The following is a 112,223-nucleotide window of genomic DNA, read 5'->3' as shown; positions in this document are numbered from 1 at the left end:
TCTCCCTGACTATAAACCTTTACAAATTACATTTTAAACAGAAATGATGAGGTAAGACACAAGTTGTGTTTTTCAATGAGTAGCAGAGTAGATGTAAGGGCTCAAATAGTCTTCTGCTTTTCTTAATGTTGTTGCATATATAGTGTTCTCAGTAATGTTAACTGCTAATGAAATGGCTTCTGTGTAACGTTAACTGCTACGGCTAATGTAATGGCTTCTCTGTAATGTTAACTGCTGAGGTAAGAGTTTCCCTGTAGCAGCAATGTTTGGGTTATAATTACAGATAACAGATAGCTAACCAATAGGAGAAATGTTATTCTTTCTTGTATGTCTGGGAGCCGGAGTTTTTCGTGGGTTTTTGGTCGAGGCAAGTGATGAGGAAGGACGAGTGCGGAGGGCGCTCAGTGATCACCGGACGGCGAATACGGGAATTCAAGGGTCTGGAGGTTGGCGACATATCGGCAGAGGTAAGTTATGGAGGAATACCAGAGGCGTGAGCTCCAACGATTGTTGTGCACAAACTATTTAATAAAGTGGCGCCTTCTTTTATATTTTGTTTCTCTACTAACCACATAGCAAAGTAAGAGTTATAAACTATTTAATTGCTTAAATAAAAAACACAAAATGCTGGCAGAACTCAGCAGGCCAGACAGCATCTATGGGAGGAAGTAATAACGACGTTTCGGGCCAAAACCCTTTATCAGGAGTGAAGTAACATGGGATGGTCGAGGGGGAATAAGAAGTGGGGGGAGGGATAAAGTAGAGAGCTGGGAAGTGATAGGCTGGAGGGAAATGGGCTAGGGGGAAGGTGGAGAATTATGGGAAATAAAAGAGAAAGAAAGGTCGGGCTGGGGGGAGAGTTTATAGTGAGGGGGGAAAAGAGAGAGAAAGAGAACCGACTAAAATAATAGATAGGGATGGGGGTAAGGGTGGGGGGCAGGGGTATCAATGGAGGTCAGTGAGTTGGTTGTTCATGCCGGCAGGAAGGAGGCTACCTAGGCGGGAGATAAGTTATTGCTCCATCGACCTGCGTGTGGCCTCATCTTGACGGTAGAGGAGGCTATGGACAGACATGTCGGAGTGGGAGTGGTCTGTGGAATTGAAGTGTGTGGCCACAGGGAGATCCCGCCAGTGCTGGAGGACCGAGCACCGGTGTTCGGCGAAACGGTCTCCCAGTCTGCGGCGGGTCTCCCCAATGTATAAATGGCCACATCGGGAGCACCAGATACAGTATATCACCCCAGTTGACTCGCAGGTGAAGTGGTGCCTCACCTGAAAGGACTGTCTGGGGCCTGGGATGGTGGTGAGGGAAGAAGTGTGGGGGCAGGTGTAGCACTTCTTTTGTTTGCAGGGATGAGTGCCCGGAGGGAGGTCCGTGGGGAGGGATGGGGGGGATGAATGGACAAGAGAGTCGCGCAGGGAGCGATCTCTGCGGAAAGCCGAGAGTGGGGGGGGGGGGGGGAAGATGCGGTTGGTGGTGGGATCATGTAGGAGGTGGCGGAAGTTACAGAGGATTATGCGTTGGATCTGTAGGCTGGTAGGGTGATAGGTGAGGACCAGGGGGACCCTATCCCTGGTGGGCTGGCGGGGGATGACCTCCGTTGATACCCCTGCCCCTCACCCTTACCCCCATCCCTATCTATTATTTTGGTCTGGTTCTCTTTCTCTCTCTTTTCCCCCCTCACTATAATCTCTCCCCCAGCCCTACCTTTCTTTCTCTTTTATTTCCCATAATTCTCCACCTTCCCCCTAGCCCATTTCCCTCCAGCCTATCACTTCCCAGCTCTCTACTTTATCCCTCCCCCCTCTTCTTATCCCCCCTCGACCATCCCATGTTACTTCACTCCTGATGAAGGGTTTCGGCCCGAAACGTCGTTATTACCTCCTCCCATAGATGCTGTCTGGCCTGCTGAGTTCTGCCAGCATTTTTGTTTTTTATTTATTTCCAGCATCTGCAGATTCACTCGTGTTGCTATTTAATTGCCTATTGTGTACTGCCTGATATTTGGCATTGTGAGTTTGTACTGGGGTACATTACACAACATCCACCCAAACTTGAATGCCCTGTTTGACGGGGCCGAGAGCTGGTTCCTCTAGACGAACGTGAGTGGCAATCTCAGTGGGCTACACATAGAACAGCCAATGCAATTGCAATTTATTGCATGATTTTGAATTATTGCCAATCCCTATCAATTATCTGCTGAAAATCATTGCCCTGAAAGGGTAATTGCTTCTCTCTCCATAGGTGTTTCATGACTTGCTGAGTGTTTCCCACTTTTCTGTTGTTTCTTATAAAGAATAGCAATAGAGCTGCTTCTTCCACTAACTACGCCTCCATCTGTTGGCACTCTAATAAGGGTATGCCTTCCCAATGTTAGCATGTTCTTTCCTAAGTGCATTAGTAATAACATCTAAACACTTTTTATTTAGTTGGCTCAGAGCTGATTACAAATCCTTACCCATGATATTGACTCGGAAATTAAATAACCAATTGGAAGAAAAATTGCTATGTGCTGTGGGAGAACTTTCATTCCAAGGCCCAGGAACATAGACCATCATAGCACAATATAGACCCTTCAGCCCACAATGTTTTAATCTATTTTAAGATCAACCTAACTCTTCCCTCCTACATAGGCCTCCATTTTTCTATCATCCATGTGCCCACCTAAGAGTTTCTTAAGGAAGGTGGTTGGTTCACTGTTATCATCATTATGTGACATGTTGTATATTGTAGGTGATCATTGTTTATAACCATGATCGTTCTTGGCAAATTTTCCTACGTAAGTGGTTAGCCATTGGCTTCTCCTGGGCAGTATCTTTACAAGACAGGTGACCCCAGCCATTATCAATACTCTTCAGAGATTGTCTACTTGACGCCAGTGGTGGCATAACCAGAACTTGTGATATGCACCAACTGCTCATACAACCATCCACCACCTGCTCCCATGGCTTCTCGTGACCCTGATCAAGGGCTAAACAGGTGCTACAGCTTGTCCAAAGGTAAGCTTCAGGGTAACAGAGGGAAGGAGTGTTTTACACCTCCTTCGGTAGAAAAGTATCTCCACCCCACCACACTGTACTATAGAGCCTTGAATTCCTGAACAAACTTCTATCCCTTCCTTACTATTGCTGAGTTGTAAATGATGGAGTGTATTGTTAATTCAATCTCTTGAGCATGTTTAACATTACGTGAGATCATGGCTGATAATATATTCTAACTCCATTAACCTACCTTGGCTTAACGCCCCTTAATGTGCTGCTTAGCAGGCCTATTAATGTCATTTAAAATGGTTGATCATAAGTAATGTTTTAACAGGTACAGTATGTGCTCACTTTTTGATGGAAGAGAGTTTACTCATCTGCCTCTAGTGAGCAAAAATGTTTTCTAACTTATTCTGAATCACCTCCTCTGTGATCTGTCATCATGGCCATGGTAGCATAGCAGTTAGCATGATGCTATACAGCTCAGGGCATTGGGTTTTGGACTTAAATTCCAGCATTCTCTGTAAGGAGCTTGTATATTATCCCTGTGATTGTACAGGTTTCCTCTGGATGCTCCGGTTTCCTCCCACCATCCAAAGACATACCAATTAGTAGATTAGTTCATCATTGTAAATTGTCCAGTGATTAGGCTAGTGCTAAATAGGTGGGTTGCTGGGTGATGTGGCTCACTGGACCAGAAGGGCCTGTCCTCGTTGTATCTCTAAATTAACATAAAATAACATTTTTCACATTTTGTTCTCAACCTGAATTCTTTATGGCCACATTATTGAATATTGTTTATTATCATTTCCTGTACACAAGTGTAAAGGAGAATGAAATAACTGTTACTCCAGATCCAATGCAGCATAAAAAAACACAATAAGATAAAGAATACAATAAGAAAAATAATAGAATAAGATAACAATATTAAGTTCAAGTTCAAGTTTATTATCATTCAACCATACACATACATAAATCTAAAACAAAACAACGTTCCTCAAGAACCGAGGTGCAAAAGCACAGTACATATATTACATACAGAACATAAATTCTGAAAACTCTGAACATCCTCTACATAGCACCATCCAGAGACAGAGAAGCAGTTTCAGCGACAGGTTACTATCGATGCAATGCTCCTCAGACAGGATGAAGAGGTCAATACTCCCCAATGCCATTAGGCTTTACAATTCTACCGCCAGGACTTAAGAACTTTTTAAAAGCTATTATTAATGCTTTTTGAGATAGTGATTTAGATGCATATCATATTTTTTACTGAGTTAGTATTGTATGTAATTAGTTTTGCTACAAGTGTATGGGACATTGGAAAAAAGTTGAATTTCCCCATGGGGATGAATAAAGTATCTATCTATCTATCTATCTATCTATCTATCTATCTAAATGATATTAACAGATAAAGATGTCTCTAATGACATACATTGCATATACAACATATAGTTAAATATACACTGGTATCCTGTTAGTGGCACTGTTATAAATAATGTATATTGATTAGTATCAGGGTGTTCACAAGTCTCACAGTCTGGGGGAAGACACTGTTACCCAGCTGAACTGTCCTTGTTCTTATGCTGCAAGATTATGGGAATTTAATAACCTATTTAAATGCAGCAACATGAAACTTCAATAAAAAATAAAGTTTTTATTTTTGACTCCACAGGTTTACTTTAACTGTCACGGTGTGTGCTAGCAATGACTATACCCAGGTGTGGAGGAGCAACAGACTCCCAAGTAGAGGCAGAAACAAGAGTTTATATTTGAATTCCGGCAGAATATCGGTGTTTCGACCGTTTGCTCGGTCAAAATCGCCAAATGATCAGTTTATAAGCTGTTTTTAACAAAAAATAGCTTATTAACGCACAACGATACTATAACACTATAATCTTTGATTGGAGTACTGCACAGACACAGTAGAAGTGCAAGTCTGGCGAACAGCTTTAAAAACCCCATCTCCATAAAAGAGGGGTACTGTCTAGCAGAGCAGTCATTATGGGAGTGGTAAGGCCTTGGTTCAACAGGGCTTCGGCAAGAACAGGTGGAGGCAAGATAAGTAGGTGTTCATTCCTTATTTCTTATTTCTCTTTATTAACTCCTGAGAAATGTCTATAGGGCCAGTGTTCTGTTCTGGGTGTCAGATGTGGGATTTCCAGACTACCAGCCTCCCTGATGACTATATCTGCAGCAGGTGCATTGAGATGCAGCTGCTTAGATTCCGTGTTAGGGAATTGGAGCTGCAGCTCGATGACCTTCAGCTTATTAGGGAAAGTGAGGAAGTGATAGACAGGAGCTACAGGGAGGCAGTCACCCCAAGGCTACAGCAGACAGTTAAATGGGTGACTGTCAGGAGAGGGAAGGGAGAACGTCAGAAGGCGGAGATCATCCCTGTGGCCATCCCCTCCAACAATTTTCTATTTTGAGTACTATTGATGGGGGGATCTACCTGGGACAAGCAACAGCAGTCATGCCTACTGAGTCGGACCCTGTAGTTCAAAGGTAGGGAACGGAAGAGGATGGCGGCAATAATAGGGACTTTATAGTTAAGGGAACACATAAGAGATCCTGTGGATGCGAAAAAGAAACATGGATGGTAGTTTGTCTCCCAGGTGCCAGGGTCTGTGATGTTTCTGAATGCATCCACTATATCCTGAAAAGAGAGGGTGAGCAGCCAGAAGTCGTGGTACACATTGGTATCAATGACATAGGTTAAAAAAGGAAGAAGGTCCTAAAACAGAATACAGGGAGTTAGGAAGGAAGTTGAGAAGCAGGACCTAAAGGGTAGTAATCTCAAGATCGCTGCCTGTGCCATGCAACAGTGAGGATAGGAATAGAGAGAGGTGGCTGAAAAATTGGAGCAGGGGCAGGGATTCAGATTTCTGGATAATTGGAACCTCTTCTGGGGCAGGTAGGACCTGTACAAAAGGGGCAGTTTGCACTTGAAACCGAGGGGGGACCAATATTCCTGTGGGCAGGTTTACTAGAGCTCTTTGGAGTGGTTTAAACTAATATGGCAGGGGGATGGGAACCAGTACGATAGAGCCAAGGATGAGCCAGCCGGTTTACAAGTAGACGATGGGTGTAACATGAATGTAAGGAAGGACAAGCCAATGACTGGGTACAAATGCAGACAGAGCAAAGAGTTAAGTTGTACCATGGAGGCAAAATTCACAAGGGTGAAGAATGCAGGACTGAAGTTGGTGTATTTAAATGTGCATAGCATTCAGAATATGGTAGACGAACTTGTGGCGCAATTAGAGATTGGTTGGTGTGACATTGTGGGCTTCACTGAGTCATGGCTGAAAGAAGGTCATAGTTGGGAGCTTAACATCAAAGGATATACTTTGTATCGAAAGGACAGGCAGGAAGGCATAGGCGGTGGTGTGGCTCTGTTGGTAAGAGATGGAATTACATCTTTAGAAAGAGGTGACATAGGATCAGAGAATGTTGAATCTTTGTAGGTGGAGTTAAGAAACAGCAAGGATAAAAAAATCTTATGGGAATCATATATAGGCCTACAAATTGATTAAAGCCGTTGATTAGACAATCAAGATTTGAATAGCTCAGACTCAGCAGAAAGCAGCTGTTTGGGCAATCGAGGTCAGGTGACCAAGCAGTTTGAAAAGCTCAAACAAATAAATAGAGGGGTACCTCAAGCAGAGCGGCCTGTGGAAAGCGGCCAGTGAAGGAGTGGAGATTTTAGGCTTTGACTCGAGAGGCTGAGGACGAACTTCACTCCAAGTGAGGTAAGGCTGGGTAAGTTCCTTTCAAAGGAGAAAGTTTCAAAAGTTGAGACAAGTATTGGGTAGGTCATGGCAGCTGAGATCGGCCCCGTGGTTTGTTCATCCTGCAGCATGTGGGAAATCAGGGATACTTCCAGTGTCCCTGATGACTATGTGTGCAGGAAGTGTGTCCAGCTGCAGCTTCTGGCAGACCGCATTGAGCGTCTGGAGCTGCAATTGGATTCATACCGGAGCATCCGCGATGCTGAGTAAGTCGTGAATAACACGTTCAGTGAGTTGGCCACACCGCAGGTAAAGGCTACACAGGCAGAAAGGGAAGGGGTGGCAACTAGACAGCGTAGCAGTAGGCAGGTAGTGCAGGAGTCCCCTGAGGTCATCTCCCTCCTAAACAGATATACTGTTTTGGATACTGTTGGGGAGATGTCTCATCAGGGGAAGGCAGCAGCAGCCGAGTTCATTGCACCATGGGTGGCTCTGCGGCACAGGAGGGAAGGAAAAGGAGTGGGACAGCTATAGTGATAGGGGATTCGATTGTAAGGGGAATAGATAGGTGTTTCTGCGGCCGCAAACGAGACTCCAGGATGGTATGTTGCCTCCCTGATTCAAGGGTCAAGGATGTCTCTGAGTGGCTGCAGGACATTCTGGAATGGGAGGGTGAACAGCCAGTGGTCGTGGTGCACATAGGTACCAACGATATAGGTAAAAAACAGGATGAGGTCCTACAAGGTGAATTTAGGGAGTTAGGAGATAAACTAAAAAGTAGGACCACAAAGGTAATAATCTCTGGATTACTACTAGTGCCACGTGCTAGTCAGAGTAGAAATAGGAGGATATTTCAGATGAATACGTGGCTTGAAAAATGGTGCAAGGGGGAGGGATTCAGATTTCTGGGGCATTGGAACCAGTTCTGGGGGAGGTGGGACCGGTATAAACAGGATGGTCTGCACCTGGGCTGGACTGGAACCAATGTCCTAGGGGGAGCATTTGCTACTGCTGTTCAGGAGGCTTTAAACTAATGTGGCAGGGGGATGGGAACAAGTGCAGAGAGACAGAGGGGTGTAAAATGAGGGTAGAAGCAAAAAGTAGTAAGGTGAAAAGTAAAAGTGGCAGGCAGGCAAATCCAGGGCAAAAAGCAAAAAGGGCCATTTTTCAACATAATTGTATAAGGGCTAAAAGTGTTGTAAAAACAAGCATGAAGGCTTTGTGTGTCAAGCGAGGAGCATTCGTAACAAGATGGATGAATTGAATGTGCAGATAGTTATTAATGAATATGATATAGTTGGGATCACAGAGACATGGCTCCATGGTGACCAAGGATGGGAGCTCAACATTCAGGGATATTCAATATTCAGGAGGGATAGACAGGAAAGAAAAGGAGGTGGGGCAGCATTGCTGGTTAGAGAGGAGATTAACGCAATAGAAAGGAAAGACATTAGCCTGGAGGATGTGGAATCGATATGGGTAGAGCTGCATAACACTAAGGGGCAGAAAACGCTGGTGGGAGTTGTGTACAGGCCACCTAACAGTAGTAGTGAGGTTGGGGATGGCATTAAACAGGAAATTAGAAATGCGTGCAATAAAGGAACAGTAGTTATAATGGGAGACTTCAATCTACATTAGATTGGGTGAACCAAATTGGTAAGGGTGCTAAGGAAGAGGATTTCTTGGAATGTATGCGGGATGGTTTTCTGAACCAACATGTCGAGGAACCAACTAGAGAGCAGGCCATTCTAGATTGGGTATTGAGCAATGAGGAAGGGTTAGTTAGCAATCTTGTTGTGCGAGGCTCCTTGGGTAAGAGTGACCATAATATGGTGGAATTCTTCATTAAGATGGAGAGTGACATGGCTAATTCAGAAACAAAGGTTCTGAACTTAAAGGGTAACTTTGAAGGTATGAGACATGAATTAGCTAAGATAGACCGGCAAATGATACTTAAAGGGTTGACGGTGGATATGCAATGGCAAGATTGTTCATCCCAGTTTGGCAAAAGAATAAACCAGGGAAGGTAGTGCACCCGTGGCTGGCAAGGGAAATTAAGGATAGTATCAAGTCCAAAGAAGAAACATATAAATTAGCAAAAAGAAGTGGCACACCTGAGGACTGGGAGAAATTCAGAGACCAGCAGAGGAGGACAAAGGGCTTAATTAGGAAAGGGAAAAAAGATTATGAGAGAAAGCTGGCAGGGAACATAAAAACTGACTGTAAAAGCTTTTATAGATACGTGAAAAGAAAAAGATTGGTCAAGACAAATGTAGGTCCTTTACAGTCAGAAACAGGTGAATTGATCATAGGGAACAAAGACATGGCAGACCAATTGAATAACTACTTTGGTTCTGTCTTCACTAAGGAGGACATAAATAATCTTCCGGAAATAGTAAGGGACCGAGGGTCTAGTGAGATGGAGGAACTGAGGGAAATACATGTTAGTAAGGAAGTGGTGTTAGGTAAATTGAAGGGATTAAAGGCAGATAAATCCCCAGGGCCAGATGGTCTGCATCCTAGAGTGCTTAAGGAAGTAGTCCAAGAAATAGCGGATGCATTAGTGATAATTTTTCAAAACCCCTTAGATTCTGGATTAATTCCTGAGGATTGGAGAGCTAATGTAACCCCACTTTTTAAAAAAGGAGGGAGAGAGAAACCGGGGAATTATAGACCGGTTAGTCTGACACGGTGGTGGGGAAAATGCTACAGTCGGTTATCAAGGATGTGGTAACAGCACATTTGGAAAGAGGTGAAATCATCGGACAAAGTCAGCATGGATTTGTGAAAGGAAAATCATGTCTGACGAATCTTATAGAATTTTTTGAAGATGTAACTAGTAGAGTGGATAGGGGAGAGCCAGTAGATGTGGTATATTTAGATTTTCAAAAGGCTTTTGACAAGGTCCCACACAGGAGATTAGTGTGCAAACTTAAAGCACACAGTATTGGGGGTATGGTATTGATGTGGATAGAGAATTGGTTGGCAGACAGGAAGCAAAGAGTGGGAGTAAACAGGACCTTTTCAGAATGGCAGGCAGTGACTAGTGGGGTACTGCAAGGCTCAGTGCTGGGACCCCAGTTGTTTACAATATATATTAATGATTTAGATGAGGGAATTAAATGCAGCATCTCCAAGTTTGCGGATGACACGAAGCTGGGTGGCGATGTTAGCTGTGAGGAGGATGCTAAGAGGATGCAGGGTGACTTGGATAGGTTAGGTGAGTGGGCAAATTCATGGCAGATGCAATTTAATGTGGATAAATGTGAGGTTATCCACTTTGGTTGCAAGAACAGGAAAACAGATTATTATCTGAACGGTGGCCGATTAGGAAAAGGGGAGATGCAACGAGACCTGGGTGTCATTGTACACCAGTCATTGAAGGTGGGCATGCAGGTACAGCAGGCGGTGAAAAAGGCAAATGGTATGTTGGCATTCATAGCAAAAGGATTTGAGTACAGGAGCAGGGAGGTTCTACTGCAGTTGTACAAGGCCTTAGTGAGACCGCACCTAGAATATTGTGTGCAGTTTTGGTCCCCTAATCTGAGGAAAGACATTCTTGCCTTAGAGGGAGTACAGAGAAGGTTCACCACATTGATTCCTGGGATGGCAGGACTTTCATATGAAGAAAGACTGGATCGACTAGGCTTATACTCACTGGAATTTAGAAGATTGAGGGGCATCTTATTGAAACGTATAAAATTCTAAAGGGATTGGACAGGCTAGATGCAGGAAGATTGTTTCCGATGTTGGGGAAGTCCAGAACGAAGGGTCATAGTTTAAGGCTAAAGGGGAAGCCTTTTAGGACCGAGATGAGGAAAAACTTCTTCACACAGAGAGTGGTGAATCTGTGGAATTCTCTGCCACAGGAAACAGTTGAGGCCGGTTCATTGGCTATATTTAAGAGGAAGTTAGATATGGCCCTTGTGGCTAAGGGGATCAGGGGATATGGAGAGAAAGCAGGTACAGGGTAGTGAGTTAGATGATCAGTCATGATCATACTGAATGGCGGTGCTGGCTCGAAGGGCTGAATGGCCTACTCCTGCACCTATTTTCTATGTTTCTAAATAGTAGCCAAAATGTGGGGTTAAGATTGCAAAGAAAAGGTATGTAATAAGGGCAATGTCACAATTGTAATAGGTGTTATGCAATAACCTAAATGTTATTAGGGAGCTTAATGTAAAGGGACCCTTAGGAGGCAGTGATCGTAGTATGATTGAAATCATACTGCATTTTGAGTGGGAGAAGCATAACTCACATGTATCAGTATCACAATGGAATAAAAGGAATTACAGAGGCATGAGAGAGGAGTTTACCCAGGTGGATTGGAAGAGCATACTGGCGGGGATGATGACAGAGTAGAGGTGGCTGAAGTTTCTGGGAGTAGTTCACAAGGCAGAGGATAGATATGTTGCACAGAGGAAGAAGTTCTCAAATGGCAGGGGTAGGCAACTGTAGTTGTCAAAGAAAGTTAAGGACTGTAAAAAGTCAAGGAAAGGGCATGTAAGGTAGCAAAAGTGAGTGGGAAGTTGGATGATTGGGGAAGCTTTTAAAATCCAACAAAAGACAACTAAAAAAACTATAAGAAAGTAAAAGAAGAAGTATGAGGGCAAACTAGCCAATAATATAAAGCGGTCGTTTTTTAGTTATATAAAGAATAAAAGGGAGGTGAGAGTTGATATTGGACCACTGGAAAATGATAGTAGTGAGGTGGTAATGTGGGGAAAAAGAAATGGCAGATGAACTTAATGGGTACCTTGCATCAGTCTTCACTGCAGAAGACTCTAGCTGTATGCCAGAGGTCCGTGAGTATCAGGACGCAGGAGTGAGTGCCATTGCTATTAAAAAGGAAAAAGTGCTAGGCAAACTGAAAGGTCTTAAGGTGGATAAGTCACTTGGACCAGGTGGAGTACATCCCAGTGTCCTGAGAGAGCTTGCTGAAGAGATGGTGGATGCATTGGTGATGATCTTTCTGGCATGATCCTGGAGGACTGGAAGATTGCAAATGTCACTCCACTCTTTAAGAAGGGATGAAAGCAAAAGACAGGAAATTATAGGCCAGTTAGTCTAACCTCAGTGTCTGGGAAAGTGTGGGAGTCTGTTAATTAAGGATAAAGTTTCCAGATACTGGGAGACTAATGATAAAATAAGTCAAAGCCGGTATGGTTTCTGTGAAGGGAAATCTTGCCTGACAAATCTGTTAAGAGTTCTTCGAGGAAGTAACAAGCAGATTGACAAAGGAGAGGCAGTGGATGTCATTTACTTGGATTTTAAGAAGGCATTTGATAAGGTGCCACACAAGAGGCTGCTTAACAAGATAAAATCCTATGGCATTACAAGAAAGATACTAGCATGGATAGAGGAATGGCTGAGAAGCATGAGGCAGTGGAAATAAAAAGGGCCTTTTCTGGTTGGCTGCCAGTGACTAGTGGTGTTTCGCCAGGGGTCAGTATTAGGATCATTACTTTTCACATTGTCAATGATTTGGATAATGAAATTGATGGCTTTGTGGATGATATGAACATATGTGTAGGGGTTGGTAGTGCTGAGGAAACAATGCGATTGCAGCAGGACTCAGACAAATTGGAGGAATGGTCAGGAAAGTGGGAGATAGCCAGTGTTGGGAAATATATGATAATGCATTTTGGTAAAAGGAACAATAGTGCAGACTGTTATCTAAATGGGGAGAAGATTCAAACATCAGAGGTGCAGGGGGACTTGGGAGTCCTTGTGCAAGACTCCCAGAAGGTTGATTTACAGGTCAAGTCTGTGGTAAAAAAGGCAAATGCAATGTTGGCATTTACTTCAAGGGAATAGAACATAAGGAGATCAATGCTGAGGCTTTATAAGACACTAGTCAGGTCACACTTGAAGTATTGCCAACAGTTTGGGGCCCTTTATTTCAGAAAGGATGTGTTGTCATTGGAGAGAGTCCAGAGGAGGTTTATGAGGATGATTCCAGGAATGAAGGGGTTAACATATTAGGATCGTTTGGCAGCTTTGGGCCTGTACTCACTGGAATTTAGAAGAATGCGGTGGGGGGGGGGGGGGGGATCTCATTGAAACCTACTGAATGTTGAAAGGACTAGATCGGGTGGATGTGGAGAGGATGTTTCCTATGATAGGGGTATCCAGAACTAAAGAGCAGAGCCTCAAAATTCAGGGCGACCTTTTAGAATGGAGGTAAGGAGGAATTTTGTAGCCAGCAAGTAGTGAATTTGTGGAGTGCTCTGCCACAGACTGCGGTGGAGGCCAAGTCCACGGATATATTAAAGGCAGATGTTGATAGTTTCCTGATTGGTCAGGGCATCAAAGGATATGGCAAGAAGGCAGTGTGTGGGGTTGTATGGGTTCAGGGATCAGCCAAGATGAAATGGCAGAGCAGACTTGATGGGCTGAATGGTCTAATTCTGCTCCTATGTCTTATTATCTGATGCAAGTAACTACAAACTACAATTACTAAACAACTATCCAGGTTCAGAGTCCAAGATCCAATTTATCCCCTACAATGCCCAATGTTCTCCTGTGGAAATCTCGTGCTTTTTTCCCCCAGGGATATCCAGACACAAATGTATCCCAGAAGATTGACAGGCTGTCAGCTCAGGCAAAGTATTCATCTACTCACCTCCAGTTTGGCCCAGCGCTGGAATAAAGCTAGCAGGGACACATCTCCCTCACTCACAAATTGCAACAATAAGATGAGGAGACGCCTCTTCAAATATGTAAATAGTGGCTGCACCTTTGCATCTTATTGGCTACCTGCACTGTATTCTCATCACTGTAATACATTATTCTGCATTGCTATTGTTTCAGTGTCTTAATGTATTGGATAATAATGCAGCAGGGATGTGATGCTGAGGCTTTATATGGCACTGGTGAGGCCTCAGCTTCAGTATTGTGAACAATTTTGGGCTCCTTATCTTGGAAAAGATGTGCTAGCATTGGGGAGGGTCCAGACGAGGTTCACAAGGGTAAATCCATCCTACCCCTCAATCCCCCCTCCTCCTCCTCCTCATTACTTGTTCCCCCATTCTTCCCATCCCACCATCCTCCCCAACCCTCATCCTCCCCCTCATCATCACCCTTATATCACCCTGCCCTTCATTCTCCCCTCCCCATCCCTCCTCCTCCTCCTCATCCCCAAAATCCCATCCCCCCTCCCTGATCCCCCTTATACCCCCTCAATGCTCTTCCCCATACATCTCAACCCCCATTTTCCCTATCCCCCCATACCCCTTCATCCCCTCTAACCACCCCTCACCCCCACTAACCTCCCCTATCATCCCATCCCCCATTCCCATACAACCCCCGATCCTCCCCCATTCCCCCTACCCTCCTCCATCACCCCTACCCCCTCACCACTGCTATCTGCTCATTATCGCTATCCCCCTCATCACCACTATATCCCCCTTATTATCCTTCATCCCACCCCCTCAACCCCCATATCCTGTTCCCCCTCACCCCTATCCCCATCCCTCCATCCACCTCTCTCCTATCCCACCTCATCATTTTATCCCCATCCCCCTTCGTCCACCTTTCCCCCACCTCCCCCTCATTCCTCCATCCCCCATAATCTCCTAATCCCCCCTCACCCCCCTATTCTCCCACCCCCACCCTCGGGCAGCACTCCGACGCGGTGGCGCACGCAGGGACGGCGAGACGCAGCTCCTGGGCTCCATGGGTTGGGGGAGGAGGGATTCGCCCTCCCTCCCAGAGGTAACCTCGTCAAGCAGGGCTCCGGCACAGTCGGTAAGTGACTTTCTGTACATTGCATGGGTCATCTATAGCACTGAAGGGAGGGGGTGATGACGATCCATTCGCTCGTTCTCAGGCTAGCTGTAAAATGTAAATTGTGTGGGGTGGTGAGCGATGATAGAATCTCACCTGCTAAATAAACATTTAATAAATTTAAATGTTAAACCAACGAGGAGGGTTCGAAGTTGGTTAGGAGAAAGCAGTTTTATTGAGATGTGGAAACCAGGGTGAGGTGGGGTTGCTGGGTACTGAACGGAGGTCGGCCAGTGCTGAACCCTATACTGCAGTGTCTCTGCACCACTCCAGACGTATGTGTGTCTGCCTTTGCTGCTGAATCCTGCAGCTCGCTTCCACGCTCCTCATTTTGTGTCGCCGAGGCCCGGCACACGCAGCAACATCCCTGCATCCCCTGCCGCTCCTCCGTGTCTCACTCTTTATTTCTATCTCTGTTTCTCTGTCTCTCTGATTCCCCCCCCCCCCCCCGCCCCTCTGAATTTCTCTCTGCTTCTGTCCCTCTCTCTCTCACACACACACTCCGTCTCTCTGGTTTTCTCTCTGTTTTTGGGAGCTTGTATTTGCTGTATTTACTGTTAGTTTGGTCTTGAAATGGTTATCTGAATTCTAATACTTCTCCTTGATGTTTCTGAATTGGCCGATTGTGTAAATCCTTTGAGAAAATTTTCCAGTCACTAATCAAAATGCAGCTTGTGCGGAAATTGGCTGCTAAACATTTTCAGTGTTGTAATTGTGACTGCACTTGGGAGACGTTTCATTTACTGTGAAGCCCTTTGCTGGGTCCAGAGGTTAGGACGCGCAAGTTTTCATCTGGCACCGTGTCTTTTTCCTCCTGGGAGATCCAGAATTTCACTACAGATCGCCGTGCTGTAAGATAAAAACCCAAACCCACCCGATTCAAGATTGACACATCCCTAAGGGCATGACGTTTTGCTTAACAAACTGACCCAAACCAGTACATGGTTTGAGTCGGGTCTCTTGGACAGTTGCCAGGCAGTGAGATACGACGGCAGAAAGACGGAATGGTCGCGGAACAGGCTCTCCCGTGAGCTGCACCGCCCAGCAAACCACCTACATCAACACTCGACTTCGAATCCGTCAGGCTCCTTGCACGTTTTCCATCCGTGCTGGGTTGAGCGTCGAGCCAGCAACTGGGCCTAAAAAAAAGATGCAAAGATGCAACGGAAACAGCAAAAATGCCGCCCAATACGCCGAAAGGAACAACAACACGGCCATTTACAATGAATAATTAACCTACTAACCGGTACATCTTCGGGAAATCCATAGCGCTTCACGGGGAGAAGGCACAGACTCCTAACAGACAGTGCCGGAATTGAATTGCAAACTCCAGAACGCCCTGAGCCGTATTAGTGTTGTGCTAACCGCTACGTTACCGTGGCTCCCGGGAGGCTAATACAAGGTTTCGGCCCGAAACGTCATCATTACCTCCTCCCATAGATGCTGTCTGGCCTGCTGAGTTCTGCCAGCGTTTTGTGTTTTTACAACCAGGTTGAGATGTTTTGTTTCCCATGTACATCCGGGGACCAGCACTGGTTCACTGTGTTGCCTCAGATTCATCCTGAGAATAAAGTTCCCAATGAGAGGACCTCACTGGACAGTTTTGTAGTTGGTCAATCTTGGATTGAAAGGTTCATTAACCAATTTAATCTGTTGAACTCCGAGATAACTTACAATTTTCTGAAAATTGAATCATTTGCTCAAAGTTCAAAGTAAATTTATTATCAAACTATGTATACATCATCATATACTATCCTGAGATTCATTTTCTTGCAGCCATTTAGCTCTACACTCTAGGTACTTCTCTCTTAATGTTTCCAAACATTCTCAGGATTGGGAGTCATCTTTTATTGCTGTACACAAAATGTTGGAGGAGTTCAGCAGGTCAGGCAGCATCTACAGTATGGAAAGGAATAAAAAGTCAATGTTTTGGGCTGAGGCTCTTCATCAGGACTAGAAATGAAGGGGGAAGAAGCCAGAGTAAGGCTAGTGATTGGGGTTCAATTGCCCCCGCTGTCTGGGAGGAACTGAGTGTTAAGGTAGCTTAGTGTTTAGCACAGCACTACTACAGCTTTGGTAATTGGAGTTCGGAGTCCAATCCCGGAGTCCTCTGTAAGGAGTCTCTGTACATTCTCCGTACGGAATGCGTGGGTTTTCCCTGGATCATCCTGTTTCATCCCACAGTCCAAAGACATACCAGGTAGGTTAACTGATCATTGAAAATTGTCCTGTGATTAGGTTACAGTTAAATCGGGGTTGCTGGGCTGTGCTTTCACATTGTATCTCTAAATATAAGTAAAAGCTGTGTGGAGTTTATAAGTTATTCCCATGATTATGTGGGTTTTCTCCGAGTGCTCCATTTTCCTTCCACACTGGTATTTAATAGTTATTCTTGCATGTTCCCCCTTCCTTTCCAGCCCTGGTGAAGGGTCAAGGCCTGAAGCTAAGACTGTTTATTCATTTCCATAGATGCTATCTGACCTGATGAGTTCTTCCAGCATTTTGTGTGTGTTACTCTGGATTTCCAGCATTTACAGAATCTCTTGTCTTTATCTTTTATTGTCCAATGGAGTCTGATATGTTCGATTGGCAATGACACATTTTTATTATTAATGAAGCCCACTGGATTGTTGGCCTAATTTTAAAAAGCTATCAAGCTATCTTGCCATAAATCACTTGATTGATATTTTATAAAGATCTTAATCTTAAAGGTCTTTATCTTATAAAGATTAGTTTAAAGATTAGGTAGAAAGGATCATAAAGAGAGCTTTTGGCACATTGGCTTTCATAAATCAAAGTACTGTGTACAGGAAATGGGATGTTATGTTGAAATTGTATAAGACAATGGTGAGGCCTAATTTGGAGTATAGTGTGAAAGTAAGGTTGAAAAAGTACAGAAAACAATTACAAGGATGTTGCCGGGTCTGGAGGACCAGAGTTATAAGGAAAGATTGAATAGGTTAGGACTTTATTTGTTGGAATGTAGAAGATTGAGAGGAGATTTGATAGAAGTATACAAAATTATATTGACAGGGCAAATGCAAGTAGGGTTTTTTCACTGAGATTGGGTGGGACTACAACTAAAGGTCTTGGGTTAAGGGTCAAAGGTGAAATGTTTAAGGGGAACATGAGGGGAAACTTCACTCAGAGGGCATGGTGTGGTTGATGAAACAAGGAAGTAGTTTGGATAGGTACATGAATGAGAGTGTTATAGTGGGCTATGGTCTGGGTGTGGGTCGATGGGACTAGGGAGAAGTTTGGATAGGTACATGGATGGGAGGGGTATGGGGTCTATGGTCAGGGTGTGGGTCGATGGGACCAGGGAGAAGTTTGGATAGGTACATGGATGGGAGGGGTATGGGGTCTATGGTCCGGGTGTGGGTTGATGGGACCAGGGAGAAGTTTGGATAGGTACATGGATGGGAGGGGTATGGGGTCTATGGTCCGGGTGTGGGTCGATGGGACCAGGGAGAAGTTTGGATAGGTACATGGATGGGAGGGGTATGGGATCTATGGTCCGGGTGTGGGTCGATGGGACCAGGGAGAAGTTTGGATAGGTACATGGATGGGAGGGGTATGGGGTCTATGGTCCGGGTGTGGGTCGATGGGATCAGGGAGAAGTTTGGATGTACGTGGATGGGAGGGGTATGGGGTCTATGGTCTGGGTGTGGGTCGATGGGACCAGGGAGAAGTTTGGATGTACGTGGATGGGAGGGGTATGGGGTCTATGGTCCGGGTGTGGGTTGATGGGACCAGGGAGAAGTTTGGATAGGTACGTGGATGGGAGGGGTATGGGGTCTATGGTCTGGGTGTGGGTCGATGGGACTAGGGAGAAGTTCGGATAAGTACATGGATGGGAGGGGAATAGAGAGCTGTGGTCTGCAGGTCGATGGGACTAGGCCGTTTAAATGGTTCGGCATGGACTAGATGGGTCAAAGCACCTGTTTCAGTGCTGTAGTGTTCTGTGACTCAATGACTTAATTTATCGCATGTCCTTCAAAACGTAGAACAGTACAGCACAGGTACAGGTCCTTCGGCCCACAATGTTGGAATACAAATTCAACTTTCAGTGAAATGTGTCGTTTGCATCAACAGCAGGTCAAAGGTGTTCTGAGGCTGGCCTGCTAGCATCACCATGCTTCTGGTGCCAACATAGAACACCCACAATTTGTTTACCTTAACTTGTACATCTTTGGAATGTGGGAGAGAACAGGAGCACCCAGAGGAAACCCGCACAATCACAGGGAGAATGTACAGACTCCTTACAGACAGTGGGGTGATTTGAACCCGAGTTGCTAATGCTGTAAAGTGTTATGCTAACCACTACACTACTGTGCCTCCCATGCCACGCAGAATTGTCAGTGATCTTCCTCTTCTCCTTTTGAGCCATTTATTTTATTATTAATAAAGTCTACTGGATATTGTTAACCTTGTTTAAAAATATCTACAGAGCATTATCTTGGTCATAAATCACTTGATTGATATTTTAAGAATTTGTTTAAGTATCAATCGTCTGCAAATTATTCAAAAGGATTCTTTGTTGACTGATTCAGTTTTGCTCATGTTGCTCTGTCTAGCAGTTTAAGTTCCATTTCACTCTGCAAATTTTGCAAATTCTTGACAGACTTTGTTCCATGGAGTTTCTTCACTTGTTGGTCAAGCCAGATGGTATTCCTATGGGTCTAAAGTCATTCATAAGCCAAGCTTAGATGGGAGGATAGAAGTAAAATGCTTTTCTCCCCCCTCCTGAGAAGACACTATAATGGAAATTATTTTTTTAAATATTGAAATAATTTCAAGCTCCTGTGCAGTGATTTCAATTACATACACAAAATGCTGGAAGAACTCAGTAGGTCAGACAGCATCAATGTAGAGAAACGAACAGTCACTCTTTCAGGCCAAGACCCTTCTGCCCCTTTCCTTGCCAGTCCTGCCCTGAAATGTTGACTGTTTATGCCCCTCTGTAGATGTTGCCTGACTTGCTGAGTTCCTCCAGCATTTTGTGTGTTTCCCAAGAGTTCCAGCATCTGCAGAATCTCCTGAGTTCATGATTTGAATTTACATTTTTGTTATTAATCTAGACAAATAAATAGGCAATTCAGTCAGCCACATACAGTAACCACAGGCCATTATCTTTACTGTATGACACATTCATAAATCACTTTTTGAAATGCAGCAGACGTGCATACATATCCTTTATTAATGCTGCATTATTTATTCATAAGTTTTCTATTTCACTAATTTTTTTTGAGAGCTCTCTTCTCTTTCTCCAAGTTCTTCTCTTTCAGTTTTATGTTTTTATATTCTATGTTTTTGCCCATTCTTTCTTGTTGCCATTTGTGCAATTTGTTGTTTCTTATGGGGGGGGGGGGGGCGGGATTTGATAGCCTTATCACTTCGTGATTTGGTTTTTGTTTTGTGGCTGTCTGAAAAAGACGAATCTTAGAGTTGTATACTATATACATAATTTGATAATAGATGTACCTTAAGCCTTGACTCTCTACCAGCAGCTGTAGGACAATACAATGGTTAGCATGATGCTGTTACAGCTTGGGGTGTTTCAGAGTTAAATTCTGACACCACTCTATAAAGAGCCTCTTTACATCCTCCCCAAGGAATGCATGGGTTTTCCCCAGGTGCTCCCACAGTCTAAAGATGTACCGGGGAGGTTAGTTACTGTAAGTTGTCCCATGATTAGGTTAGGGTTAATCGGGGTTGTGGGGTTGCTGGGGCGGTCTGGCTTGAAGGACCGACGGGGCCTACTTCATGCTCTATTGCTAAAATAAAATAAAGCCAAGGTTTTTCTTCCCATTCCCATTTGGACATACTGTATCAGTCCATGGCCTCCTCTACTGCCATAGATGAAGCTACTTCCAGGTTGGAGGAGCAACAGCTCATATTCCATCTGGGTAGCCTCCAACTTGACAGCATGAGCATTGATTCTCTAACTTCTGTCAATTTCTATCCTCTCTCTCCTTCCCTCATTTTCCATTCTTCATTCTGGTTCCCCTCTCACCCCCTCTCCTCTGCTCACCTGCCAGTACTTCCCTGCATCTCCCTCTGTTTCCTCTTCTTTCTTCCTTGGTACACTGTCCTCTCCTAATATATTCCACCTTCTTCAGCCCCCTTTACCTCTTCCACCTACCACCTCCCAGCTTCTCATTTCATCACCCACAGAGTCACAGGGAGAATGTACAGATTCTTTACAGTCAGCGGTGGGAATTGAACCCTGGTCTGACATTACACAAACCACTATGTTACCGTGCAGCAGTCCATTTCTATACATCCAATGCCGGATGTTGGACACAGTAGGGGCTGTGTGGCATTGAGCAGAGCTGGCGTGCAGAACCTCTGGGTGTTACTAGTCATCATCATTATGTGCTGTGTTGTATGAGTGGGTGATCATGGTCTTTCCATAACATGAGGAGATCTGCAGGATCTCAGCCCGAAACGTCGACAGTGCTTCTTCCTGTAGATGCTGCCTGCCTGCTGCATTCCACCAGCTTTTTGTGTGTGTTGCTTTTCATAAAATTGTTGTTCTTGACAAATTTTTCTACAGAAGTGGTTTGCCATTGCCATTGCCTTCCTTTGGGCAGTATCTTTACAAGACAGGTGACTCCAGCCATTGTCAGTACTCTTCAGACATTGCCTGGTATCATTGGTTACATAACCAGGACTTCTGAACTAAATAAGTATTTTGCATCAGTCTTCACTGTGAAAGACACTAGCAGTATGGTGGAAGTTTCAGGTGTCAGTGGTTATGAAGTGTGTGAAGTTATCATCCCTAGAGAGAAGGTTCTTGGGAAACTGAAAGATCTGTAAGTAGATAAGTCACCTGGACCATGGTGTACATGCAGGGTTCTGAAAGAGGTGGCTGAAGTGACTGGAGAGGCATTTGTAATGATCTTACAAGAATCACTAGATTCTGGAATGATTCCGGAAGACTGGAAAATTGTAAATGTCACTCCACTCTTCAAGAAGGGGCATTGGCAGAAGAAAGGAAACTATAGGCCAGTTAGTTTGACCCCAGTGGTTAGGAAGGTGTTGGAGTCGATTGTTAAGGAAGAGGTCTTGGGGTACTTGGAGGCACATGATAAAATAAGCCATAGTCAGCAGTTTCCTCAAGAGAAAATCTTGCCTGACAAATCTGTTGGAATTCTTTGAAAAAATAACAAGCAGGATGGAAAAAGGAGAATTGGTTGATTTTCAGAAGGCCTTTGACAAGGTGCCACATGTGATGCTGCTTAAGCTATGAGACCATGGTATTACAGGAAAGATTCTAGCATGGATAAAGCAGTGGCTGATCGGCAGGAAGCAAAGAGTGGGAATAAAGGGAGCCTTTTCTGGCTGGCTGCCAGTGACTAGTGATGTTCCACAGGTGTCTGTATTGGGACCGATTCTTTTTATGTTATATGTCAATGATTTGGCTGGCTTTGTTGCAAAGTTTGCAGATGATATGAAGATAGGTAGAGGAGTAGGTAGTTTTGAGGATGTAGAGAGGCTACAGAAGGACTTAGACAAATTGGGAGAAGAGCAAATAAGGGGCAGATGGAATACATTGTTGGGAAGTGTATGGTCATGCACTTTGGTAGAAGAAGTGAAAGGGTTGACTATTCTCTGAATGGTGAGAAAATACAAAAATCAGAGGCACAAAAGGACTTGTGTGTCCTTGTGCATGATTCCCTAAAGGTTAATTTGCATGTCGAGTCTGTGGTGAGGAAGGCTACTACAATGTTGGCATTCATTTCAAGAGGACTAGAATATAAAAGCTTGGATGCAATGTTGAGTCTTTATAACACGCTGGTGAGACCTCACTTGCAGTATTGTGAGCAGTTTTGGGCCCTTTATCTTAGAAAGGATGTGCTGAAACAGGAGAGGGTTCAAAGGAGGTTCACAAAAATGATTCCAGGATTGAATGGCTTGACATGAAGATAGCATTTGATAGCTCTGGGTCTGTACTAACTAGATAGTTAATTGTTGATAGAGTAGATGTGGAGAGGATGTTTCCTATGATGGGAAAGTCTAAGAACATAGGACACAGCCACAGAATAGAGGGCCATCTTTTTATATTGGAGATGAATAGTGAATATGTGGAATTCTTTGCCACAGGCAGCTTTGGAGGCCAAGCCTTTATGTATATTTAAGGCAGAGGTCGTTGGATTCTTCATTGGTCAGGGCATGAAGGGATATAAGTGGAAGGCAGGAGTTTGGGGTGAGAGGAAAATTGGATCAGCCATGATGAAATGGTGGAGCAGACTCGATGGGCCAAATGGCTTAATTCTGCTCCTATGTCTTATAGTCTTTCTGTACCAGCTGCTCATATGACCATCCATCACCAGCTCCCATGGCTTCATGTGACCCTAACTGGCGGACTAAACAAGTGCTACACCTTGCCCAAGGGTGACCTGCAGGCTAGCGGAGGGAAGGAGTGAATGCCTTACACTTCCTTTTGTGGAGACGTATCTCTACCTTGCCACCTGGTTCATTGGTGTGCACCTAAAAACCACTTTACTTATGGATGGTATTAACAAGCAGCAGTGTGTAATTAGGAAGAACCACGAATAAAAAGCCCTGTGGTATTAAGGTGTCTCAGACTCAATGGGCTGAAGGGTCTCTAGGACATCACAGCTCCATGATAAAGTTTTAAGGGAGATGGCATTGCATACAGAGACAACTCAACCATCTCCACCATGGGCACTAGACTCCCCAGCATCCAGGACATCTTCAAAAGGTGATGCCTTGAAAAGGCAGAATCCAGTATTAAGGATTACCATCAGCCAGGACATGCCCTCTTCTCATTGCTACCATCAAGGAGGAAGTACAGGGGTCTGAAGGCACACACTTAGCTATTCAGAAGCAGTTTCTTCCCCTGTGCCACCCGCTTTCTGAATGGATATTGAACCCATGGACGCTACCTCACTACTTTTTTCCCCTCTTTTTGCATTACTATTTAATTTATCTTCCATTTACATATATATTTACTGTAATTCTTAGCTTTTATTACTCTGCATTGCAAGGTACTGCTGCCACGAAACAACAAATTTCACGACATACTATATGCTGGTGATATTAAACCTGATTTTGATTCTACAGAGTCAGTAAAGTGAAATTAATAAAATAATTTTAATAGTTAAATTTAAATGTATTAAATCATTAATAAGAATCAGGTTTACTATCACTGTCATTTGCTGCTTTGTGGCATCAGTACACTGCAATACTTAAAATATACTATAAATTACAATACAAAATACATATTAAAAATTGCATGTTGTGCAAGAAGAGTGAGAACAGTGAGTTATTGTTCATAAAATAAGTGCATAAGTTGTAGGAACTGGTGCATAGAGGTCAGATGTGTCCTGTTTATGTCTCAGATTTAGTATTAGCCTCAGGAAGTATGTTATAAAAAAACAGTGTGTTAGAAGGAAGACATTTCTGCAGATATATTTTCAATTGCAATTAAATCAGCATGCTTGATTGGCTGCTGATAGAAAGTCTCAGCTTTGCTGTCTCTGTAATTAACTTTATTGGAAGACATTCTATGAGAACTCAAACAACATAGCTCTGTATTTCAAGGGAAATATCCTTTGGTGTTAAACATTCTCCCATCACATTAAAACCAGTCAGTGTGGTGACCCTTTATCTTGCTGTATAATGGTGCATCGAAATGAGGAAGGGTATGATTTCCTTTAATGAGATCCTTGGGTTGCTTGTTGCGTAAGAAGGGTCACATTCAAGAGCTGGAATTAATATTGGTTTATTATTGTCACACATTCTGAGATGCAGTGAAAAACCTGCCTTCCATAGTGTTCAGACAAATCAGACTATTACACAGTGTACTTCATCCACTCACCTTAAAATTATGCAGCCCCTCCCCCACCCCGTAATACCATTTCCACCCTGGGAAAAATTCTCAGGCTGTCCACTCGATCTATGCCTCTTGTACATCTCTGTCGAGGCATCTCTGATTCTCCTTCCTCCTTCGCTCAACCTGTCCTCATAAGACATGTTCTGTAATCCAGGCAGCATCCTTCTAAATCTCCTCTGCACAATATCTATTACAATATCTGTAATGATTCCACACCATTCCTATAATGAGGTGACCAGAATGAACACAATACTCCAAGTGTGGTCTAGCCAGAGTTTTATAGAGCCACAACATTACCTCTCAGCTCTTGAAGTTGGCACTGCAACTTAGAGGGATGTATGGACGTGGACTCCAAGATTTCTGTGTCTGTCCACAATCCTAAGATTCTTACCATTAACTATGTATTTTTTCTTCAAATTTGACCTTACGAAGTGAATCATTTCACACTTTTCTGGATTCACTTCCATCTGCCACTTCTCAGCCCAGCTCTGCATCCTGTTGATGTCCCGTTATAAACTACGACAACTTTACACCATCCACAGCTCCACCGACCTTCATGACATCTGCAGACTTACTAACCCAGCCTTCCACTTGATTGTCCAAGTCCTTTATAAAAATCACAAAGAACTGTGTGTGTGTGTGTGTGTGTGTGTGTGTGCGCGCAGATTTTCAGCATCTGCAGAGTCTCTCGTGTCTTTGTGAGAACATGCCAGTCAGTGTGATGGTATCTGGAGTTCAGCTCCAGCGTGCTCTGTAAGAAGTTTGTATGTTCTTCCCATATACACATGGGTTTTCACCAGGTGCTCCGGTTTCCTCGCACAATCTAAAGAGCACAGCAGGTTGATTGGTCATGTTAAGTTATCCTGTGATTGTTGGTTGTCCGTTGTGTGCAACAGTGACAAGAGACCTGTGCGGGAGAGTTTTTGAAGTGGAAAAGGCATTGCACTCTCTCAACCTTGGAAGTCCGGGTCCAATTGTGTGAGTCGTGATCACAAACTGGAGTCTTCCTCGGTTGCAGTGGATGACCATGACTTGTCTGTGCCTTGTCATGAAGCTCTCCATGAAGTACCTTCCTGGATGGATCTCATCTACCTGGTCTGCTGGAGCTGACTTCACATGCTAGTACAGGCATGTCCTTATCTCACCAGGGTATGAGACCTGCTAGCTATACTCACCCAGGTTAGCCACTGTCAGTTGGAGCCACGTGAGACCTGAGTGTCTGATGGGGCCCAAAGGTGAGTGAGCTGCCCCGGAATGGACATGACAAGCCCCTTCACCAGATGTGCTACTCCTCTCTGGGCAGCTGATATAACCCAATCCTGCGATCATGAGGCCTTCTGATGGTCGGGGTCAACCATAGATATTGTGTCCTAATTATGAGGTATTAATATTTAGTAGTAGTAAAATGGATTCAACAGTGGCTGGATGGGAGATGTCAGAGAGTAGTGGTGGGTAACTGTTTGTCAGGTTGGAGGCTGGTGTCTAGTGGTGTGCCTCAGGGATCTGTATTGGGTCCAATGTTGTTTGTCATATACATTAATGATTTGGATGATGGGGCGGTAAATTGGATTAGTAAGTATGCAGATGATACTAAGATAGGTGGTGTTGTGGATAATGAAGTAGGTTTTCAAAGTTTGCAAAGAGATTTAGGCCAGTTAGAAGAGTGGGCTGAAAGATGGCAGATGGAGTTTAATGCTGATAAGTGTGAGGTGCTACATTTTGGTAGCTCTAATCAAAATAGGACATACATGGTAAATGGTAGGGCATTGAAGAATACAGTAGAACAGAGTGATCTAGGAATAATGGTGCATAGTTCCCTGAAGGTGGAATCTCATGTGGATAGGGTGGTGAAGAAAGCTTTTGGTATGCTGGCCTTTATAAATCAGAGCATTGAGTATAGGAGTTGGGATGTAATGTTAAAATTGTACCAAGTATTGGTGAGGCCAAATTTGGAGTATTGTGTACAGTTCTGGTCACCGAATTATAGGAAAGATGTCAACAAAATAGAGAGAGTACAGAGGGGATTTACTAGAATGTTACCTGGGTTTCAGCACCTAAGTTACAGAGAAAGGTTGAACAAGTTAGATCTTTATTCTTTGGAGTGTAGAAGGTTGAGGGGGGACTTAATAGAGGTATTTAAAATTATGAGGGGGATAGATAGAGTTGACGTGGATAGGCTTTTTCCATTGAGAGTAGGGGAGATTCAAACGAGGATATGAGTTGAGAGTTAAGGGATAAAAGTTTAGGGGTAACACGAGGGGAAACTTCTTTACTCAGAGAGTGGTAGCTGTGTGGAACGAGCTTCCAGTAGAAGTGGTAGAGGCAGGTTCAATGTTGTCATTTAAAAAGAAAAATTGGATAGGTATATGGACAGGAAAGGAATGGAGGTTTATGGGCTGAGTGCAGATCGGTGGGACTAGGTGAGAGTAAGCGTTTGGCACGAACTAGAAGGGCTGAGATGGCCTGTTTCCGTGCTGTAATTATTATTTGGTTATATATAGTTATACATGATTCTAAAACCATGGCAGTGCGATATGGAGAGCAATCTGGTGTCCGTGCAGCAGGCTCCCCCTCTCCATGCAGCTGAACGGCTCGGACTGATACAGCTGGCACCAGCAGTGTTGCAGGAGTTGCCGGTCAGTGTTGATCTCAATGTAGGACTGTCTTAGGTACTTCAGCTATGGACTATTCCTTAGGGTTTACTCCCAGAGATTACATTGTGAGTGGGTATAGCCACAAGGCAGCAGAGGTTTGAGGTTAGAGTTTTCCTGTGATTAGGCTAGGGCTAGGCAGTTTGGCTCATTGGGCCAGAGGGGCCTGATTTGTACTAATCTCTAAATAAAATGAATAAATAAACCACAAACAAGAGAAAATCTGCAGATGCTGGAAATCCAAGCAACACACACTGACTGTACTTTCTTCCATAGATGCTCCCTATGGAATTTTTTGCATTTTGTTTTAATAACCTGAGCTGTCATGCCAGTGGCTGACTGTAAACTCTCCTTCCTTCCATGGTTCAGGTGGAAAAATGTTGGTTTCATCTGCTGACACCACAGTTTCAGATTAGTCTGTGTGACACAATGTCTCTGTTCCATCAGCCTGCTCTCTACAGCCCACAACCTACAGACTGAGAAAAGCACACACCTCCTTCTTCAGGGTAAGGTCAGAAGCTCATCATTTCAGCTCTTCACTTCCATCTGTTATTGCCAGGACAGGATGAAAACAAATTTCAAATAAACAAAAAGTGGTGGAAAATCACAGCGGATTCTCAAAAGGGAGATAAAAAAAACACACTCAGTGGCCACTTTATTAGGTACACCTTTATGTTAATGCAAATATCAACAACTCAGTGCATAAAAGCATGCAGACATGGTCAAGAGGTTCAGTTGTCATTCAGACCAAACATCAGAATAGGGAAGAAATGTAATATAAGTGACTTTGACTATGAAATGATTATTGGTGTCAGGGGGTAGTTTGAATGTCTCATAAACTGCTGATCGCCTGGGATTCTGAAGTTTGCAGAGAATGGTGTGAGAAGCAAAACCATCCAGTGAGCAGCAGTTCTGTGGGCAAAAATGCCTTGTTAATGAGAGAGATCAGAGGAGAATGGCCAGACTGGTTCAAGTTGACAGGAAGGCGACAGTAACTCAAATAACCACCTGTTATAACAGTGGTGTGCAGAAGAGCATCTCTGAATGCAGATCATGTCGAACTTTGAAGTAGATGGGCTACAGCAGAAAAATACGTCAGGTTCGACTGCTGTACCTAATAGAGAGGCCATTGAGTATACTCAATGAGGCCATTTACTGTCACATATAAGAGAAGATCTGCAGATGCTGGAAATCCAATCAACACACACAAAATGCTGGAGGAGCTCAGCAGGTCAGGCAGCATCAGGTTCTGATGAAGGGTCTCGGTCCTCAATGTCAATTGTACTCTTTTCCATAGATGCTGCCTGGCTGGCAGAAGTTCCTCCAGTATTTTGTGTGTGTTTTATGTATGTTACCATATGAGGTTAAGGTTAATCCATTCAACAAAAGTAGTTCTAACATAGTTTGTGCCACCCCAGACACTAGTGGGGGTGTTTGAGGCCCTGTGTGAACAAGAAGGTGTTTACTTTGACACCAAAGATTCTGCAGATGCTGGGAACCTTGAGCAACACACACAAAATACTAGAGGAACTCAGCATCTATGGAGGAGAGGAAAGAGTCAACAATTTTGGACCGAGACCCTTCATCAAGACTGAAAAGGAAGGAGAAGGAAACCAGTATAAAAAGGTGGGGTTGGGGAAGGAGTACAGACTGGCAGGTGACAGATGAGACCAGGTGAGGGGGAAGGTGGGTGGGTGGGGAAAGGGGGGATGAAGTGAGAATCTGGGAGCTGATGGGTGGAAATGAAGAAAAACAGAAGAAGGAATCTGATAGGAGAGGACAGTGGACCATAACAGCTATAATCTTATGTTTTTGAAAAGTTATTTTATTTAAGTATATTTTAAATATTACATTGTTATTAGCATTATTTTTATAGAGTTAATATAATTTTATAGTTTTAGAATGTTTTCAAAGTTTTTGAAATGTACTGAACTGTGATTCTACCTAATCTTATTGACCTGCCCCTGAACCGTTGCCCTCCTCAACCCTCCCATCCAGCTGACTGAGTTTTCAACTCCCTGCAGCTTTCGGTGTGCCATTAAAAACTTCTCTTAAATGTTGCAATCGAGTCTGCATCCACCACTTCTGCTGGCAGCTCATTCCACATTCGCACCAGCATTTGAGTGAAGAAGTTCCCCCTCATGTTCCTCTGAAATATTTCACCCTTCACCCTTAACCTATGACCTCTAGTCTCACCCAACCTCGGTGGAAAAACACTGCTTGCATTTACCCTATCTATACCCCTATATTTTGTATACCTCCATCAAATCTCGCAATCATTTACAATCAAGGGAATAAAATCCTAACCCATTCAACCTTTTCCAATAACTCAGGTCGTCAAGTCTTGGTAAATTTTCTTTGTAAATTTTTTCTGTACTCTTTCAGTCTTATTGATACATTGCCTGTAGGCAGATGACCAGATTTTCGTATAATACACCCAAAATACTACAGACACTCAGTGGACACCTTAATAGGTACAAGAGTGGAATCTGGTGTGGTTTTCTGCTGCTGTAGCCCATCTCCTTCAAGGTTCCACATGTCGTGCATTCAAAGATGCTCTTCTGCACACTACTGTTGTAATGTGTGATTATTTGAGTTACTGTTTGAAGCCGTTTGGACACTCTCCTCTGACCCTTTTGTTAACACAATGTTTTCCCCACAGAAATGCCGCTCACTGGATGATTTTTATTTTTTATAACCATTCTTTGTGAACTCTAGAAACTGTTGTGAATAAAAATCCCAGGAGATCAACATTTTCTGAGATATTCAAACCACCCGATCTGGGACCAACAATCATTCCATAGTCAAAGTTGCTTGGGTAACATTTCTTCCCAATTCTGATGTTTGGTGTGAACAACAACTGAATCTCCTGATGATGCCTATATGCTTTTAAGCATTGAGTTCCTTCCACATGATTGGCTGATTAGATATTTGTATTAACCAGCAAGCGTGCAGGTGTACCTAATATAGTGGCCACAGAGTGTACTTCTCTGTCACTTTAGCATGGTCACCATCATGGAGTTTTACAGTTCTGTGGGCGTTTTCTTATTCCAAACACCCGGGCCTTCCACCAGGTCAACAGCTGGTGTCACTGGGGATGTTTTCACTGGGTGTTCATTTCTTGTTCCTTTGCTGGGAAGGCAGCTGTCCTCTAGATGTGACGGGTAATTAACCTTGTGAAATCTGCAGTGAATCATTTTTTGTATCCTCAGACCTGTCCCTTGCAAGTTACATTGGTGCTCATCATTGACCACGAGTCCAGACTATCAGCTCTTACAATGTTGTATGCCATTCTGATCAACTTTCAGTATCTTATCTTTTAGTTTGGAACTTAGAGGACTTGAATTCTTGCAGATTATTTAGCCAGTTGGTGGTGAATCTGTAGGGTTGATTGCCACAGACAGCTGTGGAGATCAATTCTGTTCCTGTGTCTTATGGTCTCATAAACTAATCAGAATCAGCTTTAATATCAACTGCATATGTTGTGAAATTGGTTGTTTCCGCAGCAGCAGTACATTGTAATACATAATAATAGAAAAAAACTTGGGATTACAGTATGAATATATATATATATATATATAAAAAATAGTTAAATCAAACAACAAGTAGTGAGATTGTGTTCATGGGTTCATTGTCCATTCAGAAATCTGATGGCAGAGGAAAAGAAGCTGTTCCTGAATCATTGTGTGTGTGCCTTCAGGTACCTCTTGAGAAGAGGACATATCCTGAGTGATAGGAGTCCTTAATGATGGATGCTGCCTTTTTGAGGCATCGCTCCTTGAAGATGTCCTGAATGCTATGCAGGTTTGTGCCCATGATGGAGCTGACTGAGTTTACAACTTTCTGCAGCTTCCGGTGTGTCATTAAAAAAAGTGACTAATGGTAGCAGCACCGATGGAAATCTGCAAATGTTAATCAAGTCCGGGAGGTGATTCTGAGGTGTTAATATTCAAAGTAATGCAGAGTTGGCACTTGTGAGCTTTAGGGTGTCTCTGGTTTTGCAGGTAGTTCATAGTTATTTGTGCAGCCTCCTACACGATGCTTTAATCGGATACTTACTCACTGAGTGTGACGCTTTAACAAGTATGTTCAGAGAAAACAAATTATATTAAGGTTTTTAATTCTCAGCTTTAAATAGTGGAATGAGAGTGAGGAATGGTGGGTGATGTGTTAATGTATAACTTCAGTCCAAAGATAAAGTTAACAGTGCAAACTATTTCCACTTAGCCTTCCATAGGACTTCAAATGGCATTTTTAAGACGATTCCCTCCACTTTGCTTTACTTTCACAATCAGGTTTTGATTCAGATTCCACTAAATTTATTAATCACATGTACATTGAAACAAATGTGTTGTTTCCTTAACAACCAACAAAACCAAAGTGTGTGCTGAGGGCAGCCTGCATGCATTCCGGTGCCAATGTAGCATGTCCACAATGTTCAGCAGAACAACGCAATCAACAATAATGACCATTTCAAGCAGCAACAACTACACAGTGAACAGTTGGGCATTGAGGCGTGTGATAGAACAGAGGAATCTGGGAATACTGGCCCAGAATTCATTGAAAGTGGCATCGCATGTAGAGAGGTTCGTGAAGAAATTTTTTAGCACATTGGCCTTCATATATCAAAGTATTGGATACAGGAGATGGGATGTTATGTTGAAGTTGTGTAAGATGTTGGTGAGGCCTAATTTGAAGTATAGTGTGCAGTTTTGGTCATCTACCTGCAGGAAAGATGTAAATAAGGTTAAAAGAGTGCAGAGAAACTTTACAAAGATGTTGCTAGGACTGGAGGACCTGAGTTATAAGGAAAGATAAAGAAAGATTAAATATGAATAAACTCTTCTTGGGCTTCCTGCCAGTTACAGGTATTGATTTTAACCGATGTTTTGATGACAAACTCTTCCATCTTCATCAGGGATGGTGCCTAGGCATGTCTATAAAACCACCGGACTAGACATGCCCATGGATCATCCTTGATCCTTTTCAAAGATTTAATAGGTTAAGACTTTATTTCTTGGAATGTAGAAGATTGAGGGGATATTTGATAGAGGTATACAAAATTATGAAGGTTATAGATAGGGTAAATGCAAGTGGCTTTTTCTACTTAAGTTGGTGAGATTAGAACTAGAGGTCATAGGTGAAGGTGAAATGTTTAAGGGAACCATGAAGGGAAACTTCTTCACTCAGAGGGTGGTGAGAGTGTGGAACGAGCTGCCAGCACAAGTGGTGCATGTGAGCTTGATTTCAACATTTAAGAGAAGTTTGGATAAGTACCCGGATGGTAGGGGTATGGAGGCCTTTGATCTGGGTTCAGGTCGAATGAGAGTAAGTAGTATAACTGATTTGGCACGGACTAGATGGACTGTTTCTGTGCTGTACTTTTCTATGACTCTCTAACTGTAACAACAGAAACAAAACAACAACAGCAAAACACCTCTCCCTCCCACCCACCCACATGCAAACAGTCTTCCAACCCCAGCGTAGGCTTATTTATTTGTATGCTAAAATTTACCTTCACATTTTTCAATGTAAAAGTGTAAAGGCTCACTGACTTGTGGTGTGAAAAACATTGTTTTGTGGCAGCATTGCAGTGTAAAGGCATAAAATTGCTATCAATTGAAGTAAGTAGTGCAAACGAAAGGAATAATGTGATAGTGTTCATGGGTTCTTGGACCATTCAGAAATCTGGTGGCTCGGGGAAGAAGCTGGTTCTGACTGATTACTGTGCATTCAGCTTCTGTTGTTACTTTTGATAAACAATAGACAATAGGTGCAGAAGTAGACCATTCGGCCCTTCGAGCCTGCACCACCATTTTGAGATCATGGCTGATCATCTACTATCAATACCCGGTTCCTGCCTTGTCCCCATATCCCTTGATTTCCCAATCCATAAGATACCTATCTAGCTCCTTCTTGAAAGTATCCAGAGAATTGGCCTCCACTGCCTTCCGAGGCAGTGCATTCCAGACCCCCACAACTCTCTGGGAGAAGAAGTTTTTCCTTAACTCTGTCCTAAATGACCTACCCCTTATTCTCAAACCATGCCCTCTGGTACTGGACTCTCCCAGCATCTGGAACATATTTCCTGCCTTTATCTTGTCCAATCCCTTAATAATCTTATATGTTGCAATCAGATCCCCTCTCAATCTCCTTAATTCCAGCGTGTACAAGCCCAGTCTCTCTAACCTCTCTGCGTAAGACAGTCCTGACATCCCAGGAATTAACCTTGTGAATCTACGCTGCACTTCCTCTACAGCCAGGATGTCCTTCCTTAACCCTGGAGACCAAAACTGTACACAATTCTCCAGGTGTGGTCTCACCAGAGCCCTGTACAAATGCAAGAGGATTTCCTTGCTCTTGTACTCAATTCCCTTCGTAATAAAGTCCAACATTCCATTAGCCTTCTTCACTGCCTGCTGCACTTGCTCATTCACCTTCAGTGACCGATGAACAAGGACTCCTAGATCTCTTTGTATTTCTCCCTTACCTAACTACACCGCTCAGATAATAATCTGCCTTCCTGTTCTTACTCCCAAAGTGGATAACCTCACACTTATTCACATTAAATGTCATCTGCCAAGTATCTGCCCACTCACCCAGCCTTTCCAAGTCACCCTGAATTCTCCTAACATCCTCATCACATGTCACACTGCCACCCAGCTTAGTATCATCAGCAAACTTGCTGATGTTATTCTCAATTCCTTCATCTAAATCGTTGACGTAAATCGTAAACAGCTGTGGTCCCAATACTGAGCCCTGTGGCACCCCACTAGTCACCACCTGCCATTCCGAGAAACACCCATTCACTGCTACCCTTTGCTTTCTATCTGCCAACCAGTTTTCTATCCATGTCAAGGTCTTCCCCCCCAATGCCATGAGCTTTGATTTTACCCACCAATCTCCTATGTGGGACCTTATCAAATGCCTTCTGAAAATCAAGGTACACTACATCCACTGGATCTCCTTTGTCTAACTTCCTGGTTACATCCTCGAAAAACTCCAGTAGGTATTAGGTATTATATCCTTAAAGTGTGGGTGTCTGTGTCCTTGTCAAGAACAGATATCCACACATGAGGGATATAACTATGACAGAGTATGTCAGCGTGCCTTCCCCATCCAAGGAGATTCTTCTTGTCCTTTATCAGCAACTATTGTACGAGTTCCTGGGTTTAAACTCCAAACTGGAACTTGAGCACAAGCTCCGGAATGAGATTCAAAAGCAATGCCACATCGAGGTTCAACATGACCATAAGATATAAGAGCAGTGATAGGCCATTCAGCTCATTAAGTCAATCATGGCTGGCTTTATTTAACCCTGTTCCCCAGACTTCTCCCCATAACTCTTAACCCAATCAAGGCCTTCTCAATCTTAGTCTTAAATAGACCCAATGACTTGGCCTCTACAGCCATCTGTGGCAATGAATTCCACAGTTTCACCATCCTCTGGTTAAAGAAATTCCTCCTCGTCTTCCTCCTAAAGGGACGACCCTTTATTCTGAGGTTGTGCCCTATGATACTAGACTCTTCTGCTCTGCCTCGTCCTTGTCATGTCCACTCTATCCAGGCTTTTCAGTATCTGGTAGGTTTCAATGAAATCAGAATCAGGTTTAATATCATTGGCTTATGTTGTGGAATTTGTTGTTTTGTGGCGGCATTGCAAAATAATAAAGCTGATTACAGTTATAAATATATACATATATGTGTTAAGTTAAATAAGTAGTGCAAAAAGAGAAAAATAGTGAGTCCTTAGGTTCAATGTCCATTCAAAAATTAGACAGCCGAGGGGGAAAAGCTGTTCCTAATTTGTTGAGGGAGTGCCTCAGGCTCCTGTACCTCCTCCCTGTTGGTTCCCACTCATCCTTCTGAACTCCACCAAGCACAGACCTGAAGGCATCTAACACTCCTCGTATGATGAGCCTTTCATTCCTATGAAATTTCCTATGTGATGTAAGCAACCTTTTGATATGACATAAAACAGAATCTTGGTCTGCCTGCCCAATGAAGTGCAAAAGCCTCCATGTTATTTCTCTAAAAAATTGATTCACACTAGAGAGGAAGTAGAAGAGATTTACCAGGCCTAGAGAGCATGTCTTATGAGAAAAGGTTAAGCGAGCTAGAGCTTTTCTCTTTGGAATGATGGAGGATGAGAGGTAACTTGATAGTGGTGTACAAGATGATAAGAGGCATAAATAGAGTGGACAGACAGCAACTTTTTCCAAGGGCAAAAATGGCTAATACGAGGAGGCATAATTTTAATGTGATTGGAGGGAAGTATGGGGGGGGGGGGTGGAATACCAGAGGTAGTTTTTTTACACAGAGTGGTGGGTGCGTGGAACACTCTGCTGTGCTGGAGGTAGAAGCAGGTATATTTGGGACTTTGAGACTCTTATAGATGATAGAAAATGGGGGGCTGTGCGGGAAAGAAGGGTTAGATTGATCTTAGAGCAGGTTAAAGCATCAGCACAACATTGTGGGCTGAAGGGCTTGTTCTGTGCTGTAATGTTCTATGTTCTCCTCTGCCAAAAGTAATTGTCATTAAATTTATTCATTGTTTCTGGGCTTCTGATTTCAAACTGTCTGCAGTGAGAGCATTGACTCATTTGGCACTGAACTGTTATTTTTAACACTTCCTTGATTAGTTTCACAAATTACAACTTGTTGATGAAGGGCCTGAAGCCTTAATTGTAATCCCCTATTTGTGACCCCAGGAGCGTTGTATTCAATTGCGACAACATTGCTACAAATACTACCATCCATCCCACAATCTCTTTGACCAACTACCGTCAGGAAGGAGGTACAGGAGCGTCAGGACTAGGACTGCCAGACTGGGTAACAGCTTCTTCCCTCAGGCTATGAGACTAATGAATACCCTGCCACATCCAAGATCTCAGCACTAGGGCAGCACACTGTTTACCTGTGCTGCATGCTACATGCACTTTGAATTATATTTTGTTAACTTATTTGTGGTAATATTTTGTTTTGTGTTCTGCAGGGTAGTGTAACACCATTACAACATCAGTGACACGAGTTCAGTTCCAGCCACTGTCTATAAGGTGTTTGTACATTCTCTCCATAACCATGTGGCTTTCCTCCTGGTGCTCTGGTTTCCTCCCACATTCCAAAGATGTACAGGTAGGGTTAGTGAGTTGTGAGCATGCTATGTTGGTGCCAGAAGCATGGCGGCATTGCGGGCTGCCCCCCTGCACATCCTCAGACTGTTGGTTGTTGACGCATTTCACGGATTGTTAGGCAATGATGTGAGAAACTGAGGTGATAGGCAGAAGAGGGAATGGACTAAAAAGGATGAAAATTCACTACTTTCTCTCCTTTAGAAATATATCTTATGAGCTGATGGTACATATAAATGTCTAGATATTAAGAGGAAATTATGCCTCATGCACAACACTCAGTGTTACGGGTTCTCTTCTTAAACCCATCACCCCTACAGCAACATAGGCTGCTGACTGCATCTCGCCAAAGTCCTCCTGTCCTGGAAAAGTTTTCAACTGGATGAGAGAAGGTCCATGGACTTGCAGCTTTTACCAAATGACTTCATATGTCTTTTAGGCGAAGATCTCTCTTGGGGATAAGGTCTTCGGAGCTTCTGTTGGCATTTCTGTAACTCTGGGTTTTTACGGAATGTGGTTGCTAGCCTCACGCCCAATCCTCCTCCTTTCGCAGTTGGGCTTGGTGGAGTTATTATTAGTGTGCTAATTGTTCAATGTATTCAGACAATTAGAGACATAAATCTCCAATCCGTCTAGTCTGTTTGTCCCACTCCACTGTTTGCATTGTGCAAACAACATTGCACTCTAAATCTCCTTGGTATTTCTGGTAGATGTGGACATTACTTGACTTTGTATAGCAACACACACACACAAAATGCTGAAGGAACTCAGCAAGTCAGCTGATCTTCAAGATTTGTTAAATCTTCGCTTGTAAAAGCGCCATAACCAACTGTGTCTCAGTTTCTGCCCCCATGTCTAAAACCAGCTCACTTCCCAGGACAGGCAGTAACTTCCTCTTAGAGAAATTACATACTGACAGAACAGGTACTCAGGTGCTTGTGCACCATCTGACTCCCTCTCCCCTATTCCTGTCTCTATAAGACATAGAAGCAGAATTAGGCCATTCAGCCCATCGGTTGTGTCTTCGTCATTTCCCATGACTAACCTATTATCCCCCTCACCCCCATTCTCTGTCCTTCTTGTTACCTTTGACGCCCTTTCTAATCAAGAACCTATCAACATCTGCTTTAAGTATACCTAATGACTTGGTCTCACAGCCGCCTGTGGCAATGAATTGCACAGATTCACTACCCTCTGGCTAAAGAGACTCCTCCTCATCTCTGATCTAAAGGGACACCCCTCTTTTATGAGGCCGTGCCATCACTTGCTTATCCAATTTCCATACTGGGATGAGCTTAAAATCCCTATTCAAATTATTAGAAAGTTACAGTTTCTTTTGTTCTTATTTATGGACTGTATTTATAGTATTGTATTATATGTACACATACAGTGTGACTGACTGAGGCCTCCGTCAAGGTCAGCGTTGACCATGGATGTGGTATCCTAGCTGTCTAGGTGATACGCTGTTGCCCATGCAGCAGGTTCCCCCTCCCCTCACAGCTGATGAATACAAAGGAACGTCAGAGACTGATACATTTTGACACCGGAGGCATCACAGGAATTGCCAGTCAGCATTGAACTGCCAGTCAGTGTTGGACTGCCTTAGGGAATCCAGCTCCGGATTTTGCCCTCAGGGTTTACTTCTGAAGCATGAGTGGGCACAGCTGCAAGGCAATGGAGGTTTGAGATCAGAGTTTTCCTTCTCCTAAATGAGCTCTACCAAACCTGTCTAAAGTGACTGGTTTTAAGGTGCCAGTAACCTGCCTTTGACCCTTCTCCTGTCAGTAGAAATGGTTCTGCCAGGTTTATTAGCTAAACCACACATGAAGGACAGGAGCTGGACTTGGTTGTCAGAGGCTATTTGAGGCGAATGCCATTGGGAGCATTTAATAGGTAGTGGGAGCTTATCCACATTACCTGAATGAACCATGTACGATGTACATATGACAAATAAAGCTAATCTTTTCCTGAGGAAGGTTTGTGACCCAAAATGTAGATCTAAAATCCTTTCCATTGACGCTGCCTGACCTGCTGAGTTAGAAACATAGAAAACCTACAACACAATACAGGCCCTTCAGCCACAATGCTATGTCGAACATGTACTTACTTAGAAATTGCATAAGGTTACCCATAGCCCTCTTTTCCTAAGCTCCATGTACCTATCCAGGAGTCTCTTAAAAGATCCTATCGTATCCTCCTCCACCAACTTCGCCGGCAGCCCATTTCATGCACTCACTACTCTCTGTTTAAAAAAAAAACTTATCCCTGACATCTCCTCTGTACCTACTTCCAAGCACCTTAAAACTGTGCCCTCTCATGCTAGCTATTTCAGCCCTGAGAAAAAGCTTCTGACTTTCCACATGATCAATGCCTTTCATCATCTTGCACACCTCTATCAGGTCACCTCTCATCCTCCATCACTCCAAGTTCACTCAACCTATTCTTATAAGGAATGCTTCCCAATCCAGGCAGCATGTTTGTAAATTTCCTCTGCACCCTTTCTATGGTTTCCACATCCTTCCTGTAGTGAGGTGAACAGAACTGAGCACAGTACTCCAAGTGGGGTCTGACCAGGGTCCTATATAATTGTAACATTACCTCTTGGCTCTTAAACTCAGTCCCACAATTGATGAAGGCCAATGCACTGTATGCCTTCTTAACCACAGAGTCAACCTGCGCAGCAGCTTTGAGTGTCCTATGGACTCGGACCCCAAGATCCCTCTGATCCTCCACACTGCCGAGAGTCTTACCATTTATACTATATTCTGCCATCATATTTGACTGACCAAAATGAACCACTTCACACTCATCCGGGTTGAACTCCATCTGCTACTTCTCAGCCCAGTTTTGTATCCTATTGATGTCCCGCTGTAACCTCTGACAGCCCTCCACACTATCCACAACACCCCCAACCTTTGTGTCATCAGCAAATTTACTAACCCATCTCTCCACTTCCTCATCCAGGTCATTTATAAAAATCACGAAGAGAAGGGGTCCTAGAACAGATCCCTGAGGCACTACACTGGTCACCAACCTCCATGCAGAGTATGACCTGTCTACAACCACTCTTTGCCTTCTGTGGGCAAGCCAGTTCTGGATCCACAAAGCAATGTTCCCTTGGATCCCATGCCTCCTTCCTTTCTCAATAAGCCTTGCATGGGGTACCTTATCAAATGTCTTGCTGAAATCCATAGATAGATAGATAGATACTTTATTCATCCCCATGGGGAAATTCAACTTTTTTTCCAATGTCCCATACACTTGTTGTAGCAAAACTAATTACATACAATACTTAACTCAGTAAAAAATATGATATGCATCTAAATCACTATCTCAAAAAGCATTAATAATAGCTTTTAAAAAGTTCTTAAGTCCTGGCAGTAGAATTACCTTCATCAATGTGTTTAGTTGCATCCTCAAAAAATTCAATCAGGCTTTTAAGGCATGACCTGCCCTTGACAAAGCCATGCTGACTATTCCTAATCATATTATGCCTCTCCAAATGCTCATAAATCCTGCCTCTCAGGATCTTTTCCATCAATTTACCAATCACTGAAGTAAGACTCTATAATTTCCTGGGCTATCTCTACTCCCTTTCTTGAATAATAGAACAACATCTGCAGCCCTCCAATCCTCTGGAACCTCTCCCATCCCCAGTGATGATGCAAAGATAATTTCCAGAGGCTCAGTAATACTAGAACACTAGAATACTACAGCACAGTACAGGCCCATCAGCCCTCGATGTTGTGCTGACCTATATATGCCTTTAAAAAAAGTACTAAACCCACACTACCCCATAACCCTCTATTTTTCTTTCATCCATGTGCCTGTCCAAGAGGCTCTTAAATACCCCTAATGTTTTAGCCTCCACCACCATCCCTGGCAAGTCATTCCAGGCACCCACAGCCCTCTGTGTTTTTAAAAAAAAACACACACACACACAACAGAAAACTTACTGCTGATTTCTCCCCTAAACTTCCCTCCCTTAACTTTGTACATATGCCCTCTGGTGTTTACTATTCGTGCCCTGGGAAACAGGTACTGGCTATCCACCCTATCTATGCCTCTCATAATCTTGTAGACCTCTATCAAATCCCCTCTCATCCTTCTACGCTCCAAAGAGAAAAGTCCCAGCTCTGCTAACCTTGTCTCATAAGACTTGTTTTCTAATCCAGGTAACATCCTGGTAAATCTCCTCTGCACCCTCTCCATAGCTTCCACATCCTTCCTATAATGAGGTGACCAGAACTGAACACAGTACTCTAAGTGTGGTCTCACTAGAGATTTGTAGGGTTGCAACATGACCTCTCTACTCTTGAACTCAACCCCCCTATTAATGAAGCCTAGCATCCCATAGGCAACTATCCTATCAACCTGTGTAGTGACCTTGAGGGGTGTATGGATTTGAACCCCAATGTCCCACTGTTCATCCACACTCTTAAGTAACTGACCATTAATCCTGTACTCAGCCTTCTGGTTTGTCCTTCCAAAATGCATCACCTGACACTTAACTGGATTGAACTCCATCTCCACTTTTCTGCCCAACTCTGCATCCCTTCTATATCCTCTTGTAACCTTCGACAACCTGCAGCTCCATCCACAACTCCTCCAATCTTCGTGTCATCCGCAAACTTACTCACCCATCCTTCTGCCTTTTTACCCAGGTCATTTATAAAAAAACACAAAGAGCAGGGGTTCCAAGACAAATCCTTGTGGCACTGCACTAGTCACTGACCTCCAGGCTACCCCTCCCCTACAATCTCCTCCCTTGCCTCTCACAGTAGCCTGGGATACATCTTATCTGGTCCTGGAGACGTATCCAACTTGATGCTTTCCAAAAGCTCCTGCACCTCCTCTTTCTTAATGTCTATATGCTCAATTTTTTAAATCCACTGTAACTCATCCCTACAATTGCCAAGATCCTTTTCTGTAGTGAATACTGAAACAAAGTATTCATTAAGTATCTCTGCTATCTCCTCTGGTTCCATACACACTTTTTCACTGTCACACTTGATTGGTCCTATTCTCTCACGTCTTATCCTCTTGCTCTTTACATACTTGTAGAATGCCTTGGGGTTTTCTTTAATCCTGCTCGCCAAAGCCTTCTCGTGGCCCCTTCTGGCTCTTCTAATTTCATTCTTAAGTTCCTTCCTGCAACCATTTTAATCTATTAGATCTCTATCATTACCGAGTTTTTTGATCCATAAGCTTTTCTTCTTGACTAGCTTTTCAACAGTCTTTGTACACCACAGTTCCTGTACCCTACCATTCATTCCCTGTCTCATTGGAACATACCTATGCAGAACCCCACACAAATATTCTCTGAACATCTGCCACATTTCTTTCGTACATTTCCCTGAGAACATCTGTTCCCAATTTATGCTTCCAAGTTCCTGCCTGATAGCTTTATATTTCCCCTTACTACAATTAAAGACTTTCCTAACTTGTCTGTTCCTATCCCTCTCCAGTGCTATGGTAAAGGAGATAGAATTGTGATCATTATTCCTCACTCTATTCCTATACTTACTGTCGTGTGGCACAGGCAGTAATCCCAAGATTACTACCTTTGAGGTCCTGCTTCTCAACTTCCTTCCTAACTCCCTGTAGTCTGTTTTCAGGACCCCCTCCCTTTTCCTACCTATGTCATTGGTACCAATATGTACCATGACCTCTGGCTGTTCACCTTCCCACTTAAGATATCGTGGACGTGATCAGAAACACCCCAGACCCTGGCACCTGGGAGGCAAACCACCATCTGCGTTTCTTTCCTGTGTCCACAGAATCCTCCAGCATTTTGTGTGTGTTACTCTGGATTTCCAGCATTTGCAGAATCTGCTGTGTTTTTAATCTTTAATCTTTTTTAGACATTTTTCCCTCCCTCCCCCCACTGCACCAATATCTGAATGTCTAGTGATTCTTCAAAATCTCACAAACCTCGATAGGGCCTTTAATCTGATTTCAAATCTAAAGAAGCAATTTCTCTTGTCTGGATGCCCTGTGTATTCTGGAATTGTCTGTTAAACATTGCTCACAGTTGTTGCAAACTCCATTTATCCCCATAGCAACCATTAAATGCATCAGTTAGCTGTTGCTAAGGTGGCCTGGTAGAACTAGGAACCAAGGAATGATTTGTTTTGTGTTTGCAGAAAAGGAAGACATGCAATTCTGTAACGTCCTTTACAATGTCAGGAATCTGGAGAAGGGATCAGAGGGTATGGAGAGAAAGCAGGTACAGGGTTCTGAGTTGGATGATCAGCCATGATCATACTGAATGGCGGTACAGGCTCGAAGGGCCAAATGGTCTCCTCCTGCACCTATTTTCTATGTTTCTATGAATCCAAAATTCTTCACAGTCAATGACGTATCTTTGAAGATCAATGTTATAATGGAAGGTGGGGTGGAGGGTGGGGGGGGCGAATTCGGTAGAAAGATCCTGTAGAAAGCATTCTACCAATGACCAGGCAATCAATTCACCTACACACAAAATGCTGGGCATCTCAGCAAGTTGGTCAGAGTGTGGTAGAACAAAGGGATCCAGGATACAGGTCCATAATTCATTGAAAGTAGCATCACAGGCTGATAGGATTACAAAGAAAGCTTTTGGCATATTGGCCTTCATAAATCAAAGTATTGAGTGCATGAGATGGGATATCATGTTGAAGCTGTGTAAGACATTGGTGAGGCCTAATTTAGAGTACTGCGCAGTTTTGGTCATCTACCTATAGGAAAGATGTAAATAAAGTTGAAAGAAACATAGAAACATAGAAAACCTTCAGCACAATACAGACTCTTCAGCCCACAAAGCTGTGCCGAACATGCCCTTACCTTAGAAATGACATAGGGTTACCCATAGCCCACTATTTTTCTGAGCTCCATGTACCTGTCCAGGAGTCTCTTAAAAGACCCTATCGTATCCGCCTCCACCAGCATCGCCGGCAGCCCATTTCATGCATTCACCACTTTCTGCGTAAAAAAACTTACCCCTGGTAGCTCTTCTGTACCTACTTCAAAGCACCTTAAAACTGTGCCCTCTTGTGCTAGCCATTTCAGCCCTGGGAGAAAGCCTCTGACTATCCACACTATCAATGCCTCTCATCATCTTATAAACCGCTATCTGGTCACCCCTCATCCTCTGTCGCTCCAAGGAGAAAAGACCAAGTTCACTCAACCTATTCTCATAAGGCATGCTCTCCAATCTAGGCAACATTCTTGTAAATCTCCTCTGCACCCTTTCTATAGTTTCCACATCCTTCCTGTAGTGAGGTGACCAGAACTGAGCACAGTACTCCAAGTGGAGTCACATGGAGGTCCTATATAGCTGCAACATTGCCTCTTGGCTCTTAAACTCAGTCCCGAGATTGATGAAGGCCAATGCGCCGTATGCCTTCTTAACCACAGAGTCAACCTACACAGCAGCTTTGAGTGCCCTATGGACTCGGACCCCAAGATCCCTCTGATCCTCCACACTGCCAAGAGTCGTACCATTTATACTATTTTCTGTCATCACATTTGACCTACCAAAATGAACCACCTCACACTTATCTGGATTGAACTCCATCTGCCACTACTCAGTCCAGTTTTGCATCCTATCGATATCCCGCTGTAACCTCTGACAGCCCTCCACACTATCCACAACACTCCCAACCTTTGTGTCATCAGCAAATTTACTAACCCATCCTTCCACTTCCTTATCTAGGTCATTTATAAAAATTACGAAGAGAAGGGGTCCCAGAACAGATCCCTGAGGCATTCCATTGGTGACTGACCTCCATGCAGAATATGACTCATCTATAACCAGTCTTTGCCTTCTGTGGGCAAGCCAGTTCTGGATCCAAAAGCAATGTCCCCTTGGATCCCTTGCCTCCTTCCTTTCTCAATAAGCCTTGCATGGGGTACCTTGTCAAATGGCTTGCTGAAATCCATATGCACTACATCTACTGCTTTACCTTCATCACTGTTCAGTCACATCTTCAAAAAATTCTGTCAGGCTTGTAAGGCATGACCTGCTTTTGACAAAGCCATGCTGACTCTTCCTAATCATGTTATGCCTCTCCAAATATTCATAAATCTTGCCTCTCAGGATCTTCTCCATCAACTTACCAACCACTGAAGTAAGACTCACAGGTCTATAATTTCCTGGGCTATCTCTACTCCCTTTCTTGAATAAGGGAACAACATCCACAACCCTCCAATCCTCTGGAACCTCTCCCACTTGCATTGATGATGCAAAGATCATTGCCAGAGGCTCAGCAATTTCTTTTCTCACCTCCAACAGTAGCCTGGGGTATTTTTCATCTGGTCCCGGTAACTTATCCAACTTGATGCTTTACAAAAGCTTCAGCACATCCTCTTCCTTAATATCTACATGCTCAAGCTTTTCGGTCTGCTGTAAGTCATCCCTACAATCGCCAAGACCCTTTTCCGTAGTGAATACTGAAGCAAAGTACTCATTCAGTACCTCTGCTAGCTCCTCCAGTTTCATAAACGCTTTTCCGCTGTCACACTTGATTTGTCCTATTCTCTCGTATCTTATCCTCTTGCTCTTCACATACTTGTAGAATGCCTTGGGGTTTTCCTTAATCCTGCCCGCCAAGGCTTTCTCATGGCCCCTTCTGGCTCTTCTGGCTAATTTCATTCATAAGCTCCTTCCTTCTAGCCTTATAATCCTCTAGATCTCTATCTGAGTTTTTTGAGCCTTTTGTAAGCTCTTCTTTTCTTCTTGATGATTTACAAAAGCCTTTCTACACCACAGTTCATGTACCTTCCCGTCCTTTCCCTGTCTCATTGGAACGTACCTATGCAGAACTCCGCGCAAATATCCCCTGAACATTTGCCACATTTCTTCCATACTTTTCCCTGAGAACACCTGTTTCCAATTTATGCTTTCATGTTCCTGCCTGATAACATGATATTTCCCCTTACTCCATTTAAACGCTTCCCTAACTTGTTCCAATCCCTCTCCCACTGAGAGACCTGACACCTGACCAGGTTCATTTCCCAATACCAGATCAAGTACAGCCTTTCCTCTTTTAGGCTTATCAACATATTGTGTCAAGAAACCTTCCTGAATACACCTAACAAACCCCACCCTATCTAAACCTCTCGCTGTAGGGACATGACAATCGATATTTAGGAAATTAAAATCTCCCACCACAACAACCCTGTTATTATTACACCTTTCCAGAATCTGTCTCCGTATCTGCTCCTCAATATCCCTGTTACTATTGGGTGGTCTATAAAAAACACCCAGCAGTGTTAATGACCTCTTCCTGTTCCTAACTTCCACCCACAGAGACTCCGTAGACAATCCCTCCATAACTTCCTCGTTTTCTGCTGCTGTGACGAACAACAGTGCTATGCCCCCAGCTGTTTTGCCACCCACCCTGTCCTTTCTGAAATATCTAAAGCCTGGCACTTGAAGTAATCATTCCTGCCCCTGAGCCATCCAGAACATCATAGCCCCAAGTACTGATCCACACTCTAAGCTCATCCACTTTGTTCACAACACTCCTTGCATTAAAATAGACACATCACAAACCATCGGTCTGAGCACGTTCCTTCTCTATTACCTGCCTATCCTCCCTCTCGCACTGTCTACAAGCTTTCTCTATTTGTGAGCCAACCACCTCTTCCTCCGTCTCTTCAGTTTGGTTCCCACCCCTCAGCAATCCAAGTTTAAACTCTCCCCAATAGCCTTAGCAAACCTCCCTGCCAGGATATTGGCCCCCCTCAGATTCAAGTGCAATCCGTCCTTTTTGTATAGGTCACTCCTGCCCCAAAAGAGGTCCCAATAATCCAGAAATCTGAATCCCTGTCCCCTGCTCCAATCGCTCAGTCACGTATTTATCCTCCACCTCACTTTATACCTATACTCTCTGTCACGTGGTACAGGCAGTAATCCCGAGATTACTACCTTTGTGGTCCTGCTTCTCAACTTCCTTCCTAACTCTCTGTAGTCTGCTTTCAGGATCTCCTCCCTTTTCCTACCTATGTTGTTGGTACCAATGTGTACCACGATCTCTGGCTGTTCTCCTTCCCACTTCAGGATACCTTGGATGCAATCAGAAACATCCTGGACCCTGGCACCTGGAAGGCAAACTACCATCCGTGCTTCTTTCCTGCGTCCACAGAATTGCCTGTCTGACCCCCTAACTATAGAGTCCCCTCTCACTGCTGCCATTCTTTCCCTACCCTTCTGAGCACGGGGCCGGACTCTGTGTCAGAGGTGTGGCCACTCTTGCTTCCCCCAGGTAGGCAGTCCTCCCCAACAGTACTCAAGCAGGAGTACTTAATGTCAAGGGTTACAACCACAGGGGTACTCTCTGGCATCTGACTGCTGCACTTCCCTCTCCTGACTGTTACCCACTTATCTGTCTCTTGAGGCCCCAGTGTGACTACCTGCTGTCACCTCCTCACTCTCCCTGACCAGATGACGGTCAAAAAGCTGTGTCTCCAGTTCCCTAACGAGGTCCTTAAGGAGCTACAGCTTGATGCACCTGACACAGATGTGGCCGTCTGGGAGGCTGGCAGTCTCCCAGACATCCCACGTCTGACACCGAGCACAGAACACCTGCCTCACGCACACACTTCCTGTCCGTATTCTGTACAGATAACCTACCTCTCCTCAACCCGTTACCATTGAAGCCCCACTGAGCCAAAGCCTTCCTACTCTGTCTCCTTCCACTCTACTGCCCACTCTATAAAGCTGTCTCCTTTTAAACTCTTCTCACTGTTCTCACTAGCTGACGTCCATGTGCTTGCGCAGTTGTGCCCCAATCAAACCGCTGAGGAAATAAGAGTACAGAGAAAATTTACAAGAATGTTGCCAGGACTGGAGAACCTGAGTAATAGGGAATGGTTGAATAGGTTAGGACTTTATTCCCTGGAACGTAGAAAATTGAGAGGAGATTTGATAGAAGTATATACGCTTATGAAGGGTATAGATAAGGTAAATGCAAGCAGGCAATTTTCACTGACTTTGGGTGGGACTTCACCAAGAGGTCATGGCTTAAGAGTTAAAGGTGAAAAGTTTAAGGGGTTAATGAGGAGGCACTTTGTCACTCAGGGATTGTGAGAGCGTGGAATGAGCTGCCAGCACAGGTGGTGCATGTATGCTCAATTTCAACATATGGATGGTAGGGGTATGAAGGGCTATGGTCCCGGTGCAGATCGATGGGTATAGATTGTTTAAATGGCTCAGCATTGACTAGATGGGCTGAAAGGCCTGTTTCTGTGCTATACTTTACTATGACTCTATGAATCTAAGTCAGGCAGCATCTGTGGAATCTGATGGTTCAGGTGACGCACCCCTCGCCACTGAGGTCCTGCTACAGCTGGTGACATAAGTGGTGGTATCTGATCAAGACTTTCAAAGTACCATAAACCTACCCCATGCAGATGCATCAGTTTAAGGGCAGCGCAGTAGTATGGGGGTGAGCGTAATGCTTTATAGTGCCAGCTGTGAGATCCAGGTTCAATTCCCACCAGTAGTTTGTACGTCCGGGTGATCTGATATCCTCCTACATTCCAAAGACATACGGGTAAGTTGAGTGCATTCTGTGTTGGCACTGGAAGCATGGAGACGCTTGTGGGCTGTCCCCCAGCACATCCTCATACTGTACTGGTCGTTGATGCAAATGATGCATTTCACTGTGTGGGTCAATCTACCTGTGTCAAATAAAGTTGATCTTTCAGCGCCCAACTTCTGAAGTCCTGCCTTTTCTGTCACATCCGGAGGACAGCATGTCTTCCCGCCAAAAGAGCTAGAAATGAACACCCAGTGAAAACATCCCCAGTGACACCAGCTGTTGACGTGGTGAAAGGCCCGGGTGTTTGGAATAAGAAAACGCCCACAGAACTGTAAAACTCCATGACGGTGACCATGCTAAAGTGACAGAGAAGTACACTCTGTGGCCACTTTATTAGGTACACCTGCACGACTGCTGGTTAATACAAATATCTAATCAGCCAATCATGTGGAAGGAACTCAATGCTTAAAAGCATACAGGCATCATCAGGAGATTCAGTTGTTCAGACCAAACATCAGAATAGGGAAAAAATGTGATCCAAGTGACTTTGACTGAGGAACGATTGTTAGTGCTAGACAGGGTGGTTTGAGTATTTCAGAAACTGCTGATCTCCTGGGATTTTCGCACACAACCGTCACTAGAATTTACAGAGGGTGATGAGAAAAACAAAACATCCAGTGGAGTGGCAGTTCTGTGGGCAAAAATGCCTTGTTAATGAGAAAGGTCAGAGGAAAATGGCCAGACTGGTTCAAGCTGACAGGAAGGTGACAGTAACTCAAATAACCACGCATTACAACAGTGGTGAGCAGCAGAGTATCTCTGAACGCACATGTTGGACCTTGAAGTGGATGGGCTGCAGCAGCAGAAGACCACGAACATTCACTTCGTGGCCACCTTATTAGGTACGGGAGGCATCTAATAAAAGAGCCACAGAGTCAATGCTGGCGCCAGAAACATGGCGACACTTGTGGTCTGTCCCTAGCACAATCCTCAGACGGTGTCAGTTGCTGACGTAGCCGATGTATTTCACTATATGTTTCGATGTACATGTGAATGTAAAGCTAATGCTCAGCACTGATGGGCAATGTTATATGAATGTCCAAATTAGAAGCAGGAATGCTCCTTGGCCCCTCAGACTGCTTTATCATTTAATAGTTAGACTGTAAATTCAACTTTTTAGTCCCATGTACTTGTAAACCCCTTTCCTGTAGCAGAGGCCACAGACTCTGCTACTACGCCCTCTGCAGAAAGTTTTTTGAAGATCTGCTCCCCAAGAGAGGAAAACAAATGCCTTATTTCCATCTGAAATGAGCTGGCATTTATATTTGAACAACGATGTATTGTTCCAGATCTTCCGACAGTATAAAATCATCCCCAGATTGTCAGCAGCTCTTAACATCTTTTAAAGATATTGAAAAGATTGGCTTTATTTATCACATCTGCTTTGAAACCTACAGTGAAATATACTGTTTACGTGAAATCAAAGCAGCAAGGATTGGCCTGCCAGTGTTACCATGTTTCGAAAACCAACATAGCGTACCCACAACATACTAACCCTAACCTGTGCATCTTTCAAATGTGGGAGAAAACCCAGAGGGAACCCATACAGTCACAGGGGAAAAAGTACAAACTCTTCACAGACAGCGAGAGGAATTCAACCCAGATTTTACAGCTAGTGTTGTAAAGCGTTGTGCAGCCACTGCGTTACTGCGCCCACCCTTATGTTTATGTTTCTGCTGTGACCCAGACTTGTTCCACTTTCCCCATCACTCCTCCGTGTGGAATCTCTGAAGCCGTGTGTGTGGAGCAATGAAGGTCAACAATCAGGGTATTAAATGGGATAATTGCTCTGAGGCACTGACTGACTGATCATCACAAACTGGACTGCTTTTTTCTCTGGTTTCTGGCTGTACTCCACAAAAGCCATCCCTGAAACTGCAAACTAAGTGTGATTGACAAAGACCAAAGCTTCATTCGTGTGTGACAATATTCGCTTTATCTGGCTGCAGTCACACTGGCCTGATGGATTGTACTAGCAATTATTCTGAACGTCTAGCCAATGGCCACCCATCAAACACATTCACCCTGTCTGAATACCCTGCCGACCCCCTGTCACTCCCATCCCTCCATTCCTCAACTCACAGACACACTCTCATCCTGCACTGGTCACTTTTCATCTTTTATTGCTGCTGTTTCATGTATTTATATGACTGCTTGTTTCATTATGATAGTTTCAGTGACAATATACTGTCTCACATAATCATGTACCTCACACTTTATGTCAACCTGTCACTCTCCAGGTCATGCCACACATGGACTTGTGCTGATATCATTTTGTGACTGTATGCACTGTATTGTAACTATGTGCTGTGTGTGACTATATGTACATCTTGGCCCCAGAGGAACGATGTTCTGTTTAGCTGTATATGTGTGTACAGTTGAATGGTGATAAACTGTAGGTCTGGTGGCAGGTGACGGCTGTCTGAGTCTCACCAGTTGCAGACTGGAGTCTTCCTGCACCCACTCACCCTGATGCCTTTGTAATGATTGGTGCTGGCCAACTGCCTGAGAAGCTGAAGCTGTACTTTCTTTACAGGAGAGACATTGGTGTCCCTGGATCGAATTCCAGACCGAACACGGTGACTGAAGATCATGAGGGCAGTGGATTGTCTGTGCCAGCCCAGGATGAGGGACTGAAGTCTGGAGAAAAGCACAAGCCTTGGTATGATGAGTTAATGCTTCACCATTCCTCAGTAAATGGTTAACAGGTTTGTCCAGGTGTAGTTTCTTCTTGTATAACCAAACATCACTGAAAGAAACTAGTCAGCCTTTTGATCCTGTGATAGTTCCTTGATAAGATCTGATTTGCCCCATTCTTTTCTCACAAAACCTTACATTGTTCCTTTTAAAATATTTATCTAATTCTACTTTGAAGATAACTATTGAAACTACTTCCATAAAAAACACAAAATACTGGCAGAACTCAGCAGGCCAGACAGCATCTATGGGAGGAGGTAGTGACGACGTTTCGGGCCGAAACCCCTTCATCAGGAGTGAAGTAACATGGGATGGTCGAGGGGGGATAAGAAGTGGGGGGAGGGATGAAGTAGAGAGCTGGGAAGTGATAGGCTGGAGGGAAATGGGCTAGGGGGAAGGTAGAGAATTATGGGAAATAAAAGAGAAAAAAGGTAGGACTGGGGGGAGATTATAGTGAGGGGGGGAAAAGAGAGAGAAAGAGAACCAGACTAAAATTATAGATAGGGATGGGGTAAGGGGAGGGCAGGGGTATCAACGGAGGTCTGTGAGTTTTATGTTCATGCCGGCAGGTAGGAGGCTACCTAGGCGGGAGATAAGGTATTGCTCCATCGACCTGCGTGTGGCCTCATCTTGACGGTAGAGAAGGCCATGGACAGACATATCAGAGTGGGAATGGTCTGTGGAATTGAAGTGTGTGGCCACAGGGAGATCCCGCCACTGCTGGAGGACTGAGCGCCGGTGTTTGGCGAAACGGTCTCCCAGACTCCTGGATCCGGTGCTCCCAATGTGGCCATTTATACATTGGGGAGACCCGCCGCAGACTGGGAGACTGTTTCACCAAACACCGGCACTCAGTCCTCCAGCAGTGGTGGGATCTCCCTGTGACCACACACTTCAATTCCACAGACCACTCCCACTCCGATATGTCTGTCCATGGCCTCCTCTACCGTCAAGATGAGGCCACACGCAGGTCGATGGAGCAATACCTTATCTTCTGCCTAGGTAGCCTCCTACCTGCCGGCATGAACATTCAACTCACAGACCTCTGTTGATACCCCTGCCCCCCCCCCTTACCCCATCCCTATCTATAATTTTAGTCTGGTTCTCTTTCTCTCTTTTCTCCCCTCACTATAATCTCTCCCCCCAGCCCTACCTTTCTTTCTCTTTTATTTCCCATAATTCTCTACTTTCCCCCCTAGCCCATTTCCCTCCAGCCTATCACTTCCCAGCTCTCTACTTCATCCCTCCCCCCACTTCTTATCCCCCCTCGACCACTCCTGATGAAGGGTTTCAGCCCGAAACGTCATCACTACCTCCTCCCATAGATGCTGTCTGGCCTGCTGAGTTCTGCCAGCATTTTGTGTTTTTTATTTATTTCCAGCATCTGCAGATTCACTCGTGTTGCCTTTGAATAAACTACTTTCATTGTTTATTTAAATTAGAGATACAACACAGTAACAGGACCTTCTGGCCCAATGACCCTGTGCCCCCCAATCACACCCATATGATTAATTAACCTTCTGAGCTGTACGTCTTTAGACTATGGGAGGAAACTGAAGCACCTGGAGACAACCCACAAAGTGATGGGGAGAATGTACAAACTCCTTACAGACAGTGGCTGTAGTTGATCCTTGATCTTACAGCTGGCACTGTAAAGCATTACGCCCACCCCCACACTACTGCGCTGCCCTTAGTAGCCATAAAATAATGCACCTGAATGGGGAAGGTTTACGGTACTTTAAATGTCTTGTCAGATATCAACACGTGTCACCAGCTGTAACGGAACCTCAGTGGCGAGGGAGCTGAATGGCAGAGCAGACTCAGTGGGCCAATTGGCCTACCTCTGCTTCTATATCTTATGGTCTAATGAACCATCAGATTCCACAGATGCTGCCTGGCTTGCTGAGATGCCCAGCAACAATTTGTGTGCATGTGGATAAATTATCTGGTCACTGGTAGAACATTTTCTGCAGGATCTTTCTACAGGACTCCTCCCACCCCCCATTACGACATTGAACTTCAAAAATACTTAATCAGTGGCAGGAATTGAACCCAGGTCACTGACTCTGTAGTAGCATTATGCTAATCACTATATTATCATTCTGCCTTCATTTGTTCTTCCAGGCAGAGCACTACAGCACAGAAGCAGATTGTTCGGCCCAACTAGTCTGTACCAAGCTGTTAATTTGCCTAGTCCTATCGACATACACTTGTAACCTTGCCCTCCATATCCCTCCCATCCCTGTGCCTACCCAAAGTTCTCTTAAATATTGAAATCGAACCCACATCCACCACTTACGCTGGCAGATCATTCAACACTCACACCACCATCTGAGTGAAGAGTTTCCCCATCAGGGTCTCCTTAAACATTTCATCTTTCACCCTTAACCAATGAGATCTAATTCTAGTCTCACCCAACCTCAGTGGAAATGCCAGCTTGCATTTACACTATCTATTCCCCGCATAATGTTGTATACCTCTATCAAATCTCCCCTCAACCTTCTACTTTCTAGGTTCCAACCTATTCAACCTTTCCCCATAACAAGTCCTAGCAACAACCTTGTGTAACACTCTGGTTCTGTTGAAACCAGAGTAAGTGCAGGGAAGACACCCTCCGGCCCCACCAAACTTGGGAGATTGAAGTGCCAGCCCCCCAAATCCCCCTGTTTGTGTGGATGCTGCGTGATTGGTTACCCTGTTACAAATCAGTGCCACAAAATAACAGACAGTAGACCACATACAATTAAATGATTTAGCTTTATAATTCTTAATTTGACAAAAGGGTTAGTAAAGAAAAAAGCTCATTTTAAATGAAACAGTCTAATGTGCACAAGTTGGAGCTCACAGTTTCCTCTTTGCCGATTCTCCTTCGATCTCCCTGGGCTTCATCAAATCCCGGCCTCTCTCCAGGTTGACTCCTCCAACTTCTCTATGGTGTCTTCTCTCTTCTCCCTCATCAAAAGCCCCAAGCCCAACCTTAGTGTCTGTCACCAGAGAAATCGCCCCAGAATCCGTTCATCCCGAATGAATGGCACACAATTCTCCTAGCTCTTATCTTCAACAGTAACCCAAACTTGAACAGAGAACAGAAAAGCATAACAGAAAAATATCAACCATGCGAACCAGGGCTTTACACTTGTAAATTTCCTCAGAACTTTTTCAATCTTAATGATATCTATCCTGTAAGCAGGTGATGCTGTCAGTGGGGCCACCATTGATCACCCATTCATGGGGTGTGCGCTACAGTGGGGTAGCAGTTAGTGCAATGTTGTTACTGCTCAGGGTAGAGTTCAGAGTTCATTTCCAAAGCCATCTGTAAGGAGTTTGTATGACCACTCTGTGATTGCATGGGTTTCCTCTGGGTGCTCCGGTTTCCTCCCATTTTCCAAAGATGTACCGGTTGGTAGGTTAATTGGGTCATTGTAAATTGTCTTGTGATTAGGCCAGGGTGCTGGGCGGTGGGCTGGAAGGGCCAGCTCTGTGCTGTATCTCTAAATAAATACCCCGTGGACAGTAATCGGTTCATTATTATCACATGTCCTGAGATACAGTGAAAATCTTTGCTTGCATGCCATCGAGACAGATCATTTCAAACATAAGTATATTGCAAAAGTACAAAAGTAAAAATAAGAACTGAATGCAAAGTATGGTGTTACTGTTACTGAGAAATGCAGTGCAGGTAGGCAAGTAAGGAGCAAGGGCCACGATGGGGTAGACTGAGAGATCAAGAGTTCTGTATCATACAAGACACATGTTCAGGAGTCTGATAACAGTGGGGTAGAAGCTGTCCTTGAGCCTGGTGATACATGCTTTCGGGATAGGTGCGGTCTTTGACTGCGTTGGCTGCTTTCCTGAGGTAGTGAGAAATGTAGACAGATAGAGGGGATGGGATACTGGCCTTGTGATAGGCAGAGCAGTTGCCATACTAAGCTGTGTGACTTCTGAACGATATTTCTATGGTACTTTCCATGGTGATTTCAGGCTTACCGTCCTGTATTGCTTGTCATCATTCTTCAGTAGCCCATAAGTCATAGGAGTAGAATTAGGCCATTTGGCCCATCAGTTCTGCTCTACCATTCAATCATGGCCAATTTATTTTCCATCTCAACCCCATTCTCCTTCTTTGTCCTCATAACTTTTGACACCCCGACTAATCAAGAACCTATCAACCTCCACTTTAAATATATCCAATAACTTGACCTTTACAGCGTCTGTGGCAATGAATTCCACAGATTCATCAAGCTGCCTAAAGAAATCCCTCCTCATCTCTGTTCTAAAGGGTCCTTCTTGAATTCTGAGGCTGCAGATGGCCTATCATCCCTGATGTTACCTCTTCAGGGTCCCTGTCCTGGGCCAGTCTTTCATGTTGTACTCCGGTGTAGCCCAATTTCTTGGTGTATCCTTCCTCCCTCAGGGATGAGGTCTTTGGAGCTTCTGTTGGTGTTACCGTAGCACAGGGCTTTTGCTGGATGCGGTTGCTGGCCCCATGCCCAGCCCTCCTTGTTCGCAGTGGGGCTTGGGACTAATGGTTCATGGTGGAGTTGAGACTGTAGATGGGACTCAATGTAAAGTGGATGGTAGTGAAGATTCTGAATTGATTTTACTGAATAGCACCGTGTTTGCTGTTCTGGAGAAATGTATTTATGAAGCGACCAGTTTAACCCAACATGACCAAAAGGAAGTGGAAATGATTTATCAGTGGAAAAAATTATATGCTGCTATTTGAGTGACCTGTCTGAATGATTAAGTGTTACCGTTACCCTGGAAACAACAAGATACTGTGTTAGCTGTTTAGTATCTATCATCTGCCAATCACACTGACAGGAGAAGATGCTTGGAATTCTTAAGGAGGAGTGTGTTCTATTCTAGAATCAGGTTCAATATCACTGGCACATGTTGAGAAATTTGTTTTTGATTGGTATTGCTCTTAAACTATACTTGGTGGGGGTGGGGGCATGCTAGTGTAGTGGTTAGTATAATGCTATGATAATGCCAGTGACCCGACTCTGTAAGGAATTTTTTATACATTCTCCCTGTGGCCACGTGGGTTTCCTCTAGGTGCTCCGGTTCCCTCCCACATTCTAAAGATGTATAGGTTAGTAGGTTGATTGGTCACAGAGGTGTAATTGGATGGCATGGGTCCGTTGGGCTAAAAGGCCTGTTACCATGCTGTGTCTCTTAAGTATATAAAATACAGTTCACTACAGCATCAGAGTTTTGTCTATACGGACATAATAGTTAAAGTTTATTTGTCATGAATACAGCCAAACAAAACAGCACTAAACAGGAGAAAGTTTGCAGATGTTGGAAATCCAAAGCAATGCACACAAAATGCTGGAGGAACACGACAGGTCAGGCAGCATCTATGGAAATGAACAAAAGTTGATGTTTCAGGCCGAGAACCGAAACAGCATTAATGTCTTACACACAGCGATACATTCCAAGGTACCTGAACTGAAAGTGGACAATAAGTCAGGACCTGCTGAATTATTGAAACTACACACAAAATTCTGGAGGAACTCAACAGGTTATGCAACATTTAGGGAATGGATAAAGAGTCAAATGTTTCAGTTAAGACCCTTCAACAGAATTCCTGATGCCAACGTACAATATGTAAATCTAATTCATGATTAATATAATTCCTCCCTTCTACACAACCCATAGCCCTCCATTTTCTTTCATCCATGATCCTATCTAAATTACCCTAATGTATCTGCTTCTAGCACCATCCCTGAAGGGGTCCTGATGGAGGCACTAGGCCTGAAACATCGAGTCTGGATTTCCACCATCTGCAGAATCTCTTGTGCAAAAAGATAAGAGAAGCTGTGTAATATAACCATATAACCATATACCAATTACAGCACGGAAACAAGTCGTCTTGGCCCTGCTAGTCCATGCCAAATGCTTACTCTCACCTAGTCCCACTGACCCGCACTCAGCTAATAATCCTCCAATCCTTTCCTGTCCATATACCTATCCAATTTTACTTTAAATGACAATACCGAACCTGCCTCTACCACTTCTACTGGAAGCTCGTTCCACACAGCTACCACTCTCTGAGTAAAGAAATTCCCCCTCGTGTTTCCCTTAAACTTTTGCCCCCTAACTCTCAAATCATGTCCTCTCGTTTGAAACTCCCCTACTCTCAATGGAAACAGCCTATTCACGTCAACTCTATCTATCCCTCTCAAAATTTTAAATACCTCGATCAAATCCCCCCTCAACCTTCTACGCTCCAATGAATAGAGACCTAACTTGTTCAACCTTTCTCTGTAACTTAAGTGCTGAAACCCAGGTAACATCCTAGTAAATCGTCTCTGCACTCTCTCTAATTTATTGATATCTTTCCTATAATTCGGTGACCAGAACTGTACACAATATTCCAAATTTGGCCTTACCAATGCCTTGTACAATTTTAACATTACATCCCAACTTCTGTACTCAATGCTCTGATTTATAAAGGCCAGCGTTCCAAAAGCCTTCTTCACCACCCTATCTACATGAGACTCCACCTTCAGGGAACTATGCACTGTTATTCCTAGATCGCTCTGTTCCACTGCATTCCTCAATGCCCTACCATTTACCCTGTATGTTCTATTTGGATTATTCCTGCCAAAATGTAGAACCTCACACTTCTCAGCATTAAACTCCATCTGCCAACGTTCAGCCCATTCTTCTAACCAGCATAAATCTCCCTGCAAGCTTTGAAAACCCACCTCATTATCCACAACACCTCCTACCTTAGTATCATAGGCATACTTACTAATCCAATTTACCACCCCATCATCCAGATCATTTATGTATATTACAAACAACATTGGGCCCAAAACAGATCCCTGAGGCACCCCGCTAGTCACCGGCCTCCATCCCGATAAACAATTATCCACCACTACGCTCTGGCATCTCCCATCTAGCCACTGTTGAATCCATTTTTTTTACTCCTGCATTAATACCTAACGACTGAACCTTCTTAACTAACCTTCCATGTGGAACTTTGTCAAAGGCCTTGCTGAAGTCCATATAGACTACATCCACTGCCTTACCCTCGTCAACATTCCTCGTAACTTCTTCAAAAAATTCAATAAGGTTTGTCAAACATGACCTTCCACGCAAAAATCCATGCTGGCTACTCCTAATCAGATCCTGTCTATCCAGATAATTATAAATACTATCTCTAAGAATACTTTCCATTAATTTACCCACCACTGATGTCAAACTGACAGGTCTATAATTGCCAGGCTTACTTCTAGAACCCTTTTTAAACAATGGAACCACATGAGCAATATGCCAATCCTCCGGCACAATCCTCGTTTCTAATGACATCTGAAAGATCTCCGTCAGAGCTCCTGCTATCTCTACACAAACTTCCCTCAAGGTCCTGGGGAATATCCTGTCAGGACCCGGAGATTTATCCACTTTTAAATTTCTTAAAAGCGCCAGTACTTCCACCTCTTTAATTGTCATAGGTTCCATAACTTCCTTACTTGTTTCCCACACCTTACACAATTCAATATCCTTCTCCTTAGTGAATACCGAAGAGAAGAAATCGTTCAAAATCTCTCCCATCTCCCTCGGCTCCGCACATAGCTGACCACCCTGATTCTCTAAGGGACCAATTTTATCCCTCACTATCCTCTTGCTTTTAATATAACTGTAGAAACCTTTCCGATTTACTTCCACCTTATTTGCCAAACCAAACTCGTATCTTCTTTTAGCTTTTCTAATCTCTTTCTTAAGATTCCTTTTACATTCTTTATATTCCTCGAGCAATTCCTTTACTCCATGCTGCCTATATCTATTGTAGACATCCCTCTTTTCCCGAACCAAGTTTCTAATATCCCTTGAAAACCATGGCGCTTTCAAACCTTTAACCTTTCCTTTCAACCTAACAGGAACATAAAAGATTCTGTACCCTCATAATTTCACCCTTAAATGACCTCCATTTCTCTATTACATCCTTCTCATAAAACAACTTGACCCAATCCACTCTCTCTAAATCCCTGCGCATCTCCTCAAAGTTAGCCTTTCTCCAATCAAAAATCTCAACTCTAGGTCCAGTCCTGTCCTTCTCCATAATTATATTGAAGCTAATGCTATTGTGATCACTGGACCCGAAGTGCTCCCCAACACATACATCTGTCAGCTGACCTATCGCATTCCCTAACAGGAGATCCAACACTGCCCCATCTCTAGTCGGTACTTCTATGTATTGTTGCAAAAAACTATCCTGCACACATTTCACAAACTCTAAACCATCCAGCCCTTTTACAGAATGAGTTTCCCAATCTATGTGTGGAAAATTAAAATCTCCCACAATCACCACCTTGTGTTTACTACAAATATCTGCTATCTCCTTACACATTTGCTCTTCCAACTCACGCTCCCCATTAGGTGGCCTATATTACACTCCTATCAGTGTTACTACACCTTTCCCATTCCTCAATTCCACCCAAATAGCCTCCCTAGAGGAGCTCTCTAATCTATCCTTCCAAAGCACCGCCATAAGATTTTCTCGGACAAGCAATGCAACACCTCCTCCTCTGGCCCCTCCTACTCTATCACACCTGAAGCAACTAACAATCTAATCATTGTTTCCATCTCCCCTTCGTTGTGTAGATGAGGAAACATCAGGTGCATACCCAGGTACTCTTTTAATATATTGAGGGTTTTGGCTTCTAATTCCGGCAGTGAGCTGCAGATGCTCCTATTGCAATCCTCAAAAACTTTTGTTAATCACATTCAATCTCTGCCCCGATTATTATCCTCCCTGCTAGGGGTACTGGGTCCTCCTATTCATCCTATTTTGGCCTCTCAGTTTTAGAACATGGAACAGTACAGCACAGTACAGGTCTTTTGGCCCATAATGTGCCAATTTGATAAACTATTATAGGATTAATCTAACCTTTCCCTCCTACAGAGCCCTCAGTTTGCTATCATTCAATAGCCTATCTTTGACAAATGTCCCAATGTATTTGCCTATTCCATCATCCCCAGCAGAACATTCCACATACCCATCACTGTCTGTGTTAGAAAAACTCTTACCTCTGACATTGCCTCCACTCTAGTATGAGCCATTGTTGCTGAGGGAAAACGCCTCTGACTGTCCACTCTACTGTATTTATGTACACCAATATCAAGTCACACCTCGTCCTCCTTCACTCGAAAGAGAACAGCTAAACCTTTTTTCATAAAACATGGTAAATTTCCCCTCTACCATCCTTTCTAAAAAAGTGAAGTGGCCAGAATTAAACACAATATTCTAAGTATGGTCTAACCAGAGATTTATAGAGCTGCAACATTGAACTCTTGAACTCAATCCCCTGACTAATGAAGGGTTTTCTACATCTTGATTAAACATCCCACTGATTGAAACAAAGCAGTCCCAGGCAATGTACTCTTTGCATTTGGCTGAAGCTCACAGTCCGGTTAAATCTTTACAAATTTTTTCAACATCTTTTCTCCCGGATATAGCTGTACAAAGCTTTGATCCAAAGGTTTCAGCAGCATTTAAAGGAAAAGTCTCTTAAATATCCCTAATCTATCTGTTCTAGTCTCACCCATGCTGAAGCTAGAAAGCCAGCATAGTCATAGAGCACTGATGATGGCTGGATCTTTGCTTGTGAAGATCAGTAGGGAAGAAGAGTCCTCAGGAGCGACAGCACAATCATTGGTGACTATAGAGGCACCCCTTCTTGTCGCTGTATGAGGTTTCTCTTCCCGCCAGCACTGCATAGGTTTATAGTGAGGATATGTGCATGGACCGATTCCACTCTTTAGCCCAGGGGACATTCCACAACGGCACAGTGAGCTGCGGTGATTGCAACGAACACAAGGCTGTAGGTTGAGTATCAGAGTTTTCCTTCTCTTAGACAGACTGCCTGCCAAGCCTAATGAGTCCCATCTACCCAGGTTGGGAATTGGAGTTGTCCTTCTCATAGGCTGGCTGCCAACCAAGGCTGATGAGCCCAGCCTGCCCACCCAGTTATATACACTCAGTCACGCCATGACATAGCAAACTCAGTAATAACAGGCATGCCACCTGAAGGCATTGCTATGGCAGTAGTGTAGGAGACACCATATGCGAGTGACCTCCTGCATGGCAAGTCTAGCCGTAGTCTTGCAGCAGTCACTACGTCTGGAAAGGAGAGGCTATGGAAGATGCTTCACCATCCTTAAGTGAGTGGGACTTCCATCCCAGGGCTCACCCATTTCCCATGGAGCCCTACAGTGCAGAAACAGGCCCTTTGGTCCACCTATTCTGTGCTGAATTGTTATTCTGTCTAGTTCCATCCACCTGCACCTGGCCCATAACCCTCCACAACCCCTATGTAATTGTCCAGTCATCTGCTAAATGTTGCAGTTGAACCCGCATCCACCACTTCTACTGGCAGCTCGTTCCACATTCTCACCTCTCTCTGAGCAAAGAAGATTCCCTTAAATATTTCATCTTTCACCCTTAACCAATTACCTCTAGTTCTAATCTCACCCAACATGAAGCTGTAATGGTTCTTGGAGCAGCTAATGTACTGTTGCCTAGAACTTTGTGAGAAGATCAGGCACTGTGAGGGTGAGATATCGGCTGTCCATTGAGAAGGAAAAGAGAAGGGGCGATTAGAGGCAAGAGATCAGGTGATGATGAGAGATATCCAGGGCTGGTAACCCTAGAGGACCTCTGGCTGTGGCTCAAGGAGGATTTTCACTGTGGATATCTTGCTTTTCCAGGTTGTCTGGTGGTTCCCGACAGTGACCCCCATGTCAGGATCAGGAAGCAGAAGACCTTCAGCACCACGGAGGTAGGCAAGACCACCACTGGTACTGCTTGCAATGGTCTCAGTGAAGTGGACAATCCACAGTTGACTGATGGAGATCGTGAAGGAGGTTCAGAAGGATCTTGGGGTCCACGTCTGTAGACCCTTCAAAGTTGCTGAGCAAGTTGATAGAGTGGTCAAGAAGGCATATGATGTGCTGGCCTTCATTAGTTGGGGGATTAAGTTCAAAAACCACAAGGTAATGTTGCAGCTCTATAAAACCCTGGTTCGACCATAAGACAAAGGAGTAGAATTAGGTAATTTGGCCCATTGAGTCTGCACTGCCATTCAATAATGGCTGATTTTTTTTTTTCCCTTCTCAGCCCCACTCCCCAGCATTCTCCCCATAACCTTTAATGCAGTGTCCAATCATGAATCTATCAAGCTCTGCCTTAAATACACCTGAGGGTGCGTCCTCTTGTCCTAGACTCTCCCACCATGGGAAATATCCTTTCCACGTCTACTCTGCTGAGGCCTTTCAACATTCAAAAGGTTTCAATGAGATCCTCCCTCATCCTTCTAAATTCCATCGAGTACAGACTTAGAGCCATCAAATGTTCCTCATATGATAACCCTTTCATTCCTGGAATCATCCTTGTGAACCTCCTCTGACCCCTTTTCAATGCCAGCACATCTTTTCTTAGATAAGGAACCCAAAACTCTTCACAATACTCATGGTGAGGCTCACCAGTGCCTTGAAAGGCCTCAGCATCATGTCCTTCCTCTTGTATTCCAGACCTCTTGAAATGAACCACAGACTCAACCTGCAAGTTAACCTTCAGGGTGTTCTGCACAAGGACTCCCAAGTCCCTCTGCATCTCAGATTCTTGGATTTTCACCCTGTTTAGAAAATAGTCCACACATTTATTTCTACTACCAAAGTGCATGACCATGCATTTTTCTACATTGTATTTCATTTGCCACTTTCTTGCCCATTCTGCTAATCTGTCTAAGTCCTTCTGCAGCCTACCTGTTTCCTCAACATTACCTGCCCCTCCTTCAATCTTCATCTCATCTGCAAACTTGGCAACAAAACTATCTATTCCATCAGCTAAGTAATTTATATACAGCATAAAAAGAAGCAGTCCCAACACTGACCCCTGCAGAACACCACTAGTCACTGGCAGCCAACCAGACAAGGATCCTTTTATTCCCACTCGCTGCCTCCTACCAATCAGCCAATGGTCTAACCGTGCCAGTAACTTTCCTGTAATACCATGGGGTCTTAACTTAGTAAGCAGTCTCATGTGTGGCACCTTGTCCTAAGCCTTCTGAAAGTCCAATATTCACTGCATCCCCTTTATCAATCCTACTTGTAATCTCCTCAAAGAATTCCAATAGGTTTGTCAGGCAAGATTTTCTCTTAAGGAAACCATGTTGACCTTGTCCTGTGTCACCAAGTAGTCCATAACCTCATCCTTAGCAATTGACTCAACATCTTTCCAACCATTGAGGTCAGGCTAACTGGTCCATAATTTTCATTCTGTTGCCTCCCTCTTTTCCTGAAGAGTGGAGTGATAATTGAAATTTTCCAGTCCTCTGGCAGCTTGCCAGAGTCCAATGATTTTTGAAAGATCATTAATAACGCCTCCACAATCTCTACCGTGACCTCTTTCAGAACCCTAGCGTGTAGTTCATCTGGTCCGAGTGACTTATGTACCCTTAGGTCTTTCAGCTTTTTGAGCACCTTCTCCCCTGTAATAGTAACTGCACTCACTTCTTTTCCCTCACACCCTTCAACATCTGGCTCACTGCTAGTGTTTTCCACAGTGAAAGCAGATACAAAATACTCGTATAGTTCATCTGCCATCTCCTTGTTTCCTGCCATTATTTCTTCGGTCTCATTTTCTACCAGTCCTATATCCACTCTCATCTCCCTTTTATTTTGTACATACTTGAAAAAGTTTTTACTATCCCCTTTGATATTCTTTGCTAGTTTATTTTCATGTTTAATCTTTTCCCTCCTATTGATTCTTTTAGTTGTTCTCTATAGATTTTTAAAAGCTTCCCAATCCACTGTCTTTCTGCTAATTTTTGGTTTGTTGTATGCCCTCTCTTTTGCTTTCACATTAGCTTTGACTTCCCTTGTCAGCCACTGTTGTACTATTTGAGCAGCAGCAGCTCAATGAAATATATAATCTAGCAGAGAGAAAAATAATAATAAAATAAAACATAATAATAAATAAGTAAATCAATTACATATATTGAATAGATTTTTAAAAAATGTGCAAAAACAGAAATACTGTATATTTTTTAAAAAGTGAGGAAGTGTCCAAAGCTTCAATGTCCATTTAGGAATCGGATGGCAGAGGGGAAGAAGCTGTTCCTGAATCGCTGAGTGTGTGTCTTCAGGCTTCTGTACCAGTGAGAAAAGGGCATAATGACAAACTGCTCAAAAAAGCCATCTCATAGGCATTCAACAAACTCGCTTTCTTGAAATCAATTACCAGTCTGATTTTTCCAATTGACTTGCATGTTGAAATCTTCCATGACAATCATAACATTAAACCACACTTAGAATATTGTGTTCAGTTCTGGTCACCTCATTGTCTGACCCATTGGCCTTCATCAGTCAGGTTACCGACTATATGTTTTGCAGTTGTAAAAAATGTTGGTGAAGCTACACTTGGGGTTTTGTGTACAGTTATAGGAAAGAGGTTATTAAGCTGAAAAGGGTGCAAAGATTTGTGAGAATTTTGCCAGTACTCAAAGGCCTGAATTATACAAAGAGGTTGGGCAGGCTAGGACCTTATTCCTTGAAGTGTAGGAGACAAAGCTGTGACCTTGCACAGGACTGTATAGCGTGGGTGGGAGGGTGGAAAGGACATTGTTTTGTTGCTTGTTGTATTCTGTGATGTTCTGTGGACATACTCTATTGGTGCCAGAATGGGTGGCAACACTTGTGGGTTGTTCCCAGCACATCCTTACATTGTTAATGCAAACGATGCATTTCACTGTATGTTTCGATGTGCTCATGATAAAGAAATAAATAAATCTACAAATGAATTGCTCATAGATAAACAAAGTTAAGTCATTAGGTAAATACTATAGGGTACAGTACAAATTATTTGGTGACACTTCAGATGCGATGAGGTAGGGAGATCCGAAGCCTGCTGGTCTGAGGGAAGAAGCTCTTTACCATCTTGAAATCTTTATCTTTATGCATCATGGTCTCTTGCTTGATGGTAGAAAGTCAAAGAGGATGTTGGATGGTTGGGTGGGATCCTTGATAATACTAAGGGCCCTGCATATCTGATAACTGTCCCCAGTGGATGGTAGAGAGACCCCTATAATCCTCTGCTTTTCTCTCAGTCCTCTGTAGGGAGTGTTAGTCTAATGCTCGGCTGCTCCCATACCAGATGAAGATGCAGCTTGTTGGGACAATCTCAATGGCTTCATTCCATGTCTCTACCTCGAGGTTTTGTCAGTGGTTTCCTGTTACCATAGTAACACAATCCATATCAATATTTACTAGTTATTTAGTCCTCACTGTTCTTTCCCCTACAACAGAAAGGTTTAGAGGTATATTGGCCAAACATGGGCATCTTGTTGCATGGACGGGTTGTGCCGAAGGGCTCAAAACTTTATGAATCATTTTGTGTTATTTTTGTATAATCTGCAAGTTTGGGGTGTAGCAGTTAGTGTAACACTTCTACAGTGTAATTTCTCTCCATGTCCATGTGAGTTTCCTTTGGGTGCTACGGTTTCCTCCCACAGTCCAAGGATGTACGGGTGGATAGGTTCATTGGCCACATGGCTATAATTGGGCCAGAAGGGCCTGTTACTGTGCTGTAGCTCTAAATAAAATAAAGTTGGTGGGTTTTGGTTCAGCTTATTTAATTTTTTATTTAGAGATATTGAGCGGAGTAGGCCGCCCCCAGCAACCCCTTATTCAACCGTAGCCTAATCATGGGACAAATTACAATGAGCAATTATCCTACCAGCCGGTACATCTATGGACTGTGGGAGGAAACCAGTGCAGCCGAAGCAAACCCACACATTCCACGGGGAGGAGGCACAGACTCCAGACAGAGGACGCTGGTATTGAACTCCGAACTCCGATGTATCAAGTTGCACCCAGTATTTTGTGGTATTTTTGTGTAAGCTGCAAGTTTGAGGTGAAACAGTAATGTACAGTTAACGTAACACTACTACAGCACCAGTGACCCGGGTTCATTTCCCACCGCTGTCCCCATGTCCGCTTGGGTTTCCTCCCGCTGTCCACTGATGTACGGGTTAGGAGGTTAATTGGTCACATGGGTGTGGTTGGCAGTGGCCCAGAAGGACCTGTTACCGTGCTGTATCTCTAAATCTAAATCTTCTGATGGTCGTCTCTCCCCTACATCCAGTCGGGGCCTCCACGGAAGAAGAGGCTTCTCCTCCCTGTTTAAGGCGGCGTTGGCCCCTGCGTCGGCGCCGCACGAGACACAGCCCCTGCTCCGGCCCTCCAGACGCAGCTCCCCGCCTGTTGGCCCACGAGACGCCTGCACCGCATCTTCCCTCAGCAGCAGCAGCAACTCCGGTTCCTACAAGGGCAGTGACAGCAGCCCCACACCCAGGTAAGCGGGAGGGGCACCGCTCAACCCCTCCAACAGGGCAGTTCACCCACCACCCATGCAGCTGCTTTCTGCAGGTATGGGTCAGAGCAGACGCAATAAATGCATTGCATAGGCTGCAGCTGGTGCGCAGATAGGCAGCAGCCATATCTCCTGGGCACTTCTGTAGTTCTCGATTCAGAATCAAGTCAAATCTCACTGAGGGATTCTGATCGGAGACTGTAAGAGATTAGCTTTATTTGTCACATATACGTTGAAACATACAGTGAAATGCATCGTTTGTGTCCGTGTCCAACGGAGTCTGATGATCTTGCTCGAAGCAGACCACGTGTCGCCATGAACTCAGCAGGTGAACTGCCCTGTTTGGCACCAACATAGCAAGCCCACAACTCACTAACCCTAACCTGTACATCTTTAGAACTTGCGAGGAAACCAGAGCACCCAAAGGAACCCTACATAATCACAGGGAGAACACACAAACTTGCTTACAGAGGATGCTGGAATTGAACTCCGAACTCTGACACCCTGAGCTGTAAAAGCATTGTGCTGACCACTACATTACCGTGGTGGCCTAATCTTGCTGCATCTTTGAACTTACAATTCAAAGTCCTTGACCCATAGCTCCACCTGCATCAAACTGAATAAGCGAGTGGGCGACCTCAAGGGCATTGAGGTGGCGCCTGTCCCCTCCCACCACTCCCTGCCCTTTGGGATGGACTGTCCATTAGAAGGTCTCAGCTTCTCGGCCTGGCCTGGGCCATCACTGGGCACAAGGGAACTGCCTGCAGGCCACCCTTTGGGACCAGGGCATCCACACTGACCGTATCACCCAACGACCCAACCTGAAGGTCATTCCTAGGAGAGTGCTAAGGTCCGATGCCTGCAGCCTTACCTCGGAGGGGGAGGCCCTGAGAACCTGGGCCAACCAAATGACCCTGGATAAGAGGCTGATTGATAGGCAGTTATAGGGGTCAGTAAGTTAATTGGCTGCTGGAACTTATTTCTCATGTGTAGCTGAGTGAAAGAATCTGGGGATAGGTCTTGGAAACATTCGTTCTTTCATTCATTTATTTACTTGGGATACAGTGCAGCAATCTCCCGATTTAACCCGAGCCTAATCATGGGACAATTTACAATTACCAGTTAACCTACTAACCAGTACTTGTTTTTGGATGGGAGGAAACTGGCTCACCGGGAGAAAACCCACACATTCCACAGGGAGGACATACAGACTCCTTACAGATGGTGCCGGGGGTGATCTCCGAACTCGTGACACCCCAAGATGTAATAGCATCATTCTGCTACTGTGGTGCCCTAATATGGAAAGTAAATGTTACAGGAAAGAACGACTGTCCTCTTCTATCAGATTCCTTTATCTTCAGCCCTTTACTTCCACGTTTCACCTCCCAGCTTCGTACTTCATTCTCCCTGCTGTCCTCACCCACTTTCCCCTCACCTAATCTCACCTGTCACCTTCCAGCTTCTTCCATCTTTTCCAGTCCTGCAGAATGGTCTTGGCTTGAAAGGTCAGCTGTTTGTTCCTCTCCATGGCTGCTCCCTGACCTGCTGAGTTCCTCCAGCATTTTGTGTGTGTGGTTCTGGATTTCCTGCATCAGCAGAATCTCTTTTTTAAAACCTTTGCAGCCTGCTTCCCGATCTCACAGTTTTTTTTCTGAACTCCCCTGGCAGACGATCCAGTAAGTATTCATCCTGCAGTGAGAATCACGGCATCAAACCCCCAAGCCCGGAGCAGTACCTGACACCTCTACAGCAAAAGGAGGTCTGCATCCGACACCTGAGGGCAAAGCTGAAGGAGACAGAGGAGAGGCTGGATGAGAGGTACTGTTCGGAGGGCCACAGCTGGGACACATCCTGGAACACATGGCTAATGGCAGGATCGTTAGCATTGTAGAGGATCAGAGGGATCTTGGGTCCACATCCAAAGTTGCTGAGCAAATTGATAGGGTTGTTTAGAAGCCATATAGTACTGTGCAAAAGTCTTGGGGGGGGCGGGGGGCGGGGAGGGTGTGTGTGTGTACTTTTGTGCAGTACTGTATTTGTCAACATGGAGTGAAGAGTGAGTTTGTAGATCTGGTTTTGCAAAGGATGTTGGGAATGGCAAGGGTGGCGTGTGGGTCAGGAGGCAGAGAAAGAATGCTAGCGGTGGGATGGCATGGGTGTAGGTACACCCAACCCTGATGCACCAGGCAAGGTCATAAGATTCCAAACAATTAGTTTATTGAGCATTAAGGAATGTCTCTCTGGTGCTTCCCACTCCCTCCCCCTCACTGTTCCCTTCCCACTCTCAGTCCACAATAGTGACTCCATATCAGAATCAGGTTTATCATCACTCATATGTTATAAAATTTGCTTTTTTTGTGGCAGCAGTACAGTGAAATTCATAAAAATACTACAGTGCTGTACTGTGCAAAAGTCTTAGGCACTCTAGCTATATATACATATGTGCCTAAGACTTTTGCACAGTACTGTATATTGTGTTGGCCTTCATTAGTTGGAGGATTGAGTTCAAGAAGTGTGAGAGAAATGTTACATCTCTATAAAACTCTGGTTAGACCACACTTGGAGCATTATGTTCCATCTGGTCACCTCATTGTAGGAAGGATGTAGAAGCTTTACAGAAGGTGCAGAGGAGATTTAGCAGGGTGCTGCCCAGATTGGAGAGCATGTCCTATGTGGATAGGTTGAGAGAATTAGGGCTTTTCTGTTTGGAGTTAAGGAGGATGAGAGATGACTTCAATGAAGTTCATAAGAGCCTTTCTCCCTGGGCAGCCTTGGTCGAGGATATATCCTTTAAGGAGATTGGAGGAAAGTGTAGAGGAGATGTCAAGGGTAGATTTTTTACACGGAGAGTCATAAGTACCTAGAAGCATGAGCAAGGAGTATGGAGGCCTTCAGACCCAAACCATCAGGTTTAGGAACAATTATTACCTTCAGCTACCAGGCTCCTGAACTGGAGGGGATAGCTTTACTCACCACAACTCTGAACTGATTCTATGACCTACAGACTCACTTTCAAGGACTTTACAGCTCATGTTCTCAGGATTATTTATTTGCACATTTTTCTTCTTTTGTACATTGGTTAGTTTGTTAATGTATCATGTTTAGCAAATTATGTTGTATTTAAAGAAAATGGAAGGCTATTTAGGAGGGAAGCGTAAGATTAATCTTGGAGAAAGTTAAAACTTCTCCAACCTCAACTCTGAATTAATTCCACCACCTATGGACTAAATGCCAAGGACTCAACAACTCATGTTCTCAGTATTATTTATCTATTTATTGATTTTTTTGTGTATGTGCAGTTTGTCTTCTTTTGCACATTGGTTATTTGTTAGTGTTCCTGTATAATTTTTCATTGATTCTACTGTATTTCTTTGTTCTATTGTGAATGCTTGCAGGAAGTTGAATCTCAGTGAGATTTACAGGAAGATGTTTCCTGCTTGGCATTGCGGCCTGCCATACCTCCAACAGTGCCCTTAGGTCAGCTGCAGGGTCATCAGCCAGGGACCACCATTCATGATAGTACTGGTACTTTGATAAGGAAGTTACTTTGAACTTTGAAAAGGTCGGCACAGTCTTGTGGGCCAAAGGGCCTGTACTGTGTTCTATGTTCTATTTCTTTATTTCTATGTGAATACCTGCAATAAAATGAATCTCAAAGTACTTTGATAATTAATTTTCTTTGAACTTTGAAAACTTTGAAATAAATTTATTATCAAAGTATGTATATGTCACTGTATACTTTGAGTGTCAGGCTGAGGGGATGCATACAGTCGGTGATGGGCAACTGATGGGGTGTCCTGTGGGTTTGACAGGGGCATCGAGGTGGAGGACCTGAAGATGCAGTTGTCACGGATGCAGGAGGACTGGATCGAGGAAGAATGCCACCGTGTGGAGGCCCAGCTGTCACTGAAGGAGGCCAGGAAGGAGATCAAACAGCTGAAGCAGGTGATCGAGACAGTGAAGAACAACTTAGTGGAGAAAGACAAGGGCATCCAGAAGTACTTCATTGACATCAACATTCAGAACAAGAAACTGGAGACCTTGTTGCAGAGTATGGAGTTGGCCCAGGATGGGGCTTCTCAGTCCACCTCTGGCTCCCCGGCCAAATCCCTGACCCGAAGCTCGACCTACACCAAGCTGAGTGAGCGGGTGGGTGACCTCCAGAGCGCTGAGGGTTTCCCGGCTCCTCACCACAGCTCCCTGGCCTCCGGGATGGATCGTACCCTGGAGGGTCTTAGTTTTTCGGTCCGGCCTGGGGCATTGTTGGGCCAGGAGCCCGAGGGAGCTGCCTGCAGGCCTGGCCCCCAGCAGGTTGCCCTTCGGGACCAGAGTGTCCAGACTGACCACGCCGCCCGCCAACCCGACCTGGAGGTCATCGCCGAGAAGGTGCTGAAGTCCGGTGCCTGCAGCCCGTGTAGCCTCACCTCGGAAGGAGAGGCTCCGGAGATCCTCCCTGGCCAGCAGACGCTGGACACGAGGCTGGTTGATAGGCAGTCAGCCACAGGGGGGCTGGTGGAGATCTCGGGCCAGGCAGTGCCGGTGGAATCTGATGGCTGGCTGACCCACTGGAGCCACCACTACATTGTGGACCTGCTGGCGGTGACTATTCCGGCCGTCCCCACCCTTGCTTGGATCTTCAGCACACAGCAGGGCAGTTCTCAGCCCCTCTACAACATCAGCATGCTGCTGCGTTGCTGCTGTGTCATCGCTCTACATTCCTTGCGCCGACTGAACAACAGTCCACCTTCACCTCGCTGTCCCCGTTTCCCATCCTAGCTCTACCTCACCTCTGTCCCAGCTTCACCCTGTTGTCCACCTGAGCCCCATCACTGACCCATCATAGATCCCACCCTTCATTTTATAGAGATACAGGCCCTTCCAGCCCATTGCGCCCACACTGGTCAATTACACCCTTGTGATGAAATAACCTACTCACCTGCATGTCTTTGGACTGTGGGAGGAAACTGGAGCACCTGGACAAAGCCATGTAGTCATGGGGAAAATATTCAAACTTCTTACAGACAGTCGCAGGAATCGAACCCAGGTTACTACCGTGTCCCCACCGTAGACCTCCCCTGGGTCCCTTTCATTTTCCCTTCTCTAGTAGTCCCTCCCCATTCCTTACCCTAACTTGTCCCACTGGGTTCCCTATCCCAGTCCCCAGCCCTCTCCCCAGTCCCAGATGGTCATGATCAAATGGCAAGGCAGAATTGATGGGCCGAGTGAACCATCAGCTCCGATGTCTTATAGGATCTCTATCATTGCCTATCCAAGCTCAGTAGCTCTTCTTGATGTCCCGCCATCATCCAAAACCCCTTGACATTCATTCCAGCACACACCAACATTATCTCCCCACCCTCCCAAACCGTACCCCCCACCCCAATCCTCATTCACCTTCTCCATTATTTCAGAAACAATTTCATACCATTCCCATGCTCTGATCTGGCCCCTTGTATAAACATTAACAATTCATTCATATGCCCAAATATATAGAAATATGCATAAATATATATATGTATATATAATAGAGATAAATAACTAATCTAAATGAGTGTCTAAAGGATCTTATCATCACAAAACTCTTGTGACCATTTCTATCAGAGTTCATTGTTGTTATAATTAGTCAAAGACAATTCATCAAAGCATTTTTAATACGTTTCTGTCAATAACACATCTACAAACTGGCACCTTCACTCCGTTAATGCACTGGATCAGTTGCTGGCACTTGTTCCCTGTCATCTGTTGCCGATCTTCAATGATCCCTTTTAACCATGATCGATATCTGATTGTAGTTTGTAGACAATCTCTTCCCACCCTTTTTGTGGTGACAACCATATTTATATATTTATCGATTGTTTGCACATTTTTAACAACTTTACCTTTGTGACGTGTTTGCACTTTGCTGTGTTGCTTCTGGGAGGTGGAAGAGCAGGGTTTTTGTACTCCCAGCTGCCAGATCAGACTTGCTGTGAATCATCGCTGTGGTAAACCTGCCAATCTACTCAAGAAAGGAGATGGAATTCCTCCCACAATATATCTCAATCCAAAGCAATCTCTGGGCTCCTTCCTTGGCTCTGGCAAGCAGCCAGTGGTAGACTCGTGGCTTCTTATCACGGGAATGGTTTGAGGCTTGACAAAGATTCAGATGCGGATTAATTTTTCACATGCACAGGTTTCTTATCCACTGCTAAATCAGAATGTTGGATTACATTCACTGGGCTTGTTCTCTTGGGACATGAGAGACTACAGATGCTGCAATACAGAGCAGGACACAAAATGCCGGTGTTTGTGGACAGAAATGGACAGCTGATGTTTTGGGTCAGCTGTCCTTTGTAGATGTTGCCCAACCTACGGAGTTTCTCCAGCATTCTGTGCAATGTTTTGTATTCCTGGGAATATGCAAGAAGTGTTTTAAACTATAATAAAATCTCATCGTTCTACAGCACAGAAACAGACCCTTTGGCCCATCTGGTCCATGACAAAAAACTGTTATTCTGCCTAGTCCCTTTGATGCCCACCTGGACCATAGCTTCCCTACCCCTGTCATCCATATACATCCAGAATTCTCTTAAAAGCTGCAATCAAACCCTCATTCACCACTTCTGCTGGCAACTCTCATCACTCTCTATGTGAAGAAGTTCCCTCTTGGGTTCCCCTTAAATATTTTATCTTGCACCTTTAACCGATGACCTTTAGTTCTAGTCTCACCCAACTTCAGTAGAAAAAGCCTGCCTATCTATACCCCTCATAATTTCATATAGCTCTATCTACTCTCCCCTCATTCTTCTACACTCTAGGGAATAAAGTCCTAACCTATTCAACCTTTCCCTCTAACTGAGGACTTAAGCTCTGTCAACATTGTTGTAAATTTTCTCTACTCTTTCAACCTTATTTACATCTTTCCTGTAGGTAGGTGACCAAGACTGCACACAATACTCCAAATTAGGCCTCACCAATGTTTTAAACAACTTCAGAGTAACATCCTAACTCCTGTACTCAATACTCTGATCTGTGAAGGCAAGTCTACCAACCCTTGCTAACAGGTCAAAAGTGGTCAGGGAGCAGTAAGTCATGTGATCATTCAGCTTTGACACCCTTGCCCAAGTCAATTAATTTACCCTTGGTGATGATCCATTCCTTGTTTGGGAGATTTAGCTCATGGGTAGAAATCATTTAAGACCCGTGGAAATGGAATTGAGATGGATTCTGTAGGTAAGATTGGAAAGAATGGATTATCAGACTTTTTAATGAAAGTCTTAAATAGTTGGGGTGGTGGGGTGGAGATATGTCTCTACCAAAGGAGGTGTAGGACATTCCTTCCCTCTGCTAGCCTACCCTTGGGTAAGGTGTAGCACCTGCTTAGCACCCCACCCCCACCCCTACCCCTGATGAGGCTCACATGAAGCCACAGGAGCAGGTGGTGGGTGGATATATGAGTAGCTGGTGTATATCACAAGTCTTGGTTATGTGACCACTGGCCAAAAATCTGCTCCTATGTCTTATGGTCTTAAGTACTCTTAATTCAGGGGTAGAATTTTCCAACATTCTGTCCTGATGAAGGGTCTCGGCCCAAAACATTGGCTCTTTATTCCTCTCCATAGATGCTGCTTGACCTGTTGAGTTCCTCCAACATTTTATGTGTGCTGCTCTGAACTTCCAGCATCTCCAGAATCTCTTGTGTTTAAAATTTTCTGATGTGTTGTTTATAAATGTTCGGAGAGAAATCAATATATCACTGTTTAAAATTGCATTTTCACTATTACAGCATTATATTTCTAATTCTTTTTGTGGGATGTCGGAAGGATAGCATTTTTGCACCATCCCCCTGATGTCCCTGACAGAGGATCACATCGACCCATTGGCATTGGTTGTGGTGACGGTGTCATGTATTGAAATATTGAAACATTCACCACAGTAGAACATTGACACCTGGTCAGATGAGGGTGGATGTGTCCTTAGAAGTTGAATGTGTTCCTCACTTCCTCAATCCTAGTGGACATGCTCAAGTGTTGAGATCTTCCTTTGTTAACTTGGTGCCTGGTCTGGGAGGCTAGAGAACTGGCCAGAAGAGTGATCATAACATTTGGTAATGTCTTTGTTTTGTGTTTGGTTGAGTCTTGTTTATTACGTATGTGTGTGTGTCAATGTTCCCTCTATTTTTTTTCAGCTGTGCGGACTAACCATTGCTCTAAGCAGGAAATTTTTACGCGGCCTGAGAACTGCACGGCACTTTAAATGCTTTTTTTGTAATATGCATACTATGAATATTCAGAATGAGAATTGAAAAATCACATACTTTTGATTTTATTAATTGAAGAGTATAATGAAATACAGTACTACTATCCTCTCCTGTCAGATTCCTTCTTCTCCAGCCTTTGACCTTTCCCACCTACCTGGCTTTGTATATCATCTTTCATCTAGCCTCCTTCCCCTACCCCCATCTTTTTTATTCTAGCATCTTTCCCCTTCCTCCTTATTCCTAGAGAAGGGTCTCTGCCCAAAACATCGACTATCTATCGTTTCAATAGATGCTGCCTGACCTGCTGAGTTTCTCCAGCATTTTGTGTGTTGCTTTGGATTTTCAGCACCTGCAGACTTTCTCGTGTTTATAAAGAAAATCTTGCGTTTCATAAACTTTTAAACTTAGATGGTGTCGGTGCTCAGCAGGCGTTGGTTTATTAACAGTGAGATACTAACTTCCATTCTGTGTTTATTGTTACAATTTGTAACAGTGCTGTAACTTGAAACACGATGTAAATACGTTGAAGCTCTAAAATGTTTCAAAGTAAATGTGGTATGTTTATTTAGAAAATTTATGGATTGTATTGATTAATACATAATTACAGGATATTTCACAATTATATCAACATAAATTTCAAAATTATATGAACATAATTTCAAATCTAGATTAACATTATTCAAAAGAAAATTCCAGCTGCATGGTAACAAAGGCTATGTGCGTGGGAGAATTTCAGATACTGCATGGCTGCACACTCATGCAGCTTAGAGGGAACAGTAGTGTGTGTGTGTCGTTGTGTGTTTCTATGTGTGTGCACAAGAAACTGGGTGCCAGCTGTTGTTGAAGGTTTCTATGAAGCAGTCTAACACTGAACCCAGTGCAGTCTGACAGATAACTGAGGGGCTTCATCGCTGTTACTGTTTATCACTTGTACCACTGACTCTGTAGCATTGAGTATCCTGTACCTGAAATAAACACCTGAAACCTCTAGGCTCCTTGTCTAAGTGGTGCAGAGACAAAAACATCAAGGTATGTGAAATATTGTCAGGAAACACGAAGTATATGGTGAACCTTACCTTGGGAGAGGAGCTGTTAACCCAATGATGTTCAAGATGTTAATCCTTTTTATTCTGGCTTCAGAAGGTGTAAATGTTTGAGAGCTTGCCCCACAGCTTCAAGGGGAGCTTCTACCTTGCTGTTATAAAATGCAGGACATTCTGCAGTTGCTGAAAATCTAGAACAACATATACAAAATGTTGGAAGACTTCAGAAGGTCAGACAACATCAGTCCTGATGAAGAGTCTCTGCACAAAATGTTGATTGTCATTCCCCTTCATAGAAGCTGCCTGATCTGTTGAGTTCCGCCAGCAATGTTTTGTGTGTTCTCAAGATTTCTAGCATCTTCAGAATCTCTTGTGTTTATGATCTGCTGTTCCAATGCAAAGTCTTTTCAAGGTACTGTTTGGCTACTCTGGAGAAGTTTAAATTTTCCTTCCTCTCCTCTACCTTATTATTCTGGCTTCTTCTTCCCACTTCCTTTCCAGTCTTGATGAAGGATCTTGGTGCAGTGTCAGCTGATTTATTTTTCCCCTCCATAGAGACTGCCTGGCCTACTGAGTTCCTCCAGCATGATGCATGTTTTGCTCAAGATTTCTAGCATCTACAGAATCTCGTGTGTTATGGCTCCTCACATTTAATCTATTATCCTCTTAACACCTCACTATTTCAGATCCTAAATAAGACCATAGGGCATAGGAGTAGAATTAGGCCATTTGGTTCATTGAGTCTGCTCCATCATTCGAATCTCATTTAATTTATTATCCTCTCAACCCCATTCTCCTGCCTTCTCCCTATAACCTTTGACACCCTGACTAATGAAGAAGCTATCAGCCTCTGCTTTAAATATATCCAATGACTTGGCTTCCACAGCCGTTTGTGACAGTGGATTCCACAGATTCACCACTCTCGACTAAAGAGATTCCTCCTCATCTCTGTTCTAAAGGGACATCCTTAAATTTTGAAGTTGTGCCCTCTGGTCCGAGACTCCCCTACTATGGGATGAGGAGTAAATTCTTTTACCCAAGGGTGGTGATTGGCAAGGACATCAAGGGTTATGGGAGAAGGCAGGAGAATGGGGTTGAGAAGGATAATAAATCAGCCATGATGGAATGACGAGGCACTTGATGGGCCAAATGGCCTAATTCTGCTCCTGTTTCTTATGGTCTAAGAGGGTGAATTTTGGAGTTAATATGAGCAACATAGTCAGGAAAACCAATTAGACTGATTCCATAAGGTGCCACATAATCAGTTATTATATGGCACTTTTGTCTACACTCTTATAACTTGGATTGGAACCGTTATACAGACAAAATAATGCTGCAGCTAAGCCTTATGGTCTTCACCAGAGTGGGCTCTGTTGTGGACAATTTGTTAAAGTAATGCTCAGTGTTATGGGAAGCACAGCAGTTAGTATCACACTTACAGCGCCGGTGATTTGGGCTCAATTCCTGTCAGTAAGGAGTTTCATGTTCTCCCTGTGACTCTGCGGGTTTCCTCCACATTCCAAAGACGTACGGTTAGGGTTAGTGAGTTGTGGGCATGTCGCATTGGCACCTGAGCATGGTGAAGCTTGTGGGCTGCCCTCAGCACAATCCTTGGAACGTGTGGGTCGTTGATGCAAAACGATGCATTTCACTGCGAGTTTCTATGTGCACGTGACAAATAAAGCTAGTTTTTTTTGTGTTTCACTGATCAAACTGTGGTTGAAGAGATTCAGAAACAGGCATACAGTTACACTCAGCTAAACTGGAAGCAGAGTACATGCTCATCCTGTCAATGTGACAGTACTCTGAGGTTAAAAATCAGTTTCCTGTCTGTGGATGAAGAAAAGTCTGCCTCTCAGTGTTAAAGAGACTGTGTGTTTCTCTAGAGGTTTATCCTTAAACCAACCTCAACACGACAAGTTAGCACAATGTTGCTTGTGGGAGCTGTGTGTAAACTGGTCACTCTACCTCATTACAGCAGCAGTTTTACACTGTTGGTGATCAAGGGCTCTGAGAGAAACCCAAGAACACCACTTTGTAAAGAGTGTTATTCTTTATGGCCAACTTCTAGCTTCAAAGTTTGCCACCAGCCTTTCAAGAGGACTAGAATATTCTGCTCCTAAACCTACGGTGTAAGATGGTGCACAAGGTAAGGGGATATCACAAGGTGTCACATGAATCATATATATGTATTTATTTTTATTTATTGAGATACAGTGTGGTGGAACATGCCCTTCAAGCTGTATTGCCCAGCAATAACCCGATTTAACCCTTGCCTAATCACAGGACAAATTAACCTACCGATAAGTCTTTGGACTGTGGGAGGAAATCGGAGTCCCAGAGGAAACCCGCATGGTCACAGGGAGAATGTACAAACTCCTTAGAGGCAGTGGCGGGAATTGAACCCAGGTCTCCTGTACTCTAAAGCATTGTGCTAACCACTACACTAGCAGCGCTAGTGCCTTTGTCTTCACCAGTTTATAGCTTGGATTGGAACTGCTATGCAGACAAAATAATAGCAAACTTCTGGATATTTGTATGATTTTACTGATTAACCTGATGATCGTTCTGTTGAAGGGTCTCAGCCCGAAATGTCAACTGTTTATTCATTTCCATAGATGCTGCCTGACTTGCTGAGTTCCTCCAGCATTGTGTGTGTGTTACTCTGGATTTCCAACATCTGCAGAGTCTCTTGTGTTTATGATTAACATTCTGCTTTTTAACTACATTTAACCGTTACTTGGAAACAGGAACAGCATTTCACATGCGGCGATCCGGAATCCTTTGCCAAGAATTAGTTTTTGATGCGAGAGGATCAGTCAGCTTGGACAGGTATAGAAGAGGCCTGTGTGCAGTTTCTACTGAGTGCTGTGAGCCATTTCCCCCTGCCTTGCTGCTGGAACAGGCAAGTTTGTAAATGAATTGATTCCCTTTCAGTTATCGCTTCGGTTGGACCCTTTAACTTCCGAGACAGAAATCCCAAAGGTCAGTTCAAATGGCCAGTTGCTGGGCCTGTGACTTCAGCTATCAGGCAGTTTGCAATACCATTGATCATAGTACTGATTGTGTTCCTTTTTAACTAACAAATGTCATTGGTTTACAACAACAGTTCCCAACCTGGAGTCCACAAACCCCTTGCTTAATGTCCATGGCCCAAAAAAGTTTGCGAACCCCGGTTTACAATATGCAACATTCCACTTTAGTAAAATTAAGAGTTGTTAACCGTTCTTATTGGTTATTGATATTTGGAATATACTGGCATGGAAACACCAATGCCCAGGAACACAAAAGTCTACAGGAAGTGGTGGACGCAGCCCGGTCCATCACAGGTAAGGCTCTCCCCACCATTGAGCACATCTACAAGGAGCATTGCCACAGGAAAGCAGCATCCATCATCAAGGACCCCCACGATCTGGGCCATGCTCTCTTCTGCCTAATACCATCAGGTACGAGGTACAGGAGCATTAGGTCCACACCACCAAAATTCAGGAACAGTTATTACCCTACAGCCATCAGGCCCCTGAACCAGTGGGGTAACTGATTCCACAATCTACTGACGCACTTTCAAGGACTCTACAACTCATGTTCTGAGTAATATTTATTTAAAATTATTTAAATGATTTATCATCTTTTTACATTAGTTTGTCAGTCTTTGTGATACATAGTTTTCATAAAATTCTATTGATTTTCTTTATTTTCCTGTAAATGCATGCAAGAAAATGAATCTCAGGGTAGTAATATATGGTAACATATACATACTTTGATAACAAATTTACCTTGAACTTTGAACTTATTGGTTATTATGCTTGCAAACCTGTTCCCTTTGCGTTTTTAGCTGCTGATGGTCTGTTAAAGTTTGTCCATAATTACAGTAGCTAATATAATGTACTGAGAGTTCAAACACCAAAATAAAATGTCAGAGAAGTCCACAAGATAGCAGAATAAAGTGTGGATTAATACACAAACTTGATGTGGAGATGATTTTAAAAAAAGAGCAGAGATCCAATGGATTATTCCAGATAAAGTGGCAGAGAATATAGCTCCACACTTGATCTCTTGTGAGCAAATACTAAAACACCAGCTACCTCTTATACTTCTGGAGTGGAGTGATCCATCCGAGACACAAGACCAGAGGACATCCTGGAAGAACAACAAACACACCGTTATCCCTGCGTCACGTCAACACAAGTAACATTCTGCAATGGAGGAGGCATCTGATGGAGGTATGTAAAAATAGGGAAAAGATTGTTTGCTGTATCTTGCAAGGGCATGCAATGAAAGTGGGAATGTTTTGTACGGGATGCTGCAAGAGGTCAATGGGAGTGGGCAGTTTAAATGGTTCAGCACAGACTAGATGGGCCAAAGGACCTGTTTCTGTGCTGTACTTTTCAATGACTCTAAGAGGTAGTGGAGAAATTAGAAAATAAAGCAATACAGGCCTTTCGGCTCACAATGCTGTGTAAAGCTTTTAACTTGAAGATCAATCTAATCCTACCCTCCCACATAGCTCTCTTTCTTTCATCCATATGCCTCTTAAATCTTCCTAACATATCTGTTTCTAGAATCCAACACTTAACAGTGCATTCCACACATCCACCACTCTGTGGGGAAAAAAAACAAACTACCTCAGCTATTCCCCCCCCACCCCACCACCATACCTTCCTCCAATCAGCTTAAAAATTTTGTCCCCATGTAGTAGCCATTTCCACCCTGGGAAAAAGTCTGGCTGTCTATTCGATCTATGTCTGTTGTCATCTTATCCACTTCTGTCAAGTCACCTCTCATCTTCCTTCACTCCAAAGAAGATTCCCCTCATGTTCCCCTTAAACTTTTCATCTTTCACACTTAACCCATGACCTCTGTTGTAGTCCCACCCAACTTATTTACATCTAGACAAGTACTTGAATCACCAAGGCATTAAGGCCTTAATGCGGGCAAGTAGAAACATAGAAATCCTACAGCACAATACAGGCCCTTCAGCCCACAAAGCTATCCTTACCTTAGAAATTACCTAGGGTTACCCATAGCCCTCTAAATAGGGTTAGTGTACATTGCTACAAAGTGGTAGTGTACACAGGATGGACTGATGGGCCTGTTCAGTGCTATAGAACTGTAAATATGATTGACATTGCTTCATAAACTAGCACAGAGCACAAAGATATTAAGGACGTTGGTAGTAAGGAATGCAAATCCAATGTTAGCATTCATTTAGAGAGGACTAGAATAGAAAAACAAGGATGTAATGCTGAGGGGTTTTATAAGACATTGGTCAGACTACACTTGGAGTATTGTGAGCAGCTTTAGGTCCCTGATCTAAGAAAGGATGTATTGGCATTGGGGAGAGTTCAGAGGGATTCACAAGAATAATCCCAGGTATGAAAGGGCCAATGTATTATGAGCATTTGATGGCTCTAGACCTGTACTCACTGGAGTTTAGAAAACTGATGGAAGCTCTTATTGAAATCTATAGAATATTGAAAGGCCTAGATAGAGTGGATGTGGAGAGGTTGTTTTCAATAGTGGGAGAGTCTAAGACCAGAGGGCACAGCCTCAGAATACAAGAATGTCTCTTCAGAACAGAGATGAGGAGGAATTTCTTTAGCCAGAGGGTAATGAATCTGTGGAATCCATTGCTACAGACGGCTGTGGAGGCCAATGGGTATATTTAAAGCAGAGAAAGGTTCTTGATTCATAAGGGAACAAGCAGAAGAATGGCATTGAGAAGGATGACTGGATTGCAAAGCAGACTCAGTGGGCAAAGGGGATAGTCTTGCGGGGCATCTAACACAGCAAGAGAGAGCTGGAGAGTCCTAGGGCCTGGGTTTCAAAGAACAAGGCTCCCACTTTTTGTTTTTCACAATTATAGTTGGGGAAGGGGCCAGGAATGGAAGCATGGAGAAGCCTTGGAGTGTGGCAGTGCTAGTAGGAGTTGTAGAGATGGGGAGGATACGGGTGAGGACAGGGATGATAATACTACCCCTTGCACCTTCCCATACTATCCAACCACTGATCGGCTTTGTACCCAGTTTCATTGCTGGCTCACTCACTTTTTAACCATGTGCTCAAAGACAACAGTAGGCATGACAGTGAGGGTCACCGAGGTTCCAGCTGTGGCCAAAATATCAGCAACCTGAGAGTCCTGTGAAACAGAGAACAAAGATACAAGCCACATCTTCAACTCTGGACACCACAGCCATCAAATGCATAACACCACATTCAAAGATGTGCTGGGGGCAGTGACAGGGTTAAAACAGCCAGCACAGAACAGAAACAATGTACCAGAATCAGAATTATTATCATTGATGTACAGTTTAAAAACACAGGAGCAGAATTAGGCCATTCAGCCCATTGAGTTTGCTTCACCATCATGGCGGATTTATAATCCCTCTCAACCCCATTCTCCCGCCTTTTCCCCACTACCTTTGACACCCTGACTAATCAGGAACGTATCAACCTCCACATCACATACAGCCAATGACGTGGCCTCCACAGTAGTCTGTGGCAATGAATTCAACAGATTCGCCACCCTCCTCATATCTGTTCTAAAGGGATGTCCTATTTTGAGGCTGTACCCTCTAGTCCAAGACTCCCCACTTTTGGAAACATCCTCTCCACATCTACTCTATCTAGGTCTTTTGATATTCAATAGGTTTCAATGAAATCCTCAAGTCATACGAAAGGCATGTTGTGAATTTTTTTTGCGGCAGCGGTACAGTGCAATACTAAAATATACTATAAATAATAAATATATATAAAAGATAAATAAGTAGTGGAAAAAAGAGAGAAAAAAAAGTGATGTAGAATTCATGGGTTCTTGAGTCTGGAGAAATGAACATTTTGCACTGCCTTAATAGACATTCAGAAGTCATCCAGGGATAGTTAATGGTCTCTGGATTTCTCCAAGGACGTCAAAGTATAAAACAAGGAGATTAATAATGACTTAATCGATTGAACGGCTCATCAGGGTTGATTGATCACAGACATGCACACACATGCACACAGTGCTGGAGGAACTCAGCAGGTCAGGCAGCATTCTGAAAATTAACAATCAATGTTTTGGGCTGAGACCTTTCTTCAGGACTGGAATGGATGAGAGAAGATGCCAGAATAAATCGGTGGGGTGAGGGGAAGGACAAGCCGTCCGGGTGATAGGTGAAGCCAGGTTGGTGGTTTGGGGCAGGTTGGTGGTTTGGGGGATGGGGGGGGGGGAACGATGAAGCAAGAAGCTGGAAGATGATAGATAGAAAAGGCTGAGCTGGAGAAGAAGGAATCTTAGGAGGAGGGACACCAGGGGGAGGTGATTGGTGGGTGTGGAGAAGAGGTAAGATGCCGGCATGGGGAATGAAGAGGAGGGAAAAACATTTCTGTAAGTTGGAGAAATTGATCATGCCATAAGGTTGGAGGCACCCAGACAGAATGAGATACAACCTAAGAGAGACCTTATTGTGGCAGGAAAGGAGGCCACGGACCAGCAAGTTGGAATGGGAATGGGGTAGGAATTAAAATGAAACTCAGGCAGCAGCTATGGAGAAGAAAACATTGAAATTTTCCAATTTCTAAGCACAAGTCCTTTCTCTCTTCCCAAATGCTGATTGAATTGGTTGAGCTGTTTAGAATTTGACATTATAGTGAGAGTTTCCTGCCATAAATATTGCATTGTGTACAGTGACTGAATTCTCCAGTGACCAGCTCCTTGCATTGGGCTGGGTGCTAACTGCTTAATAAACTATCCCCTAGCAACACATAAACACAAGCCAAGAGAAAATCTGCAGATGCTGAAAATCAGAGCAACACACACAAAATGCTGGAGGAACTCAGCTGGCCAGTCAGCATCTATGGAAATGAATAAACAGTCAATGTTTTGGGCCGAGACTCTTCTTCAGGACAGGAGAGGAAGAGGGAAGAAACCAGAATAAGAAGGTGGTGGGGGGGGGGGGGGGCGGGGAAGGGGGTAAGAGGAGAAAGAGTGTGAGCATCTTTGAACCACTGGAAAAAGCGGTTCAGTAGCCAGACGGGATATAGGAGTCACTGACACTAGCAAACTGAAATAACAGAGTGCAGAAATCTACAGATTCTGTGCAATTGTAATTACAAACTCTGATCTGGAGTTATTACAGTTTGTGCATTGTAATCAATAGAGGAACTGCAAACACTCATCTCTGGTTATTAATGTCCTGAAGGACTGGGTCACCTGGTGCAGCAGCCCCACCTTGTGGCAAATGCAGAAAGCGCAGGTTCACAACCAACAGCGGTGACTGAACAGTGAAAAGCGTCGATATTTAGTGTAACACTATTACAGTGCCATCGACCTGGGTTCAGTCCCCGTCACTGTAATGTTGCAGCTGTATAGAACCCTGGTTAGAACACACTTGGAATATTGTTCTGTTCTGGTTACCTTATTATAGGAAGGATGTGGAAGTGTTAGAGAGGGTGCAGAGGATATTGCCTGGATTGGAGAGCATAGGTTGAGCAAGCTAGGGCTTTTCTCTTTGGATGGAAGAAAGATGAGAGGTGTACAAAATGATAAGAGGCATAGATCGAGTGGACAGCCAGACTTTTTCCCAGGGCAAAATGGCTAATAGGAGAGGGCATAATTTTAAGCTGATTGGAGGAAATTATGAGGGAGATATCAGAAGGTGGTTTTTAAAAAAAAATCACAATAGTGGGTGTGTGGAATGCGCTGCCAGGGGTGGTAGGTAGAGGCAGATACATTAGGGATATTTAAGAGACTCTGAGATAGGTACATGGATGATAGAAAATGGAGGGCTATGTAGGAGGGAAGGTGTAGATTGATCTTAGTGTAGGTTAACAGGTTGGCAGAACATAGTGGGTTGAAGGGCCTGTACTCTGCTTTACTATGTTCTAAATATTTGCTCACTTTCTCCCTCCACAGACACTGCCTGACTTGCTGAATGTTTCCAACTTTCTGATTTTTTGTTGCATTCTGGCATGTGGATTACTGAAGCATGGTGAACCTCACCTTCAGCCCGATGACATTCTGTCCATTGATCTCGCAGATGTTGTGACCAGTCAGTAGTCCGTTCCTGGCAGCAGAACTGTCCTTCACAATGGAGATGATCTTCCCATGTTTATAGAGAAAGCCAACGTGTCCACCACTATCCTTGTGAAGGATGATTGTCCTCTGGAATGGCCTGGAGGACGGTGAAAGAATTCATGAAAAATGTAGACTACAATCTCAGGGAGAACTCTCATCTCCCACATACAGTCTGTTATTTTATGTATTTAGAGCAGAGATTCCCAATTTTTTTTTTGCCATGGAGCCTTACCAATAACCAAGGGGTCTGTGGACTCCAGGTTGGGAACCCCTGATTTAGAGATACAATGTGAAACAGGCCCTTCTGGCCCAATGAGCCACACTGGCCAGCAGCCGGCTGATTTAACTCTGGTCTAATCACAGGACCATTTACAATGATCAAATAACCTACTAACTGGCACATCTTTGCACAGTGAGAGTGAACCCATGCAGTCACAGTGAGAATGTACAAACAGATAACACTGGAACAGAACTCCACACTTTAATAGTGTCACTCCCTTCGAGTTGAGGACATTGGCAGCAGTACAGTGCAAGACGTAATAGATTATTAGAAGTTAGAATAAAAATAAATTGCTGAAAAAGAGTAATAGTGAGGCATATTCATATGTTCATGGACCATTCAGAAATCTGATGACAGTGGGTCAGAAATGCTCAGAAGTCCTTTCCTCCAAACGATGATAAAAGCGTCATCTTTGAGCATTGCTTAGACAGGAGGGAGAAAGATTCTTGATTAAGTAATGAGGTGAAAGGATACCATGAGAAGAAACGAATTTAGAGATGAGATTTCAATCAGATCTGTCAGTGAAACACACACACACAAAACGCTGGAGGAACTCAGCAAGTCAGGCAGTGTTAATGGAGAGGAATAAAGAGTGAATGTTTCAGGCCGAGGCACTCTATATGATTTAAGGAGTCTGTACATAGAACACTACAGCACGGTACTGGCCCTTCAGCACACAATATAGTGCCAACCCTTTAACCTACTCCAAGATCAATCTAACCCTTCTCTCCAACATGGCTCTTCAGTTTTCTCTCATACATATGCCTATCTAAGAGTTCCTTAAATGCCCCTACCACCATTCCCGGCAGAGCATTCCATGCACTCACCACTCTGTGAGGAAAAGAAAACAAACATCTGTCATACCCGGTATACTCTTCTCCAGTCACCGTAAAATAATGTCCTCTCGTATTAGCCATTTCCACCCTGGGAAAAAGTCTCTTGTTATCCATTCGATCTATATTTCTCATAAATCTTATACACCTTTACATGTCACCTCTCATCCTTCTTCGCTCCAAAGAGAAAAGCCTTAGCTCACTCAACCTATCCTCATAAGACATGCTGTCTAATCCACACAGCATCCTGGTAAATCTCTGCACCCTTTCTAAAGCCTCCATGTCCTTCCTAAGCTGAGGCAACCAGTACTGAACACAATATTCCAAGTGTGGTTTAACTATTGTTTATAGAGCTGCAACATTACCTTTTGGCTCTTGAACTCAATCCACTGAATAATGAAGGGCAACAGACTGTACACCTTAAACCTATCAGCATGTGCAGCAACTTTAAGGAATTTAAGAGAGATCCCTCTCTTCACCCACACAAAGAATCCTGCCATTAACCCTGTACTCCATCTTCAAATTTGACCTTCCAAAGTGAATCACTTCACCTCAGACAAAGCAAGGCAGAGATACGGTAGATGGAGTTCCAGGATGAACTCCATCATCCACCTCTAAGCCCAGCTCTGCGTTCCATCTATTAAGAGTTAATTCTTTTAGACCATTATATAAGACTTGCAAAGGGGATGTCCCTCAGCCTCAACAGTGCAACCATGAGCAGATCCTCACCGGTCACGAACGATGAGAGAGATCTTGTCCTGAGGTGCCTTTTTCAGGGCCTTGTGAGCTTTGTCGGTGCTCCAGCCTGCGCACGTGTTCCCATCCAGCTGCAAGATCTGGTCCCCGAAGCGCAGGCCCACGAGCGAGGCGGGAGAATTAGCTTGCACCAGCTGGACAAAAATTCCCTGGAAGAGAAGAGCGAATAGGTAATAGTCAAAGAGAATAGCTTTTCTACTTTAAACAACTTCTTATTAGGAGTTTACATTTCAGTGAAAGATTACTAAAGTAGTCAGTATGATGGGAGTGTTCTACAGGGAACCGCCCCGTCCCAGCTGACAGTTTTACACAGGGAGCCGTCCCGTCCCAGCTGACAGTTTTGTACAGGGAGCCGTCCCGTCCCAGCTGACAGTTTTACACAGGGAACCGCCCCGTCCCAGCTGACAGTTTTACACAGGGAGCCGTCCCGTCCCAGCTGACAGTTTTACACAGGGAACCGCCCCGTCCCAGCTGACAGTTTTGTACAGGGAGCCGCCCCGTCCCAGCTGACAGTTTTGTACAGGGAACCGTCCCGTCCCAGCTGACAGTTTTACACAGGGAGCCATCCCGTCCCAGCTGACAGTTTTACACAGGGAACCACCCCGTACCCGCTAGTTAAGGTAAATACCAGCCAGGATATTAAGGGAATCACCAGCAGTTTGTGAACTATTCCCCCCCCCCCCCCCCCCCATAGATGCTGCCTGACCTGTTGTGTGCCTCCAGTATTTTGTGCATTAGTCCAGCCTGAAATCATGTACCAGCAGGCTTGAAGACAGCTTCTACCATGGTGTTCTCAGACTCAGCTTTCTTTGTGTGCTGCTCAAGGTTTCCATCATCTCCAGAACCTCTTGGGGTTTATGGAATTTGTGAATCTAGGTTGGTGTGTGGGGAGAGAATAATGTGAAAACCTGGGAAAGGCAAAGAGCTGAAGAAGGAATCGGATACAAGAGGAGAGTAGATAATGGAAAAAGGGAAAGGAGGTGGTGAACCAGAGGGAGGAAGGTTGTAGGTGATAGGTAGGTCCTGAGGGTGAAGGACGGGAAAGAGATAGGATAATGGAGCCACAGGGATAAGGGAAAACCAATGTTGTTTGGGGCATGTGGGGGGGGGGGGGGGAGGGGACTGAGGAAAATGGTTACTGGAAGAGAAATTGTGTTGATGCCGTTAGGTTGGAGACTACCAAGATAGAATATTAGGTGCTGCTGCTCCAGTCTGAACCTGGATTCAATGTGGTTTTGGAGGAGATGTGTGGACAGACATGTCACCATGGGAATGTGAAGTCAATTCGAATGTGGGACATCCTGGCTGTGGACAGAGCAAAGGTGCTTGATCTCTGAAGATCTATCCTGGGCCCAATATATTGATGACATCAATAAGAAGAGATGCCAGTGGGTAATGTAGCAGGGTTCGCTTTTGAGTCAGTATGGGTAGAAGTCAGGAACTGGAAGGAAGCAGTTACTCTACTGGGGGTATTCTATAGGCTCCCTGGTAGCAGCAGAGATACCGAGGAGCAGATTGGGAGGCAGATTTTGGAAAAGTGCTAAAATGACAGGATTGTTACCATGGGTGACTTTAACTTCCCTAATATTGGTTGGCACCTGATTAGTTCCAATGGTTTAGACGGGGCAGAGTTTGTTAAGTGCATCCAGAATGGATTCCTGTCACAGTACGTTGACAGGCCGACTAGGGGAAATGCCATACTAGACAGTGACCACCGCTCTCTGGCTTTTAACATTATCATGGAAAAGGATAGAATCAGAGAGGACAGGAAAATTCTTAATTGCAGAAGGGCAAATTATGAGGCTATAAGGCTAGAACTTGCGGGTGTGAATTGGGATGATGGACTATGGACATGTGGTTGATGTTTAGGGATCTCTTGCAGGATGTTAGGGATACATTTGTCCTGGTGAGGAAGATAAAGAATGGTAGGGTGAAGGAACCATGGGTGACAAATAAGGTGGAGAATCTAGTCAGATGGAAGAAGGCAGCATACATGAGGTTTAGGAAGCAAGGATTAGATGGGTCTATTGAGGAATATAGGGTAACAAGAAAGGGGCATGAGAAGGCCTCGGTGAGTAGGGTAAAGGAAAACCCCAAGGCATTCTTCAATTATATGAAGAACAAAATGTTGACAGGTGTGAAGATTGGACCGATTAGAGATAAAAGTGGGAAGATGTGCCTGGAGGCTGTGGAAGTGAGCGAGGTCCTTAATGAATACTTCTCTTCAGTATTCACCAATGAGAGGGAACTTGATGACGGTGAGGACAATATGAGTGAGGTTGATGTTCTAGAGCATGTTGATATTAAGGGAGAAGAGGTGTTGGAGTTGTTAAAATACATTAGGACTGATAAGTCCCCAGGGCCTGACGGAATATTTCCCAGGCTGCTCCACAAGGCGAGGGAAGAGATTGCTGAGCCTCTGGCTAGGATCTTTATGTCCTCGTTGTCCACAGGAATGGTACCAGAGGATTGGAGGGAGGCAAATGTTTCCTTGTTCAAAAAAGGTAGTAGGGATAGTCTAGGTAATTACAAACCAGTGAGCCTTACGTCTGTGATGGGAAAGCTGTTGGAAAAGATTCTTAGAGATAGAATCCATGGGCATTTAGAGAATCATGGTCTGATCAGGGACAGTCAGCATGGCTTTGTGAAGGGCAGATCGTGTCTAACAAGCCTGATAGAGTTATTTGAGGAGATGACCAGGCATATAGATGAGGGTAGAGCAGTGGATGTGATCTACATGGATTTTAGTAAGGCATTTGACAAAGTACCACACAGTAGGCTTATTCAGAAAATCAGAAGGCATAGGATCCAGGGAAGTTTGGCCAGGTGGATTCAGAATTGGCTTGCCTGCAGAAAGCAGAGTGTCGTGATGGAGGGAGTACATTCGGATTGGAGGGTTGTGACTAATGGTGTCCCACAAGGATCAGTTCTGGGACCTCTACTTTTTGTGATTTTTATTAACGACCTGGATGTGGGGGTAGAAGGGTGGGTTGGCAAGTTTGCAGACGACACGAAGTTTGATGGTGTTGTGGATAGTGTAGAGGATTGTTGAAAATTGCAGAGAGACATTGATAGGATGCAGAAGTGGGCTGAGAAGTGGCAGATGGTGTTCAACCCAGAGTAGTGTGAGGTGATACACTTTGGAAGGACAAACTCCAAGGCGGAGTACAAAGTAAATGGCAGGGTACTTGGGAGTGTGGAGGAGCAGAGGGATCTGGGGGTACGTCCACAGATCCCTTAAAGTTGCCTCACAGGTAGATGGGGTAGTTAAGAAAGCTTATGGAGTGATGGCTTTCATAAACCGAGGGATAGAGTTTAAGAGTTGCGGGGTAATGATGCAGCTCTATAAAACTCTGGTTAGGCCACACTTGGAGTACTGTGTCCAGTTCTGGTCCCCTCACTATAGGAAGAATGTGGAGGCATTGGAAAGGGTACAGAGGAGATTTACCAGGATGCTACTTGGTTTAGAGAGTATGCATTATGATCAGAGAACAAGGGAGCTAGGGCTTTACTGTTTGGAGAGGAGGAGGATGAGACAAGACATGATAGAGGTATACAAGATATTAAGAGGAATAGATAGAGTGGACAGCCAGCACCTCCTCCCCAGGGCACCACTGCTCAATACAAGAGGACATGGCTTTAAGGTAAGGGGAAGGAAGTTCAAGGGGGATATTAGAGGAAGCTTTTTCATTCAAAGAGTGGTTGGTGTGTGGAATACACTGCCTGAGTCAGTGGTGGAGGCAGATACACTAGTGAAATTTAAGAGACTACTAGACAGGTATATGGAGGAATTTAAGGTGGAGGGTTATATGGGAGGCAGGGTTTAAGGGTCGGCACAACATTGTGGGCCAAAGGGCCTGTAATGTGCTGTATTGTTCTATGTTCTATATTTCATTAGAGTTTAAGGACATTTGGTATAAACTCTTCTCAGATTTCTAGCCCAGTACAGTTATCAATTATAACTGATGTTTCGATGACTGACTTAGGGATGATGCCTGGGCATGTCTGATGAAGATAGTGGAGTTTATCATCAAAACATCGGTTATAATCAACCTGTCTGGAAGCCCAAGAAGAGTTTATTCGTCATATATGTGGGAAGATACTAGATCCTTTTTTTTTGACATTTGTTATCTCACCAAAAACTCCAGCAAATTTCTACGGTTTTACCGTGACAAGCATTCTGACTGGTTGCATCACCATCTGGTATGGAAGCAAATGCCCAGGATCAGAAAAGGCTGCAGAAGGTAGTAAACTCCGCCAGCTCCATCATAGGCACTAGCCTCTCCATTATCGAGGACATCTTCAGAAGCAGTTGCTTCAAGAATGCAGCATCCTTCATTAAGGACCCTCATCACCCAGTACTCTTCTCATTGCTACCATCAGGGAGGAGGTACAGGAGCCTGAAGATGCTTAATCAACATTTTAGGAACAGCTTCTTCTCCTCCACCATCAGATTTATGAATCGCCCATGAACTCACGAACACTACCTCACTATGTTGCTCTCTGGTTATGTGACCACTGATGCCAGGGAGACAATCTCTGAAAAGTATTGATAATGGCTGGAGTCACTCAATTTGTGAAGACACTGCCCAGAAGAAGGCATTAGCAAATCATTTCTGTTGAAAAATTTGCCAAGCACAATCATTGTCATGGAAAGACCTTGATCACCCATGTCATACAATATGGCACATAACTTATACTTTATGTATTGCACCGTACTATAGCACAAAATAACAAATCTCATGACATGTCAGTGATAATAAATCGGATTCTGGCGGGAATCATGAAGTAAACTCTCAGAAGATGGTAGTTACTAGGAACAGGAGAGAAGGTCCAATTTTAAGGTGTAGAAATCAGAAACAGATCTTCAGAGTTGGTTGAAAAGCCTGCAGAAGATTGTGGGCCAAAGGGCTTGTATTGTTGTTGTATTTTTCTATTGTTTATGTTGGTGAGTCACGTGTGATGTGACATTGAAGTCCATTTGGGACAAGGCTACTTACCCTGTCGATCGAGCGGAGACGAAGCCCAACCTTTCCATCCTGGTCCTTACAGAGGATCACTTCACGGACACCAGGTTTAATCTCAGCCCGGTGAAACCCCAGGCTGTTTCCTGACACTGGGGCCACCATGTTACCCAGAGAAGGCTGACCGCCGGCAACCTGCAGCAGAGAGAAACAAAATATGTTGTAGATGTAATCTCCCATTTCATCTCATGTTGGCGACCTTTATTGCTTATTTACTTTTTGTTATTATTTTCTTTGGTTTATTTATGTGAATGCCCACAAGAAAATGAACCTCAAGGTTGTATATGATGACATATGTATATACTCTGCTAGTAATTCACTTTGAAGATCAGCTTTATTTGTCACTTTGAAACATACAGTGAAATACATTGACCACACTGTCCAAGGATATGCTGGGGGCAGACTGCATGAGTTGCTGTGCATCTAGCGCCACCATAGCATGCTCACAACTTACTAACCCTAACCTGTACATCTTCGGAATGTGGGAGGAAACCAGAGGAAACCCACATGGTCACTGGAAGAACTCCTTAAACCCTTTAACAACATGGCGCCAGTGACTACCGGCGATATCCTGCAGACGATTCACAAAACTACTACTATTAAATATGCTTCTAGTACTAAACTGTGCGATTGGAGCCTGTAATGTACACTTCGATGCTGTGTTTTTGGGCCGACTGAGTGAATTAGCCTTTTTCCTGTCTCCAGGGAAATTCAGTGAGGTTGAGAGCCGAGCGTGTGGTCTAGAAGCAGAGCGCGAACCCATGATCGGGTCCATCACTCCTCACCGATTAAAGTGTCGAGCGAGATTGAAATCGATGAGGACAAGAGTGGGAGGCGAGCAGGTACTCAGTGCTATCTGCCTGTGTTTGACTGGTCTCCCTCTCTCAAGGAAGGTGCAGGAGTCTTCCTCAAGCTGCAAGGTTTGATTGGTGCAGCTCCTGGCTGTGGACTTGATTTTACTCTGTGGTTCATATTAAGTGTGTTTCTGGTTACTTTTTGCTGTTTTTGTGCAGGCTGACTCTGAGGCCTGCAGTCAGTGAACTAAACTGAACACTCCTAGACCATTTCAAGGCCTCTACAGATATTCTGTGTGTTATTTGTTCACTTTCTGCTGTTTGTGTGATTTGTTCTTTTCACATTCTGGGTGTTTGATGGTTGCTTTGAACAGATTCCATGCTGTTTGCTTTGTGGCTGCCTGTGGGAGGATGAATCTCTGGATTGTACATATACTTTGATAATAAATGTACTTTGGATCTTTGAACTCCATATCTCCCTGAGAGTGACTGCACAGGTTGACAGGGTGGGACAAAAAGCATATGGTACACTTGCCTTTTATTAGTCAAAGCACTGAGTTCAGGAGTTGGGAAGTTAAACTCAGTGACAACTTTATTAATTTTATGTAATAAAGTGGCCACTGAGTGTACGTCCATGGTGTTCTGCTGCTGCAACTTGTCCACTTAAAGGTTCAAAGTAAATTTATTATCAAAGTATATACTGTATATGGCACCGTATATAACCCTGAGATTCATTTCCTTGCAGGCAATATCAATAAATCAATAATAGAATCAATAAAAGGCCACACCAACTTGGGCGTTCAACCAGTGTGCAAAAGTCAACAAACTGCAAATAAATAAATAAATAAATAAATAATGATAAGTAAATAAGCAATAAATAGGTTTATAAGTAATAAAGGCTTGACTGTTATTCACTCAGAGATGCTCTTCTGCACACCACTGTTGTATTATGTGGTTATTTGAGTTACTGTCGCCTTCCTGTCAGTTTGAACCAGTCTGGCCATTCTCCTCTGACCTCTCTCATTAACAAGGTGTTTTCATCCTCAGAACTGCCACTCACTGGATGTTTTTTGATTGCGCCATTCTCTTTGAACTCTAGAGACTGCTGTGTGTGAAAATCCCAGATTCAGCAGTTTCTGAGATACTCAAGCCACCCTGTCTGGCACCAACAAGCATTCACAGTCAAAGTCACTTAGATCACATTTCTTCCACATTTCTGATGTTTGGTCTGAACAACTCAGCATCTTGACCACATCTGCATGCTTTTATGCATTGAGTTACTGCCACATTATTGGCTGATCAGATATTTGCATTGAGCAGGTGTACTCGTGTACCTAACAAAGTGGCCACAGAGTGTATATTGCAGCTTTATAAAACTTTAGTTAGGCCATAACTGGAATTTTGCATTCAATTCTGGCCATCCTTTATAGAAAGGATGTATTATCGTTGGAGAGAGTCCAGAGGAGCTTTATGAGGGTGATTCTGGGTATGAAGGGGTTAACACACGAGGAGCTTTCGGTAACTTTGGGCCTGTACTCCTTAGAACTTAGAAGCATCTCATTGAAACCTATTGAATGTTGAAAGGACTAGATAAGGTGGATGTGGAAAAGATATTTCCTCTGGTGGAGGTATCCAGAACTAGAGGGCACAACCTCAAAATTGAGGGGTGACTTTCAGAACAGAAGGAAGGAGGATTTTTTTTTTAGCCAGAGAGTGGTGAATCTGTGGAATGCTCTTCCACAGACTGTGGTTGAGGCCATGTCTGTGAGTATATTTGAAGTGGAAGTTAATAGATTCCTGATTGGTCGGGGTAACAAGGGATATGGTGAGAGGGTAGGTGTATGGGGTTGAATGAAGTATGGGATCAGCCATGATGAAATGGCAGTGGACTCAATGGCCTAATTCTGCTCCTATGTCTTATGGTAGAGGCTTTGGGAGGGTGCTGAAGAGATTCATCAGGTTGCTGCCTGGATTAGAGGGCATGAGCTATAAGGAGAGGATGGCAAATGGGTTGTTTCTTGTGGAGTGGTGAAGGCTGCGGAAAGATCTAATAAGAGTCTTTTTAAGATTATGAGAAACATTGAGTACAGAATTAATAACTTTTCCCCAAAACTGGAACATCTAATAGCAGAAGGCATGCATTGAAAATTGAATAGGATAGAGGTTTTCAAGAGGCTCTTAGGTATGCACATGAACATGCAGGAAATGGAGGGATACAGACATTGTGTATATCACGATGGGCTGAGGGCCTGTTCCTGTGCTTTACTGTTCTATGTTCGGTGAGTTCACTCGACTGCCCCAGCCCTATCAGATGCTTACCCCAGACTCGGAGACAGGCACCAGGGAGAAGTCTTGCTGCAGCTTCTCACTGCTCAGATCGAGGCCCATGTAGCTGCCCAGTTCCTGGAGATCTGGGTACAGACCTGAAGGAGGAGGAGAAACACCAGTCAGAAGCTCTGACCCTGTTGTGGAGAATGTTAGCAATGAGAATCAGTGCTCCTTGTCACTGTGAAGTGTTGTCTGCTGCCTGGCTTTTGACCCTTCTACTAATGAAAACAGAACTACAAAGTTCCTACACTAGTCCCTCAACCAACCCTACTCCCCATAACCTTCACACTTAAACCACCACTCCCGTCCACCACTCCTCCATGAAATATAAACTCAGCCATCCAATCCATCCACAAAAATCAAGATTTCCTGGTGGCCAACCATTTTAATTCCTATCCCCATTCCTGTTCTGACATGTCAGTCTATAGCCATTGCTTCTGCCATGATGAGGCCACTTTCGAGTGGAGGAGCAACACCTCATATTCCATCTAGGTAGCCTCCAGCCCAATGGCGCGAACATTGATTTCTCCAACATTCAGCATGCGGCATTTTCCCCCATCCCCTTTCCTCTTCTTCATTCCTCATTCTGCCTCTTATCGCTTCTCCTCAGCTGCCCATCACCTCCCCTGGTGCCCCTCTTCCTTCCCTTTCTCCCATGGCCCACTCTCCTCTCCTATCAGATTCCTTTTCTCAGTCCTCTTTTCCACCTGTCCCAGCTTCTTACTTCAACTCCCTTCCCCCCCCCCCACCCCACATTCTTATTGTGGCATCTTCCCCCTTCCTTTCCAGTCCTGATGAAAGGTCTCAGCCTGAAACATCGACTGTTCATTTATTTCCCTAGATGCTCCCTGACCTGCTGAGTTGCTCCAGCATTTTGTGTGTGTTGTACTGGGTTTCCAACATCTGCAGAATCTCTTGTGTTTGTCCAGTTTTCCCCATGTTATAGAGTTATACTCTGAGTAACTCCTCAAGAGTTTGATTCTGACCAGCTCCTCCATCTTGAGCCACCACCCTGCAACTTAACCCCCCCCCCCCCCTTCAGTTCTGCTTCTCTCTGCACAGCTGCTGCCTAACTTGTTATTTCCAGCATTTCCTGTTTTTCTTTGTGATTTGCAGCAGCTACCGTACCGGTTTTTGTTTGCTAATGATTCCATGGCTGATTAGTGACATACAAAATGTCCATTTTCTACCAAGAGCGATTCCTGACCTCTACTTCCTAAACAAGTGACAACATGGAGAGTGGAGGGAAGAGGTGGCCCAGCTGATTCTCCATGCTTATCCGCTTCCGCCCTCACTTTGCAGCCAGCACTCTCTCAGCGTTCTGAATTGTCAGCACTACCACACGGACTGAGTGGTGCACAGAGGCTGGAGGAGTTACAGACACACGGGGGAGGCCAAAGTCAATGGTGAAGGTGCAGACGCTGTGGTCGAACCAGGGTCTGGTTCGCCAATGAGAAGCTGAATCTTGAAGACTGCTTGAGGTAGTGGGGTTGCGTGGACGCCAAAAGGAGGTGGCAGTGTGTAGACAGGTATCTGGAACTCACCATCTCCATCGTGCAAGGCTTTGGCTTCGATGGCGGGCGAGGCCTGGTTGGCCAAAATAGTGGACTGATCCTGAGGAAATTAAATTTTAAAAAGGTCAGTGTTGCATGTACAACAAACAGCCAGCGTCATCCAAATGCAGGAATAAAATCTCCCCCAACTCATTCCCACTCCAGCTTTTGTTTAAATGACAAGTTGCCTCATTCTGGTTCCCATTTTGTTTCTGTCATTTTCTATGTATTTTAAGTTTACGGCTTTAGTATTGGTGTGAGAGATTCCAGGTTTTTGGAAAATTAAATAATGTTAGACTTCCTCTGCATTAAAAAGATGCACAAAGATGTTATTTCATGGGTTACCCTTGCTATCCTTCAGGGGACCATTAATATTTTAGGTTTTTTATGGACTATTAGGGCTATTTTATATTTTGTTAATATGGTTGCTAAGTTTGTGTTGTGGCACAGTATGGGAAGTGTAAACAGAGAGAAGACTGGTTTTCATGAGTTGTGCTCTCAATATAGCAATTTCTTGTGGCTGTGATGCATCCACGTATAATACTTCAAATATATAGTGGATTCCAGTTAATTGGACCATTGGTTCATCAGCGCAGTGGGACACCTCCCAAAAAAGAAAAACTAATTGGGAAAATAGCCAGGATTCCCTTTCCTTATTTGGGACAGGAAGCGGTTGCTGAACAGTTTCTAACTAGTGTTAGTCACATGCACTTGTAGTTAGACAATACACTGCTTAGAACAGACATTCTTTAAATATCATCAGATGTGTGTACTTCTGTTCAAAAGCAGTGATTTTGTTACTGATAGTTGGTGAGAAGTAAACATGAAGACAATTCAGCACTGTTTTGCTCACTGTGGTTTCAAGCATTCAGGCTTGGAGAAATGGCCAAGAGTAAAAATGAAACAATTTCACCAGTTCAACAAATTAAGAACTATGAAGAATGAAGGTATTGACCATCATCTTTAATGTTATAATGAAAATGAAGATTTGGAAGATGCAATCATTGTTAGCATTTTATGAAGGCAGTCCATTACCTACATGATGTGACTGCACTGATTTTGTTCATTTACAGTCAATCAAAAGAACAAGGCAGCATACACTGGATGAATTCCTCCACCAATAACTATTAGGAACGAATACACGGTTTTATAGTATTGTTGTGGTATTGATAGAGTTCTAATTTGTTCTGTATTTCATTTAATAGAGTAATGAATTGTGTATTTATTGTATTTAAATGGTAGCTCATCTTTCTTATACCCTTTAAATTATTTCCATGAAACTTCGGCTAATTGGGACAGACACTTAATTGGACCAAAATGAACTTGGCCCAATGTGTCCCATTTAACCAGAATCCACAATTTCATATGTGGAACTCACCCACTCAGAGCCCTTGCTGACAAGTTAGTTTATCATAGCTACCATTCTAAGGATTGGCCTTGAACAACTCAATTTCACAATAACACAAACGTTGTCTGCACTGACCTGCATTATTTTGGAGACCTTGAGGTCCTCTAGTGATGGATACAGAGCCATCTTGTGGTCCCAACCTGTAGGTAAAAGTGGACAGAGTCATCAACTACAGATCCATATACCATAGTTACAGTTACATACTTCATATTGTAACATATAGTAATTGTTTTTATGTATTTCTTCATATTGCTGCCGCAAAACTACAAATTTCATGACGTGTCAGTGATAATAAACCTGGAGAACTGGGAGAGCTGTGATCTACAGGATGACAGCTGGTCATTTAAAAAGGCACAAGGGATTCTGTAGATGCTGGAAATCCAGAGCAACACACACAAAATGCTGGAGGAACTCAGCAGGTCAGGCAGCACCTATGGAGAGGAGTGATCAGTTGATGTTTTGGGCTGAGTCCCTTTATCTGGACTTTGGATCCTTCCCCCTTCCCTCCTTTTCCATTCCCCATTCTGGTTTCCCACTCACCCCTTCTCTTCTCACCTGCCCATCACCTCCCTCTGGTGCCCCTCCTCCTTCCCTTTTTCCCATGGTCCACTTTCCTCTCACATCAGATTCCTTCTGCTTCAGCCCTTTATTGTTTCTGCTCATCACCTCACAGCTTCTCACTTCACCTCATCTCTTCCATCCACCCACCTTCCTCCTCACCTATCACCTGCCAGATTGGACTCCTTCCTCTCCCCTTCACCTTCTTATTCTGGCTGATTCCCACTTCCAATCCAGTCCTGCTGAATGGTTTCAGCCTAAAAATTCCTCTCGAGAGATTCAGCCTGAGCTGCTGAGTTCCTCTAGCATTAGTCTGTGTGTGTCCCACTCAGCCAGCTTTTCTGTAAGGAAAACAGGCCCAGCCTATCCAATCTCTCCCCATAACTGACACATTCTACCCTGTATCATCCTGGAGAATCTCCTCCACACCCTATCCGCTGCCTTCATTTCCTTCCCAAGAGGTGATGGTCAGAACAGCACACATTATTCCAGCTTTGCTTCTGCCTAATGTTCTGTGAAGTGGTACTGAGACCTTGCTGTTATGTTGCATCCAGAGAACATTCGGTCTGCTCTGTCACCACCTTGTCTAACACTGTAACCTTCAGGGGTCCTTGGACTGGTACACTGCGATCCTTTTTGTCCTCAGTACACCCTAGGCCTGACCATTCAGGGTGTGCTCCCCAAAATGCTTCATCTCACAGTTATCAGGATTAGATTGTGTCTTCTGTTGCTCTGCCCGATTTACCAGCTCATCCATTTCATTCTGTAGCCTATAAGATTACCCCCCTCGACAGCAATAACAAGGTTTTCAAAGGGCTGTGGAGGAAAGGTGAAACGTTTAAGGAGCAGCTTCTTCCTCTCCACCATCAGACTTCTAAATACATAAAAACCAGATTCTGATTCTGAAATGGGTTTGAGGCAAGAATGAATCATGAGTGGATGGTTGTTCAGTCTATAGATGCACAGCAGAGAGTAGTCGACTGATTGAATCACAGTCTGGTGTGGAAGCACCAATGCCCAAGAACAGAAAAGCCTACAGAGACTGGTGGATGCAGCACAGTCCATCACAGGCAAAGCCCTCCCCACCAATGAGCACATTTACATGGAGTGCTGTCACAAGACAGTAGCAGCCATCATCAAGGTCTCACTACTACAGACGGGCAGGAAGTACAGAAGCTTTAGGTCCCACACCTTGTTCAGAAACAGTTATTATCCTCTAACCATTAGGTTTGATGTGTTGTGCATTTAGAGATGCTCTTCTGCACACCACTGTTGTACTGTCACCTTCCTGTCAGCTTGAACCAGTCTGGCCGTTCTTCTCTGACCTCTCTCATTAACAAGGCATTTTCACCCTGCCACTTACTGCATTCAGTTTTGTTTTTCCACACCATTCTCTGTAAACTCTAGAGACCGTTGTGAGTGAAAATCCCAGGAGATCACCAGTTTCTGAGATACTCAAACCACTCCGTCTGGCACCAACAATCATTCCACAATCAAAGTCACTTAGATCACATTTCTTCCCCATTCTGCTGCTTGGTCTGAACAACAACTGAACCTCTTGAGACCACGTCTGCACGTTTTTATTCATTGAGTTGCTGCCATGATTGGCTGATTTGATATCGGCATTAATGAACAGGTGTACCTAATAAAGTGGTCACTGAATGTAGACTTTGCAGCTCATGTTCTCAGTATTGTCCTTTCTCTATTTGCACATTGTCTTTTTTACATTGGTTGTCGGTCTTCATTTATGTACAACCTTTTTAAATTCTATTGTATTTCTTTATTTTACTGAAAGAAAATTAATTTCAGGGTTGTCTATGGTAATACGTATGTACTTTGATAATAAATTTACTTTGCCAAACATCCCTCTTTTACTGAGCACAAATGATTAGGTGGAACTTGATTTTCAATCACTTCCTCTCTGGAACAGGTTAAGTGCACTCCTCCCTCTACCCCGAAGCCAAGGTGTGTATCCAAGCCTGCTTTTGAACTCGTCAATATGATCAACACTGAAATGTATTTTAATTACCTCCCCAGTGTGGTTTTGTTACACCCTGTGACCTCAGTATTCCTCACCTGTACATGGAGACCACTGCTCCACACAGTATCCTACAGTCTCCCTACTGGGGAATATGCAGAGGATGAACCATAGAACACTACAGCACAGCACAGGCCCTTCATCCCTCCATGTTGTGCCAACCCATATAATCCTTTAAAAAAAGTACTAAACCCACACTACCCCATAGCCCTCTTTTTCTTTCATCCGTGTGCCTGTCCAAGAGGCTCTTAAATACCCCTAATGTTTTAGCCTCCACCACCATCCCTGGCAAGTCATTCCAGGCACTCACAACCCTCTGTGTAAAAAAACTTACCCCTGATGTCTCTCCTAAACTTCCCTCCCTTAATTTTGTACATATGCCCTTTGGTGTTTGCTATTGGTGCCCTGGGAAACAGGTACTGTTACGAATGATGAACAACTCTGATAGGCAGAAGGGTACAGAATCGCCAATGCCCCCCCTTTTGGAGAATCGCAAATCGCTACTATTCCAATGCTGTTATCAAGGGAGATGAGAGAGACACAGGAAAGCTGCCAAGACAGTTGTTATTGATAAACAGCTCATGTCAGTTAATGAGAGAGAGACAACTCAGAGATACACAAAGTGGAATGTCTCCTCCTAACAAAAGCGGAACGGAACCACTGATTACTGCTATTGTCTCTTGGAGAAGGATTGTTTATTGAGTACTGTTCTATTCATTGAAACCCCTCAGGGGGCAACCAGAGTGGGCTGGTTTGATGGGTTGCATCATCCCAACCTGATTGACACCTGAGACCCCGTGAGTGGGGATAAAAGTAGGGTCTGGGGCAACACCCCTCAGACGCATCAGGAGAGATGCTACGAGACCGGTGGGGGCTTGTGTGTGTGTCCACCCTTGCCTGGGTGACGAGTCCACCATGGAACAGTCTAGCTAAAGGACGGAGGGGTCATATGTGAATGGCCACAACAACAACGCATCGACGGATCAAGATCATAAAGGAAAGTTGGCAAGTCAATAGCTGTTACTTCTCTCTCTCTCCACCCCCCAACAATTGAAACACCGCAACCAACAACTACCGCAGCCTGCATGAACTGAACTGAACTTTATATTTCCATCTGACAATTCATTATCCCCTAGACAACGATAGAGCTTATTTCTTATTGATTATTATTATACCCGCACTTTTAGGTTTAGTATTGATGACGTATATTATCTGTATATTTGCATTGATATTATTTTTGTGTATTTTTACTAATAAATACTGTTGAAAATAGTATCACCAGACTCCAACGGACACTTCTATCTTTGCTGGTAAGACACCCAGTTACGGGGTTCGTAACAGTACTGACTATTCACCCTATCTATGCCTCTCATAATCTTGTAGACCTCTATCAAGTCCCCTCTCATTCTTCTACGCTCCGAAGAGAAAAGTACCAGCTCTGCTAACCTTGCTTCATATGACTTGTTCTCCAAACCAGGCAACATCCTGGTAAATCTCCTCTGCACCCTCTCTATAGCTTCCACATCCTTCCTATAATGAGGTGACCAGAATTGAACACAATACTCTAAGTGCGGTCTCACCAGAGATTTGTAGATTGCAACATGACCTCTCTACTCTTGAACACAATCCCCCTGTTAATGAAGCCTAGCAACCCATAGGCCTTCTTAACTACCCTATCAACCTGCGCAGCGACCTTGAGGAATGTATGGATTTGAACCCCAAGGTCCCTTTGTTCATCCACACTCTTAAGTAACTGACCATTAATCCTGTACTCAGTCTTCTGGTTTGTCCTTCCAAAATGCATCACCTCACACTTATCCAGATTGAACTTCATCTGCCATTTTTCTGCCCAACTCTGCAGCCTGTCTATATCCTCTTGTAACTTTCACCAACCTGCAGCTCCATCCACAACTCCTTCCATCTTCATGTAATCTGCAAACTTACTTACCTATCCTTCCGCCTCTACATCCAGGTTATTTATAAAAATCACAAATAGTAGGGGTCCCAGGACAGATCCCTGCAGCACTCCACTAGTCACCGACCTCCAGGCAGAATACTTTCCTTCCATAACTACCCTCTGCTTTCTTCCTTTAAGCCAATTTTTTTTATCCAAACAGCCAAGGTTCCACTTATCTCATGCCTCATGACTTTCTGGATGAGTCTCTCGTGAGGGACCTTGTCAAATGCCTTGCTAAAGTCCATGTAGACCATTGCCCTACCCTCATCGATTTCTTTTGTTACCTCTTCAAAAAACTCCATCAGGCTCATGAGGCACGACCTTCCCTTCACAAAGCCATGTTGACTATCCCTGATTAGACTGTACTTCTCCAAATGCTCGTAGATCCTATCCTTAAGAATCCTTTCCGGTAGTTTGCAGACCACTGACGCAAGACTCACCAGTCTGTAGTTCCCAGGATTCTCCCTATCACCTTTTCTAAACAAGGGAACTATATTTGCCATTCTCCAGTCCTCCGGCACTTCCCCTGTAGCCAAAGAGGATTCAAAGATCATAGCTAATGCTCCAGCGATCTCTTCTCTCAATTCCCACAACAACCTGGTGTGTATCATATCCGGCCCTGGGGATTTATCAATCTTGATGTTTTTAAGAAGATCCAGCACTTCTTCCTTAATCTCCACATTGTCCAGCACACAGGCCCGCTCTACTTCGACCTCATCCTGATCAATATCCTTTTCACTTGTGAATACTGAAGCAAAGTATTCATTTAGGACCTCCCCAACCTCCTCTGCCTCCAGGCACGTTTCCCTCTTTATCCTTTAGCAGTCCCACCTTCGTTCTGGTCATCCTCCTGTTCTTCACATATGCATAGAATGCCTTAGGGTTCTCCTTAATCCTACATGCCAAGGCCTTCTCATGCCCCCTTCGAGCTCTCCTAAGTCCTTTCTTTAGCTCCTTCCTGGCTACCCTATATTTTTCATGAGCCCCTCCTACTTCTTGCTTCTTATATCTAACATATGCTTCCTCTTATGGAGGAATCTCAATGTAAAAGGATGTTTAGTGGTTCATTTACAGAGATTCAAAAAGTTTAGCTTTATTTGTCATGTACTTTGAAACACACAGTGAAATGCGTCATTTTGCATCAATGACCAGCACAGTCTGAGGACTTGCTGGGGGCAGCTCACAAGTGTCTCCATAACATGCCTCCCATTTACCGACCTTAACCTGTACATCTTTGGAATGTGGGAGCAAACTGAAGCACCCAGAGGAAACCCGTACAGACAGCAGTGGGAATTGAACTCTAATCACAAGATCGCTGGTTCTGTAAAGCGCTATGCTACCACACTGTCCAACATTAGATCTGAGATTGTCTGATGGATCCAATGACTCACTCATCTCCCTGTAAACCTATTCTCTCTCACATGCCTATCAACACTTCAACTCATCTCCACCCAACTACATCGGGGTAACTTATAATAGCCACACAGTCCTCAGCACACTTGTTGACGAAGTCTGTGATGGTGGCAGTGGACCAGTCTACTGACTCAAAGCAGGCAAATAGAATCTCATCTACTTTCTCAGACCAACAATGTCTGATGTTCTCTCTACCCCCCAACACCCCTCCCCCATCATGCACAGGGATCAGAAACAAAAAAAATCAGGTTGAATATTAATGTCATATGTCTTGAAATTAGTTTTTTTGGCAGCAGTACAGTGTAATCATCATTATGCGCCATGTTGTATGAAATTAGCAATCCTGGTCTTAGACCATGATCGTTCTTGGCAAATTTTTCTACAGAAGTGATTTGCCATTACCTTCTCCTGGGCAGTGTCTTTACAAGACGGGTGACCCCAGCCATTATCAATACTCTTCAGAGACTGTCTGCCTGGCATCAGAGGTCGCATAACTAGGACTTGTGATCTGCACCAGCTGCTCATACGACCATCCACCACCTGCTCCCATGGCTTCATGTGACCCTGATCAGGGGCTAACAGGTACTACACCTTGCCCAAGGGTGAACCTCAGGCTAGCAGTGGGAAGGAGCGCCTTGTTGGAGCAGTATAGTGCAATACATAATAAAACAACATATTTCAATAAAAATATATACTGTTTATATTGGGTGGAGATACGTCTCTACCAAATGAGGTGTAAAGCACTCCTTCCTCCATTAGCCTGCAAGTTACACTTGGGCAAGATGTAGCACCTGCTTAGCCCCCATCAGGGTCACATAAAACCAAGGGAGCAGGTGGCGGATGGCCATCTGAGCAGCCGGTGCAGATCAGAAATCCTGGTCATGCGACCACTGACACCAGGCAGACAATCTCTGAAGGGTATTGATAATGGCTGGGGTCACCCGTCTTTGTAAAGACACTGCCCAGAAGGAGGCAATGGCAAACCACTTCTGTAGAAAAATTTGCCAAGTACAATCATGGTCATAGAAAGACCACAAACACGTACATCATCCAACACAGCACATAATGAGCAAAAGAAATGTATATTTAACAAATTAAATTATTGCAAAAAGAGAGCAAAAAAGAAAAAAATTATTTGAGTTATTGTCCATTCAGAAATCTGATGGCGGAGGGGAAGAAGCTGTTCCTGAAACACTGAGTGTGTGTCTTCAGGCCCCTGTACCTTCTCCCTGATGGTAGCAATGAGAAAAGGGTATATCCTGGGTGATGGGGGTCCGCTGCATCGATCATCAATAAGAATAAAAGCCTGAAAGCACGTACCACAAAGGTCAGCTTCCATCTCACAGTTATTAGACTACTGAATGACTCCTGACCTCACAATCTACCTCCTGGGTACATTTCATTTTATAATTTGATGTACACATTACAAATAATCTTGAATCTTGTTACAGCCTTGCATCTTGTCTGCCTGCACTAAACTTTCTGTAACTGTAACACTTTGTTCTGCATTTTGTTAGTTTCCCCTTATACTAACCTCAATGCGCTGATATGATGATATTATCTGCATGTATAGCATGCAAGGTACAGATTAGGGGCAGTTGGCAAGACAAGCTTCTCCTGTGACAATAATAAACCAATTCCAGTCCCGGTTAACCTGCTGGCACATCTTGGGGAATGTGGAGTGTTGAAAAGATCAGAGCACCTGGGGGAAATGCCTGGTCCAAGTACATTTATTATCAAAGTAAATATGTGTTACCATACACTGCCCTGAGATTTATTTTCTTGCAGACACTTACAGGAAAAAATACAATACAATTTTATGAAAAACTCAGAATCTGAATCAGGTTTGCTATCACTGATATATGTTGTGAAATCTGTTGTTTTGCAGTAGCAGTACAATGCAATAGATAAATATATACTATAAATTACAATAAGAAATATATGTTCAAAATTAAATAATTAGTGCAAAAAGAAAGCAATAGTGAGGCTGTGTTCATTGTCCATTCAGAAATCTCAGGATGGAGGGGAAAAAAACTGAAATATTGGATTTATGTCCTCAGGCTCCTGTACCTCCTCCTCGATGTTAGTAATGAAAAGAGGGCACGTCGCTCTCACAACCACACTTCCAGATCCTACTCAAACCCCATCGAGTCTGCCACAGTGGTTAACCTCCTTGGCAACAATGGTGAGTCAACATACAGAGAGGAGGAAGGGAGGCCTGTCAAAGGATGCAAGACCAACAACCTGAGTCTCAAGGTGGACAAGACAAAAAGGATGATTGTGGACTTCAGGAAGGTGTAGGTCAACCACTCTCCATTGCATATCAATGGCTCTACCGTGAAGAGAGTGAAGAACACAAAGTTCCTTGGTGTGCACACAACAGGTGATCTAACCCGGACCCACAACACTACCTTATTAGTTAAGAAGGCACATTTTCTGAGGAGATTGAGGCATGCAAGGCTCTCCTGCCCCAATCTAACGAATTTCTACAGCAGCATCATCGTGTGGTACAGAAGCTGCAGGGTATCAGATCGCAACATCCTAAGGAAGATAGTAAAGACTGCTGAGAGGATCTTCCTTCCATCTATTTGTGACACTTACTGGTAGCGTTGTAGACGAAGCATTGTTGGAGATCCCTAGTGCTCGTCCCACAATCTCTCTGACCCACTACCGTCAGGAAGGAGGTACAGGAGCATCAGGGCTAGTACTGCCAGACTGGGTAACAGCTTCTTCCCCAAGCTGCCAGACTAATGAATACCCTGCCACCACTGAGGTCTGGTCAACAGGACAGTGAGCCGTTTACTGTTCACTGTACTGTTAACCTGTGCCGTACACTTCACATGCATTTTGAATTATTTTTATTAACTTATTTGTGGTAATGTTTTATTCTATGTGCTGTGTGAGATACATGTTTTGAGGGTGCACTGTGGTCCGGAGGAACATTGTTTCATTTGGTTGTATGTACGTATGTACAGTCAGATGACAATAAACTTGAACTCACAACTTTTTGAGTTTGGGGTCCTTAATAATGGATGTTGCCTTTTTAAGACATCTCATTTTGAAGACATCTTCAATGGTAGGGAGGCTAGTGCCCATGATGGAGCTACACATAAAACTATATATTAACAAAGACTGACAAACAACCAATATGCAAAAGATGAAAAAATATGCAAATAAGAATAACAATGACAGCCACTAACACAGACTGAGATTTGGAAGGATGATATTTATCCCTCTGCACCACAGCAAAAAATGAACTACACAGTTAATTTGTCAGCTCTGACAACTGTCGAAGTAACTGTCATTGCTGACAATAAGTAGAATAACTGGGCCCAGAACAATCGCACTCTTACGACTCAAACATTCTTTTTAATTGACTTGTGCACGAGGACAACAGCATGGCCCCTGTCACCATACTGCTCTGAGGTCTGAAAAGAAAACTGCAATTCTTATACAGAATTGGCTTGTCAGTTACAGAGTTCCTTACTTGCAGGATCAATCACCATTCATAATAGAGGTGTTAAAGTCAGTGGAAACTTCGAAGGGACAGACAATGATATTTTGAAGTTAGTAAAGACAATCACATTCTTCCATTACTCTTATCTCATCTGGCTCCGGCACTCCTGTCCCCATTGTGTAAAGGGACATTATGTTTTAGGAAGACCTTTCTGGAAAAGTCTCACTACAGAGTGTATCTCGTCTGTAGTAAGCAGAGGGTCTCACTTGACTACAACTGCCCCAGGTTATTACTGTCTTACCTCAACTTTTACACAATCATTGCTACGTCACGGCAAATTTACTTACACTTTCTTCTTCCCGGAAATCTATAGTCAAATTTAGGGAAAGTAGGTAATTTTCCACCTACTGCATGACTGATGAAATATTCACAAGAAAATCTGCAACACACACAAAATGCTGGAGGAACTCAGCAGGTCAGGCAGCATCTATGTTAAAGAGTAAACATTTGATGTTTTGGGCCAAGACCCTTCCCAAGGACTGTGGGAAAAGGGGAGGGCAGAGGGAAGATGCCTGAATTAAAAGGTGGGTGGGGAGGTGGGGAAGAGGTTAGCTGGAAGTTCATAGGTGAAGCCAGGTGGGAGGGAATGCTCAAGGGCTGGAGAAGAAAGAATCTGTTAAGAGGGGAGAGTGCACAATAGGGGAAGGGGGAGGGGACTCAGAGGGAAAGTGAGAAATAAAAGATCAGAGCAGGGAATAGAAGTGGAGAGCAGAAATTTTGTTAACTGGAAAGAGAAATCGATATTCGTATCATCAGGTTGGAGAGCACAAGAGGAGCCCTTGGACCGACATGGCAGAATGGGAATGGAAATCGGAATTCAAATGCTTGGCCACTGGGAAGTCCCACTTGTGGTGGGAGGTGGAGAGGTGTTCAATGAAGTAGCCCCCAATTTACGACAGATCTCACCGAGGTAGAGGCCGTATTGGGAGCATCGACACAAAAGGCAACACCAGCATATTCGCAGGTGAAGTGCTGACTCACCTGGAAGGATGGATTGGGGCATTGAATGCAGGTGAGGGAGGTGTGTGGGCAGTGCGGCACAGGCTGCTTGCAGGGAAATGAGTGGGGAGGGACGAATGAAATCACAGAGGGAGAGATCCCTGCAGAAAGCAGAGGGTGGGGGTACAGATATGTTTAGTGGTAGGGTTCTCTGGAGATGGCGAAAGTTGCGGAGCACCATCTGCCACCAGCAGGACTTCCCAGTGGCCAGACATTTTAATTCCCATTCTCATTCTGATGAGGCCATCCTTAAGGTGGATTAGCAACACCTTTTGGGTACCCTCCAACCTGATGGTGTAAATATTGATTTCTCTGGTGATCAAAATTGCCCCTCCCCCGCCCTCTATTCCCCACTCTGACCTTTTACTTCTTCTCATCCGCCAATTATTTCCCCTTGGGTACCCTCCTTCCCTCTCTCCTATTGTCACTCTCTTCTCACATCAGATTCATTCTTCTTCAGCCCTTGGCCTTTCCCATCCATCTGGCTTCACCTATGACCTTCCAGCTAGCCTCTTCCACCCCCCCCCCAACTTTTTATTCAGGCATCTCCCCCTCCCCACCCCCATCTTTTCTTTCACTCCTGAAGAAGGAAATCAGCCCAAAAGTATGGAGTACAATCTGGATAAGTGTCAGGTGACACATTTTGGAAGGACAAACCAGAAGGCTGAGTACAGGATTAATGGTCAGTTACTTAAGAGTGTGGATGAACAAAGGGACCTTGGGGTTCAAATCCATACACCCCTCAAGGTCGCTGCGCAGGTTGATAGGGTAGCTAAGAAGGCCTATGGGATGCTAGGCTTCATTAACAGGGGGATTGAGTTTAAGAGTAGAGAGGCCATGTTGCAACTCTACAAATCTCTGGTGAGACCACACTTAGATATTGTGTTCAATTCTGGTCACCTCATTATAGGAAGGATGTGGAAGCTTTGGAGTGGGTGCAGAGGAGATTTACCAGGATGTTGCCTGGTTTGGAGAACAAGTCATATGAAGCAAGGTTAGCAGAGCTGGGACTTTTCTCTTTGGAGCGTAGAAGAATGAGAGGGGACTTGATAGAGGCCTACAAGATTATGAGAGACATAGCTAGGATGGATAGTCAGTACCTGTTTCCCAGGGCACCAATAGCAAACACCAGAGGGCATATGTACAAAGTTAAGGGAGGGAAGTTTAGGGGAGAAATCAGGGGTAAGTTTTTTGGGTTTTTTTTTTACACACAGAGGGCTGTGGGTGCCTGGAATGACTTGCCAGGGATGGTGGTGGAGGCTAAAACATTAGGGGTATTTAAGAGCCTCTTGGACAGGCACATGGATGAAAGAAAAATAGAGGGTTATGGGGTAGTGTGGGTTTAGTACTTTTTTTTTTAAAGGATTATATGGGTCAGCACAACATGGAGGGCCTGTACTGTGCTGTAATGTTCTATGGTTAAAACACCAACTGTTTACTCTTTTCCAAAGATGCTGCCTGACCTGCTGAGTTCCTCCAGCACTTTGTGTGTGTTGCTCCTGATAAGCGGGTTTAGGTCATTTCCCCCTTCACTGCACACCGGTGATGATCAAATTCCTATTACAAATAATGAGCTATTTCCGATCTTCCTTTTGATGCAGAGAGCCAATGTTCAAAGTAAATATTTAGATTTGACTTCAATCCAAACTCAGTTTAGGGCTCTGCAGTAGCATATTGCAAAGGACTTACAGCTCTGAACATGGAGGTTCAGATTTAAATTCTGGCGTCCTCCGTAAGCAAGTTTCTACATTCCTTCCTGTGGGCGAATAGGTTTTATCTAGGTGCTCTGGTTCCTCCCACAGTCAAAAGACATAGCAGTTAATCAGTTCATTATTCATTGTAAATAGTCTTCTGATTAGGCCAAGGCTAAATTGATGGGTTGGTGGGTGGCGTGACTCAAAGGGCTGGAAGGGCCTGTTTCTCTAAATCAATCAGTGGTCTTGCCCAGGAGATGGGGTACTGCAGTTCAATACACCTGCTACAAAGTTGCCGTGCAAGTTGTTGGGGGGGGGGGGTTAGAATTATGTATAGTATATTGGTCTTCATTAGTCAGGGGATTGAGTTCAAGAGCCGTGAGGTAATGTTGCAGCTCTATAAAACCCTAGTCAGACCACACTTGGAATATCGTGTTCAGTTCTGGTTGCCTCCTTATAGGAAGGATGCAGAGCACGTCTTGTGACAAAAGTCAAGTTAAGTCACGTCATGTCACTTTTTATTGTCATTTCGACCATAACTGCTGTTACAGTACATAGTTAAAAAAAAGTTGAACAAACTAGGGATTTTCTCTCGGAAGTGAAAGATGGGAGGTGACTTGGTAGAGGTGTACAAGAGGATAACTTGAGATTTCTTCCCAGGGTGGAACTGGCCAATGGGGGGGGGGGGATAATTTGAAGAAGATTGGAGGAAAGTAAAGGGGGGGGGGATGCCTGAGGTAGGCTTTTTAAAAAAAACCAAAATGGTGGGTGCATGGAATACCCTGCCAAGGTGGTTGTAGAGGGAGATATGTTAGGGGCATTTAAGAAATTCTTAGATAGGCAAATGGCAGATAGAAAAATGGGGGGCCATGTTGGAGGGAAGGGTTAGATCTCAGAGTAGATTAAAAGGTCAGCACAACATTGTGAACCGGAGAGCCTGTACTGTGCTGTAATGTTCTATGATCTAACATGGGAGGGAAGAGTGTATGACATCGTATGTTGAATTAGGGTGTGTGTACACACACACGCACAACTTTTTTTTATTCAATGGGTCAATTGGATTTTTTTTTTTACTAAAGAGGGACAAACAGGTGATATCCACAAGAAATTCTGCAGATGCTGGAATTCCAGAGCAACACACACAAAAATCCTAGAGGAACAAACAGTCGATGTTTTGGGCCAAGATCCTTCATCAGGATTGGATGGGAAGGGGGAAGAAGCCACAATAAAGAGGGTGGAGGTAGGTGAAGGAGTACGAGCTGGCAGGTGAGGGGTTAAATCAGGCAAGGGGTTAAGGTGGGTGGAGGAAGGGAAGGAGTATAAACTGGCAGGTGAGGGGAGGGGGGATGAAGAAAGAAACTGGGAAGTGATAGGTGGAAGAGGTAAAGGACTGGAGAAGGAATCTGATAGGAGAGAATTCAAAGATTCAACAAACACTGTCAAGTTATATATATAGAATACAACTCTTGAGATTGGTCAGGCTACAAAACGAAGGAACACATTGGAACCCATTCAAGAAAACATCAAACACCCAACACGCGAAAAAAAACAAAGAGGAGTATGCACCGTGGGGGAAAGGGAAGACGGAGGGCACCAGAATGGAAAAAGAGAGAAGGGGTGGTGGGAGAAATTGCGAACAACTGAAAAGGTCAGGCTATTGTGGGCGGCTGGGAGATGCGGGTGGAAAAGATTGGCTGTTATTATTGAACCATAAGAGGATTTTCCAAGGATATTGATAATAGGCCAGTTGTGCTGGGAAGTGTCTTTGAGGGAAAAGCGCACGCCCTGAATAAATATTAATAAATGACTCATTTAAAAAACATACTTTTAAAACTAGTTTACATCCAGATTCCTTAGATGAATTGCTTTTATAAATGTGTTTCGTGGGTGTGTCAAATACTCTTAAAAGTTTAAACTTCCGTCCCAATTTAAACCAAGTTTGGACAGGACATTGCAAAAGGAAATTCGACAAGGTCGATTTGTGATAGCGGAAGAATGTTCACTCACCTCTGAGAGCAGTGTCGTAGCTTTCACTCGCGGCACTTTCTCGGACTCTGTCTGAGCTACTGAATACGAGTTGAAACGTCCTGTTAATCAGCTGCAAATGGCCAAATACTGCGAACAGGAAACAGGAAGAAAACTAACGAAAGGCAGGTTCTGGGATTGTTTGGGGCGGATCCCTCTGTAATTTATAAACAAGAAAAATCTGTAGAAGCAACAGGCACACAAAATGCTGGAGGAACTCAACAGGTCAGGTAGCATCCGTGGAAATGAATAAAAAGTCGACGTTTCGATCCAAAACCCTTCTTTAGGATTGGAAAGGAGGTGGGAGACGCCAGAATGAAAAGGTGGGGGGGAAGGGGAAGGAGGGTAGCTGGAAGGTGATAGGTGAAGCCAGATGGGTGGGAAAGGTAAAGAGTTGGCGAGGAAGGAATCTGATAGAGTGGACCACAGGAAAAAGTGGAGGAGGTGGTGACAGACAAGTGAAAGTAGATAGAAACATAGAAAACCTACAACACAATACAGGCCCTTCGGCCCACAAACCTGTGCCGAACGTTTCCCTACCTTAGAACTACCTAGACTTACCCATAGCCCTCTATTTTTCTAAGCTCCATGTATCCATCCAGGAGTCTCTTAAAAGACCCTGTCGTTTCCGCCGTCGGTAGCACATAGGCTAGAGCGGGGAATAGGAGAACTGGGGGTGGGGGGAGAGATTCTTTTTACTGGAAGGAGAACTCGATTTTAATGCCGTCAGTCGGAGGCTACCCAGGCGAAATTTAAGGTGTTGCTCCTCCACCCTGAGGGCGGCCTGTTCGTGACACAAGAGAGGCCACGGACACGGACACGTGTCAGAACGGGCAAGAGAAAATCTGCAGGTGCTGGAAATCCCAGCAACACACAAAATGCTGGACG

At 44.1% G+C, this 112,223-nt stretch overlaps 2 protein-coding genes across 11 annotated transcripts; one reads left to right on the top strand and one right to left on the bottom strand.

The window, feature by feature from the left end:
* The first annotated feature begins 14,356 nt into the window (after positions 1-14,356).
* On the top strand, positions 14,357-75,291 carry LOC140736254 (syntaphilin-like). 9 transcript variants are annotated; one of them, XM_073062187.1, is made up of 7 exons: positions 14,393-14,465; positions 36,016-36,155; positions 50,276-50,401; positions 61,159-61,229; positions 65,594-65,803; positions 67,490-67,639; positions 69,634-75,291. In XM_073062187.1, exons 4-7 carry the CDS (start codon positions 61,189-61,191, stop codon positions 70,595-70,597), a joined length of 1,365 nt encoding a protein of 454 aa, XP_072918288.1. In that variant the 5' UTR covers positions 14,393-14,465; positions 36,016-36,155; positions 50,276-50,401; positions 61,159-61,188; the 3' UTR covers positions 70,598-75,291. The 9 variants fall into 9 exon arrangements, with proteins under 9 accessions (XP_072918286.1, XP_072918293.1, XP_072918294.1 ...); XM_073062186.1 differs by lacking the exon at positions 36,016-36,155 and adding an exon at positions 27,390-27,526 and having other exon boundaries at positions 14,418-14,465; XM_073062189.1 differs by lacking the exon at positions 14,393-14,465 and adding an exon at positions 15,962-16,704.
* Positions 75,292-78,688: 3,397 nt separating this feature from the next.
* Positions 78,689-111,476, bottom strand: LOC140736256 (syntenin-1-like). Of its 2 annotated transcripts, none has more exons than XM_073062194.1 (9): positions 111,318-111,476; positions 97,210-97,274; positions 95,718-95,787; positions 94,165-94,307; positions 91,028-91,186; positions 86,001-86,176; positions 84,084-84,255; positions 81,151-81,242; positions 78,689-79,243 (listed from the first exon to the last, which is right to left on the bottom strand). In XM_073062194.1, exons 2-9 carry the CDS (start codon positions 97,258-97,260, stop codon positions 79,192-79,194), a joined length of 915 nt encoding a protein of 304 aa, XP_072918295.1. In that variant the 5' UTR covers positions 97,261-97,274; positions 111,318-111,476; the 3' UTR covers positions 78,689-79,191. The 2 variants fall into 2 exon arrangements, with proteins under 2 accessions (XP_072918295.1, XP_072918296.1); XM_073062195.1 differs by having other exon boundaries at positions 94,165-94,268; positions 111,318-111,467.
* Positions 111,477-112,223: the final 747 nt, after the last annotated feature.

Source organism: Hemitrygon akajei, chromosome 11 (genome assembly GCF_048418815.1).
Source record: "Hemitrygon akajei chromosome 11, sHemAka1.3, whole genome shotgun sequence".
Taxonomy (NCBI): domain Eukaryota; kingdom Metazoa; phylum Chordata; class Chondrichthyes; order Myliobatiformes; family Dasyatidae; genus Hemitrygon; species Hemitrygon akajei.
Note: the sequence above shows the minus strand (reverse complement) of the source record. Positions and strands in the feature narration are given on the sequence as shown.

Bases quoted from the DNA above. Each gene is read 5' to 3' on its own strand.
- LOC140736254 (XM_073062185.1), top strand. From the start codon at position 61,189: ATGTCAGGATCAGGAAGCAGAAGACCTTCAGCACCACGGAG. The intron at 61,230-65,593 runs GTAGGCAAGACC...CCCTACATCCAG, and splicing joins AGACCTTCAGCACCACGGAG to TCGGGGCCTCCACGGAAGAA. The intron at 67,640-69,633 runs GTACTGTTCGGA...TGGGTTTGACAG, and splicing joins GAGGAGAGGCTGGATGAGAG to GGGCATCGAGGTGGAGGACC.
- LOC140736256 (XM_073062194.1), bottom strand. From the start codon at position 97,260: ATGGCTCTGTATCCATCACTAGAGGACCTCAAGGTCTCCAAAATAATG. The intron at 84,256-86,000 runs GTGAGGATCTGC...ACCGTCCTCCAG, and splicing joins TCTCTCATCGTTCGTGACCG to GCCATTCCAGAGGACAATCA. The intron at 79,244-81,150 runs GTGAGTGAGCCA...TTGTTCTTCCAG, and splicing joins TTTGAGCACATGGTTAAAAA to GATGTCCTCTGGTCTTGTGT.